Source organism: Gigantopelta aegis, chromosome 9 (assembly GCF_016097555.1).
Source record: "Gigantopelta aegis isolate Gae_Host chromosome 9, Gae_host_genome, whole genome shotgun sequence".
NCBI lineage: Eukaryota > Metazoa > Mollusca > Gastropoda > Neomphalida > Peltospiridae > Gigantopelta > Gigantopelta aegis.
The window spans coordinates 38,471,097-38,611,318 of NC_054707.1; the positions used below are offsets into that span (position 1 = coordinate 38,471,097).

Sequence of the window (140,222 nt, forward strand, 5' to 3'; positions counted from 1 at the left end):
CCAGTGAAATACTGGTAATGCCTAAAACATTTTCTGATTCACACAGTTTGCGGACAGTTTTTTGTTTTGATACCCCGATGAACGTGAAAGCAATAACAGACAATCCTCAAATAAAAGCAACATGCCAGTTGTTAATTGTGATGCAAAAAAAAGAGAGTTGTTTTTTAGTATCCAGTGTTTTCCATTGTTAACAAAAGATGTCTTGTATGCAAGTGTATACATATTTGCTTTATGACTAATAAATTACTGTTTAAACCATGTGTATGTATCATAGATTTTTTGAAAATAACATGTAGAGTAGAAATGTAGCTACCGGTATCAACAAACCCGCTACATTTTTTCATTAGTAGCAAGGGATCTTTTATATGCACAATTCCACAGACAGGATAGCACATACCACATCCTTTGATATTCCAGTTGTGGTGCACAGGCTGGAACAAGAGGTAGCCGACAATGATTAATCCAAGACCAACCGTGCATCAAGCTAGTGCTTTACCACTGGGCTACATCCCGCCCCTTTTGAAGAACAAGATGGACAGATGTAAACACATTTATTAAAACAACATTCACAAATAAAAGTAAAGTACAAAATATACAGGTATGAAAGTATCAGATATTTCACACAAATATCACACATGTCCAAGACCACAATTGTGAATAAATAGGAAAAATAAATTTAAATTTGACATATATCACATTTTATTTATATTTAATCAATAGTTGGTCATGTCATAAATTAAAAAAGAAATAATAAATATCCATCACACATTAAAAAAATATATGTATCTTTTTTTACAATGTCTGTTTAAGCTAAAAATAAACCAAAGTTGTAGCCACTGAATCGATTTAACAATGTATATTTCCATACATTTTCTGTGTCCGGCAGTTTGATGACCAAACCAAATCTACATTCTGTGTATAACACTTTAAAATTTAAAGGTACTTGGGTGACATTTTACAAAGAAAGGAATACTTAAAAACACCTCGTCACAATTTAAACTATGGTTATTTTGACATCTGGTTAAATGAGAAAAAGCCATATGAATTATTCAAGTACCCTATTTCTCGCTCCATCCAGTGCACCACGACTGGTATATCAAAGGCTATCCTGTCTATGGGATGGTACATATAAATGATCCCTTGCTGCTAATTGAAAAGAGTAACCCATGAAGTGGCAACAGCGGGTTTCCTCTCAACATCTGTGTGGTCCATAACCATATGTATGACGCCATATAACCGTAAATAAAATGTGTTGAGTGCGTCGTTAAATAAAACATTTCTTTCTTTACTCAAGTACCACTTAGGTTAATCCTAGGGCTCTTTCATATACACTTCCTCGTAGACAGGGCCCATATTTTCAAAGCTATCTTAGCGCTACGAAATCGTAAAACCACCGTAGGGTGTGACGTCACTACAGCACATGCCATAGTGATGTCATAGTTTACAATGATTTAACGATTTCGTAGGCTAAGATTGCTTCAAAAATATAGGCCCAGGATATTACATACATGTAACACAGCCCTTGATATACCAACTGTGAGGCAACTGTTGTGATGGGGGATGGTGGAATGAGTCTTATCGAGAAAGATCATTCTCATGACCTTTTGAACTTCAAGCAAGCATTCCACCATTGAGCTATATGCTGTCTTGGCAATTAGCAAATCTCATAGTGAAATATTTTCTTTTAACTTTTGGAATGTATGGAATGCAGCTCAATCAATCACACATACATTTTGTTTAAAAAAAACACCCCACTTTATTCATATTTAAAAATAAATTATTAGCAATATGTTTCTTTAATTTTTAAAAATTGATTTATACATACATTGTAGATGTGTAAAACATTTTATTCAAATCAAGACTTGATCTGTTTTTAATAACAGCCGGCCTGTACGGGTCCTCCAACACGAAATGTAAATTCTCTTTGTATTTACTATATTATTTGTTTATTACATTACAGTTGCACTGTAAAAAAATGTATATTTTCATTTCATACTGTTGGGGTAATAATATGGTTGGAGGTACATTATTATGTGGTAGTTATATTGTTAGTGGCTACTTTGTCTAGGTTGTCCAAATGTTAAATCATATTGGAGATATCGTACCGTCATACGTTTTCGAACGACATACGTTTTCGGACACCTTTGTTTCTTCATGCTTTTTAATGTGTAAAATGAAGAAATTACGTCAAAAATCGTCCCAATTTGACAGAAATAATCTCTGTACGAAATAACGGAAAATGCTGCGTGTAAAAATGTCTTGTTTCAGTAAGGCAATTAAATTTATGATGGATAGTACAATTTGCCATTGATAACGTTTTGCATAAATAGTAAAAATACCATCATGTTACAACATCTTTAATACAACATTGCATGGTTACCACCTGCATTTGAGGTGCCGTCTGCTCTGTTTACAACTAAATAAATATGACAATTATACTAAGTCCTCCCAGTTTGAATACCTCAACCAATTTGATTTTAGATATTGATTCTTCAATATCCAATATTACATAAGTATAATGGATGTATTGATGAAATAAATACTTACTAAATTTGTGATACTATGGCCAGTGGCGGATTATAATGGGGGCAAATGGGACATATGCCCTTGGCATGACATTATCACTGTCCCAAAATGTTGAGGGATACAGTTTCGTCAGTAAAATATTGTATATACAGTTTGCTTTGTTTGTTATATAACACCTAGATATCTTAATGAATAATTCTACCACCCTTGTTTATTCAAGTATCCCCGAGTAAACTTAATCTTTTCAGATAAGTACTGCTGGATGGGTCGCTGCCTTTAAAATGTGAAGCCATATAAATAAATAAACACTAGTAATCCATCACTACACTACTCACATTCCAATGATAGTGTTCAGCATGTAACACAAGTGAAATAAACATAAATTGTTCAGTTTCGGTTTTGTGTGTGTTTATATATATATATATATGTGTGTGTGTGTGTTTGTGTGCGTGTGTGTGTGTGTGTGTGATTTCTTGAATATCTTTACTTATTGCGATTTAGTCTGAAAGAAATTTGAGTCTTGGCCCACGGCCGTTGTTGGTCCCATCACGAGCAATTGGCACCCACCCATTAAAAATCCTGCGTACGGGCCTGATATGCATGTACTTAATCAGTCAGAAACCATCCTCTTACCAGAAACAACCTACTACACATGTATATTTCAATTACATACATGTACATGTATGCTGTGTGACTCCCACAATTCACTATTTATTTTAGGGGTTACTTGACATAATCTATGTATACATAGCTGAATATCAAAACTAGATCAATATAGACAATAAATAATTTAATATCTGTATAATACAATAAAAATAAAAAGAAGAAAAAAGATAATAATAAGTAATTTAAAAAAAAAGAGTAATATACCTTGTTAGCTCATCTGGCCCAAAGGGCCATTGGATCTTATGTGATAGCATCCATCAACTTTTAATATTTTTGACTTTTTCTCTGGGCAGATTTCAAACAAACTTAGTCCAAAAGTAATTATCCTCTCGTGGTTGTGACCAAGTTTTGTTATTTTCTGGACCGATTCAAACTCAAGACAGCTGCCCTGGCCTCAGATTAGCTGAAACATATTCAACTTCTTCTCAAGTTCCACCAGGCAGGTGTCAACCAAACTTGGTCCAAATGATTCTCTCATGGCTCTAACCAAGTTTTGTTATTTTTCGGCTTGATTCGAAATCCAAGATGGCCACGCTGGCCTCTGATTGACCTAGACATTTTCGATGTCTTTTCAAGTTCCACCAGGCAAATTTCAACCAACCGTGCTCCCAGTTATCCTCTCACGGCCCTGCAAGTGCTGTTTTTCAGGCCAATTCGAAATCCAATATGGCTCTCACGTTTCACCATGCAGATTTCAAGCAAACTTGGTACAAACAGTTCTCTCGTGGCACTAAGTGTTGTTACTTTTCGCTATGTGGGACGGGACATAGCACAGTGGTAAAGTGTTCACCTGATGCACGGTCGGTCTAGGATCAATCCCGGTCAGTGGGCCCATTGGACTATTTCTCATCCCAGACAGTGCACCACGACTGGTATATCAAAGGCTGTGGTATGTGCTAGCTGGTCTGTGGGATGGTGCATATAAAAGATCCCTTGCTATTAATGGAAAAATGTAGCTGGTTTCCTCTCTATGACTGGCAAAATTACCAATAGTTGATGATTAATAAACAAAACAAAACAAACAAACTTTTCGCTATGATTCGAAATCTAACATGCTTGCCTTAGCTTCTGATTAGCCAAGAGATTTTTTACTTGTTCTCAAGTTCCACAAAGTAGATTTCAACCAAAGCTGGTACAGTTTAAATGATAGTTTTCAATGTCTTGGAAGTAATATTTTAAAATAAATATGTATTCATTTGTGACAGTAAAGCCAGTTTTAATGTCCACAAATTATCAAATACAACATAGGTATTACCATATTTTCAAACCTATTATATGATTTTCATTTATAAAGTAAAATGCAGCCAGTCATTGCAATTTGATTCTTTATCAGATGATTTTCTATCTACATATAGTATTTATTACCAAACCAAACAGAAAATATAATAGTATTGGTCAAATTACATCAGTGGCCTTTATGTGGGAGATGGGAAGAGAGATATTAAAAAATTCCAGTGTTTGTGTTATATAATTGTTGAATGACTCCATGTATTTAGCTATATTATATTTATTAATAGTCAGCCCTGACCAAAGGGTGGGTAATGTTATTATAAAGTGGACAATTTATATTTATTTCCTAGCCACATAATTAAACACGTTAGAGTTTGTTTTGTTTAATGACACCACTAGAGCACATTGATTTATTAATCATCAACTATTTGACAACATTTGGTAATTTTTAAAACTCACTACATTTTTCCATTAGTAGCAACTGATCTTTTTATATGTATCATCCCACAGACAGGATAGCACATACCTCGTTAAGACTGTATGTCAAAGTACCAAATGTTTGACATCCAATAGCCTATGATTAATAAATCAATGTGATCTAGTGGTGTCATCAAACAAAACAAAAAATCAGTGAGATGTATTAACCCTTCTAGAAAAAGGCTTTGAGGCCAAAAATGTTAATTCAAGTGTGTTTCTTTGTTTAGTTTAGTTTACCGTTTTGATGGTTACTTCCTTGTTAGAAGATTGATTATATATTAATTGGAATAAAAGGTTTACATGGTTTTGATTACAGTTTACTTGCAGAATTGTTCCATTATGATTTTATCTTTAGTGCTAAGTTTATTATTTCAATTGTGTGTTCATGTATGCTTGCAATGGTTAGGTACATGTTGATTGTGACATTTTATTGTGTGTTTTATTGAATGATTATTAAAATTAAAATTGTTTATTAATCACCAGGTTTCATTGTCGGTCTTTGTTCACCTCATGTTGTAGTACATGTAAAACGATTATTGGAATTTGTGTCCTCACTGTCCATGATGACATGTAAATGTGTCCTCACTGTCCATGATGACATGTAAATATGGCTACAACATTAAGTTTAGTCAGAAATTTAGTAATTAAAATAATTAGTAATCAATTTTGCATGACACAAGATTTGTATGTTTTAAAGAGATTTGAAAATGTTGAAGTTTTTTTTTCCGTTTTTTTAAGGGGGGGGGGTGGTTGTGGTTGGGTTTTATTTGTTGTGACTGCAAATGCAGACCACACCGTTTAAGTAGAGCTATCACTCTTACTCATTACTCCATAGTTTTCTATGGTATCAATATTATAATAGGTCATCTGACATTCCTAGGTGAGGTCATCTAACAATCCTAGCCTAGGTCATCTGACAATCCTAGGTTAGGTCATCTAACAATCCTAGGCTAGGTCATCTGACAATCCAAGCCAAGGTCATCTAACAATCCTAGGCTAGGTCATCTACCAATCATAGGCCAGGTCATCTTAACAATCTAAAACATCCCAAATAATCACAGGCTTCAACAACATTCACAATTGTAGACTAACAACATAAATAGACGATGGTATAATATGCTTGTGCACTATAAACTTATGCAATAATAACATGGCAAAACATGGTATGTGGTTCTGTCCCAAGACAATTCTGACAGTGCAATATAAAAAATATTTCATTGAACATGTGTGATACAAAATCTTGCATGCATAGTAAGTGTTCACCGGAATGACATCATGTCCCTAACCAGGAATGAAGTCATGTTCCTAGCCAGGACACTGCGTTGTGTCAAATCCATACACGTGTATCCCAGTGATTGTGCTAGCTGTCTTTCTATAGACTCTGACTGTCTGTCTGTGTGTGTCTGTCTGTCTGTCTGTCTGTATCTCTCTCTCTCTCTCTCTCTCTCTCTCTCTCTCTCTCTCTCTCTCTCTCTCTCTCTCTCACTCTCACTCTCACTCTCACTCTCACTCTCTTCCCCCTCTATCTCGGTCTTTCTCAAATTTGATAAATCAATTACCAGAAACAAACTTCACACATGTATTTCTACTGATGGAGTAAGGATTCAGTGTTCTGGTGAGTGGCAGTTCTCTTGCAGACGAAAAATGTGATAACAATTTGTGGATGGAAACGGTCACAATTTGTCAAAACACTTGACTGCTCTGTGTAGAGATATAATTTAGATCATAATAATGATTTTAGTATTCAAATTACAACAGAAAATCCAAGTTATTTATCTCTAACAATATTTGGATAGAATATCCTTAACAAGCATGCTGACGGTTCTAGGCTACCATTAACTTCCCTACATTCATAGCCTACAATATGTCAACCTTCATAGATTTTGCAGTGGACCCCCCCTCCCCCCCCCCCCCCCCCCCCCCATCTTTTAGTAAATGTAGATATGAACTGTTTGGTTATTTACAAAGGCAGGCACATGTGCAGGAATTTATGCAGGGTGGGTATGGCAAGTGAAATTTCTAGGGAGTTGTGCTTTCCCAGAAAATATTTTTTAAAAAGAAAATTTACTTTGTTTCAACCTCTCCATGTAAACCCCCTCTATACATGAGCTTCTGGGGTCATGTAGTTGAAGACATAATGTCGACAGTTTAAAACAAAAATTAAAATAATGTTTGGGATGCTGCCAACATGTAACAATTTATAGAGGCCCTTAAAAAACATTCAATTTACATCAAGCAGAGTTAAAATTAAATTACCGAGGCTTAATTGTTAGTGCCCAATACTTTACATAATACTCAAATCATAACAAATTTGAGCAATATGTGAATTTTTTATTAACTGATGGCTTTTATAGAAAAGAAAAATTGGGAATAGCAAGAACTGATTCAGGTTTATGCACTTTTTAGGTATTAATTTTGTGTACAGGACAGTACATATCACAGCCTTTAATATACAAGTTATAGAGCATTAGATGGGACGGTATATTTTCAAGAACCTGAAAATACTGCACACTTGAGCAAAAAAAAAACTGTTTGGCCAGTAAACAAACCAGAGGTTGTGAATAGGGGATAATCCTACTGTGTTTTAAGATTTGTGGGCATATATCGGTGGTTTTACTGTCGCAAATTTAGGTTTTTGGGCGAAGCCAGTATTTCGAAAGTGGGAGACTTTTGACGGGCTCCTACCGATCTCGGTTTTCATTGGCTTATCACAAGTGTGGAATTCCCCAACAAGAGATCACGCGAGATTTCGCAATTTTTGAACGAATTTAACCGTCTTGATTGAGGGGTCGTCTCATATCTCGAAAACATATTTATGGTATGGTATGGTACAACGCCTTTCCAGGGGTCGGTGGGTGGGGGATTTGCCTTGAAATTTTGACAGTGGCCAGCTGTTGGCATACGCGTTACATGTAAGGGAGTGTTACTAATTACGTAACGCTCTAGGGGAAGAGGAAGAGGGTACTGTGTTCGATTTACATAACATTTTTCAAGACTATATGTTATTTTTATTCATTACTTAGACCTAAAAAGGTGTTTTTTGGAAATGCGCGGTCAGTCTAGGATCGATCCCCATCGGCGGGTATATAAAAGACCATGGTATGTGATATCCTGTCTGTGGGATGGTACATATAAACGATCCCTTGCTAAAAACAAATGTAGCAGGTTTTCAAGGCGCGTGTGCAGGGATTTCAGCGGGGTTGGGGTTATAGACTGTGTTGAGCGATGTTTATATGGGGCCATGCTCCCCCAGAAAATACATGTCAAATTTTTTTAAGCTTGTGCAAGTAAGGGTTTCGACCTCCAATACCCTCCCCCTGCACATGCTCCCGATTCCTCTCTAAGATTATATGTCAAAATTACCAAATGTTAGACATCCAACAGCAGATGGAAGGAAGGTTAGGATATGTTTTATTTAAAGACACACTCGACACATTTTATTTACAGTTGTATGGCGTCGGATGATTATTAAATCAATATGCTCTAACTTTGATGTCATTAAACAACCCCCACCCCACCCCCTAATTTTACCCTTTCCAAACGAAAGAATATTTATTTGAATTTGTGGATTTTAACACGTAAAATTAAGAAGTGAAAACGTTCATTGTCTACTTTAGTATATTTTATTTTTAAAAATATATACATGATTAATGTGTTACTAGTATACAAACTAAATTTTGAAAGTTCTACTAACACTTTATAAAATATTAATTCTGAAATAGGAAGGTACGATTGTCGATAATACGTTGTCAAGACCAATATGCTACAGTATCTGTGATTATGTAATGTCGTTGTAGAGGTGTTTTCAGACGTCGGATGCACATTTATTCCTAATTTGCTCTGTCGGTGTCGGAAGGTGTGAATTCCGTTGTAATGAACAGAATGACACTGATGTACGTTTGTTCCCGACAATTTGTGGTCGGATGGTGTAAATGTCGCAGTAACGGGATGCAGATGATTCGTCCTCTGGACGTTTCGTCCACTAAAAATTTGTTCACTGTTGAACTCGAGACAATTCGTCCACAACCAAAAATTGTTTTTGGACAATTCGTCAATACACGCTCAACACTATTAATGCGGTTTCACCGTTTCATTCAGTTTTCACCTAAAAAAAAAATTAAAAATCGACTAAATTCAAGTTGATAGTGCCACTAAAATTTAGTTTGTTTCATATACTAGTAGTTTACCACAAAACTAAAATAATTAACCATTTCAATTTCATTAGATTTATTGGTCTAAACGTTGTAATCGTGTGGACGAATTGTCCGAGGTGGGTGGACGAAACGTCCAGAGGACAAACCGTCTGGAAGGCGCAGTAACGACGGTCGTTGTAACGAGGTCTGACTGTATATGTTAAAACAATAAATGTAGGAAAAATATTAACATTCGGTAGGCCTATCTGTTTTTGTCTTCGGGCGATGCCGAACATAAAAAATGCGGGGGGGGGGGGGGGGGGGGGAGGGGTTCTAAAAAATATTTTTCCTACATTTATTTTTTTAACATATATAAATGCATCTGGTGTTGAAGTGTATCTTTGTGCCAAATATGAACAATGTACACCTCGGCATTAACATTCGGGCTTTGTTATTGTATCCGGGCTGCAAATAGTCTGAACGGGGGGGGGGGGGGGGGGGGGGGGGGGGGGGGACAGGCTTGGAACAGATAAGTTCTTCAACAAAAGTTTTGGTGCCATTCCCATCGACCATCTTAGATAATTGTCGTAATCCCCAGGCGTGAAGTGCAAAATCGAATCCCATCTTGACGGTCCTTTCCAATACGTGTTCGGTTTAAGAACTGCTTCCGTACAAACAATGTCGGTTTGTCTTTCGGAAAAATATGCAAAATTTCTTTTGCCTTTAACTGCAGCTTTTGTATATCCATACACCGAACAATGGAACAGATAAGTTCTTCAACAAAAGTTTTGGTGCCATTCCCATCGACCATCTTAGATAATTGTCGTAATCCCCAGGCGTGAAGTGCAAAATCGAATCCCATCTTGACGGTCCTTTCCAATACGTGTTCGGTTTAAGAACTGCTTCCGTACAAACAATGTCGGTTTGTCTTTCGGAAAAATATGCAAAATTTCTTTTGCCTTTAACTGCAGCTTTTGTATATCCATACACCGAACAATGGTTCACCATGTTTCACATTTGAAAGATATCTTCAAAATAATATTCCAAACATACAATTCAATTCAACAGAATAACATTTTCACGTTTTAAAAATACACGTGTTCCACTTCCATGTAAAATGACCGAAAGGCTGCGAATCACGCGTTCATGTTATGTTGGTTAGCGCGTCACGGGGTCACGTGACTTGACTCTTGGAGTTCAGAGGCTTTTTGGCAAGCGATGGGAAAAACGCGACTTTTTATTGCGAATATATTAAAAACGGGTAAAAAAAATTTAATTTATTTTATTGATACTTCATATATATTGTAAAAGGTATAGCCTACGTAGATACCAAACAATAGTGAATTACGTTTTTGATAAATGTAGACCTTTAAAAAGTGTAATTCATCTTCCATACCAGAGTTGCAGATTTTATATATCCTTTTCTGTACCTACCTATTTCAATTTCAAGTCGGTGTGCACATATTCTTATTTTTGTTAAATGGCTTGCCGAAAGTTTGCATTTTTAACATTGTCAAGATATGTTGCGCGTGTGTAGGGGCGGTCAATATGCTTATAGTAAAGTAGGGTTTTTTTTATGTAGATATTTTGTGATTATAGTACTGTTGGTGAGTTTTTTGTAACTGTGTTGAAATATGATTTTTAAAATATATGCCCTTTGTGGCCATGGGCTTTAAGAGAGAAGTATCAATCCCATTTTTGTCACACATCGTGTTAAAATAGTTGTGCCAAATTGTTTTGTTGGCATCTATCCCTTTGCTGCATTGTACAGCATCGATCAAAGACTCTTTGTTTTTTTGTTTTTTTTGGCCTTAGGTCAAATAGCGGCTCAAAAATAGATGTGTAATTTGACATATTTAATCAGCTCTCGTAATATGTTCATTTCTAACATAAACACGTCTCAGTATTTAACGACTTCTGTACAGTGTACGTACTATGAACGCTACATAAATTGTTTTTATGACAACCCTGTTCTTTGCTTAACCTTTGTCTTTGACGTAGGCCTATTTCTGCCATAAAATTGTCACGCCGAAATTGACAGGTTGGGAAAACCTGTGACGTAATTTCTTAGCTGAGTTCTAATTGGTCAAATGTATTCACCGCGCCGTATGTCACGGCGGGCCATATGTCATGCCACACCGGGTCATTTGTCACGCCGAAATTGACAGGTTGGGAAAACCTGTGACGTAATTTCTTAGCTGAGTTCTAATTGGTCAAATGTATTCACCGCGCCGTATGTCACGGCGGGCCATATGTCATGCCACACCGGTATAGGTGATTTTACCACCTGAAATTTTCAGTAGAGATCCAATCAGATTCGTTCTTACAAATGTGTTGAATTAGAATACTGGGTCCCGTTCCACGAAGCTATCTTGGCATTACCAAGTACTATCGCCGTAAATGCCTACTATCGCCTCATTAACTTTGTTCTACGATCGCCAGCCCGTTCCACGACGCAGCGTAGCTTACTATCGTAAATTACCCAGGGCCGTAGTTAGCATTATAGAAACTTAAAGAAAAGGAGTTTTAGACCATTAACTACTCAGTTGCCCCCCCCCCCCCCCAAACAAAAAATCCTAGCTACGGCCCTGTTACTGTGAACATTTACAATAGGTACGAGGCAGTTGTAAGCCACTGTAAGTTCTAAGAAGGATACTAACTTTTTGTATAAAAATGGATCTAAAATACCTTTACACGAAAATACGGGAGATAACTCTCATGTCTTATGCATTCGGCAATTATTATTATCGCTCAGCAACCAGTTCATTATTTAACTAATTCGTACTTCTTCGTAAAGAATATTTTAATCATTAAAGGGGCACTTACGACGGCGACCAGTCATACCGCCCCCGCGTCAAATCGTCCCCGCATACGAAGGACCATAACGTCCTCGCGTCATATCGTCCCCGCGTACGAAGGTGGCTGTGCGTTAAATAAACAAGTAAACGGGGTAGGTGAAAACATCAAAGAATTAGCCTCATTGGGCATTAAATCCACAAAAAAGACAACAATCAAATTTTAAATGTCTTGTTTCTGATGTTTGGTGCTAGTGAGTGGAATTCTTAATTAGTTGTTATAAGTGAGATTTAGTGGCCTCTGATTTAACATGCATATTTTTACTGGGCATTAAATCCTCAAAACTGATAACATTATCACATTTTCATTAGAATAATAATGGCACGGGGGAAAAAGATTGTTGGAAGAAAAATATTGATGTATAGGCCTAATGGCATCCAGGGATTGAATAGGGTTGAAATGACACTGAATTTGATTCCAATTATCTCAAATAATTATTGTGTATGCATTGTGTAGTTGGTGTTAAGTGTGACCGGGGATGTTTTGGTAGGAACTGGGGATGTTTTCACACGAGGACATTATGACCCGGGGACGATATGACTGGTAACCCTTAAGACTACCGTAAGGTTGCTTTGTGGAACGGCTGTAAAGTTTACGGTGCCAGTTGTAAAATTCACCTACGTCATTACAATTAACCTTAGCTACAATTCTTTTGTGGAACGGGGCCCTGGTTTTACTGCCGCAAATAGCTTTGATTAAAATAGCCAATCAAATTTTGCATTATATGCAGAGTGAATTAGAATCAATGATTTTGTTCTTTTCTGTAAAAACTAGCATCTTGACATTAATAACATTAGGCAGCTATAACATTGTTATATTTATTCTTGTATTCGATGTTCATGTAATATACCGTATACAATATGATATTCTTGGATTACTTCATACATTCCAGTGAACCGGGTGCCTAGCTGTGATGGCAGTCAGTGGTGACACGGAGGACTCCAGTTGTGGACTCTGTACAGCAGAGGAACTGACTGATATAATGACTGCTGCCTCTGGGAGATATACACTTCTTCCTAACACTCCTTATGATGAAGTTTATCCAGGCATTTATGTCGGAGAAGAGTGAGTAGAATTAGAAGAAGATCATGAAAAAAGTTAAAGTTTGTTTGGCTTAAGGGCACCATATTAATTTATTTATCATCTGTTATTGGATGTTAAACATTTGGTAATTCTGACGTAGTCTTAGAGAGGAAATCTGCTACATTTTACCGTAAGTAGCAAGGGATCTTTTATATGCAGGATAGCACATACATGTAGCATTGCCTTTGATATACCAGTCATGGTGCACTGGCTGGAACAAGAAATGGGGACCAATGACGGGGATTGATCTTAGACCAACAGCACATCAGGCGAGAGTGCTATACCACTGGACTATGTTTCGCCCCACACTGTATTTTTGAGGCATTTGGAAAAGGTGTCTTTGCATTATAATTATTTTCCTTACGCATATAGTGTTAACTTTATAGTTAACTAAATTTTATTTCTGTGTGCAAGAGCTAATTATTCACACCAAATAACAGCCCTAAGTTCAGCCAGCAAATGTTTCACTAACCTTTGCTATTTGATTGGTTCCTGACATGGCCCTTTGGTTTACCGTAAAGCACATAAACCAGTTTAGCAGACATTTTTCTGCTCTCTCTTGCTGAATGCAGCCCAGGTGTATTAAAACCAAGACTGTAAATTTATGCCAAAATTATCATAAATTGATACTGGCATGGGCTAAATATAAATATCTTGTAACATGTATCTTGAACAAATGATTCTGGGCTGAGGATTTTTGAAGCTATCTTAGCGCAATGAAATCGTAAAACTGTCGTAGGCTGTGATGTCACTACAGCACATACCATAGTGATGTCATAGTTTACGGCAGATTTATAATTTCATAGGGCTTAGACAGCTTGAGAAACATGGGTCCTGGATGGAGAAAGGTATAGTATCAAGGAAGGAAATATTTTGTTTAACTACACACTCAACACATTTTATTTACGGTTATATGGCGTCGGACATATGGTTAAGGACCACACAGATATTGAGAGAGGAAACCCACTGTCGCAACTTCATGGGCTACTCTCTTTGATTAGCAGCAAGGGATCTTTTATACGCACCATCCCACAGACAGGGTAGTACATACCACAGCCTTTGATATACCAGTCGTGGTGCACTGGCTGGAACGAGAAATAGCCCAATGGGCCCACCGACAGGTATCAATCCCAGACCAACCATGCATCGAGCGAGCGCTTTACCACTGGGCTACATCCCACCCAGGATAGGGAAAGGGAGTCTATATGCTGTTTAGTTATTTATAGTTTATTTCTGTATGTAAGAGCTAAATAATTGCCCTAGATATCCATGTATGGTGTATTAAAATCAATACTTTAAATTACCAAAAACTGACACCATCATGGGATCAATATAAAAAATATGCCTATCTTGAACAAAGGTGTCTGGAGCACAGGTATCCCCAAACAACAACGTCAGATATATCATAGTAACATTATGTAACTATAGCATTTGTATTACGGGTTTCTGTTTGGGGGTACCTGTGGATATAGAGTCAGTTGATCTCCTCTATCAGATATAAAATGCAATTATAATAAACTAAGAAATAATCAAATAATGTCAAAGTGAAGGTATCAAGTTCATTGATCAGAATGAGAAAAAGCCTGTTATAAGCAGCTTTGTTAAAATCAGCCGATAACTGGCTATTAGCTGTAACAAACATCCTGTATAAGCTTTGAACAAGCCACTGAACTGGGGCATAGCTGGTCTGAATCGGGGGGGGGGGGGGGGGGGGGGGGGGGGGAATATAAACCTATAGCAGATGTTTTGTATATATTTTCTACAGACATATATACTGACACACAATGAAAACGCAAAACAGATATTTTTCAATATTTTGTTGTGATTAATGAAAAATATATTTATTGGACTTAAAATAACAATTTATGAGAGGAAGATGGTGGATGAATACCATTCTGGAGAGCAAACTGTAGTCTCGCAGCACGATGTCGCGGTGTCCATTATGTTACCGTTGTACAGGCGTCTGCATCGGAGTCCAGCTGCTCTGAGTTGACAGATGACCATCATCGGATGGATAGGCCTTCCATGACGTCCTATCGTGTTGCTTGCTGTCATCGTGGTAGTTCTGAACTGGTCACGGAGGTGGTGTCGTCGAATCTGCCGATCTTGGTGTGGGGTCGTAACGGGACGTTGACCAGGTCGAGGTCGATCACGGACACTCCCAGTCTGTTGATGACTTCAGCAAGTCGTCCAATAGTTGATGGATGGACTCTGAAGGTCCTAGCAACTTGGCTTTGCGAAGTGCCCCCTTGAACCATGCCCAATGCTCCCTCCCTTTGTTCTTCTCTGAGTCGTGGCATTCTTAATGTGACGAGGAATATGACACCGTTAGTGACTTTTATGTGTCCACATACTGGCATTTCACATGCATTGCATGCAGCATGATTGAGCATGTAGTGAATGCATTTCACACCATTTTGTGTGTTTCTACTATTGTATGTGTAACGAGAACAAAACCAGGATTAAAACCCAAACAAAAGTACCAATCAATTGTTTCCTCTCATAAATTGTTATTTTAAGTCCAATAAATATATTTTTCATTAATCACAACAAAATATTGAAAAATATCTGTTTTGCATTTTCATTGTGTGTCAGTATATATGAATAGCGTAATATTGCACTGTAAATATATTTTTAAATCAGTTATATAGAGCAGATCCTTTGCTCAGTGGGGGATTTTACACCCTGCTAAAATATTAACACCTGGGAAGTTGGTCATCCATTTGCCTTCTTTCTCCTTGGAAAGGTTCTTGTTTAATGGTGCTCGCCTGGTGCACAGTCGGTCTAGGATCAATCCCTGTTGGCGAGCCCACTGGGCTATTTCTCATTCCAGCCAGTGCACCATGACTGTTATACGAAAGGCTGTGGTATGTGCTATAATGTCTGTGGGATGGTGCATATAAAAGATCCCTTGCTACTAATGGAAAAATGTAGTGGGCTTCCTCTCTAAGACTATATGTCCAAATTACCCAATGTTTGACATCCAATAGCCAATGATTAATAAATCAATGTGCTCTAGTGGTGTCATTAAACAAAACAAACTTTGTTTAATTGTGAAAACAATACATGTACTCCCATAGAATAAAACTACAGCAGTACATTGTTCAGTTTGGGGCCTCTTCATTACCAGCCTCAGTGGTGTAGTGGTTAAAATATCAGACTTAAGACCGGTAGGTACTTTTCATTTCTCAGTGGGGTAGATGTAAGGCCACATACTGCACCGTCTTCTCTGTCACAAACCACTGTCGACTGTCCTGGATTAGCCCAGAGTTGTATGCCCATGACAGCATGCTTGTCAAGTTGAACTGTAATTGGATATAAGCAGGGAAGTCAAGTTAAAATGAAATGAATATTCTACTCAGTAGAGTCTACTGACATTTACTAAAGGGGGATACATCTAAACTGGGCACCTCTAAGAGGGTCATGACCGTGTAATCTTGTTATGACCTCTATGGGATTATGACCGTGTAATCTTGTTATGACCTCTATGGGATTATGACCTTGTAATCTTGTTATGACCTCTACATGATTATGACCTTGTAATCTTGTTATGACCTCTATAACCTTGTTATGAGCTCTGTTGGAGTTATGACTCAAGGATACCATGACCTCCAGTTTATGCATCAACATCTTTTAATGAATACCATGATTTTCCTCACTTCTTTCCATCAACTTTGTTTTTCCCATGCAGAGATTTTGCCAAGGACCTGATTCAGCTAAAGCGCGTGGGAATCACACACGTAGTGAATGCCGCTCACGGAGACACGCCGTTCCACTCTCAGACAGACCCGTCACGCTACAAGAGGATTCACGTCAGGTTTCTCGGTGTGCCAGCACTCGACCACATGAACTTTGACCTCACTCCCTACTTCCAGTCATCCGCTGATTTCATTGATGAGGCCCTACAGAGTGGAGGTAATAAGCTGAATGGAGAACACTTAGATTGTTTTCACTTTTTGTGAATATTTACCTTTGGTATTTTTCTCCTTTTAAAGTAGACTGGTCCAAAGGCCCCAACAGCCCCAGGGTATCCTTGTCTGGTCACGTCATATCCAGGGCTCGTGTGACCGGGCAAAGTGAGCCAAAATTTCGCTCTGACCAGCCTGACATCACCGTGCCAGTCACCGTAAGGCGAAATCGGTGTTGCCTTTTTAAAAATAGTCATCATTTACAATGTACACATCACAGATGAATGGTGAAGAACTCGAGTAACACCTATTTATAGATAATAATTAAGTGTGAAGTGTCTGAGAGTTTGAAGAGAGTCTGGCGCCACAAAATCATGCAACATGCTCACAGATGCCGGTGGACTGTCTAGCTCAGACAGTACCCGTGTCTGGCACTAATAGATGGCCTAAACGTGCTACTGACTGTTGAAGCGTATTGTCAGGTGAATGTGCTGGAAATTGTACAAGGGTGGGGATCTAGACTATGGCGAATGAATTTTTTAAAGGAGTTTGTCATGCTTCCTCGGAAAATACACTGAAAAAAAAAAAAAATCGTTTGGAGCAGCAGATCTCGACATTAAAAAAATGCAAGGAGTAATTAACAAGTTTTACCTAGACTTTGCCATAATGAATAAATTCAACATACAAAACAGATGTCGAAATTATAAAATAATACAAGCAAACCTGTCCTAGTGTATTTTTAATGTATATGCATTCATAATAAAAGGTAACCTGTCCTACACACCCAGCAGCCACCTAAACTGGACTCTCAAGTCGCTGAAGTGCCCGTGTTAAGCGACCACTGTCAATTCTATAAACATATTTTTTTTATGTTAAACAACAGTGACAAGGTGCAGCAGATAAACAATTTTCACACCATCACGGATACTAGTACTCATTCAGTCTGACAACTCCACAGTGTATCAATTAAGAAACTGTGACTGTGGAATGCATTTAATTTAGAGCACATATCCATCAGTTAGCAGTAGGCCCTACAGATGGTAAAAATAATAATAATTATAATAATAAAAATTAAAATACAGATTGTGAAAGTCGCACCTGTATTAAGATAATTTCTTTTTGCGTATTATTATTTATTTTTATTTTTTGGATTAAAAATTCAAGTCTCCCTGCTGTTAAAGACTTTGCCCTCTCTAAAATTTGAGAGAGAGAAGTGACTTTGCTCTATGATTTTGACCTCACGTGAGGCCTGAATATCATCTTCCTTCTTTCTCCTTCAGTTTACGTTAAGTTAAAAAGAAGTCATCAAATCAAAGAAATGTCTGTCAGTTAACTGTCAATTATGACTTCATTTATACATATCTCATTGGAAAGTAGGAAGCAAAGTTTAGAGGGAGGTCAAATAACGTTGTTCCAGAAAATGTATTGAAAAAAGAAAAGAAAATCTGCTTGAGCAGGGAGGGGTTTTGACCCCCAAAACTCTACACAGGCATCAGACATACATGTATATGGTTGGGGGGTCCGGGGCAGGGGCCAGAGGCACTTCAGGTTCGGGGGCCCCTCAACATAGAAATTAAATTATATGACAAATAAAAGAACTAATTTTATAATTATTACATTTTTTTTATAAAGGAGTCCTTAGTCTGGGAGGCCCTTCTGGCAGGTGGGCGTGGGGCAATTGACCCCTTTGTCCCCTTATAAATCCGGCACTGCATATAGTTAATGAGAGAGAACGTACATTTTTTCATTAGTTGCAAGGCATCTTTTATGTGCATTTCCCTTCGGACAAGACAGTACATACCACAGTCTTTAATATACCAGTGTGTATGTATGCAGCATGTTGTTAATAAATTGTTTTTTTTGTTTTGTGTTATTTCAGGCAAAGTGCTTGTTCACTGTGTTCAAGGTGTGAGTAGATCTGCTACACTGGTCATCGCTTATTTGATGATTAAAAAACAAATGGATGTGAGAGACGCTCTTCGACTGGTTCACAGTCACAGAGATGTATGTCCAAACGATGGATTTCTGCAGCAGTTGTGTGACCTGAACAAAGTGCTGTTCAAAGACAAATGAAGAAGATACTGGTCGCAACGACATGGTGGTCACCTCAGAGTTTAATGCTTTAATATTGAGGATATTTGTTATATTTAAAGCTTTGATCTCTTAGTATATTTTTGTAATATTTAAACTTTGTTTTTCCCTGCGATTTGCAATTCTTTGATTTCATTTAGATATTATGAACAATGTAGGTCATTCTCAAATGCAGTATTAGTGCAATGGACAGTGTCTGGTGTAGTGCTGTAATGGAATGCAACTGTGGAATTCCCATGTAAGATGACCCAGTAAGTGTACAGAGTGCAGAAAAGTTGAAAACAATAGTTGTGAAGTGGCCCTCTGCATCTTACTGTCACACTTCTTGTGTGAATACAAATAATATATAGCATAATATATAGTATAATATATAGTATATACACAGGTATAATATAGTATGTATAATATAAGGTCTATAGTAATACAGCTGTGTTAGTGGCTTTATGTTAAAAGTGTTGGGTTATTGTTTCTCAACACTGGTCAATGTTCGAAGTGCACTTAACTTTGAGTATCGCATTAAATAAGATCAAGGCTGTTATTGTTAAGATATGTGACAGGACTTGTCATAAAGTGTTTCATCTGGCCAGTAGGCCTACCTTCCTGTAATTTAATTTGAACAAGCTATAGTATCGATGCATCAGCTAGTATTGTGTATGAAACACGTGCGGGGTGCTTCCCGTTATATCAGAAACTAGCAGCATAACCCCTCTTTTTTTTCTCATTCGCTCTAAGGGCGAGGGGTTACAGGGCACAATATCATTCTGTTCTCATGGTGGTTATGCAACTAGGCAACTTCAAATTCACACAAACCTTTACATTCTAAAATTCAAGTGAAAAACTTCTAGATGATTAGAATTGTATTTGTTATTCAAATATAATTCATATAAACAATCAGTTTCCTAAGATTTTAAAATACACTACACTAAATTCAAGGGTATACTTCAAATTCACACAAACCTTTACCTTTACATTCTAAAATTCGAGTGAAAAACTTCTAGATGATTAGAATTGTATTTGTTATTCAAATACAATTCATATAAACAAACAATCAGTTTCCTAAGATTTTAAAATACGCTACACTAAATTCAAGGGTATATGCAGTATTTTTATAGTGAATGACCACAATTTAAAAAAAAAGGTACCTACAATGTTTCAGAGTATACTGACATGCATTATACATACATTGTATTTGCACTTGCTCAAGATATTATTTCTTAAAATAATAATTGATTATATGGTCACAAGATTTTTTTTTAAAGTTTGGGGTGAGGTGTGTGCACCCTCGGCATATGCTCATGAAATACTGGTAATGCCTAAAACATTTGCCGATTCACACAGTTTGCGGACATTTTTTTGTTGTGATACCCCGATGAACGTGAAAGCAATAACAGACAATTCTCAAATAAAAGCAAGGTGCCAGTTGTTAATTGTGATGCAGAAGAAAAAAAAAAAGTTGTTTTTTAGTACTAGTATCCAGTGTTTTCCATTGTTAACAAACGATGTCTTGTATGCAAGTGTATACATATTTGCTTTATGACTAATAAATTATACTGTTTAAACCATGTGTATGTATAATAGATTTTTTGAAAATAACATGTAGAGTAGAAATGTAGCTACCGGTATCAACAAACCCGCTACATTTTTTCATTAGTAGCAAGGGATCTTTTATATGCACAATTCCACAGACAGAATAGCACATACCACAGCCTTTGATATTCCAGTTGTGGTGCACTGGCTGGAACAAGAAATAGCCGACAATGATTAATCCCAGACCAACCGTGCATCAAGCTAGTGCTTTACCACTGGCCTACATCCCGCCCCTTTTGAAGAACAAGACGGACAGATATAAACACATTTATTAAAACAATATTCACAAATAAAAGTAAAGTACAAAATATACAGGTATGAAAGTATCACAGTCATTTCACACAAATATCACACATGTCTAAGACCACAATTGTGAATAAATAGGAAAAATAAATTTAAATTAGACATATATCACATTTTATTTATATTTAATCAATAGTTGGTCATGTCATAAATTAAAAAAGAAATAATAAATAACCATCACATGTTTAAAAAATATATGTATCTTTTTTACAATGTCCGCTTAAACTAAAAATAAACCAAAGTTGTAGCCACTTAATCGATTTAACAATGTATATTTCCATACATTTTCTGTGTCCGGCAGTTTGATGACAGAACCAAATCTACATTCTGTGTATAACACTTTAAAATTTAAAGGTACTTGGGTGACATTTTACAAAGAAAGGAATACTTAAAGACACCTCGTCACAATTTAAACTATGGTTATTTTGACATCTGGTTAAATGAGAAAAAACCATCTGAATTATTCAAGTACCCTATTTCTCGCTCCATCCAGTGCACCACGACTGGTATATCAAAGGCTATCCTGTCTATGGGATGGTACATATAAATGATCCCTTGCTGCTAAATGAAAAGAGTAACCCATGAAGTGGCAACAGCGGGTTTCCTACCATCATCTGTGTGGTCCATAACCATATGTATGATGCCATATAACCGTAAATAAAATGTGTTGAGTGCATTGTTAAATAAAACATTTCTTTCTTTACTCAAGTACCACTTAGGTTAATCCTAGGGCTCTTTCATATACACTTCCTCGTAGACAGGGCCCATATTTTCAAAGCTATCTTAGCGCTACGAAATCGTAAAACCACCGTAGGGTGTGACGTCACTACAGCACATGCCATAGTGATGTCATAGTTTACAATGATTTAACGATTTCGTAGGCTAAGATTGCTTCAAAAATATAGGCCCAGGATATTACATACATGTAACACAGCCCTTGATATACCAACTGTGAGGCAACTGTTGTGATGGGGGATGGTGGAATGAGTCTTATCGAGAAAGATCATTCTCATGACCTTTTGAACTTCAAGCAAGCATTCCACCATTGAGCTATATGCTGTCTTGGCAATTAGCAAATCTCATAGTGAAATATTTTCTTTTAACTTTTGGAATGTATGGAATGCAGCTCAATCAATCACACATACATTTTGTTTAAAAAAAACACCCCACTTTATTCATATTTAAAAATAAATTATTAGCAATATGTTTCTTTAATTTTTAAAAATTGATTTATACATACATTGTAGATGTGTAAAACATTTTATTCAAATCAAAACTTGATCTGTTTTTAATAACAGTGGAGTAAAAGGATTATAAAACATTCACACTTCAAGACAAGTATAATATATGTATGTTGTTAGACAATAAATAAAATATATTATAAAACATGTACATGTAACTGTTGAGATTCACATCTATAAAAATTAATAATAAATTATTTCCAGAGTAAAAGATATAAAAAAAACATATTATACCAATCTGTTAAATACACTAATTGGTATCAATGCTGACAGAGGTGTTTAACTTTTTAATAACAAAGGTATATGTATATTTGTCATGTAAAGATATAAGGCATAAAAATGTCAGAACATAAATGACAATTTTGGCAATCAAATAATAATTATGTAATCAGTCATAATATATACATATATATAAAGTAAGATTAGTCATACACACATACAGTAAAGCATCACTGCGTGTGACCATATAGGGTGGGATGGCGTGTGGTTCGAATGAATAACCTAAGCTTAAGGCCTGCTTTCCATTAAAAGTGATTCTGTGTGTGTTTTATTGTGCGTGTTTTCGCGAAGGGAAATGTGCTTTTCCATACCTGCATTTTTGCAAGCGGATTACTATACAAAATTTTACATTGTTGGAGTGTACTTATAGGCTGAAAGTAAGTGTTTCACATTATGACATCATCGCTCATGAAAAACACACAAAAAATCGCTCATCAATTGACTTTTTTTTTTCAGTGCCTGCGCGAGGAATCCCATATATGGAAAACGTGCTATGTAAATGCATTGTATTGATAAACTCGCATGCGAAATCTTGTTAATGGAAAACGGGCCTTAAGACCCAAATGCAAAAATAACCCCTATTCCTACACACGTGAGGGTCAAGGATAGCCCTACACATAGAGATCAAAATCACAGAACTGCCCATTTTAAGATCCACCTTACAGGTGATCCATATAAAATTTTAATACGGAGTACACAATGGAGATCATTGGTCATGGAATTTGCATGTGAAAATTTGCTTTGTTTCATTTTCGACATTTATCAGTTTACAGTAATTTTGGCACAAATTGTTAGAGGCACAAAAAAAGAAACGGACTCTTGTATTATATTTTAAAGAATTTTATGCATTGATTGCAAAGAGAATGGTTCTCACTATATTTTTTTCTTTGAGTTAATCGAGTCTAAATATAAGAAATAAACTTCATAGAATGTTGATTTCTTTTTATTATTTTTGTTTAAATGCTGGAACTGAAGAAAATATATGTGATATTATAAATCTGAAAAATGTTAGAAACTTTTGTCACTGAAATACATGTATTAATAAATATTATTTTTAATTTATTATTATTATTTTTTTATTTTTTTTTGTGGGTTAGGGTTTCACTGTAGCCATGAAATTCTAAGCACAATCAATTATAAATGTTTAGTCAAAGTGTAGTAAATATCAGTTTTTGCTATGCATAAACCATTATCCCAACACCCATTTTTTTAACTGCAGTTAGGCACAGCATTTTCAGTGGTGGATCCAGAAAATCCATTTAGGTGGGTCCCATTGACATGAGGCGGAATGCCAATAGAACTTTGGGGGAGGTTTGGAGGGAATCATAAAAAATAAATAAAATTAATACATGTATATAATAAAATTATAACTGTCACAAAATTTAGGGGGTGGGTGGGCCCATGTCCCCCCCCCCCTCCTAGATCTGTCTCTGACTATAAAAGAAATATAAAAATAAAGAGGACAAATCTTATAATAAGTTGATTTACATTGATGTCTTTCCATTGACATGGGTGCTAGTCGTGCAGCAAAAACAAACTTGATCATGTATCAACATTTAGTTGAACTCACATGAATTTTTTTTCCAGACTGGTTTTGTTTTTTGCAATAAATCCTGAAGATACTGAGATGAAATTTTTGTTTTTTGCAATAAATCCTGAAGATACTGAGATGAAATTTTAGTTTTTTGCAATAAATACTGAAGATACTGAGATGAAATTTTAGTTTTTTGCAATAAATCCTGAAGATACTGAGATGAAATTTTGTACATAGCTTTATCATGTACAATTACAGATCAAGTTTAACTTTCATGGCAATTTACCCATGTGTCACAGAATTATGGTCCTTGAACTCAGAAGATACAAATATTTGTTGGGCCTAGTAGGGGACCTGTATTGCTTTAGCAGTACTCTCAGAATGCTTGTTTTTCCAGCCGTGCACCTAGCACCACAAGGGAAATCCATGAAATTACATCACATGGAAGAAACCACATCATAAGAACACCTCAATGGAAATGTACTAGTCATACCGGTACAACCACTAAGTGGCGAGTCACACATTGAGAACCATGCTAATGGAAAGACCGCCTAAAGTAAACACCTAAATATATCATAAAATATTCATGATTATCAATAATATACAGTTAACATACATTTGAGTTAATATACATTTGAGTTAATATACATTTGTTGAAACTACTGCACTGGTTAAAACCAGTATTTTTAACAATTATATTTTCTATGAGATCAGGAGGTACATCATTTGTTTTTATTGCAGAAAATATAGTACAACATGATACTGGCAACAAACTACTGTTAAATATATTTTCTATACCAAAGAAAACTTATCTATTTTAAATCCATTATCTTATAACATTGGTGCCAAACAACCAATCCGATTTATAGGAATAAAAACAAACTACCAATTAGATTTCTATTACATACAATAATAACAACAAAGTTAGTCCAATCATGTTACACCATCTATCATAATGGTGTTAATATATCAATCAGATTTATAGGAATACAAACAAACTACCAATTAGATTTCTATTACATACAATAAAAACAACTAAAAAAGTCCAATCATGTTTCACCATATTATCATAATGGTGTTAATATATCAATCAGATTTATAGGAATAAAAACAAATGACCAATTAGATTATCATAATGGTGATACTAACCCCACCTAATTAGATATTGTGATAAACGTATAACATTCACTAAAATTGTCCACTCTTTATCAACACAAGCAACAAATAGATTCTGTCAAATCAAGAAAAACAGGGTAACAAACAAGCAGGAAAACTCTAGCAGAAAAAACAACATTCAAATCTAGGAAGAAAAACAAAATTCAACACTTTTTCTATAAAATTTAGAAAAAACAAAAATGCTGTCAAATTATGCCTGATAACCACAAGTTATGTTCAGGTGGCCGGGTACTCACTATACTGGGCTTTTTGTGTTTAGTATTAAATAAAAGTGATATGACAGGATACAAAGAAAAACCAGTGGAACTGTCCAGGAGCACTAACGCTCCTGAATATGTCACTGTTCTCTGGCATAATCACATATATGGATGTTAGTCTCTGTTACTATAAAAACCTATCAGTTTTGAATTTAGCAGGAGTAGAAAATTGTCTCTTGCCAGGTGGGTGGCAGCATCACGGCTGATGTTCTCTTTTATTATGAGTGCCTATCAATTCTGAGTTTAGCAGGAGTAGAAAGTTGTCTCTTGTCGGATGGGTGGCAGCATCACGGCTGATGTTCTCTTTTATTATGAGAGTTTAGCAGGAGTAGAAAGTTGTCTCTTGTCGGATGGGTGGCAGCATCACGGCTGATGTTCTCTTTTATTATGAGTGCCTATCAATTCTGAGTTTAGCAGGAGTAGAAAGTTGTCTCTTGTCGGATGGGTGGCAGCATCACGGCTGATGTTCTCTGACTGAACGTTATCCGTGATGGGTGGCAGCATCATGATGTTCGTGAAGGACTGTTATCCGTGGACGGCATGGATGGCGTAGGTCTGATGGAATGTGGATCATCTGGTCTGATGGAATGTGGTCTGGTCTTGACTGGGATGGGTTTGGCTTGACCCGTTTTGAAATGGCCCGGATCAGGTCGCGGGCATGCTTTAAGCTGTATGCTGTGAATGAAGACCACATTATTTATTTTTTAAAAACAGGCTTACTCGCTCATTAGGTATATCAGAGATATTTCATACAGGTTAGTTTTGTCGCGTCTTCATTATGAAAATTGTTCAAATATTTTTTGTTCAAATTCTTCATTACCATCCCCACCCAAGCCTTATGTCTGAATTTGCCAAATTTTATAAAGTCTAATGCTTGGCACACACCTACCAATTAATGCAGACTTGACCGTCAAGTCGGCAGTAGTCTGAAAATATGCACCTGCACAAACCAGCCAATATGACTGTCTAGTCCGGATAAAACTGAAAATTAGACACGACTGTGTCGTCTTTCCCCTGCACACACCTACCAATTAATGCCAATCCAACTGTCGAGTTGGCGTTAATTGGTAGGTGTGTGCCAAGCATAAGAAGCTGATATTAAAGAGACAGACCCTAGTTTTTAAACACTAAGGTATATTTTTCACCTAAACCCTAGTTTCAACCGGAAAAAATGGACACCAAGTTTGGTTAATTTACAAACCTGTAACAAATTTGAATACAACAGAGTGCAACAAGAGGCTATCATGTTGAAATACCCTTAAAAATAGACTAAAACGTAACTCCATAAGTGTTACTTCTTAGACGCATGTGCGTTTTTAAAAATATAAAAAATGCATTTTGTGGTAATAGAAACACCAGGATCACCAGAAACACTTTAGTTGTTCGGAAGTGGATAATCTAAACAATAAATATAAGTAATGTTTGATTTCAGTTATCAAAAATGCTTTAATAGTGAAAAATATGCCTTAGTGTTTAAAAACTACGGTATGTTCCTTTAATGATGTAATAAAATACCTTTCAGCCTTGCTTTAATTTCATCTGTAAAGTATCCAGAATCAATCCATTCATCAAAATCCACAATGTTGTCAAATGCAGTCAGGCCTGAAAAAGAATTTAATATACTAGACAGTGCATAAAACATTTTCAAAATGCATTGTACAACACTTACACATAGTATTTTTTTAATAAAAATAATTTAAATTTTTTTGGAAAAGTGTTTAAAATGCCATTTCTTATAGATCTCAGAATGCGAGTACATGTATCTCCTTACTCGAACTCGATACTTCGTTATCTCAGTGTTGAAAGGACCAAACAAATCGCCTCGAGATAATGGTGGATAAACATATTATTACCCATATGGTTAAAAATATCTGGTTTCATATCAAAGTGATATGTCCCACTAGAACGCCAAGTGGGATGTAACACTTTGACGTCACATGATGACGTCATCAACTGGCGCACTACCACCTTACAGGAATGTCAACCAAAAGAGTTGAGTGATAAAAATTATGATCGATTATGGGTAATAAATAGGATATTAAACTTGCTACCATTTTGTATCATGTTTGTCCCTCGTGAAATAATTTTCATTGTCACTCGCTAAAACTTGTAACAACTGAAAATAATTTCACTCAGGATAAACATGATATGAAATGGAAGCTAGTTTAATATCATATAATTTTTATTTTATTTTTAATTATGTCATGGAATCATTTTTCGTCTTCCAGATATCCCGGGCTACTGAGACAAAGGTCAGAATAATAACATTTGACTGTAATCAGACAACCATAACATTTTAGAAGTAATCTGTTTTAAGTTTGCACCCCAACTTGCACCTCCTTCCAAACTGGTTACTCTAGTTTGTCGAAACCATCTGTATCTTTGTTTTTACTCACAACTGAAATTCTGCACCTGAAACATATTTACAACAATTAAATCACCATTTAAATTCAATTCAACTGTCCATGCAAATGAAGCTTATATTATACTATCAGTTGCAATAGCACATATTTTAATCAATAACCTAGGATTGAAAAACAGAAATGACTGCTCCTTTCCAAAAAGAAAAGTGAAAATTTTGACTGGTTAATTCTGAATAAAGTTAAGTGTCTTTGATATTTTATACAACCGTTCCTACAAGTTATGATTACCTTGGAAGTTTTTCTGCCTAACATTTGTCCCCTGTGCAATGAGAACACAAGCAGCAAACTGGTTGTTGGCCTGTGTGGCGAAGAACAGCGGTGTGCATCCATCATCATTCACACAGTCAGCCTCCGCTCCGTACGCCAGCAGTGTCTCCAGAATGTCAGTTGAGCCAGGCAGGCTGGCAGCATAATGCAGTGCTCTGAAGAAATATTCTGACACCATATAACCGTATATAAAATGTGTTAAGTGCTTTGTTAAATAAAATATTTCCTTCTGAAGAAATACAGAGATCTCTAGGAATATACTGGTCTCCAGGTGCGTGTGCAGAGGGTGGGTTTCAGGAGACAAAACACATACCCCTGCTTAAGCAAATTTTCTACCCTCACTTTTTTTCAATATATATTCCAGCATAGCATGACTTGACCCACTCCTTATAAACTTTGCTTGTAACAGTCTAGACACACACACCTGCACACGTGTCTGTTCTTTCATCACTGCATTTTAAAGACAGAACTAGTTCATGTGAGAAAACCATGTGGGATACAATTACTACAAACAATATCTAAAGTTCCAAAATACAGTGTTTAAAGTCATTACAGGTATTTAAAAAAAAAAATCCACTAAATTTTGGATTTAATTACTTTCCTCAATAATACAAAACCTATTAACAGAAATATGTTTAAACTTACGAGTTGCCATCTGGGTAAGATGGATTTGGGTCTGCTCCGCAATCTAACAGAAATTTCACAGCATCAGCTCGATTAGTTCTGTAATCACAAACGGTATATTTGTTTCATGTATAGATAGATCCACAGACAGATCTTAGGCTAGGTTTCCATAAAGTTCACTTTTCACGTGTCATGATTAATATTTCACAATTCACTTTCATGACGGTTTTCACCAAGTTCACAGACTGAGTTCACTTGTAACCATATCATAATTTCCATACCATACCATACCACAATCTAATTATACCTATATAAAGATTTTGGTAAAATGTACCCAAATTCCATGCAGGAAGAAACTACGTTTTCAACATAATGTAATAGTTTTTGCATTATGTAGGTTTATTTTGCAATTACAAAGCTATTTTTGCCAAACAACGAGGATAAAATTATTTTAAAATGCATATTTACAAATCTAATGTAACTGTACTTTGTTGTTCATGTCACAAAAAACGAGCATGTTCGTTTCTTTATTCACACATCACCCATGACTTGAACGTGTAAAGTGACACGTGAACGCTTATAGGGCCTGCACTTTGAAAATGACTTTTTTGTTCTTCTGTTCACGCGTGAATGGTGAAAAGTGAACGTCTATGGAAACCAAAGAATATTAAGTAAAGAAATATTTACTACAACCAACTTTTTGGAACCTTTTATTTTTAAAATTTCCAATTTTGCATCAAAAACCATATTTTATTTTTTAAATTATAATTATTGCAATATGGATATGCCTTCTTTTTTTTTATCAAGTTTTAAGATTTAGGACTTATGGTTTGTGAAAAATGGTGCTAAATGCAAAAAACTTTTATGTTGAGCTACCGGGTAAATGTAAATATTGACCCTATTATTGCTATCTTCAGAAATGTAAGATCACAGTGAGAGAAGAAACAAACATAAATGATTTAAAATTATAAAAAATATACTTGAGATCACAGCTTTAACACACACACACACACACACACACACACACACACACACACACACACACACTCACTCACTCACTCACTCACTCACTCACTCACACACACACACTTACAATTTGATCTGATCAGTCAGCACTCTCTTGAGAAGAATATCGATCTCTTTGGCTTTAAATTTAAATCCATTCTGCAACAGCCTGTTAAAAAAATATAACATGATGTTTACCTAGTGATACACAACATTGTATATTTACCACAGTCAGAGTAAACAAAGAGGACTTTAAATGAAGTCACAGCCAGAGTTATACCTAGAAGAGTGGAAGCAGGAAGGAAGGTAATTGCACCTCCCCAGAACAATATTAGAGAGTGCCCTTTTAGTTTAGAAGGGATCTTTTAGTGCCAGACCTTGTCATTTAACGGGAGCTGTGACTCCTACTCCCCAGCACTCCCTTGAGACTAGTTCAAGGAGAGTAATTTTCAGCTCACTTTAGCCTGTGAATTTATATAGCATCAGTCAGTGCTATAAAAAATTGGGCTATTTCTCGTTCCAGCATGTGCACCACGACTAGTATATCAAAGGTCAGGGTATGTGCTATCCTCTCTATGGGATGGTGCATATAAATGTTCCCTGGCTATTAATGGGAAAATGTAGAAGGTTTTCCTGTCTAAGACTACATGTAAAAAATTACCCAATGTTTGACATCCAATAGCCAATGTTTTATGTCCTCTAGTGGTGTTTTTAAACAAAACAAAGTTTAACTTTAACTTTTTATATAGTATTAATATGGTAATATATGTTAAATTGCTTCCCACAATCTACATAGAGGAGCTATTATTCACTACCATCAATTTTTTTCATGTTGAGGTCTGTTGTCCATGCTTTTTAATACTTTTTTTAAACCCCATGCCCAGTTATTTTAGGGCAACTGCACCTTCCCCCAAAAATATTAAAGACTACTCTTTTAATTTGTTTTAAAGAGTTTTTTAAGTGCCTGCCCAGTTATCTTTGGTTAAGGTATGGCTCCAATGGCTAAACAAATAAACCTATTTAATAGTGTAACATTACCAGTCTGCACACTGGAGGAAGTCGTTGGCTAAAGCCAGGTGAATGAGACTGGGAGGATTGCGGCCTTCCTCACTGTTGAGAGCTTTCAGGATCTTCTCATCGCCGTCCGCCTTTATCAGCATCTTCATCACATCCACGCGACCCTGCATCGCACAGCAGTGGATTGGCAACAGATTCTGAAGAAGAAAACAACCACATACTCACAGGCTTCAACATTCAGCACGGATGGTTGTTGTTTTTAATCATGATTTGTCTCTTAAACGTGTAGGGCAAGATGTAGTTTGATGGTATAGGGTGAATATCACCAAAGCAAATCCCATGGATGACAATAGTAACATATGAGGCTACAACTGTTACAAAGTTTTAATCACCATGGATATAAATATTACAACTCCCTCACCCTTTAAGGTAAATTAGAAAAATAGGGCTTTTTAGACATGCTATAGTTTCACACAAAAAGTACTAGGATCCTGCACATATTCCAAGCACAATAGTATCTGGCACATTGGTAATACTTCAAATTAAATTACTGAAAAATACTGGCTAAATGAAATCACATTTTATGTCAAATTTGTTAATCAATGGCAATCAGTGTTAACTGCGGTATTAAAAGTTAGGTACACTTCAAACTTTAACCTGGTGAGTGCTATTTGGATATACTCCTACCTAAAGAACTCTCTTCAGGTGTGATGAGTTAGGGATGTAGTTTAGTGGTAAAGTATTCCCGTGACAAAAAGTTTGTTATTTCCAAACCAGTTTTCCTTTTCCTTAAATACCAAGCCAAACTTTAAAAACAAATTGAATAAAAAAAACAATCACTTAAAATGAAGGCTGGTACTGAGTATAAATCCCAATATTTTGCCAATATATATAAGTAGTGATTGCAGGATTAACTTGCATACCCTGTTGTTCCGCCTGACTGGATCTGCACCTTCACTGAGGAGTAATTCGATGGAAGTCAAATCTGAGGGCTTGTCCATCTCACCGTAACACTTGACGTGTAGTGGAGTGTTCCCTTCAGTGTCCACCGCGTTTAACACGGCTCCAGACTCCAACAACATCTACAGAAACATCAACAGACTATTTACCATCGAAACAACATTTCACACTGTTGAATGCTGCACTTGTTTGAGGACAGGTAATGTGGAAAAGAAATGGAGAAAACTTGAGGTGTTTTCTCTTTTATAGATACATAACCTGTCCTCAAGGATTTATTCCCGCCCGAGCCTCCCTGCTTCCTGTTTTCCATGTGATGTGCTCAGAGAAAAAAAAAAGGAAGTTACAGTCACGTGACCGGAACTAGAGGGAGCATACAGTAGAAGAATTTAGGCCATTCCATTGGCTTTTGGGATGTTCGGACCAGACTACTAGTCATAGGGGAGGAGTGCACTTGTTTGAGAGTCGGTAATGTATCTATATAACACAAAAAGTGAAGAGTTCATTTCCAAAATGCAATATGTCCACTTAAGTCATTTTGAGAAAAACGTAATACTTAACAGCCTCCTCCCATTTTTTAAACTTGCTGTGTCTGCCATTGCTTATTACCTGTATGGTGTCGTGATCCTTGGCCCTGTGGAGAGGTGTGGCTCCCTTGTAATCTTTCAAGTTGATCCCGACTCTCTGACGGAGGAGTTCTTGTATTGACGACTTGTGTCCGTAGTACGCTGCTGTGTGCAGGAGAGTTGAGCCATTCACGCATCTGTTTGGTAACCAGTAAATACCATTAGTGACCATCATTTATTCAAAATGCTCTGTATCTAGACATACGTCTTTCGGAAAATAGGTTTTCATTATATGGAAAAAACTTGGGAGCATTTTCTCTTTTAAGAATACTTCACCTGACCTAAAAAAAAATGAAGTACAAAAGAAAAAAGTCATTCAAAATATAAATGACTTTTTTTATATATATATTGTTCAACGGTTTTTTGTTTGTTTTTTTAACTTGATACCTTTTCCTAACACCATAAATTGACAATTACACACATTCTATTTTTCAAGGATAATATTTGCACACCAAAATATATACATATATTACTATGCAAATTTACCAAACATTTACAGTAACTGCTAGATAAGATTAACTACAGATAACTTTATCCAACTGATAAAAAAAATCATAGTATATTAGTATAATATTGCTTTTTATTGTACAATTGTATTAATAATAATAAAAACAAATCTACATATATTATTTGTGTAATATTCCCAGACAATTATTGGATTGAATTTAAGGAACGTCAATTGGTAATTTTTTTATACTTATAGCCTAAAAAAGCAAAATGAAACATTCAGAGATGGGAATTGGTCAACTGAAAAAAAAACCAGGAAATCTAGAGGGGTCCTGGAATTTTTGAAATCCTAGGTTAAAATCTGTGCCATTGGACACATTTTGGCAGAAAGGACGATTAAAATGTAAGGAAATGCAATGTTCCATGAGAGAAAAACAGCTGATCTGAGAAGAATTCCCACCCCTGAACATTAGTCTGTAGACACACCATGACATGTCACTTGCCTACTTGTCAGCGAGCAGAAGACATGTTCACCAGAGCGATGTTGTCGTATGACTTCCTCCAGTAGATCCATATCGCCATTCATAATCTGTGGGATGATGCTGGAGTAGTGATCATATAGATCTGTGAAAGTATCATAGGATAATATTGTATTTAATGTTAGAGTAGTGATCGTATTGTATTTAATGTTAGAGTAGTGATCGTACAAATCTGTGAAAGTATCGTAGGATAATATTGTATTTAATGTTAGAGTAGTGATCGTACAAATCTGTGAAAGTATCGTAGGATAATATTGTATTTAATGTTAGAGTAGTGATCGTACAAATCTGTGAAAGTATCGTAGGATAATATTGTATTTAATGTTAGAGTAGTGATCGTACAAATCTGTGAATGTATCATAGGATAATATTGTATTTAATGTTAGAGTAGTGATTGCACAAATCTGTGAATATATCATAGGATAATATTGTATATAATCATAGAGTAGTGATTGCACAAATCTGTGAATATTGTAGCATAATATTGTAGGCCTTATATAATGTTAGAGAAGTAATCGCACACAGCTGCAGATGGGAAACCTCATACAAATTATGTCACTATTCAAGAGTGCTAACTCACTGGTACTTTTTCTTTTTAGCCAAGAAGCAATTTAAAGCAGGATTTTTTAAATAAAAAATTAAACAGTCTTAATTGGATAAGAAAACATACATGTCATCTCCTGATACTTGAATACAACTTGGCAAAAACAAATTTAGTCTAGTTTTAACTTTACTTGATAATGAAGTTAACCTTTAATTAAAAAAAAAAAAAATAACTAAAAGTTGAAAGTTTGTTTGGAGCTTAATAAAAACAGTAACTAATAGCTTAATGGATTGGAAAGGGTTCAAGAAAATAAAATGCACCTGTCAGATACTTTCTGAACTTGTAGGTGAAGTTCAAGCTGTTAGATACAGGGATTCAACAGAAAGAAAAAAACACTAAACATTTAATGGATAGTAACCCACCTGCCAGATACTTCCTGAACTCATCGTTTTTACAGCTTTCTATTGGCGTCTGACCTCTGATGTTCTTACAGTGAAGATCACAGCCCCACTCAATAAGCAACTGTAAACCAAATAATCAAAATTACATGACGTGACTCATTAAAGAGACTGTCCCAAGTTTGTTGTCATTTTAAAAATATTTCCATCTAACAGAACCTTTTTAAACCACTAAAATTACATTTCCTTTCTGTATATAAAAAAAGTGTCCTAATGTTTGTTGTACTTCAAAAATGTTTCCTTGCGTTCAAATATATTTGGAGGTATATATAATCCAGTTTGGGTAACTATAAAAATTAGAACAACCAGAAACACACTGAATATGCAGACACTGATATTTAAAACAACAATTCTATTTTGTGCAAGAATATATACGAGACCACAAAATAAACGAATGCAATAAATAGGAAATGAAAACAACGTATGTGAAGTTCTGTATTTATTACATACCTTCTTTTATGTTTTACAAAAACTTTTTTTTAAATAACGTCATAACAACACTTTGTTAAATCTATGATCAAAACTCCTTTCATGGATTTGCTTAATGTTAAGAATCATACTCTGTGGCAGCCTTGTGTAATGTTTCAAATATAATATGACATAATTTGTAAATCATATATGATGTCAGTAAATAAAAGGTGCTAACTGCAGTAAAATTAAAAAGGGAATTCCCCATTTAAAAGTTCCAGTCCATAATAAATTTATCACACGGTTTCAAAATGTCTGTATCACTATAGTAAGATTGCATACGTATGAAATAAAAGGTTCTATGAGTCACAGACATATTACAATGACAGCAAACTCAGGATAGCCTCTTGAAACATACCTGCAAATGTTAAGTGCACAATTCATAACAAAGATTTATTTAACATCAGATACTGAAAGAAGAAATCGTGAAACACTGGAAAAGTAAGTAAATAAAAACAAAAATTAATGGATTTTTAAAAAGGGCTTCTTTAAAGTTTTCTCAACCTGTAAACATATGCACTGTAATTATACAGAATTTAGAACTTATTTATGTTCACCACTTTCAAGAATATAAGCATACAAGATGGGGGTGGGGGGGGGGCAGTTCTGGAGAAAATCCTCAGGCAAAAATGATAGAAATTTGGGCAAAATTCCCTACAAAACTGGGAGCCTGGACACTTATAATGTTCAAGGATGTGAAATATCATCCTTTTTTTGTGGTGCCAACTATAAATGATTAAACAACAGTGTCTACGATGACACTGATTCAATAACTACTCACATGACACACTCGTCTGTGAAGCCCTTCAATGGCTGCGTACAGAGGTGTACAATGGAAGTTGTTCTTCGCGTCTATGTTGGCCCCATACTCCAGCAAAAGTGCAACGATTTCCTACAAATAAACTACGGTATTAGTCGCAACTAGTGAACAGTCTCGGGGATATTTTGATATTACTTTACTAGGAGTAATATTTACCATGCCCACAAAGAAAGAATTAGGATCACTTTTCATGTACCTGTCTGTGTGTGTGATTTCACGAATGTATTTTGACACGAGTATTCAAGGGTTCCCACAATAGTATTGTATAATGTATTTGCTGACAAAGTGAACAGAGCTTATAATAGTGAAGTAGTTAATTATTTGTACAACGTGAAAGAGAGAATTACCGGTAAACAGCACAGATTCTGGATGCAGAAGAAAAAACCCATTTTCCACTTTTTGGAAACATTGTCAAACAGAAATTAAAAAGAAAAGTAAAGTTTGTTTTATTTAACGACACCACTAGAGCAATTGATTTTGTATCTTATCATCGGCTATTGGATGTCAAACATATGGTCATTCTGACACTGTTTTTTAGAGGAAACCCACTATCGCCACATAGGCTACTCTTTTATGACAGGCAGCAAGGGATCTTTTATTTGCGCTTCCCACAGGCAGGATAGCACAAACCATGACCTTTGTGGAATCAGTTATGGATCACTGGTCAGTGCAAGTGGTTTACACCTACCCATTGAGCCTTGCAGAGCACTCACTCAGGGTTTGGAGTTGGTATCTGGATTAAAAATCCCATGCCTCGACTGGGATCCGAACCCAGTATCTACCAGCCTGTAGACCGATGGTCTAACCACGACGCCACCGAGGCCGGTCAAAACAGAAATTAGTATGATAGTACGATAGTTTCAATACAATTCAGCTTTAAATGTGCAATGGGTAAGTTCTGAGAAATGTACTTTCATAACAAGCGTGAAAAAATCACTGATTCAACCTGTTGTTTTAACACTGAATGTACTTGCAAGAAAATGTATACATTGACAAGTGACTAATAGATGTATATGCACTGTATTGATAAATCACACTAAAACACTACACTGAAAAGTGACTATGTATATGCATGCACTGTATTAATAAAATCACAAATGGAAACATAAAACTAGTTTATTTTACCAACCATTCCCAGAAAAATGTCTATTTCCATCTGGTATTGTTTTTCTTATTTGCAAAATATACATATTATTGACTGCCTTTCTTTTTCACCAGTCACACTGTTCATCACAGAGTAACTTGGATCTTGTAGGCCAAGTGAATCCACGGGATTACAAACCTTATGTATTCAAACAGAACTAGTCAATGTGTTACATTATTATGTCATGTATATTCCGATTAGTTAATGCTACGTTATTCCAATTAAGAACATATTGCACTACTCTGTGGTTTTGTAAACCCATAAATCATGATATTGAACTATTTTCAATGCAAAATGGGGAAATTCCCATAGCACTGACCAATAAGCACTACTGGTTTCATCATCACAATTCAGAAGTTGTAGCATCTTACAGATGTCGTCACATTTCATATATGACATCATAATGCAAAATGCTTGTGCATACTAGACTGCATAGTGCTCGAATGTTTGTATATAATTTGAAGGAAATGTTTTATTTAACAACACACTCGACACATTTTATTTACAGTTATATGGCGTCGGACATATGGTTAAGGACCACACAGATTTTGAGGGAGGAAACTTCATGGACTACTCTTTTCAATTAGCAGCAAGGGATCTTTTATATGCACCATCCCATAGACAGGATAGCACATACCATGGCCTTTGATATACCACTCGTGATACACTGGCTGGAACGAGAAATAGCCCAATGGGCCCACCGACAGAGATCGATCCCAGACCGACCACACATCAAGCAAGCTATTGAGCTACGTCCTGTCCTGTATATAATTTGAGTGATTATTTTTTTAATTAAAATGAACAGTAATAAAACAATTATGGCACTGTGATAAGATGTTTTACGTAGCAAAAAAACAACAATTGACCGAGGTTATAAAAAACATCGTACCGTTCTCATCACAGCGCCATAACTGTTTAATATCTTACATAGTGCCCAAATCTGCAGGCGCAGTGCAGGGCGGTGTTGCCTGTCTTTGGTTCTCGGCTGTTGATGAACTTTGGGTGACCTCGGAAGAAGGTTAAGAGTTTCTCGATCGTGTCGGCCTCGTTCTCCTTGGCTGCACGGATGAACATCCTGTTCCACGTGATCGTGTTGCCGGGAAACACTTGGTAAAGAAACTGTGTGCCAGTCTTGAAATGCTTGTTTCTGCTCTGTGCTTCAAAGAATAGCTGCAAAATAACACACACAAAAACACACACACACTGATTACCAGTTTAATAATAATTTGTCACCTGGCATATTATATTGATGTAAGATCAACACATAACAAAAAAAATAAAAAACAAGTTTGTTTTGTTTAACGACACAACTAGAACAAATTGATTAATTAATCATTGGCTATTGGATGTCAAACATTTGGTAATTATGACTCATAGTCATCAGAGGAAACAGCTAAATTTTTCCTAATACTCCAAGGGATTTTTTATATGCATTTCCCCCACATACAGGACAGCACATACCATGGCCTTTGTCCAGTTGTGGTGTACTGGTTGGAATCGGAAAAATCCAATCAACTAAATGGATCCACTAAGGTGGTTTGATCCTGCGACGCAAGCACCTCAAGCGAGCACTCAACCGACTGAGCTAAATCCCGCCCCAAACACAAAACAAATGAAGAATGTCAAAATGACATCATTGGTCAGTTACATAGTTTACATTATTTTAAAGTTCAGTGGTCCTTGAGTATGGAATATGACTGTAGTGTCATTGCTTATCAAAAAGATGTAATTTGTCAGTACCATGCTTTACAATGGATTAATGGTATACATTTTTGATAAAAAAGGTAAAATGACAATATAATAAATAGAACATTTCATGTTTTTAGTCAAACATGATTTATATCTCGAACTTGCAGATGAATGAATGAGATATATACCATACTAGACAAAAAACATGATATATTGTCTACATACATCCTCTATATATATAAAAGAACCTCACATCATAGTTTGGATAATCTGATGGGTTGATTTCTACAACACTGGCTCCTGGTAACTTCAATAGCTGTCTCACAGGAACTATAATAAAGAAAAAACACCCCACATAATTATTATTATATTTAATGCAAAAATAATTCTCTGCAACAGAAGACAAGAACAAATAATTACGCTCAAAATGCATCAACTTAACTTTTAAATATTTTCTCTTGTGTTATTTGTTATGTTACCACACCACCACTATTTGATTAATTATTTGCAAACAAGGAATTAATTAATATTTAACATCGTCGAATACAACCAAAAACCCTGGTTTGACAAACCATCTCTCAAATTGACACTCATGAATTAAGCATAATGAATATTTACATTAAATGTTTTTAGCATCATGAATATTCATAATATGTTTATCACCTTTGCTTTTACTTGTAAAATCATCAGTGAACTCTCCAGTCTCTCTGTTTCTGAGGACAAGTCGTCTCCCCTCAGTCAATATTTCCTTGCCTTCGGCCTTGTAAAACCCAGAGCCATTGGTCAAACTCTGAAATACAGCATATAGCAAACATGTATTGAGAAAAACACCTAAACAGGGAACATTTTGTTTTCAAAATCTTGATTAGTGATATTTCTAGTCAACTGAAAATTGATTAGCAACTACTGTTTAATGTTTTAAAATTGTGTAGCGATCTCCGATACATACGTAGCAAATCACAACATGATACTGAACAAAATGTTACCTGCTAAAACAATCTGCAGTAGAGTAGGTGTACAAAAGAAAAGAAGAGTGTTAAAACCACCTCATCATGCTGATCACCTGGCAACCATTAAGTGAAAGTTCAGTAATTGTGACATGATATAATGCAAGTTCTTATTTATTTTAGGATTTATTTATTTACTGCATTTTTTTATTTAGTATGTTTAGAAGCTTCCACCCCCACCTAACTATTATAAAAGAAAAGAACAAAATACATGAACAAAATTGAAAATTGAAATTTGTTTTTATATTTTAAAATGATTACCTGTTTCTTATTGCTTTTCTTCTGATGTTAAAATAACTTAATTGGTAGTTAATAGACAAAGGACTCTTTTTTGCTATATGGTTTTGTGGTCATACAACTGTCGATTGGACAATATTAACTCTCAAATAATGTTTTTTAAATAAGTGATCTAATTAGGAAAATATTCTAATTATAACGTACCAGGTTGATAACGTAAGACAGACAGAGATCATTGATTGTGATACTTCTGGGAATTGTCAATACATCAAACCGACTTTTGATTTTATTACGAATCTCTTTCCTAGTCTGAAAAAAATAAGTACATTTTATTATTTACAACCTTCATGTTGAAACTCAACTAATGAAATCTAATCTGGAGCCTACATGTATTTCATTAAATATCGTAAATTTACGTTTACGTGTAAAACTTACACCTGTCGTACGTCTACCTCTACGTGTACGTTTCTCCATTTCACGAAACCGGTCGTAGAAATACTACTAACTTACTTTGCATGTAAATCTACGTCTGCTTTCTTTTGCAGCTCATTTAGCATAAATTTGACATCTAAAGCCGATTATTAATAAATCAATGTGCTCTAGTACTGTCGTTCAACAAAACAAACATAACTTTTAAAAGAAAGAACGAATAAACTTGATAAAGTTTGGAAACCACCGTTTCCGGTATACCAACACAAATAAATTCCTATAGGCGACAATGTTCACCTATGTAGTTAAAAACACTATATTATGGGTCAATTCCCTATATTTGCTTTGGGAGTGTGTGTGTGTGGAGGGGAGGGGGGGGGGGGCACTGATGGATCGGGTACAAACTCTATATCAGATTTTGGGTTACAATGGTAAAAAGTAATGTGATAAAAAAAAGTCTCACAAGTGTGTGGGGGGGGGCGGACAAGATTTGGACAAGTCGATATGCACTTTAAAAAAAAAAAAAAAATTATGGTGATTTAAATTCATGTTTTCCAACAAAGTAGTAGATATACTGCAAGAAGGGTCTGCATTAAAAAAAAAAAAGGCATGTTCACCCCATGGATCCGCAACTAAAATTTTCCCAGGTCACAAACGAATTTATTATTTGTATAGCCAAATGCAAGATGACGTTTGGGTACAGTGGCGTAGCGTGGGTTGCCAGCGCCCGGGACAAGGCAAGTATTGCGCCCCCTAACCAGTGGACCGCTAGCACTCCCCGAGTCCCTTCCACCAGTCCAGAATTTTGCGCCCAGGGCGTATTTTGGGTGGGTTTCTGTTTTTTGTTTTCACCCCAATCAAAATAATAGTCAGTTGACCAGGCAGTCATTTGTGCATGGATATAGCTTTTATTTCTAAATTGTAGAGAAAATATGATGTTGAATTTTAAAAAGATGAAAGTAAAACATGGTATATAGTGCGTCAAATATAAGTTTTAAAATAATACATTTGATAACAGGGGCGGATCTAGACATTTGTAAAGGGGAGAGGGGTGTCACAGAATTGTAATAGGAGCAAGGTGAGTTTGTGCAAGGCAAATGAGCCGAGGTCCGAAATATTCGTAATGAAGACAAGAAGAGACGTGTTTTCAGGACAGTTTACCACACCCCCATGTCCAGACCACGGTACGGCCCTGCGTTTAATGGGAGCTGGTACAGGCAATAGGTACTGGGGGAAAATATCGGCTGTTTTTTTGCTGCATACATTTGCATATATCATATATATATACTCATCTTAATAGAACGCTATCAGTCTATTTGAATTTTTTTTTTTTTTAAATTGAGTAGATTAAAAAAAAAAGCTTTTGTTTAACGACACCACTAAAACACATTGATTTATTATTCATCGGCTATTCAATATCAAACATTTGGTAATTCTGACAAGTAGTTGTTAGAGGAAACCTGCTACATTTGTTTCCTGATGCAGCAAGGGATCTTTTATATCCGCTTTCCCAGAGACAGGAAAGCACATACCACAGCCTTTGCACTGGTTGGAACCAGAAAAAAAAATCAGTTGAATGGATCCGAGGTGGTTCGATCCTGTGACGCTGGTACCTCAAGCGAGCACTCAACCGACTGAGTTAAATCCCGCCCTAAGTGGATCAAATGCCACAGGTAACAAAACTGACTATCACTGGATTAATAAAGGGAGTTAATTTGTTAAACACTTTACAAAAACCAAAAGTGTGACCATTTTATGAATTATCGAAGTGGATGTAGCAATTTACGTGTGTGACTAGTTGTGGTCGAGGGCACTCTTAGATTTACGTCTAACTTTACTCGTAACTTACATTTACACTTCTTTGTGAAATGCTCTTCAGTCGTAGATTTACGTTTACGTGCAAAACGTAGCTTACGATGTTTAGTGAAATTGGCTCCAGATCTCTAATTTAGAAGCAAGAGTCATGTTTTTGTTCTCTTTTGGGGACATGAATTATAACAATTACTTAATTTTTATAATGGATTGTTTTCGAAATTTCTAATGTTTTATTTAACAACGCACTCAACACATTTTATTTACGGTTATATGGTGTCAGACATATGGTTAAGGACCACACAGATTTTGAGAGGAAACCCGCTGTCGCCACTTCATGGACTACTCTTTCCGAGTAGCAGCAAGGGATCTTTTATTTGCGCTTCCCACAGGCAGGATAGCACAAACCATGGCCTTTGTTGAACCAGTTATGGATCACATGGTCAGTGCAAGTGGTTTACACCTACCCATTGAGCCTTGCAGAGCACTCACTCAGGGTTTGGAGTCAGTATCTGGATTAAAAATCCCATGCCTCGACTGGGATCCAAACCCAGTACCTACCAGCCTGTTGACCGATGGCCTAACCATGACACCACCGAGGCCGGTAATTTTTCAATAAAGTTGTGCAACTATAAAATGAGGCTGGATGTACCTCAGTAGTTAACCTATTGTCCGAAAAGCAACAATTCGAAGGATAAATCACTCTCAGTACATTTACTGGGTATTTTGTCATCCCTGTCAGCATCCCACAGCTGATATATTATAGGCTGTGGTATGTGATGTCCTGTCTGAAAAACTGTATACAACAAACTTGCTAGTCTTTAGTATGATAAAAAATTAATGTTTTTGTGTTTAACGACACCAATGGAGCACACTGATGTATTAATCATTGACTATTGGTTGTCAAACATTTGGTAATTGTGACATTTAGTTTGCAAAGGAAATCTGCTACAGTTTTTCCTTAGCTTTAAGGGATGTTTTATATGCACTTTCTCCACACACAGAGAACGCATACAACGGCTTTTGTTATACCTGTCATGGGGCACTGGTTTGGATGAGAAAAAATAGGCAATCAGAGAGTAGGTCTGCAGAGAGGATTAGATCTTTCAACCGTTTAGTGCAAGTGGTGAAAAAAAAACCAAAGCATTAAACACCAAATATGCATAGTTTTAAAAACACACTATGGGGTCATTAAACAAACTTTCCTTTCCTCTGAGACAGCTTCAGTGTTGTGGTTGTAGCCAGTGAAAAATAGGGAGGATGTTCTAGCACCCAGGAATCAAAACCTATTGCTCACCTCACTACTCACATCCCACCTTCATCCGCCTTTCAAACCTTTCCTGGAAATATATGATTTCTCCTGCTTTGCCCAAACCGGGCACCCATGCACTACATGCAACTCCATCACCATGCAGCAGGTGTACTTAGCTAGTTCTCCATACAAACAACTACACCATAACACTACCACTGATCTCTCATTAGCCTGGCATATTACAATATGAATAAGGGGCAGGACGTAGCCCATTGTTAACATGCTTGCCTGATGTGTAATCAGTCTAGTGGTGGTGTTAAACAAAATAAACTTTTTCACAATATGGATAACAGTACTTAAAATTCACATGGTTACTCACATCTGTTTGGACCGTATCTACATGATCTACCCACTTCTTGCAATACTTGACGTCAAAACGTTTTTCCATTTTCTGAATGGCTGGAAGAGAATCACCAAAACATTAATTAGGAAATATATGAAGGAAAACAAATAAAAGACAGTAAACATTTAAGACTATATAATTTAAATATCATAATGCAGAAATAATACTCAGTTACTGTTTACAATGTAAAACTACAGTCCGTCTCATGGGACAACGCCTTTTTTATGATATGAAATTTACTACAAGTTATTTATTTCAGAGCCAATTGATTTGTAATTTGCACATTAAAATAGTATTTTTTTGTTATTTCCAAAAAACTTTTACTTTTCTTCTTACGTTAAACCAAATTGAAATTATTTACCAAAAACATTTTTATAGAATGATGGGACGGACTATAGATACTTTGTTTTGTGTCACATATAAAAATTAATCCAATTCCAACCCTCTTTGTGCCCCTCTATGTTTGACTTCATTTCCTTCCTGTGCTGAAGCTCTTGAAGATTGGTAACAACTGGAGGATATTTTTCAAGTTCATGGTAGCACTCTCGAATCAGCTGATGAATCCAGTTCTGAAGTAATAAAAATAATACATAATTACTAAACAGTTCCTATAATTTTACCTAAAACATTGGATGGATTATAATCTAGCACACAAACAAAATTATTAATATTATAAGCAAGAAAGTGTAAATGTCATACTTTTTAAGTCAGTATTATTCAGAAGTACAAAACATATGAGATGATGTACCCTTTAGTAACTTTGTGACAGTGGGAACAACAGAAATTACAGCAACTGTCTAATATATACCAGCATTCATTTAGTACAGTGAAACCTGTTTAAACTGGACCCTGAAATAACTGGAATCCTGTCAAAATTGGCCCAGTTTTATGGCTCCAAATTGTCTAAATTGTAAAATTTGATCCTCTAAACACCGGATTCTGTCTAAATCAGATAAATATTAGGTCCCCGACATGATCCGCTTTAGACCGGTTTCACCGTATCAGTAATTCATGCTGCATTTTTACACTGAATCCGTATTATTTTCAAATCATGAACTATTTGGCAATACAAATATATACTTCTACGTTTTATAATTGCAAAGAATTTGCTCTTTAAAAAAAAAGGTTAATAATAAATTATTATTTTGTTCTTATAAAGACACTTTCAATCCAATGAGTACAAAAATGACTACTATCATCATACCACCCGTTCTGCAACTGCTTTACACTGCCGGTACTTGTAGGCCACCATGAAGAAAGAGGTGAAATATGCACACACGGCCATGGGGTCTGCCTGCAGATAAGAATACAAATTGTTTAATCTTTAAAAACTGCTTAAAAACATACCACCAAACTGAAAATGACTCTTCATGAATTTACTTTGAATATAACACTTCAAAATAAAGTAAGAGAAAACTCTATAAATTCTAAATTAAAGTGAGGGCCATTTTCCAAGTGCACCTGTCTTTTTGGTGTGACACTGGCACGATGTGGGCATGGAAAACTGATGCATTAATAAATCGATTCTGTGGTTATCAATAGCAGTTAATACACAGATGGCATGCTTTTTGGTAAACTGCACTGAAACTGATGCCCAAACAGTGCCAAAAACAAAAAACACACACAGGGAAAATGACCATAAGAAAAGACAGGCTTGTTTAATTATTACCATAATGGCAGCTTAGCATATTGGTTACCGCATCTAAAATACCAGTTATAGAAGTGCAGGATGCACTGACAACCATGTGACCTACTGTGTATTAGCAGTAATTTACCATCAAACGACATCTTATTCTTTTCAGAGAAGTGAGAAATATTAAGTCATCTATTGCCCGTATCACTGCATATTAGCAGTAATTTACCATAAAACAACATCTTATGCAGATTAGAGAAGTGAGAAATATTAAATCATCTATTGCCCGTATTACTGCATATTAGCAGTAATTTACCATAAAACAACATCTTATGCAGATTAGAGAAGTGAGAAATATTAAATCATCTATTGCCCGTATCACTGCATATTAGCAGTAATTTACCATAAAACAACATCTAATGCAGATTAGAGAAGTGAGAAATATTAAATCATCTATTGCCCGTATTACTGCATATTAGCAGTAATTTACCATAAAACTACATCTTATGCAGATTAGAGAAGTGAGAAATATTAAATCATCTATTGCCCGTATTACTGCATATTAGCAGTAATTTACCATAAAACAACATCTTATGCAGATTAGAGAAGTGAGAATTATTAAATCATCTATTGCCCGTATTACTCCATATTAGCAGTAATTTACCATAAAACAACATCTTATGCAGATTAGAGAAGTGAGAATTATTAAATCATCTATTGCTCGTATTACTGCATATTAGCAGTAATTTACCATAAAACTACATCTTATGCAGATTAGAGAAGTGAGAAATATTAAATCATCTATTGCCCGTATTACTGCATATTAGCAGTAATTTACCACAAAACTACATCTTATGCAGATTAGAGAAGTGAGAAATATTAAATCATCTATTGCCAGTATTAAATTAACAAACCTCGGCAAGATCTTCAGAATCAAACTGTGTCTCATTATAAAACATCTTTTCCGCTGTCCGCAAAGCAATGTTAATTGTCCACCTGTAAATCACAATTAAAACTCATAGAAATCAAGGGTCATGTTTTCCAGATATATCAGATATTAACTTTAAATAAAGACTGAATTAGGTAGGTCATAATTTCACTCCGAAAATTGTTTTTTTTTTAAATGCAGTTAAATTGAGGGCAAAGATTATGACACATGATTTAGTTTTATTCAAAGCATATTTTAAGAACTATCATACCTGTTATTGAAATATAAAGATAAATTCATAAAATTATAACTTTTTTATATTATGCTAACTATTTGAATCCTATAGGTTTCATAACATTTCAGTAATTTACAAATAAAACAGATTTCTGCAAATGTCACGAAATTATTTTTTACAAGTTTACAGATTAAAAAAACCCCACATATTTTTATAGGAATTGATTGGGAGTTAATTATTCACTATTTTTTTTATTATTAGCTACTAGGGATCTTTAACAAGCACATTCACAAAGACTGACAAGTAGGTATAAATATATTTAATATACCAGCTATGGAGCATTGGTTGGAACAAGAATGACGAATCCATTAAACCACCTTTCAAACCAGTAAAAAATAAAGAAAAATAAACTTACTCCCATTTTGAAATACAAACAGTCTCTTTATTAAAACGAGAGCAGCACCAATTTAATTTTAAAAGATGCAGTCTACAGATGCAAGTGGAAATATCCTGTCAGTAATGTAATGTTAACCAATTCACGCCTGCATTTTACCTGTCATTGAGGAGAAGGTCTGTTGTAAATGTGTTAGGGACGAACGAGTTGACTAGAGTACATAAAATACGACTGTCCACCAAATCATCAATGCTCTAAAAGAAAAGAAAAAAAACATCTATAACTCAAAAACTGTCTTTATAACAAAGACCTCCACCATTTGTTTTACAAGTTATTTCAAAACATATTAAATAAGCATAAGTGTATTGGATAAGTTTTAAACAACAAGATGTAAGATAAATTGTATCTAACAGACACATGCATAGTATTCTACAACTAAAACATATTTACAGCATGTGTGCTTGCAGTTAACTTATATGTCACAGAGCAATGAACTTTGGTCATGCTTATTTCATTGGATGGTATGGCTGTGGAGATATGAAAGGCAATTTCTCGTCATAATTATATATATGTCAAGATGAAGTTCAAGTAACGAACCTTTTAACCACAATCCCAAGTAAGCTCTTTGTTGAAACAAAATAATTTTTTCTATTAAAATGACACTTACATAGCAGGATATAGTCTTTCCTTCCTTTGTTTTCTAAAATACAAATAAGAAATTAAGTAGCTAATAATTTTTTGTAACTAGTAGCCTACACAGATTAACCAAAATATCATAGCCATGCATGGGTGGTGGGGTTGACACACCAATTTTATAAAATTCTGACTATTTCAAGTTCTGAGTGCCAAACTGGGAATTTCAAGAAGTTTTAGATGGATGGATGGATGGATGGATGGATGGATGGATGGATGGATGGATGGATGGATGGGATGACGGACAGATGGATGGACAGACGGAGGCAAATGGACAAGCAGGCAGCCAGATGGATGAATGGAGGAATGAGTGAACATCACACAAAAGGATGGATGAATGAACAACACTTTTGCATACTAGATAATATATATATTCCAGCACATACATGGACGAGGTATTTGCCATAAGAACTTTAAAAGAAAAACAACAAATAAAACATTGATTTTATTTTATAGTTAAGAACTGGAAAGCAGTCAGACAAAGCCCACAGCTAAAAGCTGATGGAATATGGCAGGTGTGTGACACGGATAGTCGCAAGAGACAAGCACCTGTCGTGGTTGGAGAGACAAGGACAGGGATGTGGAGGTGGACAGCAAAATAAGTTGAAAGATAGGAGCAGCAGAAAGATTGGGAACAAATGAGATGAAAGACAAAAGGAGAGAAGGGAAAGGGAGCAATGGGATAAAAAAAAAAGAAAAAAAAAAGAACTGTAAAGCTATGACAGTATAATGAAAAATACTTGTGGACAATGATCTACCTTTAGTTCTATAGTTCAGAACTGGAAAGCTATGACAGTACAGTGGATAATACTTGTGGACAATGATCTACCTTTAGTTGAGCATTGACCAGCTGCAGAATACACTGGTCGGGAGATGGGTATTTACCAGCCGTTCGCTTTCTTTTGAAGTTCTTCATAAAATCAGAATTTGGGAATTTAACCCACTCTACCTCTGGTTCATTCTGAAAAAAAAACCAAAACCCATATAAGATATAATAAAAGCAAGGCTAAATTAAAACACAGCAGTGTTAATGGTGACTCAAGAGTTAATACAGATATTTTATTGTGCTTGCGAGTCTATGAATGAATTCATGCATTTGACTCTTTTTTTTTCCGTGTGCTCAAATTAAAAGATGAATTTGAATTTCAGGGGATGGATGTTTTGAAGGACAAACATGTAAATGTTAGTTCTATTGCCAATGCTGTCTTATGTTAGAGTTCTTTCATCCCATTACCCTTATTACAGTCTAAACTGTGACCTCAACCCGAGTGGGAACTGTGTGTAACGGTTTTGTTTCTCATACATGTAAATCCACTGGTGACTCAGACAACATGTGCCTTACGTCTACAGGTTCATCATCCACTACAGCCGAGGATCCGAACCCAGAAAGAAGAGATTTCCTTGGTTTGGCTTTCTTTTTCTTCTTTGGAGGAGGTTCTGGCGTCCACTAGAAGAAAAACATAAAATAAAAATCCACACAACAGTTTTAAAGGAAGGAAGGAAGGAAGGAAGGAAGGAAATGTTTTATTTAAAGACACACTCAAAACATTTTATTGACGGTTATATGGCGTCAGACAAATGATTAAGGACCACACAGATATTGAGGGAGGAAACCTGCTGTCGCCACTTCATAGGCTACTCTTTTTGATTAGCAACAAGGGATCTTTTATATACATCATCCCATAGACAGGATAGCACATACCATAGCCTTTGATGTACCAGTCAAATTGCACTGGCTGGAGCGAGAAATAGCGCAATGGGCCCACTGACAGGGATCAATCCCAAACCGACCGCGCATCAAGAGGGGGCTTTACCACTGGGCTATGTCTCACCCCAATTTTAAAACTGCAAAGATTTAGAATTTAAATTATTTTCATGGCCAGTGATCTTAAAAAGAAGGTTACTGTAATCTTTTCTTCAAAGGTTAAGGACACAACAGTTTTAAAACTGCAAAGATTTAAAATTTAAAAAAATATAAATGCCAGTGATGAAACAAAATTCTGCCAAACTTAGCAGGGCCTTAAACAGAAGGAGCTAGGTTACTGTAACCTTTCATCAAAGTTAAAGACAAAACAGTTTTGGGGTAGTGTTAGCATTCAGATTTTTGTTAAATCTAGAGGGATATTTCGACACTTACTGGTCAGTATTTATTATCTGTGCTTTGTTTTAAAATCAGCGGAAAAAAACACATTTATTGTTCATGTTGAAAATATAAGACCTGTGGTTTCAAGTGTACTGGAGTCCATATCGTTATGTGGATGAACACATAAAATAAAAACATTAGGCATGGTACTGTTTAGTGTGTTTAATATCTTACCTTGAACTTAACTTGAGTAATAATGTCTTTGTCTTCATGTTGCAAATACTCTGCTCTTTCCCATACAAACCAAATATCATGGCTCACTAGACGCCATAAAAGGTCAAACACCTGAAGAGTGAAAATTAAATAAAAGTGTTGTTAAATCGAATTTAGTGGTCGGTATGCTTAAAAAACAAGAAGAAAAAAAAGAAAAGAAAAAAAAGACTGATTTCAGAATACATAACTTATAAACTGGTTTATCTTTTAGCCTAACAAATTTGTATAGATTGTCCTCACTCATGTATTTAAAATTATAATTTTTATCTATATTATAAGGATTCCATAGAATTAAAAGATTTGTTTATTGTAACCCAACAAAGTTAATCATTCTTACGTGATCGGCGCTCCTCATAGCGAACATGCGGCAGTCAATGCCGATGTCGAGTGGTATTACATTGCAGCGTTTCAATTCCTGCAGCATCCACTCAACACGAGTCTGTTTCTGTTGCTGGCTTAAACTGAAAACATATCCAGTATTATAAAATTAATATACAACTGCTAGAACTGTAATACACAATAGGCAAGAATATATATATATATATTTAATGTCAAGACATATTACTTAAGGATTTCGATTATATGTATAATTAAATGAAATCAAGCACATACTTAAATCTGTGTATCAAAATGTATTAATTATATGGCCTAACTAATAAGAATTCTGCCTCGGCTGTCATAAATCTTTTTTAGTGAATTGTGATTAAAATTCATAGGTGCAACCATAAACCAGGTTTCAATGCCCCAGAACTTACAGTTTGCAAGAAACTGATCTAAACATAAAACTTTAATGTTAAACTTTAATGCCACCACCATCAATGAAAAAATAATACCTATATCTTGCTTTTTTACTTTAAAGAGGTGAGACAATAAAGGGAAAACATTAAACGGTTTTCTTGTCTCTACCAGTTTTTAATCCAAAGGTGGGTTCTGGGGGTATGCATCCCTTTAAAACAATACATGGATGCTGTTAAGCTCCATTATAAAACAAATTAATTATCAATTTACCAAACAAAATAATCACAATATCATTGTAAATAAAAACAACCCCATGCATTTGTTTATGTTAAATCTCTCAGTATTTTGGGGACATAATGCTATACTTTATTATGCAATGAAAACTTTTGATTTAAAAAAAAAAAAATTAAAGATAAAAACAATTAATGTTAACAGTTCTTCCTCATTCCTTTTCTATCGCACAAAACATCTCTGAAAAAAAAAATCCTGGATTTACTAGCCATCATAGTCCTACCTACCCATCAAAGCTCTCCAACTTGGTGAAATCTCTTCCAGTGATACTTTCTACAAGGTACTTCATACTTGTGCCAGTGAGGAGGTCCATGATCACATTGTTTAGCAGGTGGTTGTATGGAATCAAACGAAGATTCACCCAAGCCGTGAAACCTCGAATCCTCGTTTTCAGCGACATTTTTGTACTTAATGCTGTCAACGTCACTTGTCAGTTCTCCATTTTTATTAATATACTCTTGTTGTACGAAAAATGGTATTTAAAAGTATTTGTTTTCGCTTGTACATCTGAAAATAAACTTAGTGTTAATGAAAAAAAGAACAGTATTAATTTGATTAAGTACTCACTCATATTGTTCTTATAAATGTGAAGTGTACGTGTTAGTGACAGCTAAAAGATGGGTGGTAGTTTTACCATATTATTAAGTAGTCAGAATTGTTTTTTTAAATGGATAAAATTTGTGTTCATGATATTTTTGCAATAGGTACTACATGGAAAGAATATATTCACCAACCCCTTTCTCTCATTTTTCATTTAAGTGCAATTATATACATGTAAAATATTTTTTAAATACTGCAATAAATATGGATGTATCTCCAAACTGAAAATGTGTCCCCACAAATCTGTTATATTGTTAAATATTTCATAATTATAGGATGTATACCACCAAATCAAATCCCATAGATGACCATAGTAACATGTGACTAAAACTCCTACCTACAGCGTATCAATCAACATATACACCATGGATATAAATACTACCACCCCTCACCCTTAAAGTGAATCCAAAAAACAGTTGGGGTGAAGCAGCTCATTTCAGAGATAACAGGTAGCGTCTATGACTACCTTAGTTCTGCACAAAATGTGAGTACTTTTTTCTACAGGTACCCTATACATGTTTCAAGCACACGGCTACTTGACACAGTGGTACTAGATGAAATAAAATTGCATACATTTTTTGCCCAGATGAATCTAATTTTTTTTACAACCATCACACTCACATTTATCACCAATCACAGGACTTGTGGTATTAACTTCTCTATCAAAAGTTCAATGCACCTCAAACTTGAAGTTATTTGGTTTAGTACTACTTATACTGTATATACAATGTACCAATAAATTATTTTTATCCATTTGCTCAGCGGTTAACTTTAAACCATGTGATCATGAATACATTATAATAATCACACACCACCATTTTAGGTATCATACTGGTTGCCATATTTTAATGAATCCATTTTTTGTTACTGGATAAAAATTATTACCATGGTTTTATGGATATTTTTTTCGTTTTTAATTTTGTGTTTCTTGTAAACATAAATATTAAGTTTGTAATCACAATATTAATTGATTATCATAACTTCAAAAAACATTATTCAGGCTTTTTTTTATATAAACTCAAAATACCTGTATGTCTGCCTCATTAACATTAATAAAGGATAAACAAGTCAGTAAATACCTTCCTACAATTTTTTATGTAATTAGAAAACAATATAAATGTTTTTTGAAACAATTAAATTTTTTTAATAATAGCATGTAATTTTAGTAGTTAGTCCAAATCAGTGTCTGGTATATCAAAAGCTGTGTTATGTGCTGTCCTGTCTGTGAAACAATGCTAATAATCTGATCTCATGCTGCTGAGGGGAAAATGTAACAGCTTTAATCTTTGACTACAAGTCAAAAATTACCAAATGTTTAACATCCAATAGTGGTGTCGTTAAACAAAACAAACTTAGCTAAGTTACTGTTAGAAACATCTTACATTGTGGCAGCAAATTCAGGACAGTCCCTTTAAAAATAAAAGCAAACTTAGATCCATGTGTATGCATTTTAGTCGGGGGATGGGGGTGGGGGAGCTATGTAAGAATTAATCTAGGTGTATATGAATTATGTCATGATGCAAATGATTGTGATGCCAATTTAATTCATGAAATGGTAATGGAATTAGCATGGGTCCCTGATGTTTCGCGGTACTTAATAATTGTATTATTATATTTTAAAATTGCTTTGTGATTTTATTACAATTATTAGTTGACGAAACTTTTTAATTGTTACTTGAATCAACAATTAGAGTTGGGTGGTATACTGTATATACCGTTCGGTATTGGTATCATGTCAATTTGAATACCGATTTACTGTACTGAGCAAATTTTAAAATACTGAAATTTCGGTTCTAAAAAATGTTATCCGCTATTTAGTAAAGCACTAACAATATATCTGACAACCGTAAAATAGATGAAAAGAAGAGCGAGATAAATTCCATACACCATGCCTTGTGTATGAAATTTAATTTTATTTAGATTAAATTAGCAGGTGAGACGTAACTCGGGCATGCATTTAAAGCTGAGTAATCGGTATTGTATCAATAATGAATACCGTACCAATACCGAGGTAAATCACAAAAAATACCTATAATGATACCGAGCCTGAAAATTCAATACCGCCCAGCTTTACCAACAATGCAAAACAATCTACATAATTGATGCAATCAAAAGTGCACATGTGCTTACAATCGGCCTAACCCTGCTGATTTAACAAAAAAACATAACTCTATTGAGTCATGTTATTTAGTATTTTCAGGTATAGAAGCACAAAACATGATAAGAACAAAGTACATAACTGCAAGTTGAATGGTTGAATTTATATCTTGAAGTAATCAATAAAAAGGAACTGTTTTTACAATTATATTTATTGATTTAGTAGTCAGCAGATTGCTGCATGGTGTTTAAAATATTACTTGCAACATAAGGTGGGACAAACTTCTTTTTTCTTTTTTTAAATAGCTTTGGCTTTTTTAATATTCTTTTAATATTTATTCAAATATAATACTGACTATACATATTGTAGTAATAGCCATATTTTTAATGTAAAACTCGATACTGATCTACATCCTAGTTTACGTTTTAATTTTTTAGCACCCTTATTTGCTTCCGACATCACTCGCTAGTACATAAAATTAAACATGCACATGCAGATAACACCTATATATATTTTGGGCACCAACTGCCATAAATTAACAAAAACTACAAATGTTTTAATTGACATATGGGTAAAGTGGTTTTGACCTATTTTGGTTCATGTTTTGAAATAATTATTACGGTAAAATGTAACAAAGAATTTGATATACCCGGGTACTTGAAATTTCTTAGCTACTTGACTATCTATACATCTAACTGTGACACTCGGAATGTAAACTAATGGTAGGTGACGTATTACTTTAAAAATGGGGGAAATACCAAATGGTGCACTGGTCTTGGAGGCGTCATGGTCAAGCCATCGGACATACAGCTGGTAGGTACTGGGTTCATAGCTCGAGCCCTCCCCTTAGTGACATGTTGTAGTGGAGGGCCAGAGGGGACTGTGTGTAATACTTCGGCATTCGTCAAGGACCAAATGGTAGCCAGCTATTGTCTAAATACAAATTTTTTCCTAAATCTGATGCCACAGAGCTTTAGTTTGATTATTTTTGAGTCCAGTCATGACATTAAGCTTACATGTTGTTAACCAGTACCAATGTGTCACGTGGGCACACACGTTGCTCTACACCACAAGAAAGTACAGTGCAGGTTCATTTCGCATAGAAGAATCGGGTTTCTTTGTGTAAAATATGTGTATGTTAGAAACAGTAGCTGGCTACCATTTGGTCATCGGCAATTGCCAATTAAAGTATTACTCACAGTCCCTTTTAGCCCTTCCCTACAACATATCAATAAGGGGAGGGCTAGTGGTGACTTGAGCTACTGGGTTCACAGCCTGGTACCGGTTCCCACCCAGAACGAGTTTTAACAACTCAAAGGGGAGGTATAAGACCACTACACCCTCTTCTTGCTCAATAACCACCAACCCCTAACATACTGTTCTGGACAGTCCAGATATCTGAGGTGTGTGTCCAAGACAGCGTGCTTGAATCTCAATTGGATATAAACACGAAAATAAGTTGAAATTAAAATCAAATTAAATCAAATCAAATGGCGCGACTTAATTGAGACCGCGACTCAACAGGGTAGGCCTACCGCGTTTCAGCGCAAAATCATGTCCAACATAACTTATTCTAAAAATGTAAAACTTAAATTCTATAAATAAGCATTAAACTAAATGCGTATCAAATTTCTTTAAAAAAAATAATAATACATTTCGACTGAATAGTCGATACCTGCAAATACAGCTTTTTTAATCTAGAATCGCAGTGCGTCGCCATTTGTAAACAATATTCATCGCGACGCCAAGGGAAGCTACTCTGGTATCAGGTCAAAACAAGGAATTCCGTACCATTAACATTATGACACTTTAACCCCGTACAATTTTGAAACAAATGAAGTGCCGCATATTTTATTTCGAATGTTACGACACTTTACACTTTTAATTTTTTTTTAATAATAATATGTATATACACTTGTAGGTATTTAACAAAGTTGTGTTAATTCCACAAATATCTTTTGAAGACATGCATTATAGACACGTTAAACTGCAATATTTGTTTTGCTGTGTCACTGTGTGCGTGTGTTTGGATGCATGTTTGCTTTCTCAACAACAAAATCTCCAAATGTTACATAGAATACTTTAAAACATATCAAATGATATGGTTTTTAATGCCTTATTTTTGTAATGTTTGTGATAAATCTAAATAAAAACAAACAAAAAATACAAAGACTATGATAATCTTAAAACATTTTATTCTTGTAATATTATTATAGTATTACAAGTATTTTTATGTTGTGTCTTTTAATTATATTTATGACAACTACTGCAACACATAGATTATACATAATGAAACAAAGAATATGAACAAGATTAAAATTGATGAACCTCCCATTCGAACCACTGTAGACTACAAAGTGTGGCTAAATCATAAATGGGAGGCCCCCGAAATCAAGTGATACGCTGATAACATGGGATGTTTGGGGTTTTTGTACATTTTAATTCATCTTACGGTGTATTTCTGCCCTGACATCCTGGACACACTCCTCAGCTATTTGGGCTGTTTACAAGTTCAGAACTTGGGTTACTGGTTAGCGAGACAAAGTCAGTTTAGCTGCCTTACAATACACTCACATTGAATTGGAGGTGGGCACTGGGTTATGAACATTCAACCTCCCAGGCTTAAACATCATGACTTAATTAATGCCACTGAGACCCGCTTCTTTCTGCTCTACAAATAAGTGAACATGTGAGAAGAAAAGCCCCTAGTATAGGACCATGAATGTATTTAAAGGAGGTGGGGACCAGGGCCCAGTCATTGTGATAACGTAGAGATGGAAACTTGAGGTTCTGAACTTGTTAAATTAAGAGGGCATTTCCAGCCTTCAGAGCATGTGGTCTCTGTAGTATCCAATTTAGATACACTACCGACAAAGAATATTACAGTCCATAACTTTCACTTTTTGAGATTCAATTGCAAAAATTATAGTGCTATCCCTACAGGCAACTACCAAAAACCATTTCTTTAAGTCATGAGACAGACTAGTATGTAATATCTGTATCAAATGAAAATGTGTACAAAATGAAACATATTTGTCAAACCTTGCAGTCACTAGCAGGAAATCATGCAGTTTATACTATTATGTACATATTAACTATCATTCACACCTACCAAGTCAGTGCTATCAATAATTGTGCTTTCAATTACTGTCATATTTATGTACACTTGATACCTTGATCTTTCTGGATTCATTTATTACATTAACACCCCTTTCAAATACATATAACATCTACTGCCAACTAATAGCTTAACACTCTGGTTAATTATTTTAATTATTAATTATTAGTATGATAATAAGTGAGACTCTTTAATTTAAACTTGAATTGAAATACGGAGTGTTCACATGGCTGCAAATCTTAGCAGCAGTAGCTCTAGATGAATTAACATCTGGACATCATTTCCTGCAGCCAGGACATCTCAAGACACAGTAGGTGTTTTGAGCATACACATGTGTAAAGATGTAAACCCCACTTACCAGGACTCACAAATATGTATTTCGTATGCTGAATAAAGATCTTTAACTGATGCAAAATGCACATAAACACTTTTATACATTCCCTACCATCACCACTTACTATTACGAAGCAAGTTAAAATGATAGGCCACATAAACCTGTGAAACTCACCCAAATATAAATTATTCAAACAGTAATTATAATTGTACATTTATTTAGTAACATTTTTCAAATACAATTACCATAAATGCATATCAATGATTTCATTTAAAGCAATTTCAAATTGGACATCCTGTTAAAATAAAAACATTTGTTGTTCGCTTCAAGAGTAATCAGGCATCAAAATAAACATAGTGCTTGGTAACCCATGTGCAGGTAAACCTTGGTAACCCATATACAGGTAACCCTTGGTAACCCATGTACAGGAAACATAAAATGTGGGTCAGGTAACCTGCGTGTTACAACACATTTATTATTTACATTATTAATAATATAAAAATCCCTTCAGACACACTGATACTCGTTATTCAATATACAACTCTTTCCATTCTACTTATTGTTTTTGTACCTTATATTTAAAACACACAATTTGGGAACATTTAGGTGTTGTGTTGTAATTTAATAAGATTTTGTGGTGAACGAAGTACCATTATTGAATTTCTTGGCGTGTAGTAACCAGTGGCGGATTCAAAAAATCTATTGGGGGGGGGAGACATGAGGGAGGGGATCATACAAAAATTAAAATTAATATAATAAAATTATAACCATCACAAAAGTTGGGGGGGGGGGGGGTCCGGGCCCTGGGCCCCCCTAGATCCACCTCTGGTAACCCCCATTCTCAACTTATTTCATTACCAGAGTAATGAATTATTTCACATAACTGTGTGCCCCCCCCCCCCCCCCCATTAGAATATCTGTATGGTGTGTGTGTGCGTGCGTGCATGTGTGTAAGCATACCTCAAAACTATCAGAACCAAAATTAAAATAAGTTCTGCAACTGTATAAATAATTATGGAGAGAAACCTAAAGCACACCCAAGCTAAAATATAATAAAACCGGTTTGATATTTTCTACATAATAGAACAAATTATACATAAATTCAGAACCGTGTTGTCCACAAATAAAAATATGAAGCAGAAATGTGTTATAAATGTATTATGATGGTCAAAACATTTTCAATATTGAAACAAATTTTCAATCAACATTAGATTTAGCTAAAGCAGGTCTGTGAAAAGTCAAAAGCAATGAACTTTTAGACCTAGCAGGTGAACCAAAAATTCCCTCGTTAAAACCACCAAAAAAAAATAATCACAGACCATTTTTCAAGAGACAGATATATGTATTTGCAATTATTTCATCTACTATTTAGCAAATCCTAATTCTTCACATATTATTGCAAACTCTCCCTTTGCGAAGTGCCATCTTGTTTCGAGAAAACCATATCTTTTCTTAACAGGACACATTTCTTTTGGCCTGCTTAGTGCTATTTAAAACAGGAATTCTGAGGAATTAAATGTTTCCCCTATAATTTTCGGTGTACTGTGAGCAACATCCATATTAGGTGCCACCATAAACCAAGTTTCATTGATCTAGGACTTATAGTTTGGGAGAAACTGATTTAAATGCAAAACTTTAAAATAAATTTTAACGCTGTCTGAAAAGTAATACCTGTATATCACCTTTATTCATTGAAAAGACAAGACAAAACTAACAGCAACCAATAGTTTACTTATTTTGAGCCCTGTTAAAAGTAGCAATCACTATGTGAACATCTTCTTGTTTGACCATAGTTCCATTATTTTCCTATAAATTTACTGAATGTTTTTAATGTTTTTATATTTTTGCTAAATATTACTACTTTAATACATAACAAGCATTTTGCGAGTACTGCTAAAGCAATACATGTCCCCTAAGGAGACCAACAAATTTTCTTATCTCCTAAGTTCAAAGGCCATAAATCAGTCAAAAATTTATAAATCGCCATGAATGTAAAACTTGATCTGTAATGGTACATGATAAAGCCATACACAAAATTACAGCTCAATATCTACAGAGGCATTGTGAAAAACATTTGGAAAATTATATGACAGACAGACAGGAGAGAGTTGAAACCTATAGTTCCTTCCCTTTGGACCCTTATGGGACTAATAATTATAATCAGTTTGCACAGGGCTTCTAGATTATGGTAGCCCCACTCCCATGGCTAGTGATATTCAATGTTGGGCTAGTAAATGACTACTATTGCCATGCACGACAGTAAGTGAATTTTTTTGGTCAAATGTTGCATTTAAGTCTATTTTATAAATATTAATATCCTGTTCCCACCCCAACCCCCACTGTTAGTGTTTTAAGCTATATCTCTCTCTTTAGGTGTAATATCCAATTTTTACTATTATTTAGTAATTTGTATTAAGTTGAAGTAAAGTTGGGCTAGTGAATTTTTAATCATGGCTAGTAAATTTTTAAAATCACTGATCCCATGGCTAGTGGATTTTATAAAAATTCTAGAAACCCAGGCTTGTGGTTGTTTATCCCACCTAAATTATGTCAACGATTGTGGTATGACGGAAAAGTATCTTGCAAAAATATTTTTAAAATAACATCACTTTGTGATTGTTATTTGAAGTACTTCTACAATTTAAAATGTAAACATTCTCCAAGTCAAAATGCAGGAATCATATGATCTAGTTTGAAAGATATATCATACAGATATTTTTTACACTCATGAAGTATTAAACACAACAACTGTAACAATGGCATTCAACTAGGTATAATAAATCGTATATATCTTCTGAAAGGCAGTTAGAATTGTTTTGTTTACCAAATATTTATTTTTCAACAAATAAATGAAAATTCTGATAATGCCACTTTTCCATTTATCTAGATCAATGCAAACACAACCTACATGAACATACAAAATATTCATTAGTTTTTCTAGGATATTTATTTGCATGCATTCATAACATAAAGAAACACAAGTTCTAAATGACATAAAAAAGATACATGTCTTCACCACAACTTTTAATCTTTTCTCTTTTTTTAAAACAAATTAACAAAAACCTCAGGAAATATTAAAAGAATGATTTCTTAGTAACAAGGAAATACAGTGATGTCAAAATGTCATATAATGGTCTCTGATATACAATAATGCATTACTTGATTCCTAATATTTTATGATTTACTGTAGCTAAAACTAACATGCATTCTACTAGTGAATAGTGCCTGTCACAAGGAGAGGAAAATTCACTTGACTCCAAAATGTAAAAAGAGAATATCTTATTTTTAAAATACTGTAAAAATATTCAACACAACAATCACTGCCAGATATAAGTTTTCTTAATAATATCCAACCACTGTCAATGAAATATATCACTAGTAAGCTGAAGTGTTTTTTCTTTATCACTGTTCTGATGTCTGAAAACTTGCACACTTTTTCACATGACATTTGTTTTCTCCAAGGCAGCACCTTAATATGATGAATGTGATTCATGTGTTTAATGAGAGATATATTACAAATTGTATGATCGGTGCCTGTGGTCTATCACAAACAGAGTCCATCCACTCAGCTGCCTCTCATCATCATGCAAAGTCCACCCACTTTCTTGGCTACCAATCACCATCTGTTGTACGTCCAGCCCTGACCTCTTCCTCTACCGTAACCTCTGAATCCACGGCCACGGCCACGCCCTCCACCTCCTCTTTCTCCTACAACAGTAATTGTTCCTTATCATCAATAAAGTAAAATACAATAATTAGTAAAAACAACAACATTTAAGTCAGTATCAACAAGGAAAGGAGAGAAAACAACACCCCAGTACATTACTCAATTTATACCTGGAACCAGTCTCCATTTTAAGTTTTTTTTTATTATTATTAATTCCAGTCTGCTTCACATAAAATGAAAACTATTTAATAATTTTGGAGAAAATTCCTTTCTATTTTATGAGAATTTTTTTAAATCACTGGTCACAATATAAATTAAACAGCAATACTCACACAGAGAGAAGAAAGACTTCTGCTCACAGACTTTGAAATTATATTTCTACAATATTCTACAAAACTCTATATTTTATTATTCTTTTGTTAATCTGTCTCTCCTAGTTGCTAAGTTGGAGATTTATTTTTGTATGTTTGTTCAATTTAAAAAAAAGAAGAAGAAAATATGTAATTTTAAACTCCATGACCAGACAAAGTTCTTCAATGTGGGTGATTATTAGTGTTTTATTTATATACTGATCAACGTTTTTACAAATATGATTCCAAAACAGTTTTCCTTCTTTTCTTTTTTTTGATGTCAAATCAAACTGGCATTATTGATTTTAAAAATATTTAAAATAGAGGCTGGTATGGGGTATAGCAGGGGTGGGGAAAAGCCCTTTTTTCCCGGTCTGGGACCGATTCTCGATCTCTGAGACTGAAATTATTGTTTAAAAACGTGCGTTTCCCGGTCCCACTTTTGTCATTCTTGTCGGTCCGAAGCACCTGTCCATTTCTATTACTGGAACAAATTCCTATCGGTCAAGCGGACCGGCCAGCCCAGACATCGGTATCTCGTGCATGATTTAAAATAATAAATAAATAGTGGTCAATAGTGGTCTGGTGTTTCAGACGTTTGTGATTTTAAAGTCTGCCTAAGTATATCGCCAGTCACTGAAGTCGGACCTACAGTAGTGTCAATCGACTGCCACTAGGCTAGACATTTGTCAAAGTCGCTGAGTCGGTCAAGAGATTACACAGACATTAACGATAGCACCATTCTTGGTTTAGAGAGCCATCAATGTATTACACTCCAATTAAAACAAAGGACCCAGAATTTGCAACTGGTTACAATCAACATCTGTCAACACCTGTGTACGGAGCTCTGTCGGGTCGAGTGTCCTAGTCCGAAGCAAGAGGCTTTTGTGCAATACAAACTGCTTAAAATAGCATAAATAGCATAAAATAAAATAATCTATAAATGTATTTATTGTTGACTGTTCAATGTAGTGTATCCAATAATTATAAAGGATTTTAAAATTAACAAAAGGTTTCCACCTTTTTTTTAACAAGTGGGAGTAAGCAGAACAGCTACATGTACTGTTATCTCAAGAGCCAGTAGAGGTCCAATTTCATCCAATCAGTGATGACGTTATTACTCTCTTTGTCTAAACATGTGCTAGCTCAGGCTGTCAAACGCTTCAACGGTGCCATCTTTTATTAATTTTCAAGATACAGTACTGAATACTCGTACTTTTTATACATATATGGGAATTAAAATTCATAACTTTTATTCCTTTTTTATATTATTTATTCTATTATGTAAAATATATACAATTTGTGGGGGTTTTCATTGATCATATGTGATTAATTTTTTTTTTTTTTTTTTTTTCATGTTAATTGTTTTGCGTTCATGATTCAAGATAAAACTATACAAATATCACTATGATTTTTAAAAAAACTATTTGGCAAATATCTTCTTTTTTTTTTTTTTCTTTTTTTTTTAAATTCCTCCCACCCCCCTGGTTGTGACGACATCAAGTGGGACCGATTGACAATTTTATTTTTCACCACCCTTGGGGTATAGATGTTCAAATGGTAATTATGATATCTAATTTAAAGAATTAGAGGAAAAAAAGACCATTAACACCATAAGTTTGGGGGGGGGGGGGGGTAAAGTACAATTTCCCATAGACAGGACAGCACGCACTATGGTTTTGGTATACCAGTTGTGAAGTAATGGTTAAAACACCATAAACCAATTGGCAATCCAACAGTAACACCCCTCAAAAGTGGACTCGCTGTAAACTGGAATTCTCTCAAATTTTCACAATGCCTAAATCAGACACCCCTTAAAAGTGGACTTTTCACTTGGTTCCCTGAGTCGTTTATATTAAAGTCCGAACCAAATTGTTAACAACTACGATAAAGTACTGTCCTACCTTTAATTACTGTTACATTTCCCCAAAATTTTGTCCAGACATATGTTGTGAAAAAACCATCACAGTGACACAGATTCCACATATGAGACTTTAAGGATGTCACCAGTATCAACTTCGCTGAGATCGCATAGGACAAAATACATGCAGTTTTCTGCCGTCTGCCATTTTGCCTTTATGGAATACTACTCAAGAGGGGTGAAAGCCTCCAAAGTATGTTACATAATTAATATAAAATCAATTTTCTCTAGTGGTATCTTTAAACAAAACAAATTAAAATGTTTTTTAATATGATATCATCACATATGCTTTTATATCATAATATGTTAGGACGTTGTTAGATTAAGTCATATCCTTTCACCCCTCTTGGAGAATATTCTATAAAAAGTCAAAATGGCTGCCACCACAAAATTACATGCTTTTTGCCCTATGCGATCTCAGGTGACATAGTTATAATCCAGTATGTGGAATTTGTGACATTGTAATGAGTTTTTCAAGATTTCTGTCTGGACAAAATGTGGGTAAAATCTAACGAAAAATAAAGGTAGGAGAACAGTTTATTGTAGTTGTTAACATTTTGGTTCGGACTTTAGAAGGATTTCACTGTGTTTAGATGATTCTGTTACGTTGGTCCTCTTTTTTGTGTAGATGTAATTTAACTCAGCATTTATATCATTAACTTTCTGATGATATGGGTGGGACGTAGCCCAGTGGTAAAGTGCTCGATTGATGCATGGTCGGTTTGGGATCGATCCTCGCCAGTGGGCCCATTGGGCAATTTATCGTTCCAGTCAGTGCACTACGGACTGGTATATCAAAGGATGTAATATGTGTTATCCTGTCTGTGGGATGGTGCATATAAAAGATCTCTTGCTACTAATGAAACAATGTAGCGGGTTTCCTCTCTAAGACTGTATGTCACATTATTTAAATGTTAAATATAATCTCATTTTATGTTAAGCAGGACTCACCCCATCAGTAGCAATGTTAGCACTGCTAGTTTGTATACAGATCCTATTAAAATTACTGTACAGGGCCCCGTTCCATGAAGCCATCATAAAGTTAAAGATCACCTTAGGTGCATAAATATCTTATACACTTAACTAAGATCGCTTCGTGGAATGAGGCCCTAGAAAACAATATTTAGCTGGCATTAGCCTCTTTTTAATAATTTAAAACAAACTTATCTTGCAAAAAAATTGTTTAATAGACTAAAGTAAAAACCTATTCAGGGTATGCCCTAATAAAGTTTACCCATGTTGGATAATTATTTCATATTGATTTCTCAAGGAATAAATGAGAAACATGATAAAATATGTACCAGTGTGTTTGTACTAACAGATATTTATCAACAGACCTGTATTTGGATAATTTCCAGCTTTGTTGCTGAATTTACCACTCGGTGGGGCATACAGTTGTTGACCTTCATGCTTCGAATTAGGGGCTGGCTTTTTACCTCCTGTGCCATTCGATTCAAATGTTATTGGTGTTATCCTCTTTTGGCTGGAAGAAAAATCAAAATAATAAATGGAAAAAAAGTACAGTATTAAAAAACAAAAGGCAAGGAAAACAGTGATAAATGAACAAAATCACAACCTACAATTTTATTTAAATTCACAAAAAAATAAAATTGTTTTTGTTATTTCTAAAACTGTTTTTCTTTTTCACCTATGTCGATCCGACCTAAAGTAATAAAAGGAAAAAACCCCGACTCAGACAGCTAGCTGTTTGTGGTATAGGCCCACGAAATGCACAGAACACACAACTCATCCACCCCTTGCAGCAGCAGCAATGGTACAGCCCACGCATGTCAGATGTTTACCGGACAAAAGACACACAAAAACACCTTTGTGTCGTTTATAAGACAAAAATTATAAATATTGCGCATTTAGCATAATCTACAATCAATCCCAAAGTCATAAGAGCCCATAAAATCGAGAAATTGATACATTTGTTTACAAACTTTGACATTTTCACTAAGTTCGCAACAGCAGACATATGGAGTGTGCATGCGCATTTGGTGAGTGGACATAGTACTTTCTGCACCCATGATATTTTGTAACGAACTATAAAACTTACCCTGGTGAAACAACACTTTTAGAATTTGTAGTGGCTTTGGGCTGAAATAAAATAAGCAAAGAGTGAACACAAATGCCAAAAAACTGATATACTTCATGTCTCAAGATGTGCAAATAAGAATGTTTTTTTGAAAATTGCACATCTACAAATCATGTGTACTACTTATAACAAACACTTGGATGTGACATGTGGACTGTTTAGTAAATTGCACATCTACAAATCATGTGTACTACTTATAACAAACACTTGAAATGTGACCTGTGGACTGTTTAGTAAATCTACTCAACTTAATAACAGTTTGGTTTTTTAATATCAAATTTCACCGTGATAAAAGTTGAGGGAAGTGATTAACTGTCTTCCTATCTTAGCCATTTCAGATATTACTATATTGGTACAATAAAAATTCACATGTAACAGAAAAATCAACCTTCATTGAGGGGATTCGAGACACAGACTCTCAGTACAAGAGTCCAGCGCTCTACCAACTGAGCTAATATGGAAATTCCCACTAGCTACTGCCAGTATGAGCGCTTTATACCAACATATGCTAAGAGCTGCTAAAAATCCCTCTCCTTGAACAAGTCTCAGAAGAGCGTAAGTAATAACAACGAGGTCTGTAGTATCTCAGTTTGTTTGAACAGTTTTTTAAACACACACACACACACATCATTTTATGGTATACATTTTTTATGAACTCTCATAGTTACCACCAATAGTGTTATAATAAGAATACATCTACATGGATGCTCCTTTTCATGAATATTTCACTTAATCTCTCACAAAAATAAAATGCATCCCCAATCTGAAACCTATGGACTGATCTTAACACCCCAACAGCCAATCTAACGGCTATAATTTTCAATGCATCCAGGCTTACTGGTGTGTAGTCAACTCACCCAAAACAACTATTAGACTGGACATGATGGGAGTAGGTCAACTTGCCCCTACAACCTTTCTACTTCACTCTAATAATAGTGATATATAAAAAGAAACAAACTGTACCCAAAGCAGTGCACACTTTTTAGGTGAGACCAAGAGCCCAGTATGCATAATATAAATCTCAGCAACATTTATTGTGGTTAAAAATAATTAAAGTCAGTTAAGCTTATTGGTAATATTTTCAAACTGCTTTAGTGCCGAATCACAGAATTCTTTTATCCCCTTCTTTAAAAACTTACATGTCCTTTTAATATTAAATCTATATCAGCCAAGAACATTGATGACAGTTGAAATGATGGACATTATGGTAACTTTATAAATTATATGCATCAGTTATATGCATCTTATCTTAAATGATTGCAGAAAACATTCTTTTTCAATGACCTTGTAACAATTTTCAAATCAGGGAAAGATGACCAACAACAATGACAAATAGATGTAAAAACCCCCACAAAAAAACCCCAACCCAGCAACATAAAAAATAATGTTATATGTATCATTTAATTTGAATGATCTAGCTTCTTCATAAACTGATGTTATTTACAATTAGCTGCAAATTTCGAAACATAATTAAGTGGTATTGGCGCAAGATGACCAGTATTCAGCATGACTACTACTTGTCATTACTACGTCTTTAACACTTTATATTTCCAGTAATTCAGATTGATCAAAGAAAATTAACAAAAAAATTACAATGTATTTTTGAACTAATGATGATTATTTAGATATAAAAAGTGGTTGTCAAAAGCATATGAAAAAAGGTACATACCATCAGAGGTTTCCATGACAATGAAACAGATGATTTGTAGGCAGGTGGTGTGTGGAATAAATCTTTGATCAGGGTGTTAATATTTGACGTAGTCTTCAGAGCCACAACTTTCAGCTTGTTCTGCGACAAGAAAATAATGAAGAAAATTGACTGATTGAAACATACATTATCCAAATTATTATTTTTTAAAAGAACAAATGGATTAGGTACAAGTTATACAACTTAGTAGGCCTTCTCCATCAATCTGTTTACAAATACAAACCCCATAGCATCTCCACAAAACTATTAACATGCAACCCCTGCAATTTCCCACGGCATTTTTTTGCCTTGAACTATATTCAGGTGTTTTTTTTAAATGGCAGGTTTTTTTTGCTGTGGACATTTTCTTAATTGCAGGGGTTGAACATGTTTTGCTCAAGCAAAGTATTCAGGAGGAAAATACTTTATAAAATAAATGCAAGATTTTATTTTATTATTTGATATCAGCAACTACAAACAAAAAGAACACTGAAGCATTCAGCAAATGAAATCTAAGAATAATTATAGATCAGCAAAACTACCAGCTATAATATTATATCGTATTACCCATGAGGGCCAAAATATCTGGGGTAATATTTTTTCGATAATTACAACATGCAGATTACTTGAACATTGTAACTGCATCATAAAAGGTTTAAAATGTGGAACATACCTCTTCCGTTTTAAGACTATCTCCAGCTTTTCCCTGCAGTGCTGCCCGTAACTGTTTAATGTAGACCTGAACACCTCGTGCAAAGAACTGTAACCTGTGGACAGTTGAATACATATTAAAATCAAAAAGAAAGAAAAGGAATGTTTGTTAAATAATTCCGCAGCACATTTTAAACTAAACCTATGTGGAGAGTTATTTCGACACTATGTCGAGAGTATAAGAGAAAGAAAAAAGAAATGTTTTATTTAATGACGCACTCAACACATTTTATTTACGGTTATATGGCGTCGGACATATGGTTAAGGACCACACAGATATTGAGAAAGGAAACCCGCTGCCGCCACTTCATGGGCTACTCTTTTCGATTAGCAGCAAGGGATCTTTTATATGCACTATTCCACAGACAGGGTAGTACATACTATGGCCTGTGATATACCAGTTGTAGTGCACTGGCTGGAACGAGGAGTATAAGAGAGTAAACCTGCTGCTCTAACACAGACCTTTCCTATCAAATAGCAGCAAAGCACGTCCCATGAGGGCACGATATTTAACATGAACTGTTGTTCTGTTTGTGTATCGGTTTGGCAAATTTAAATTTACTTCAACCGCAAATCGGTTATGTGGTGAATGTTTTCGTTTAAAATTAACAGTTGCAAACTTTTTCAAAATATTTTAAGCCTGATTTTGTATCCTTGAATAATACTACATCATTTGCATAATCAATTTGTTCAAAATAAATTTTGAATGTCAATGTGGTTACTCACTGGTTGCAATAGTATAATTAAGGTAACTAAACAATTGTTAAATTGTTATGTTAAAATGTAAGATTTTGAAATGGGACATTAAAAAAAACCCAAACACTGGGTCCACCAAAGGGAATCAACCTTATGACCTATAGAACTTAGGCGAGTGCTCTACCACTGAGCTATAACACACCAATATAAATTAAAAGTGACCAACCAAACTGATATGATACTGTTTCTGAAACAAATCTGCCTTTATGAGGTTAAAAAAGTATCATCAAAATGACAATGTGTCTAGTAAATCATAAATTTTCGTCCAATAGTAATTAATTAAGCAACACGTTAATAAGAGCATTTTTAAAAGTTCTGGTTTGGTACAATCAAGAATATTTAAGCAGTGGACAAGTAAGAACAGGTTGATTCAAGAGAGTGAATGCATTTAAAAAATACTGCAGTTACAATATTTTAAAAGTACAAAATATATATTAAAATTATCTTAAAAACTATTTTAAAATCTCAACATTTCGTTTAAAAACTTTAAATTTAGTCAGAGGAATAAAGCATGATATTCACTCACTTTGGACCATTTCAAAACAGGCAACAGTACTGTGTATTTGTTTTTGTACTTCTGTAAAACATGTTGTCTTTTCTAACAAGACGCTATTTTGTCCCCAGTGTAACCGTTTACTAATCTTCCTATCAAAAGATCCAATTTCTGCTGGTGTTCATTAGAAATATTTTAAAAGGAAAACAAACAACAGAATGTAATACAAAGGCCAAAGAAAATAATGCCAGCTTTGATGAGCTTTCAGCCAGTTATATTACAATAACTGTATTTACTTTTTGCTTACGGCTTAAAAAAACAAAAAAACCTTCATAAAACTTCAGTACGAACTACAAACCTAAGCTTAAAATCTTTCAACCGTTCTTGGTTAGCTTCATCTGTTAAGAATCCTGGAGACCGTTTGCCCAACTGATGAAATGCAAAGATCAAACACTCAACAAAAGAAAAGTTCAACTTGGGTTCTTCACTCACTGCTTCTGGAGTGTCATTTTCACTGGATGGTGGCAGCGGCATGTAGTCCTGAAATTAACATTTAAAACATAAATTCACCATTTTTTTTTTTTTTTTATAAATTTCAAAATAGAAACCTACTAACATAAGAACAAGTAGAAGTAAAATTTTATAAATAAATATGCTTTATTTTAATGAGATCCAAATTGCAATAAAAATAATGTTCAGGTAAACTGTGACTGAGGACAGCATAAAGACATTTAACTGACAGATTTTATTGCTATTTATACCATAATTATAATATAGCACAGCATTAGGTTTGAGTACCACGAAAAAAAGAATCCACGGTATACTATGGTTTAAAAACAAATACGGGCAAGATGCTATATCTCCTTGACAACTCGTAATGAATCGATAATTAACCAATTCATATCAAAATTGGCATGTCCAGAATCATCAACAACTGAACTAACTGTAAGTCTGTTATAAAGCTTTTCCATTCTCTCTTCAGCTTTGTCCAACTCGCCACAAAATTCAGAAATTTCTGCAAACAGTCTTAGTATTTCCAACTCTGGATTGACATCGGGTGAAGGACGAGCCAACTGATTCAATACTGGCAACACATGGTCACAGATGTAGGCCACAAACGCTTTGGAGTGAACATTTTTCTGTAAAAAAAAAATGAATTAAAAAAATTAAACAGTCTTGAAGAACACCCGAGCTAAAGAACCAAAACACAAAGAAACACATTCATTTGGTTAATGTACTATAAATAAAGAAAGTGTGGTAGTGTTGTGATGTTGCAATATAAGATAAAATTTGAAACCATTTTTCATTCTTCAACAATGTGATGAGTGTGTCATTATAAGTGTGGCCTTTCAAATCCTATGTTTGACATCACACCAGCACATTGAACCATGAAAGTGTTTGAGAATCAATTTGGAATGGGGAAGGGATACTTACATTATTACCCATATCGTTAAAAATACCTTGGTACATAACAAAGTAATACTTGGTGTAATGCAAAGTGGGACATAACACTTCGACATCATCGATTGGTGCACTACAACTGTACAGAAACATCAACCAAACGAGCTGAGTGATATAAATTAAGGTTGATTATGGGTAATAAATAGGATATCAAACTCACTATCATTTCGAATCATGTTTATGTCCCTCATGAAATAATTTTTAGATTGTCATTCGTTAAAGCTTGTGACAACTGAACATTATTTCGCTCAGGACATAAACATGATACCAAATGGAAGCTCATTTAATATCCTATAATTAATTATCAATGATGACATTTCACAATCTCAGGATGTTCTCGAATAAATAAACTTGTACATTTAAATATTGTATGAAAGTGCTTCATAAAATGAAATCATAATGACAATGAATAATAAATAACCTTGCTACTTGTCAATACTGTTTATCTTAAACCTTGTATTTGTGAAATGATATTGTCTTCACTCAACAAAGGTTAACAAAAGACAACATCACTCATGCCAGATAAAAAAATAATGCCTATGTAGGTCATTAAGTATTCTTTAAATTTCAAAAATGATGTGTATTTTCGTATCTTTTACAGTAAGCCTAAAGGTTTCTGTCAAAGATGCATATGATCACTTTAAATAACAGCTACATGAAAATATTATATGCGTCTACAACATCATCAAATAAAGCTGAATACAATTTACTTTGGTACTGTCACTGCTGTCTGTAATTTGAGACATTACTTACTGAAAACAGTGGAGTAGCTGTTTTAATACAAGATATCACTGCTGTCTGTAATTTGAGACATTACTTACTGAAAACGGTGGAGTAGCTGTGTTAATACACGATATCAGTCACTGGTGTCTGTAATTTGAGACATTACTTACTAAAAACGGTGGTGTAGCTATGTTAATACAAGATATGTCACTGGTGTCTGTAATTTGATACATTACTTACTGAAAACAGTGGTCTAGCTGTCTTATTACAAGATATCAGTCACTGGTGTCTGTAATTTGATACATTACTTACTGAAAACAGTGGTGTAGCTGTGTTAATACAAGATATCAGTCACTGGTGTCTGTAATTTGAGACATTACTTACTGAAAACGGTGGAGTAGCTGTCTTAATACAATATATCAGTCACTGGTGTCTGTAATTTGAGACATTACTTACTGAAAACAGTGGTGTAGCTGTCTTAATACAAGGTATCAGTCACTGGTGTCTGTAATTTGAGACATTACTTACTGGAAAAGGTGGTGTAGCTGTGTTAATACAAGATATGTCACTGGTGTCTGTAACTTGATACATTACTTACTGAAAACAGTGGTGTAGCTGTCTTAATACAAGATATCAGTCACTGGTGTCTGTAATTTGAGACATTACTTACTGAAAACGGTGGTGTAGCTCTGTTAATACAAGATATCAGTCACTGCTGTCTGTAATTTGAGACATTACTTACTGAAAACGGTGGAGTAGCTGTCTTAATACAAGATATCAGTCACTGCTGTCTGTAATTTGAGACATTACTTACTGAAAACGGTGGAGTAGCTGTGTTAATACAAGATATCAGTCACTGGTGTCTGTAATTTGAGACATTACTTACTGAAAACGGTGGAGTAGCTGTGTCAATACAAGATATCAGTCACTGGTGTCTGTAATTTGAGACATTACTTACTGAAAACAGTGGTGTAGCTGTGTCAATACAAGATATGTCACTGGTGTCTGTAATTTGATACATTACTTACTGAAAACAGTGGTGTAGCTGTCTTAATACAAGATATCAGTCACTGGTGTCTGTAATTTGAGACATTACTTACTGAAAACAGTGGTGTAGCTGTCTTAATACAAGATATCAGTCACTGGTGTCTGTAATTTGATACATTACTTACTGAAAACAGTGGAGTAGCTGTCTTAATACAAGATATCAGTCACTGCTGTCTGTAATTTGAGACATTACTTACTGAAAATGGTGGAGTAGCTGTGTTAATACAAGGTATCAGTCACTGCTGTCTGTAATTTGAGACATTACTTACTGAAAACGGTGGAGTAGCTGTGTTAATACAAGATATCAGTCACTGGTGTCTGTAATTTGAGACATTACTTACTGAAAACGGTGGAGTAGCTGTGTTAATACAAGATATCAGTCACTGGTGTCTGTAATTTGATACATTACTTACTGAAAACAGTGGTGTAGCTGTGTTAATACAAGATATCAGTCACTGGTGTCTGTAATTTGAGACATTACTTACTGAAAACGGTGGAGAAGCTGTGTTAATACAAGGTATCAGTCACTGGTGTCTGTAATTTGAGACATTACTTACTGAAAACAGTGGTGTAGCTGTCTTAATACAAGATATCAGTCACTGGTGTCTGTAATTTGATACATTACTTACTGAAAACGGTGGAGTAGCTGTGTTAATACAAGGTATCAGTCACTGGTGTCTGTAATTTGAGACATTACTTACTGGAAACGGTGGTGTAGCTGTGTTAATACAAGATATGTCACTGGTGTCTGTAACTTGATACATTACTTACTGAAAACAGTGGTGTAGCTGTCTTAATACAAGATATCAGTCACTGGTGTCTGTAATTTGAGACATTACTTACTGAAAACAGTGGTGTAGCTGTGTTAATACAAGATATCAGTCACTGCTGTCTGTAATTTGAGACATTACTTACTGAAAACGGTGGAGTAGCTGTGTTAATACAAGATATCAGTCACTGCTGTCTGTAATTTGAGACATTACTTACTGAAAACGGTGGAGTAGCTGTGTCAATACAAGATATCAGTCACTGGTGTCTGTAATTTGAGACATTACTTACTGAAAACAGTGGTGTAGCTGTGTCAATACAAGATATGTCACTGGTGTCTGTAATTTGATACATTACTTACTGAAAACAGTGGTGTAGCTGTCTTAATACAAGATATCAGTCACTGGTGTCTGTAATTTGAGACATTACTTACTGAAAACAGTGGTGTAGCTGTCTTAATACAATATATCAGTCATGGTGTCTGTAATTTGAGACATTACTTACTGAAAACGGTGGAGTAGCTGTGTTAATACAAGGTATCAGTCACTGCGGTCTGTAATTTGAGACATTACTTACTGAAAACGGTGGAGTAGCTGTGTTAATACAAGATATCAGTCACTGCGGTCTGTAATTTGATACATTACTTACTGAAAACAGTGGAGTAGCTGTCTTAATACAAGATATCAGTCACTGCTGTCTGTAATTTGAGACATTACTTACTGAAAATGGTGGAGTAGCTGTGTTAATACAAGGTATCAGTCACTGCTGTCTGTAATTTGAGACATTACTTACTGAAAACAGTGGTGTAGCTGTCTTAATACAAGATATCAGTCACTGGTGTCTGTAATTTGATACGTTACTTACTGAAAACAGTGGTGTAGCTGTGTTAATAGAAGATATCAGTCACTGGTGTCTGTAATTTGATACATTACTTACTGAAAACAGTGGTGTAGCTGTGTCAATACAAGATATGTCACTGGTGTCTGTAATTTGAGACATTACTTACTGAAAACAGTGGTGTAGCTGTCTTAATACAAGATATCAGTCACTGGTGTCTGTAATTTGATACATTACTTACTGAAAATAGCGGAGTAGCTGTTTTAATACAAGATATCAGTCACTGGTGTCTGTAATTTGAGACATTACTTACTGAAAATGGTGGAGTAGCTGTGTTAATACAAGATATCAGTCACTGCTGTCTGTAATTTGAGATATTACTTACTGAAAACGGTGGAGTAGCTGTGTTAATACAAGATATCAGTCACTGGTGTCTGTAATTTGAGACATTACTTACTGAAAACGGTGGAGTAGCTGTGTTAATACAAGATATCAGTCACTGGTGTCTGTAATTTGATACATTACTTACTGAAAACAGTGGTGTAGCTGTGTTAATACAAGATATCAGTCACTGGTGTCTGTAATTTGAGACATTACTTACTGAAAACGGTGGAGAAGCTGTGTTAATACAAGGTATCAGTCACTGGTGTCTGTAATTTGAGACATTACTTACTGAAAACAGTGGTGTAGCTGTCTTAATACAAGATATCAGTCACTGGTGTCTGTAATTTGATACATTACTTACTGAAAACGGTGGAGTAGCTGTGTTAATACAAGGTATCAGTCACTGGTGTCTGTAATTTGAGACATTACTTACTGGAAACGGTGGTGTAGCTGTGTTAATACAAGATATGTCACTGGTGTCTGTAACTTGATACATTACTTACTGAAAACAGTGGTGTAGCTGTCTTAATACAAGATATCAGTCACTGGTGTCTGTAATTTGAGACATTACTTACTGAAAACAGTGGTGTAGCTGTGTTAATACAAGATATCAGTCACTGCTGTCTGTAATTTGAGACATTACTTACTGAAAACGGTGGAGTAGCTGTGTTAATACAAGATATCAGTCACTGCTGTCTGTAATTTGAGACATTACTTACTGAAAACGGTGGAGTAGCTGTGTCAATACAAGATATCAGTCACTGGTGTCTGTAATTTGAGACATTACTTACTGAAAACAGTGGTGTAGCTGTCTTAATACAAGATATCAGTCACTGGTGTCTGTAATTTGATACATTACTTACTGAAAACAGTGGAGTAGCTGTCTTAATACAAGATATCAGTCACTGCTGTCTGTAATTTGAGACATTACTTACTGAAAATGGTGGAGTAGCTGTGTTAATACAAGGTATCAGTCACTGCTGTCTGTAATTTGAGACATTACTTACTGAAAACGGTGGAGTAGCTGTGTTAATACAAGATATCAGTCACTGGTGTCTGTAATTTGAGACATTACTTACTGAAAACGGTGGAGTAGCTGTGTTAATACAAGATATCAGTCACTGGTGTCTGTAATTTGATACATTACTTACTGAAAACAGTGGTGTAGCTGTGTTAATACAAGATATCAGTCACTGGTGTCTGTAATTTGAGACATTACTTACTGAAAACGGTGGAGAAGCTGTGTTAATACAAGGTATCAGTCACTGGTGTCTGTAATTTGAGACATTACTTACTGAAAACAGTGGTGTAGCTGTCTTAATACAAGATATCAGTCACTGGTGTCTGTAATTTGATACATTACTTACTGAAAACGGTGGAGTAGCTGTGTTAATACAAGGTATCAGTCACTGGTGTCTGTAATTTGAGACATTACTTACTGGAAACGGTGGTGTAGCTGTGTTAATACAAGATATGTCACTGGTGTCTGTAACTTGATACATTACTTACTGAAAACAGTGGTGTAGCTGTCTTAATACAAGATATCAGTCACTGGTGTCTGTAATTTGAGACATTACTTACTGAAAACAGTGGTGTAGCTGTGTTAATACAAGATATCAGTCACTGGTGTCTGTAATTTGAGACATTACTTACTGAAAACAGTGGTGTAGCTGTCTTAATACAAGATATCAGTCACTGGTGTCTGTAATTTGAGACATTACTTACTGAAAACGGTGGAGTAGCTGTGTTAATACAAGGTATCAGTCACTGGTGTCTGTAATTTGAGACATTACTTACTGAAAACAGTGGAGTAGCTGTCTTAATACAAGATATCAGTCACTGGTGTCTGTAATTTGAGACATTACTTACTGAAAACAGTGGAGTAGCTGTCTTAATACAAGATATCAGTCACTGCTGTCTGTAATTTGAGACATTACTTACTGAAAACGGTGGAGTAGCTGTCTTAATACAAGATATCAGTCACTGCTGTCTGTAATTTGAGACATTACTTACTGAAAACAGTGGAGTAGCTGTCTTAATACAAGATATCAGTCACTGCTGTCTGTAATTTGAGACATTACTTACTGAAAATGGTGGAGTAGCTGTGTTAATACAAGGTATCAGTCACTGGTGTCTGTAATTTGATACATTACTTACTGAAAACGGTGGAGTAGCTGTGTTAATACAAGATATCAGTCACTGGTGTCTGTAATTTGAGACATTACTTACTGAAAACGGTGGAGTAGCTGTCTTAATACAAGATATCAGTCACTGGTGTCTGTAATTTGATACATTACTTACTGAAAATAGCGGAGTAGCTGTTTTAATACAAGATATCAGTCACTGGTGTCTGTAATTTGAGACATTACTTACTGAAAATGGTGGAGTAGCTGTGTTAATACAAGATATCAGTCACTGCTGTCTGTAATTTGAGATATTACTTACTGAAAACGGTGGAGTAGCTGTGTTAATACAAGATATCAGTCACTGGTGTCTGTAATTTGAGACATTACTTACTGAAAACGGTGGAGTAGCTGTGTTAATACAAGATATCAGTCACTGGTGTCTGTAATTTGATACATTACTTACTGAAAACAGTGGTGTAGCTGTGTTAATACAAGATATCAGTCACTGGTGTCTGTAATTTGAGACATTACTTACTGAAAACGGTGGAGAAGCTGTGTTAATACAAGGTATCAGTCACTGGTGTCTGTAATTTGAGACATTACTTACTGAAAACAGTGGTGTAGCTGTCTTAATACAAGATATCAGTCACTGGTGTCTGTAATTTGATACATTACTTACTGAAAACGGTGGAGTAGCTGTGTTAATACAAGGTATCAGTCACTGGTGTCTGTAATTTGAGACATTACTTACTGGAAACGGTGGTGTAGCTGTGTTAATACAAGATATGTCACTGGTGTCTGTAACTTGATACATTACTTACTGAAAACAGTGGTGTAGCTGTCTTAATACAAGATATCAGTCACTGGTGTCTGTAATTTGAGACATTACTTACTGAAAACAGTGGTGTAGCTGTGTTAATACAAGATATCAGTCACTGCTGTCTGTAATTTGAGACATTACTTACTGAAAACGGTGGAGTAGCTGTGTTAATACAAAATATCAGTCACTGCTGTCTGTAATTTGAGACATTACTTACTGAAAACGGTGGAGTAGCTGTGTCAATACAAGATATCAGTCACTGGTGTCTGTAATTTGAGACATTACTTACTGAAAACAGTGGTGTAGCTGTCTTAATACAAGATATCAGTCACTGGTGTCTGTAATTTGATACATTACTTACTGAAAACAGTGGAGTAGCTGTCTTAATACAAGATATCAGTCACTGCTGTCTGTAATTTGAGACATTACTTACTGAAAATGGTGGAGTAGCTGTGTTAATACAAGGTATCAGTCACTGCTGTCTGTAATTTGAGACATTACTTACTGAAAACGGTGGAGTAGCTGTGTTAATACAAGATATCAGTCACTGGTGTCTGTAATTTGAGACATTACTTACTGAAAACGGTGGAGTAGCTGTGTTAATACAAGATATCAGTCACTGGTGTCTGTAATTTGATACATTACTTACTGAAAACAGTGGTGTAGCTGTGTTAATACAAGATATCAGTCACTGGTGTCTGTAATTTGAGACATTACTTACTGAAAACGGTGGAGAAGCTGTGTTAATACAAGGTATCAGTCACTGGTGTCTGTAATTTGAGACATTACTTACTGAAAACAGTGGTGTAGCTGTCTTAATACAAGATATCAGTCACTGGTGTCTGTAATTTGATACATTACTTACTGAAAACGGTGGAGTAGCTGTGTTAATACAAGGTATCAGTCACTGGTGTCTGTAATTTGAGACATTACTTACTGGAAACGGTGGTGTAGCTGTGTTAATACAAGATATGTCACTGGTGTCTGTAACTTGATACATTACTTACTGAAAACAGTGGTGTAGCTGTCTTAATACAAGATATCAGTCACTGGTGTCTGTAATTTGAGACATTACTTACTGAAAACAGTGGTGTAGCTGTGTTAATACAAGATATCAGTCACTGGTGTCTGTAATTTGAGACATTACTTACTGAAAACAGTGGTGTAGCTGTCTTAATACAAGATATCAGTCACTGGTGTCTGTAATTTGATACATTACTTACTGAAAACAGTGGTGTAGCTGTCTTAATACAAGATATCAGTCACTGGTGTCTGTAATTTGAGACATTACTTACTGAAAACGGTGGAGTAGCTGTGTTAATACAATATATCAGTCATGGTGTCTGTAATTTGAGACATTACTTACTGAAAACGGTGGAGTAGCTGTGTTAATACAAGGTATCAGTCACTGCGGTCTGTAATTTGAGACATTACTTACTGAAAACAGTGGAGTAGCTGTCTTAATACAAGATATCAGTCACTGCTGTCTGTAATTTGAGACATTACTTACTGAAAACGGTGGAGTAGCTGTGTTAATACAAGGTATCAGTCACTGGTGTCTGTAATTTGAGACATTACTTACTGAAAACAGTGGAGTAGCTGTCTTAATACAAGATATCAGTCACTGCTGTCTGTAATTTGAGACATTACTTACTGAAAACAGTGGAGTAGCTGTCTTAATACAAGATATCAGTCACTGCTGTCTGTAATTTGAGACATTACTTACTGAAAACGGTGGAGTAGCTGTCTTAATACAAGATATCAGTCACTGCTGTCTGTAATTTGAGACATTACTTACTGAAAACAGTGGAGTAGCTGTCTTAATACAAGATATCAGTCACTGCTGTCTGTAATTTGAGACATTACTTACTGAAAATGGTGGAGTAGCTGTGTTAATACAAGGTATCAGTCACTGGTGTCTGTAATTTGATACATTACTTACTGAAAACGGTGGAGTAGCTGTGTTAATACAAGATATCAGTCACTGGTGTCTGTAATTTGAGACATTACTTACTGAAAACGGTGGAGTAGCTGTGTTAATACAAGATATCAGTCACTGGTGTCTGTAATTTGAGACATTACTTACTGAAAACGGTGGAGTAGCTGTGTTAATACAAGGTATCAGTCACTGGTGTCTGTAATTTGATACATTACTTACTGAAAACGGTGGAGTAGCTGTGTTAATACAAGATATCAGTCACTGGTGTCTGTAATTTGATACATTACTTACTGAAAACGGTGGAGTAGCTGTGTTAATACAAGATATCAGTCACTGGTGTCTGTAATTTGATACATTACTTACTGAAAACAGTGGTGTAGCTGTCTTAATACAAGATATCAGTCACTGCTGTCTGTAATTTGAGACATTACTTACTGAAAACAGTGGTGTAGCTGTCTTAATACAAGTCACTGGTGTCTGTAATTTGATACATTACTTACTGAAAACAGTGGAGTAGCTGTGTTAATACAAGATATCAGTCACTGCGGTCTGTAATTTGAGACATTACTTACTGAAAACAGTGGAGTAGCTGTTTTAATACACGATATCAGTCGGTCCACACAGTCCATGTCTGTTGGCTGAAATAAGAAAGCAAATTATTACAAACAAGAAGATAAACTGTTAATGGGCTGCCTAATGACATCACCAGCTGATGACGTTTATATGTTTATTCTTACTAAAAATGTGACAAATTCCTATTTAAAATCAACCAGCAAACAGTTTAATTAGAATAGGGATAACACGTCGCCAATAAAACTAAATTCGTGACAGTAAAACCACCGATATACGTCTGCAAATTGGAAAACACAGTAGGGTTATCCCCTAACTATATGTCACTTTTGACCTTGTAAATTCAATTTCGTTTCAGTACTGTAACTAAAAACCATACACTGTGTACATATGATAAACATACAATGTACAAATCACAAGCATACACATACAATTAATTTTACTTACCTACAGATAATACCTAGTAAAGGAAAGTAATATTTACTTAGAAACATCCCAGCACATTAAAACGGAGATGAAAATGATATTACACAAAACAATATTTTTTTTAAATCAGAACAATTTGCAAGGTCCTCAAAAGGTTCACTGTAACCTTTCGAGGACTTTCCCAATGGCACATACTACACATTTTGACATAACTGTTATGGTGCACTGGTTGGGAAAGGAAAAAACCATATGGGTCAATAGAAAGGTATTTTTTTTAAAATGACAATCCAATACATATTACAACCTCAAATGGTTCTTCCAGATCTGCCTGGTCGGTGACAATGTCTACGAGCTGCTGACGACCGGTCACAGTACTCATCACTTTCAGATTTTTCAGCAGATCCATAATGGAGATAAATTCATCTTTGGTAACATCTTGAAGTACCTGCAAAATCAATAGGAAAATTAGTTTTAATGGAAAAACCATACGTTCACTACCAAAAATCACAACACACAAAATATTTGCCAATTTGACTGAATATATTTGAACAAAAGTATTTCTTTCTAGAAATCTCCAAATTATAAAATTTTGACTCAGTTCATTTTCATTTCAAGTGATTGTTGTGCTTATATCTGATTAAGGTACAAGCATGCTGTCCTGGGCACACACCTCAACTATCAGGGCTGTCTGTCCAGGACAGTGAGTTAGTTGTTAGTGATTAGTGAGAAAGAGGTTGTAGTGGTCTTATACCTACCCACTGAGTCATTAAAAACATCCTCTGGGTGGGAGCCGGTATTGAGCTCAAGCCTTATGTCTGATGGCTAGTTTGACTCAGTTGCAATATCTTTCCTACTTCCTTTTCATTAAAAAATGGCAGCATAACAAGTGGTAGATCCAATAAATTGCTTTTGATAATAGTTTTATAATTTACTTGTTATCACATGATTTTTGCCCAAGAAAATGTAAAAACTTTGGATTGTTTTCTTTTACGACTACTTAACCCGACTTCAATGCCATATGCCACAGCTATTTTTCTGCTTTTCAGTTGATGGCAGTAATTTTGTAGTCTTGTCAAGGTCGTATAGAATCATGATTTCACATTTTAAAAGTTTTTTTTAATTATTTAATATAGATTCAAATAACACACCACAAAATACTATTCTACCGTTAAAAAACTGCACTTGCCTGTAATGTTTATTTCAAGACTGCTAGTGTTTTACATTACTCTTTGATAGGCATGACTGCATATTAAATCAAGCTTACATTTCATTTCATTTTAATTAATTTTCTTGCTTAAATCCCATTAATGTTCAAGCACAAACTTCTGGGCAAACACCTAAACTATCTGGTGAAAGCAACAGGAAAGAATGATTTAAATTTGTTCTGTATGTAAGAAGTTTTCATGGATATGAAAAAGGTTGGGTAAAAAATGTGTATTAAAAAATAGAAATCTGCCTTGAATAGATGCTTAAAGTGCCACCAAAAAATATATAGGCGAGGTTTCTATTGGAAGGAGGGTGGGATGTAGCAGTGGTACAGTGCTCGCTCGATGCGTGGTTGGTGTGGGATCGATCCCCGTTGATGGGCCCATTGGGCTATTTCTCGTTCCAGCCAGTGCACCACAACTGGTATATCAAAGGCCGTGGTATGTGCTACCCTTGTGTGGGATAGTGCATATAAAAGATCCCTTGCTGCTCATCAAAAAGAGTAGCCATGAAGTGGCGACAGCAGGTTTCCTCTCTCAATATCTGACGCCATATAACCGTAAATAAAATGTGTTGAGTGCGTCGTTAAATAAAACATTTCCTTCCTTCTGTTGGAAGGAATTACGGTAAATTGTACACGACCATTAAACTGACCTTTTTAGCTTCTGTCATGATGTAGTCCTCTGCATCCTTGTCAACGGTATCCTCCTCCAGGTTTCTCAGCTTCAGCACCAAGAACTTGATGGCTCGATCACGCACAACATCATCTTCTTCATGCTCAGCCAGTATCTGACTAAATATCCCTTCTAGCGTTCCTGTCAAATAAAAGTTAAAGTTTCTTTTGTTTAACAACACCACTAGAACACATTAATTTATTAATCATCGGCTATTGCCAGTATTGGATGTCAAACATTTGGTAATTTTTACATATAGTCTTAGAGAGAAAACATGTAATATGTGTTCATTAGCAGCAAGGGATCTTTTATATCCACCATCCCAGACATACCACGGTCCTTGATATACCAGTCATGGTGCACTGGCTAGAACAAAAAATAGTCCAATGGGCCCATCGACGGAAATCGATCCTAGACCGTCAGTGAATGCTATACCACATGGCTATGACCTGCCCTACCTGTCAAAAAAAGTATACTGATGGAAAGAAATAAAGGATCACACAGATAGTAACAGGAAATAATGACTGCATCAAAAATCAATTCATATTGTCAGAAGTTGACTGGGAACATATAGGCAGCAAGCACATTTAACACTACAGACATTCAATCCCACATTACAACTTGGTATGAAATACAGACATTACTACATGTATGCTAGTAGTGAATTAAATTTGGTTTACAATTCAATGTGTTCCCTTATTTCTTTCCATCAGTATATATAACATCACCAGGGCTCGAAATTTAATGGTGGCCATGTGCCGCAGTGTCCTAGTCATATGACTCAATGGTCTGACACAGAGCTTTATTTTGCATATTACCAACTGGTCACAATATTCAACCGCAACTTCTGAAAGCTGTTTTATTACTCATTTGGAATGGGTGCTGTTATGGTATATTAAGACACATGTTGAAGTTTGCCTTTTTGCCTTTGGTCGTGATGTACTAAAAAAATATACCATCAGAATAAGCCAAATGGTCTTGGCCTGTATTAAAAACAGAGAATTTTCTGGATCGTTATGCAATGTATAATGTGAGTCAATAAAATCAAAAGTTCCATCGTATCAGTCCGGCCATGTGACTGCATCAACGTTCGGAACATGCTTTTAAATCTGAATCATTTCAATGAATGGCTTTCATATTTAGGATGTTTTTTTACTGGATGAAGTCTTTCAGCAACACACCATAAGTACCATAACTGAGATGTCATGGTCATTTGGAACTTTGTTAAGGCTTTTCTTTAGTTGCTTTTTAACAGGGAATTATTTTCAAAGGATTGCTTTAATATTTGATATGAGTGTCCAGTGAGCAAATGTTTTTGTATCTCTCTGTTTATAAATGTGATACTACAGCAAGGTATATACTGTAAAATGAGTGTTATTCACGGGAGAAAATTTTCGCAATATTAAAAATACAGCCATTTCATGTTAAAAAACAAATAGCTACATGTACAGAATTTTATTTAAGTACATAATATAGTGTTAGTAGTCTTAACACTTGATAGTAACCCATTCTGAGTGACTCTACTGATAAAAAGAGTGCTGCAATAACACGTCTTTTTGGCCTATCCATGGCGCATTCTATTAATAAATGTAATCCCAGATGTGGTTCAATCAACACTCCAGCAAGTGTGAAGAAATAAACACAAACACTTGTGCTATTCGTTAAAATTGTCTCAAATGTTTTGTTCCTGTACAGTAATGCTGAAAAAAGCTTTTGTCTTGTGGTTGACATTTATTGAAACTTTACAAAACAGTGTTCCTTATTTTGATTGACCAGTTAAAAATAGAAAGCAGTACCGAGTGAGAAGCACGTTGTCCAAATTCTATTTTGAACAATAACAAAACAAACTTTGTTATTTGTTTCATAGCAGTTGGCTGTGTTGTGTGTTTATTGTTTTACCATATTGGTAGCACAAGTATTGTGTCATAAATGTACTGTGCTGGGTTATCTTCTTTTTTCTTGCAATTCGGCCTATTCGCATAAGTGTAATATCCGCGGGTTAAATAAAAAACGCAAAAAAATCCAAAATTACAAACACATGAATAATACCCATTTTACAGTATGTTTGACAAATATAAAGGTGGGGGTTTTTTTTAAAAACAGTTTTAAGCTACTAAGGAAATGTTAATAATTATGCTCTAAATTCAATAGGGTTATGGAATGTAATACAAAATGTTATAGGAATTTGTTATTAGACTAATGCTACGTACCTACTTTAAAAAAAAAAAACCCTGTCTACCAGTTATCACAGCTTTCAAAGTCGAGGCGATAAACATTGTGCCCAAAATCATCGTGCCCAAATAAGTACACACAACTCTACAGCAGCTGTTAATGACAGTACTGAACTAAAACCAAATAAGTACACACAACTCTACAGCAGCTGTTAATGACAGTACTGAACTAAAACCAAATAAGTACACACAACTCTACAGCAGCTGTTAATGACAGTACTGAACTAAAACCAAATTAGTGAGATCTAAAGCCTGGTTATGTAGATTAATTTATGTTTTCACTATTCAGCATATGATATGAAAGCCATCATGGCTTTACCATTTATGTTTAAATGTGGCTCACTGTTGAAATGTTTTCTAAAATCCTTTTTCAGCCAATGGGACGTAGCTTTCAGGTAGAGCACTTGCATGGGGTATGACTAATAACCAATAAAAGGAAGGAAATGTTTTCTAAAATCCTTTTTCAGCCAATGGGACGTAGCTTTCAGGTAGAGCACTTGCATGGGGTATGACTAATAACCAATAAAAGGAAGGAAATGTTTTATTTAATCCTTTTTCAGCCAATGGGACGTAGCTTTCAGGTAGAGCACTTGCATGGGGTATGACTAATAACCAATAAAAGGAAGGAAATGTTTTATTTAATCCTTTTTCAGCCAATGGGACGTAGCTTTCAGGTAGAGCACTTGCATGGGGTATGACTAATAACCAATAAAAGGAAGGAAATGTTTTCTAAAATCCTTTTTCAGCCAATGGGACGTAGCTTTCAGGTAGAGCACTTGCATGGGGTATGACTAATAACCAATAAAAGGAAGGAAATGTTTTATTTAATCCTTTTTCAGCCAATGGGACGTAGCTTTCAGGTAGAGCACTTGCATGGGGTATGACTAATAACCAATAAAAGGAAGGAAATGTTTTATTTAATCCTTTTTCAGCCAATGGGACGTAGCTTTCAGGTAGAGCACTTGCATGGGGTATGACTAATAACCAATAAAAGGAAGGAAATGTTTTATTTAATCCTTTTTCAGCCAATGGGACGTAGCTTTCAGGTAGAGCACTTGCATGGGGTATGACTAATAACCAATAAAAGGAAGGAAATGTTTTATTTAATCCTTTTTCAGCCAATGGGACGTAGCTTTCAGGTAGAGCACTTGCATGGGGTATGACTAATAACCAATAAAAGGAAGGAAATGTTTTATTTAATCCTTTTTCAGCCAATGGGACGTAGCTTTCAGGTAGAGCACTTGCATGGGGTATGACTAATAACCAATAAAAGGAAGGAAATGTTTTATTTAATCCTTTTTCAGCCAATGGGACGTAGCTTTCAGGTAGAGCACTTGCATGGGGTATGACTAATAACCAATAAAAGGAAGGAAATGTTTTATTTAATCCTTTTTCAGCCAATGGGACGTAGCTTTCAGGTAGAGCACTTGCATGGGGTATGACTAATAACCAATAAAAGGAAGGAAATGTTTTATTTAATCCTTTTTCAGCCAATGGGACGTAGCTTTCAGGTAGAGCACTTGCATGGGGTATGACTAATAACCAATAAAAGGAAGGAAATGTTTTATTTAATCCTTTTTCAGCCAATGGGACGTAGCTTTCAGGTAGAGCACTTGCATGGGGTATGACTAATAACCAATAAAAGGAAGGAAATGTTTTATTTAATCCTTTTTCAGCCAATGGGACGTAGCTTTCAGGTAGAGCACTTGCATGGGGTATGACTAATAACCAATAAAAGGAAGGAAATGTTTTATTTAATCCTTTTTCAGCCAATGGGACGTAGCTTTCAGGTAGAGCACTTGCATGGGGTATGACTAATAACCAATAAAAGGAAGGAAATGTTTTATTTAATCCTTTTTCAGCCAATGGGACGTAGCTTTCAGGTAGAGCACTTGCATGGGGTATGACTAATAACCAATAAAAGGAAGGAAATGTTTTATTTAATCCTTTTTCAGCCAATGGGACGTAGCTTTCAGGTAGAGCACTTGCATGGGGTATGACTAATAACCAATAAAAGGAAGGAAATGTTTTAAAATCCTTTTTCAGCCAATGGGACGTAGCTTTCAGGTAGAGCACTTGCATGGGGTATGACTAATAACCAATAAAAGGAAGGAAATGTTTTATTTAATCCTTTTTCAGCCAATGGGACGTAGCTTTCAGGTAGAGCACTTGCATGGGGTATGACTAATAACCAATAAAAGGAAGGAAATGTTTTCTAAAATCCTTTTTCAGCCAATGGGACGTAGCTTTCAGGTAGAGCACTTGCATGGGGTATGACTAATAACCAATAAAAGGAAGGAAATGTTTTATTTAATCCTTTTTCAGCCAATGGGACGTAGCTTTCAGGTAGAGCACTTGCATGGGGTATGACTAATAACCAATAAAAGGAAGGAAATGTTTTATTTAATCCTTTTTCAGCCAATGGGACGTAGCTTTCAGGTAGAGCACTTGCATGGGGTATGACTAATAACCAATAAAAGGAAGGAAATGTTTTATTTAATCCTTTTTCAGCCAATGGGACGTAGCTTTCAGGTAGAGCACTTGCATGGGGTATGACTAATAACCAATAAAAGGAAGGAAATGTTTTCTAAAATCCTTTTTCAGCCAATGGGACGTAGCTTTCAGGTAGAGCACTTGCATGGGGTATGACTAATAACCAATAAAAGGAAGGAAATGTTTTATTTAATCCTTTTTCAGCCAATGGGACGTAGCTTTCAGGTAGAGCACTTGCATGGGGTATGACTAATAACCAATAAAAGGAAGGAAATGTTTTCTAAAATCCTTTTTCAGCCAATGGGACGTAGCTTTCAGGTAGAGCACTTGCATGGGGTATGACTAATAACCAATAAAAGGAAGGAAATGTTTTATTTAATCCTTTTTCAGCCAATGGGACGTAGCTTTCAGGTAGAGCACTTGCATGGGGTATGACTAATAACCAATAAAAGGAAGGAAATGTTTTCTAAAATCCTTTTTCAGCCAATGGGACGTAGCTTTCAGGTAGAGCACTTGCATGGGGTATGACTAATAACCAATAAAAGGAAGGAAATGTTTTATTTAATCCTTTTTCAGCCAATGGGACGTAGCTTTCAGGTAGAGCACTTGCATGGGGTATGACTAATAACCAATAAAAGGAAGGAAATGTTTTATTTAATCCTTTTTCAGCCAATGGGACGTAGCTTTCAGGTAGAGCACTTGCATGGGGTATGACTAATAACCAATAAAAGGAAGGAAATGTTTTCTAAAATCCTTTTTCAGCCAATGGGACGTAGCTTTCAGGTAGAGCACTTGCATGGGGTATGACTAATAACCAATAAAAGGAAGGAAATGTTTTATTTAATCCTTTTTCAGCCAATGGGACGTAGCTTTCAGGTAGAGCACTTGCATGGGGTATGACTAATAACCAATAAAAGGAAGGAAATGTTTTATTTAATCCTTTTTCAGCCAATGGGACGTAGCTTTCAGGTAGAGCACTTGCATGGGGTATGACTAATAACCAATAAAAGGAAGGAAATGTTTTATTTAATCCTTTTTCAGCCAATGGGACGTAGCTTTCAGGTAGAGCACTTGCATGGGGTATGACTAATAACCAATAAAAGGAAGGAAATGTTTTATTTAATCCTTTTTCAGCCAATGGGACGTAGCTTTCAGGTAGAGCACTTGCATGGGGTATGACTAATAACCAATAAAAGGAAGGAAATGTTTTCTAAAATCCTTTTTCAGCCAATGGGACGTAGCTTTCAGGTAGAGCACTTGCATGGGGTATGACTAATAACCAATAAAAGGAAGGAAATGTTTTATTTAATCCTTTTTCAGCCAATGGGACGTAGCTTTCAGGTAGAGCACTTGCATGGGGTATGACTAATAACCAATAAAAGGAAGGAAATGTTTTATTTAATCCTTTTTCAGCCAATGGGACGTAGCTTTCAGGTAGAGCACTTGCATGGGGTATGACTAATAACCAATAAAAGGAAGGAAATGTTTTATTTAATCCTTTTTCAGCCAATGGGACGTAGCTTTCAGGTAGAGCACTTGCATGGGGTATGACTAATAACCAATAAAAGGAAGGAAATGTTTTATTTAATCCTTTTTCAGCCAATGGGACGTAGCTTTCAGGTAGAGCACTTGCATGGGGTATGACTAATAACCAATAAAAGGAAGGAAATGTTTTATTTAATCCTTTTTCAGCCAATGGGACGTAGCTTTCAGGTAGAGCACTTGCATGGGGTATGACTAATAACCAATAAAAGGAAGGAAATGTTTTCTAAAATCCTTTTTCAGCCAATGGGACGTAGCTTTCAGGTAGAGCACTTGCATGGGGTATGACTAATAACCAATAAAAGGAAGGAAATGTTTTATTTAATCCTTTTTCAGCCAATGGGACGTAGCTTTCAGGTAGAGCACTTGCATGGGGTATGACTAATAACCAATAAAAGGAAGGAAATGTTTTATTTAATCCTTTTTCAGCCAATGGGACGTAGCTTTCAGGTAGAGCACTTGCATGGGGTATGACTAATAACCAATAAAAGGAAGGAAATGTTTTCTAAAATCCTTTTTCAGCCAATGGGACGTAGCTTTCAGGTAGAGCACTTGCATGGGGTATGACTAATAACCAATAAAAGGAAGGAAATGTTTTCTAAAATCCTTTTTCAGCCAATGGGACGTAGCTTTCAGGTAGAGCACTTGCATGGGGTATGACTAATAACCAATAAAAGGAAGGAAATGTTTTATTTAATCCTTTTTCAGCCAATGGGACGTAGCTTTCAGGTAGAGCACTTGCATGGGGTATGACTAATAACCAATAAAAGGAAGGAAATGTTTTCTAAAATCCTTTTTCAGCCAATGGGACGTAGCTTTCAGGTAGAGCACTTGCATGGGGTATGACTAATAACCAATAAAAGGAAGGAAATGTTTTATTTAATCCTTTTTCAGCCAATGGGACGTAGCTTTCAGGTAGAGCACTTGCATGGGGTATGACTAATAACCAATAAAAGGAAGGAAATGTTTTATTTAATGACGCACTCAACACATTTTATTTACAGTTATATGGCGCCAGATATATGGCTATGGACCACAGATATTGAAAGAGGAAACACGCTGTCGCCACTTCATGGGTTACTCTTTTCAAGTAGCAGAAATGGACCTTTTATATGCACAACCCCACAGACAGGATAACACATACCATGGCCTTTGATATACCAGTCGTGGTGCTCTGGATGAAACGAGAAATAGCCTAATGGGTACAACGACAGGGATCGATCCCAGACTGACCACACATCAAGAAACTACTGAGCTACGTCCCGCCCCCCCAACCTCTGGAGAGTGATCTACTGACTGAGGTAGATTCTGTAGTATGTGTGTTCCGATCTACTGGAAAACTGATATGCACTATAAAAGATTCCTTGCTGTCGTTTTAGACGATGTGAGAAAATAACTGTGGTTTTTTCAGACAACAAATAACCTTATCTGCTAGACATCAATTAGCCACAGGCGCAAAATGTGCTGCTGTGGTGTCATTAACAAAACATTGCTTTATCTTTCTCATCTCCATATCATGGCATGAATGAGTGAAAAGTCAAACCTTTAGCATTACAGGGGAAAAGGCTGACAAGTGATGACTGTACATAGCCGAGTTCACCAGAATCATCACACGCCAACAATTGTGTCAAAGCCTCAGAGATCTTCGGAACATGCTCCGGACACACCTTACACAGATGTGGCAATTCCTTTATAGCTTGTTTTCTGATCTGTAACACACAAGTAGTAAAAAATCACAAAGTGCAAGTTGTATAAAATTACTAAATATTTTTTTAAATATACGGGCATCACCAAACATTTTTGAAAAGGGTTAGCTTTCATAACAAACTAACACATTTTTATGGATTTAAAGAATAAATGTTTTAAAAATAGAAATAACAAATCATTGTCATTGCCAGCACTGCTTGTATACTAAACTGTGATGGTCAATGTAAAAATCAACCAGGTAGGGGTCAGTATTATAGCAACTGAAACAGCAGGTGTCACAATCATTTAAAGTGACAACCACTAGTTTTTAAACACTATGACACATTTTTCACTATTAAGCTGTTTTTGATCATTTCAATTAGAAGTACTTACATTTTATTGTTTAGAATATGGATTTTCGTATACCTGAAGTGCTTCTGGTAATCCAGGATTTTTGCAATATCCAAAAATGCATTTTTCATAATTCTAAAAAATGCATGTTCATCTGAGAAGTAATAGTTATCGAGACAAGCTCTAGTTATTTTTTGACAGTACACATGTATTTCCACATTTAAACATCACATACTTTAACTTCTATCTGTTATAACCGTATCCAAATGTGTCGTTAGTTTTATAGAGTAACCTAGCTTAGTGTCCATTAGCTTAGTGTCACAGGTTCAAACTGGGGTCTGCTCCTTTAAGTCAAAGTACCAGCATTTTATGTTGCTCAAACCGTAATGGGAATAACAGTGTTCGAGATTAACGGTATCCCGATATCCCGGGGATACCAGAATTTAATTTTGGATACCAGACTTCAAGAACCCAGTATCCCACCGGGATACAATATAATACTAAATTCTCAGGTGGGATACCAGATTTTGAAATGTTAGTATCCAACTGGGATACTGCCCCAAAATTTTAATCTCGAACACTGAATAAGATAACAGAACTGTATAATTTACTTACTGTAATATCGCTGTCTTCACACAAGTCAAACAAAGAGTTGATAGCTTTTGTAGCAAGATCAGGGAAGTACTTGAAGAAGCGTGCAATAAACTGAGCCGCAAGTCTCTTTTCACCAGTTGAACCTTTAACAGCCTCCAAAAAAGACTGGTACTCTTCTAGATGCTAAAAAACAGAGTGCATAATGGTATAAATATGTTTTATAAGGTCAGACTACAGGAAAACTATACAACCAAACATTAGAATGCCAAATATATAATATATATGATTTTGGGTTTTTTTTCTCATTTGATCATCATCATGATGGTTTATTTGTTTTCCCCTCACTGGCCACTGGGATCTAACAATGTACATATTTGTGGAATACTAGTATATTTATGACTACTAACATTTGCTTCTTTTTTTTAAAAATAATATCAGCAAAGTAATCACAGAAGTGAACTCGTCCCTTTTTTTAATGGTTACAATTAAAGTCCTGGTAAAGAAATTCACAGGGTCGGTGCGGGGTCCTTCATATATATATATATATATATATATATATATATATATATATATATATATATGTATATATATATATATATATATATATATATATGTATGTATGTATGTATTGATGTATTGATGTATGAATATCTATATATTGTATGTATGTCGAGGTTGACTGTTACATACATAGATATTAACGCACTGGCACAGGGGATAATTAAATCCTTTCTGGCCTCACAAATTGTCCCATGCCGTTGCTGGGACTCGAACCAGTATGTATGTATGTATGTATGTATGTATGTATGTATATATATATATGTGTGTATATGTGTATATGTATATATATGTATATATATGTGTATGTATATCTATATATATATATGTATATATATATATGTATATATATCTATATATATATGTATATGTATGTATATATATATGTGTATGTGTATATATATATATATATGTATATATATATGAAACCTGTCTAAACCTATATATCTAAATATAACACACTCACACACCAGCTTCAAATCAATGCATCACATTGTGGACCTCATACTGTATCACCATATTGTTACACCTCTAATGTTCAAATAAAATCATTATTTTATTTTTTTTAAATAATTTCATGTTTTTTAATTACCATGACAAGTATGGATGGGTATTATAAGATTTATATTTTGTCACAATTTATAGCAATATGGTATCCCCAGGGCATAAAATTTGATTTTTTCAGACAAACGATATGTCGTTCGTGTGGTTTTAGTGTTTGCACGAACGATTTTCTCCAGTGGTTCAGATACAAATGAAAAGGTTAACCGGCAATGGTAATCAAATGAGAATCTAAGATGGGTGATTTTCGTAGCTTTTCTCCAAATTCCTATCATAAATACTAAATTATTATTATTATTTGGTATGCTGGGACTAACTTGAAAGCTGCCATTTACATTTCAGCACATTACCCCATCGGTTCTGTTACAGGGGAGTACTTGTTGGCACAAAACAATAGTCTGAATGAAACAGGGATTTCCCGGAAGCATTGAGCTTCCGGGTCTGAATGGAAAGACCTGAAGTTCTGCGAATCCTCGATTGATCCAATCGATGCTGCAACTCAGTGTTTCATCATGTTCTAATTTCCACTTCGTTATTTTAAAGTCCCTTATTAAACATACTATTTTCTTCGCTGTGTATGTCAAATTTTAATAAATTGATTTAGCAAGGGTTGTATTTGTTTTCATTACAATACATGTTTCAGAATTAATGCATATATTTCAACATAACGACACAGGTGTCAAAAAGTAAATAAATATACAGAACTTCACATACACTTTTTTCGCTTCCTATTTATTGCACAAGTTTATTGTGCGCAAGAATATTTATTACATACCTATTCAATCTTACTATAGTGATAAAGCCTTTTGAAGCTGTGTAATAAATTTATTCTGTACTGCACATATGTGCAATCTGGACTGGAACTTTTAAATGGGGAATTCCCGTTTGTTTTTATAGCGGTTAGTGCCTTTTATTTACTTCCGTCATATATGATTTACAAATGATGTCATAACTTATTTGAAACATTACACAAGGCTGCCACAGAGTATGATTCGAGTTTTGATCATAGATTTAACAAAGTGTTGTTATGACGTTAAATTAAAAACCGTTTTTGTAAAACATAAAAGAAGGTACGCGGTCTCGTGGTATATATTCTTGCACAAAATAAACTTGTGCAATAAATAGGAAGCGAAAACAACGTATGTCAAGTTCTGTATATTAACCACGAGACTACGTAGTTAAGTTGTGACGTCATTTGTAAATCAAACCGATATGATGTGGAACAAAAACAAAAACAAAAAAAAACAAAAAAGGGATTCCCCAAATAAACGTTCCGGTCCAGATTGCATTGTTACATTGTTTTTTTCTCACACCTGCAATGCTAGGCCTGTTCTCTTATTATTTTATTCCAAAAATAGTTATATTAGCCAAAACACGTCAGTTTACATTTTCTGACGAGCGATTATAGTTTTTGCATGAACAATCCATCGTTCATGTCTATATTGGTTTTGCATAACAAAATCGTTCATGCCAAATTTTATGCCCTGGATCCTTGTTTCACAATACATATTATAATATATTATTTACAGCAGTGTAAATCGATTTTAAGGTGGATATTAACAAACAAAAAAACAAACATGATCCAAGTTAAAGTTTATTATCTAAAACATGAAATACAGAAATATTTTGAGTCTTTAAATAGTTAATATTTTGTCAGCCCTTCCTCTGTTTTGTCCCACATCTATGTACACAGTTAAGAAACCAACCACTGCAAATGCCCATTTTCATTCTCTGCAGCATTTCTTTTTGCCGTGGACTATATTGCATTTTTTTCTCACAAGAGATGTATTTTTTCCTTATTCTAAAAATGCTTCAATAATATTCACAAACTATTTGACTGGTTCCCGATGTGGCTATTTGGTTTACCGTGAAGCGCTTAAACCAGTTTAGTGGACTGGGTTTTTTTGCTAGGTCTGGCTGAAACTGCTGAACTCGACCCAGCATTAAAGCGAGTTCCAACTAGGTCATTGCACTCTTTTGACTGTTCATAGCATGTGTATTGCAGGGACCACTGGATTGCAAGGGGGTGACATCTTATACAGTGTTGAACCGTGGCTATGGTGCGTTCAAGGTGTTTTATTTTCAGTAAAATGTTTAGCATACACTCCCACAAGTCACTTGAAGTGTTATGGTCAACCTGATGATAAGATATTTGTAGATATACATACATACAGAGATTGTTCCGATATCTTAATAAAAAAAATTCCAAAATTTATATTGGCTAAATACGCTACCCTTTTCTACCGATTTACTTGGGTTTGAAAGGGGGGCATTTGGTCTTGGTGACAGATTTCCTCACAGAAATTATGCCAATATTACAGAAAATTATTAAATTCTTTATCGCATTAAATATATTCTGACACTTTGATGTAATATAATTAAAAGATAAAGATTGAACTAGCATTCCAGTGCAGCCTGACTACGCTGTATATGATAAATTGTCATCCCCTTACAACCCGATTGTTCCCGATCGTGCACGTGTCATTCGCGTCAGTGTTCTCGCTGGGTGAAAATTAAAGGAGGGCGGCCGGTTGGCACCACACCCTTCAAAAAAAAAAAAAAAAACCCACCCAAAAAAAAAAAAAAAAAAAAGGGGGGGGGGGGGGGGGGTAGTTTGGTTATCATATTGTTGTGTGTTGGTAGACTTTGAGAAAAGACATACTCCTTATTTTGTCTACAAAAAAAGTGCAAAGGGGTTTATAAAAAAACTTGTCTTTTAATTGAATCGAAAATGATATCGGTCTGACATTCACGGGCAGTTCCGGTTTTGCTGGACCGATCAAAGTTTTAATATTATTATTTTAATAAAGATTTCAAGATATACGAAAAACAATAAAGATGTTTGTAAAGTGATCTCCTAATGTCAGATACATTTTTGTTATTTCAATCTTCATCGAATGAATCGATCGCTGTGATAAAATATTATCTCCAGCTGATAAAAAGTAGTTTCGTTTTTGTAAAGGCAGTGTATATATTATTTGGCACTCAAGATAAATGATTTTAATGATAAACACTACCACTTCCGTTGTTTTTATAAGCCCTCAAAATTAAAAGTTTACAATATTTTATAAAAAACTGCTGAATAAACAGAATAACAGAAAGTAAAAATCATCAGTTTCAACCAATTACATCTGCAACTAAGGACAAAATATCAAACGATAGTTAGTGGAAACAAAAGACTGAATGACCGTTCTGATCATGTGACAAATTTGGCGCCAAATAAGAGGGTTTTTTTCAATCGGAGATTGCCGAATCCGTAAAAAATAAAATGTTTTCATTGCTTACATAAAATATAACTTTTATTGTGTCTATCAAACATAGAAATGGATACAGATATTGGACAAAATAGAGGCTGTTAAAACTACTGTTAAATTATGTTACGGTAACTGTCGTAAATGTTTCGTCAATTGCTTTTTCGTACACAATGCGGCACGCGGCTTGTTTCCTTTGATGTCCAGTGTGCAGACTGATAGTTTTTTGTGTGGAAAAAAGTGTGCATTTGGAAATAGCGGAGATAGGTGCTGGAAAATAAAGAGGGGCGCTCAAAAATAAAGGAGGGCGGGGAACGTGAAAGGAGGGCGGCAAAATGGAATAGCGGGGCGGGGCGCCCCGCTTAAATGGAGCAGCGAGAACACTGCGCGTGTTAACTGTTACGTCACTTTTGGTCAACAAATACTGCCACTGGTATTTGTATGGCGTTGGGCATATGGTTAAAGACCACACAGATATTGAGAGAGGAAACCCGCTGTCGCCAGTTCATGGGCTACTCTTTTTGATTAGCAGCAAGGGATCTTTTATATGCACATACTACGGCCTTTGATGTACCAGTCGTGGTGCACTGGCTGGAGCGAGAAATAGCGCAATGGGCCCACTGACGGGGATCATCCCAAACCGACCGCGCATCAAGCAAACGCTTTTACCACTGGGCTACGCCTCGCCCCCGGATTACTGTCTGAGACCAATTTACATAAAGTATGCACAATCGCTGCCTACTAAACAGTAATTAAAGATTACATTACACCTATGTTTGATGTTAAATACCTTTATATCGATCATTTTCGAGCTCCCTGATAACAATTGTTTTTACATATTAATCACTAATACACACACTACAAGTAGAAACCTGACAGCTCCACTTCCCCCTTTCAATAATGTTCTGGTTAAATATGTAGCTGCAAACTACAGGAAGAAACCCGACAGCTCTCCCTTTCAATTATGTTCCGGTTATACATAATTGCCACAAGGTTTCTTTCTGTAGTGTATCATCTGTATGTATTAGTGATTAATATTATGGAAATTGTTTTATCAACTATCAAGGACCTAAAAAATGATCGATGTAAAGGTATTTGACATCAAACATGGGATTGTTGCATTAGAGCGGGCAACTTTGACTACCGTTTGGTAGGCAACAATTGTGCATAATTTATATAGATTGGTCTCTCGACAGTAATGAGTGTATAACTGTCCAAATCATCCAAATGTCTGTCCAATGCACATTGTATACCAGTCAATGTGCAAAAAAGGAAATGTGTTGGCAAAAGTACATACTGCCAGCGATAGAAATTGATGCTGTAAGTTGCCGTAAATCTTATAGACAATTCTGAACATAATATTACGGCTAATAATTGACTAAAAATGACATCGATTTATCGAACAGGGGAATTGGACGAAAACACGTTACTTCATTATACAAATGCAACAAAAGATTAGAGATTAAAGCATATAATACCTCCCCAGCTTTATCTTTTGCATCAGCCAGCACACCAAAGTTTTTGTAAAGATTTTCAACGGTAGTCATTATTAATTATCAGTTTGTTTTTCTTGAAAATAAACAACGACGCCTGCAAAACGCACCGCTACATTCGTAACGGAAGTTGACAATGTATTGCTGCGCATGTAAAGTATTTCCGGTAATACCTAATAACGCAGAATACGTACATGGATTCGGAACGGATTCTAAATAACAATGCGTCGTTTGTGCCCCCCCCCCCCCCCACCACACACACACACCACCACCACCACCACCACCACACACAGTGACACATTCATTGACATTGCACTCATCACAGAGGTGGTGTTCAAAAGGAGTGTACATTGTTTTGTGTATCTGGTTACTTAAACGAAGTTTAGATTAGTGAATTAAGTAGGGTTTCCAGTACCATTTGTCTTTCTTTTTTTCTTTTTTATATATATATATTTGTGTGTGTGTGTGTGTGTGTGTGTGTGTGTGTGTGTAATATTTAGACTTTTTTGAAACTGGTTTCGATACGAATTCATTATGAATTAGATAGATTGGGTTATTAATAATATTTCCCTTTAAGATCTAGTTATCAATATATGATTATAATGTGTCAGTGTTCGACAAATGTACTTAGCCCTTGACTCCGGCTACTGAGTTTTTGTTTTGGTCAGGGCTAGTAGAAATTTGCAACAGTAATACATAGTAGGGCACTAGCCATATATGTGAGGGCTAAGTTGTTTTTTTCGAACATTTGTCGAACACTGAATTTGTGAAGTTAGCCAACATTAGGCTATTTCTTTGTCTAGAGTAAAGGTTCACCATTCGTGTCAGCGCTCATTAGAAGGGGATATTATAGTATAGTTTGTGAAGTATGTTTATATAAGTTTAGAAGGAGATTTTCAGGTAGAAAAGTGTCTATGTTTCGAAGAAATAAAATTGCCACCCCATATTTCACCAAGATAACAGGTTCAATAAGAGCGGTGAATAATTTATATGAACTATCGGTTAGTATATTAATTGTAGCTTAATAAATAAAAAATTAAGGTGATAGTCTAGACTGCCTAATTCATTTCTCAAATTGCACACATTCTTTAAAATTGTTACTTTGGGCAACATCTATTCCGAGATAAGCATATGTGTCTGTTATGGATACACAATTGACAAATTCATTCACTCATTGATTTCAACTTATTTTCGTGCTTATATCCAAGGTTCAAGCACGCTATCCCAAGCACACACCTAATCTATCTGAGCTGTCTATCCAGGACAGTGGGTTAGTTGTTAATGGTTAGTGAGAGAGAAGAGGGTGTAGTGATCTTACACCTACCCATTGAGTCGTTAAAATTCTTCCTGTGTTGAAGCTGGTACCGGGCTGCGAACCTAGTACTTACCAACCAATGGCACGACACCACCGAGACCCATTTTGCCAGATTGAACCATGTAAGCTTTTTTCTCTCTTTTTTTGTATTTCCTCCTTAAATAACATTTTTTGTTTTGGTTATGTCACTGCAGAGATCATTTTCTTTACAATATTTGGAAGTTATTCAGGGAGTTATTATAAGCTATCTGGATTTTCAGATCTGAAAAAACATATAGCTAAATAACATTTTATCAAGTGAGATCTTATTTTACGGTAATATTTATTTTCTCAATAATTTTATAGTCATTAATGAACATATTAAAATGGGTCGGTGATAAAATACATCCTTGCTGTGGTCCAATGATTAAATGAGGTGGTGTTGAGCAACCTTTATTCGTTTGAACACTATATAGTTTTTGTTATATATCCATGTTATATAGACCTAGGTGCGTGTGAATGTGTTACTAGTGGTTGGGGGCGTGTGCGTATTCAGAAAATTTTGCTGGGGGTCAAGACTGTGGCGAGTGAGGGTTTTTTCTTTTTGTTTTTGTTTTTTGTGGGGGGTTTTCGGGGGGGGAAGGGGGAGGGTCATGCTGCAACGAAAAAAATAGGCTTATGTTAAAGAGAAAATTCGCAGGAGCAGGGGTGTTTCGACTTCAGTACTCTCGTGCACACGCGCTTTGTGCGTGTTGGTTTATGTGCTCGAATGTATGTGTGCACGTGTATATACCTGTATGTATGTATGTATGTTTGTGTGTGTGTGTGTGTGTGTGTGTGTGTGTCTGTGTGTGTGTGTGTGTGTGTGTGTGTGTGTGTGTGTGTGTGTGTGTGTTTGTGTGTGTGTGTGTGTGTGTGTGTGTATCTATATATTGTATGTATGTCGAGGTTGACTATTACATGCATATATGTTAACGCACTGGCGCAGGGAATAATCAAATCCTTTCTGGCCTCACACCGTTGCCGACACTCAAGTCGTTTAAAAAAAACTTCTGAAAACACATGTGTTTATCCAGTACTTTTAATTATCCAGTTTCCCTCCTCTTAAGAATTTATAACAACTCATATTTATTTGTTATTTTAGTATTATCCTACCAATTGTTTTACTATGTGATTGTTTTAACCATGTCATTTTATATATGTAATGCGCTTTGAGCATACATTAGTGTGGAGTTTAGCGCTATATAAAAGTTAGTTTTTTTTAAAATTTATTATTATTGTTTTTTTTAAATTATTATTACCTGTGGCACCGAATTGGCACCGAATTGCCCGCAACTTGCAGATTTGCCACGATACGTTTTGAGCTATTAGGACGTGTGTGTGTGTGTGTGTGTGTGTGTGTGTGTGTGTGTGTGTGGAGGTTGACTGTTACATACATATATACTAACGCACTGGCGCAGGGGATAATTAATCCTTTCTGGCCTTACAAATTGTCCCATGCCGTTGCTAGGACTCGAACCCATAGGACCGAATCGCCCGCAAGTTTGCAGACTTGTCACGATATCTTTTGAGCTATTGAGGCATCCATAAAAAGGATGCTCTTTAACTCAACTATATGCATGGGGTCTACAAGATACGCGGTCGATCCCGCTTACGTGCATGAAACAGTGGACAGACCTGGCACTGGCTAGTATGTATTGATCTATGAATATTTATATATTGTATGTATGTCGAGGTTGACTGTTACATACATAGCTATTAACGCACTAGCGCAGGGAATAATTAAATCCTTTCTGGCCTCACAAATTGTCCCATGCCGTTGCTGGAACTCGAACCTGTGGCACCGAATCGCCCGCAAATTGCAAGGCTAACCACGATGCGCTCTGAGCTATTGAGGCATCCAGACATGTATGTATATATGTATGTATATATGTATGTATGTATGTATGTATTGATGTATGAATATCTATATAATGTATGTATGTATGTATGTATGTATGCAATGATGTATTGATGTATTGATGTATGTATGTATGTATGTATGTATGTATGTATGTATCTATGTATGTATGTTGTATATATGTATGTATGTATGTATGCATTGATGTATGTATGTATGTATGTATGTATGTATGTGTATGTGTGTGTGTGTGTGTGCGCGTGCGTGGGTGCGTGCGTAGGTGCGTGCGTGGATGCTTGCGTGTTTGCGTGTTCCTAAGTACATATCTACAAAACGACAATCACAATATCACTAATCTAGCTGAGTCTCTACGGGAGCTCTAAAAGCAAATTGCCTATCTTTGTGTGGGGGGTTTTCAATATATTTTCTGGGCCTATTTTGGAAGAGGCTTCTCCGAGTTTCCTACCATTTTGTTTTGTTTAAGCTATCAGTGTTATGTGTTTCTGGTCATGCTGATGTCTGTAGTAACTCAAACTTCATTTTGTTTCCTAATTTATATTTTTTCGTATTTACAAAATTATTTGATATGAAGGTAAAAATTGAGTATCGACTGCAACAAACAGGACGACCCATAAAGGATATTCAGACAATGTAAATCGTTAACCATAAATCTCGTTACAACATGTGCAACTAATACATTTACAACTGCTTTTATATGATCGAAATACCTTAAGTGATCTATAATTAAAAACTGTTTTTATTTTAGTTCTTTTAGTCGCGAATCGCCCATGCTTTTTATGGGGTTCCAGGGGCATGCTCCCTCGGAAAATTTGAAATCTCTCAAAGCCTAAAATGCGTTTTCCTGGCATCTGGAACTTTAAAATTTGAAAACAATGATTTTTGATTATTTTGTAAATTCTATTTTTGTTATTAAGGATTTTTTTTTTTATATTAAAATAATGAAATTCTAGCACACAACAGGAGTTACGGGTATTGACCCGAGGTATATGTTAAATATTTTCGGCAATTGCTTATTACAGAACTATAATTATATTAAATTAGAATTATCAGAAATATGATCTGTTCCTTTAATAATGAACATATTTATGAAAAACGAAACGCATTACCTTCTTAAAAATTGTATTATCACGAATCGCCGCAAATACTGCATACCCCTATTACAGGTGTAGTCCTCATATTTTCAGCAAAATATATTGCCTAAGGCATTGCATCCTGTTTCATATTCTTGTCACTGATGCGTCGTATCATCAAAATGGCATCTACATGTTGATCGTAAAAGTTTTGAAATACTTGGAAATAGCCAGCATGATAAAGCAACTTAAATCCCAAAATAACAGAATAATATTGCTTGATATATATACAGAAGCCAGTGTCGATTTGAATCCCTATATAAAGATTAAGGCATGAACAGGATTACGTTTTTGTTGTTAACCTTTTATTTCTAACTTTGGTTCAAGGTGAACTGCTGTCATAGCCATGTAATTATCGAATGCTATGAGGTCATCAATATATCAAAAAGTACAATTAAACATTTTCGTTACATGTAGGTTCCTTTGTTTTGATTTTGCCAGATTAGTCAGACATTCTGAATCATGTACACTGCAGCTTTAGTAAGGTGAGTGCTAAATGACGAAGACAAGCAAATATTGTTTCATGGGAGAGTTGCAAATGTTACAATCAAGAATTTGTACAATATTTAAAAAAAAGAAAAAAAAGTAAAAAAAAGTGGACCTCATCTTTTGCAGGAGGGTTCGGACAAACCCCCGACCACACACACACACACACACACACACACACACACACACACACACACACACCCTCCTAAATACGGATCTGTGACATACAAAACATATTCTCCACCATATAAATTCAGATTCCGGAACAGGACGAGCACTATCCAAAACAATTTTAAAAAAATAAAGACAATTTGCCTCTCTTGACCGGACGTAATTTCTTCCAACAGATCATTTAACCAGAATTTGTTTTATTTTTATAACTTGCTCCGAGTTCGTTCAACCTTGGTCAGTAAGCAGCAGTATGCACCACCATGGCCAGTAAGCAGCAGTATGCACCACCATGGCCAGTAAACGTCAATACACAATTAACATGTGCCAACAGTTAGGTCTCACACCTCTGAGTATGTTTAAAGGGACTGACCCTAGTTTCAACCCGTGGAAATTAACACTGCGTTTAGTTAATCTACAAACCTGTAACACATTTGGATAAAGTTACAACTGAGTGAAACATGAGTCTGTGACTTTGAAATGGTGAAATACCCTCTAAAAATAGACTAAAACTCGACTCCATAACTGTTACTTCTCAGACGCACATGCGTTTTTAAAATTATGAGAAATGTCTTTTGTGGTATTAAAAACACCAGAATGACAAAAAAAAACCCCACAATGTACGGAAATTGATAAACTAAACCATAAAATCTAAGCAAAGTATGATTTCTGTTACCAAAAACGACTATAATAGTGAAAAATATGCCTTATTGTTGAAACACTAGAGTATGTCCCTTTAATTGATAGTTCTTTGCTCGATAGTTTTCCTTCAACGTGGGAATGACATGGTTCACTGATCTAGCATACCGTTTTGTTAACATGTGCATTGCCTTTATAAAATATAATTACTAAAATTAAGACCAACTGTTATTGGTAAAACGTAACTGTCACAAAAGTACAGCCTTTAAATTGAAAGAAAAATGTTGGTACAAATAAATGTAAAAATTCAAAATGTAGTTAAGAAATGACTTTTTAAATCGAATTTTTTTTTTTGGGGGGGGGGGGATGGGGTATTTTTTTAAATATTTTTTTAGTATTCCTTTAAAATTATTTTTCACACGTATATATATAGAGGATAATAAACGAGTTACCAGTTATTATCAAATGTATATACACACACACACACACACACACACACACACACACACACACACACAAATCTGGGTTATCGAAGTCTCACTGAATACATTACTTTTATATTATAATTAAGTAACTGTATGTATGATAATGTAGGAGAGGGCCTAGTAAGTTGGCAAATTTGTGCCCATTCCTTTTGCTATTTATGTAATTAAATATGTATTCAATAATAAAATAATAAAAACCCAGTGTTACAATGACAGCAAACTCAGGGCTGTTCCTTTAAGATAATGGTATTTAAAGTTTACAACTCTGTAGTAATGCAAACATTATTAACTAACAATCAGTTAGTCTACCATAATAACTGGTTGTATTTTATTGTGTCAGTGTGACTTTAACATATGAGCCCTTTGTAATACTGACTCCATTTAATGTTTTTCATAATATGACGTCTTGTTCACAATGACTCCACATTATTTTAGTATCTTTATTTACTACTTTCTATTTATTGGTCAGTTTGGCATAATATAGTGGTGCAATAACTAACTCGATCGAAACAGCGGTGTATAACTATTATATGTTGAAAGTTGGCCCGAGTAACCTAATTTAACATAACGTTACCAATTTATATATATAGCTGGATTAGTTTGCAGTTAAGACGTTCATACTCTAAATATATATAATATGGGTTAGCGCAGATAATCGAAAAATGTGTCGAATGTATTGAGTATATACACTACTCTTATAACAAAATTTCGTGTTTCTTCTCACCAGTTGTTTGTTGAACAAGGTAGATATTATGGTATTGAAAGGTCGCAACGGAAATGTCAGATGTGTAATCAGAATGATATAGAGGATGGATATCACTTTATTTTGAAATATCCATTGTACGTGCAATTACGATCAGTATATAAAAATACTACTGGCGCAAACCATCTGTGTTTAAACTTGTGCAATTATTGTCCGTTCAAAACAGAAAAGAATTATGTAATATTGGTAAATATCTTAAAAATGCATTATAATGTTTACGTTCTCAACATATACTCTTCAAAAGAAGAAACGCAAAACCACATTGTCGTAACATTTGGAGAATTGATTTAATTATTGAATGGTGAGTCCGATAATTACCAAATGTTGCAGGATTGTTCACAATTCACTCTAGTCCATTGTGAGTAAGTGATAGGACACACCACCAAGGTCAAGGTCATCTGGAGTCAATACCGGGTGTGGCCTCCGCGTGTGTTGACAACTGCCTGGCACCGCCTGCCCATTGAAGCAACCAGAGTACGGATGACGTCCCGGGGGATGGTGGCCCACTCGGCCTGCAAGGCTGCTGCCAGCTCGGGCAGGGTCTGGGGCTGTGGTTGTCGCTGTCGGAGGCGTCGGTCCAACTCGTCCCATAGATGCTCAATTGGGTTCAAATCCGGTGATATCGATGGCCAAGGAAGGACATTAATGTTGTTGTTCTGTAGGAAAGCCGTTGTGAGACGTGCTGTGTGAGGCCTGGCGTTGTCATGTTGGAACACTGCGTTGGCGTTGGCCATAACTGGAACGATGTGTGGCCGGAGGATCTGGTCAATGTAGCCCTGTGCATTCAGGTTGCCCTGCACGTGGACCAGGTCAGTTCTGCCAGTGTGTGAGATGGCTGCCCACACCATGACACTACCCCCGCCGAATCTGTCCACTTCCTGCACGCAGTTTGCCGCATAACGTTCACCACGACGCCTATACACGCGACATCTTCCATCATGACGTCGGAGCAGAAATCGGGACTCGTCACTGAACCACACCTGTCTCCATCGCAGTTGAGGCCATTGTCGATGAATCTGGCACCACTGCAGTCGGAGTCGACGGTGTTGTGGTGTTAAGATGACACCTCGAACTGGACGTCTGGCACGAATTCCTACCTCACGTAGGCGGTTCCGTACGGTCTGGTCGGATATCCTGCGCAAACCTGGTATTGCTGCGGCTGTGGAGGTGGCAGTAGTCAATCGTTCCCGAAGGTGGCGTACCCGGATGTAGCGGTCCTGCCCAGGGTAGTGACCCGTGGTCGACCGGATCTAGGGAGGTCACGTGTTGATCCATGTTGCTGGTAACGGTCCCACAGTCTGGAGATGGTGCTTGGGGACACATGGAATGCCCTGGCAACGGCCGTTCTGGATTCGCCTGCGTCTAGTCGGCCGATGGCATTGTTTCTCTGCGGTTCACTGAGACGTGGCATGTCCTGGATTGTCAACTGTCGGCCAGATACAGAGGCCAGGCAAGCGAACACCCTGCACTTTTATACTGTCGGTGTTCATGTTGCACGTGCAGACAACGCACGTGCAGTGGTGACATGGTTTGCACGTGGCTGCGTTTTTGCGAATATTCACATTTTGGAACTTTATTGTACAGTAGCTGCGTTTTATCGAATGTAACCGTGGGAATGTGTTTGGGACATGCAATGACCTTATATTCACAAAGCATGAACCGGTAGGAAACATAAAATCGGAGTTATAACCCATTTGTACCCTTTTGCGTTTCTTTTTTTGAAGAGTATATTTGATTGTCCATCCTCCAATTATGTACCACGTGTCAAATGTTATTGATTGGTATATAACATGTAATGCCTATGAGCCGGAAGGCTTAAAGCTAATAAACTATATATACTATAGGCGTATCTTGTTAGTTCTAACTCGGAAGGGTCGATAACACCACAACGCTCGAATCAAAAACGAAGTCCCAAGTTACAGTTACACGATGGTGAACGAATGGTTAGGTCGAACTACCCGATGGGTCAAACACTTTCTCGAGTACACACACATGGAACTTAATCAAGCATCACCTCAACCAAAAAAGGTGGAAGCAGTTGTCTGTACCGACGGAGTTTAAATGTCACACAGAGTTTTTATATATTCTTTATTTTCTGGATATTTACCAAGATGGCATGAATAAATTACTTATGAGGAGCACATCAGCATGATTTCAGCTCCATATTTAAGTACCAAACATTTCCATGCAGAATACATTAAATATTGATTAATATTAATGACAGTGTTACTTGTTGTCATATATACTCTGAATACATAGAACATATTATATATTTTAGTGTTTTGTATTCACGAAATGATCACAATTACAATGTACTTGCAAATATAATTATAAACCATCATGGGCTCTGTGAATAGAACTGGAAGTGAACATCTGCAAGAAAATTAAATTTTATATTTCTCCGACTCATATCACACACAGTATAAGAGTTAGGTTATTGTGTCTTAAGTTTTTGTTACACTTTTGATTATCCAATAGAAAATATTGCTCCAACCACATCCCTCACATGTCGGTAAGTACGCCTACCTACACATAGACACGCACGCACACAGATTGATAGACAGCCAGACAGTCAGTTACAGTATCGTAACGGAAAAAAAGAAGACCGTGTCGAAGTCAGCGTTTCGTTACCATGGTTATCGTATCTAACAGACAAGCAGGTGGACAGGCAGGTAGATATAGATTTACACGCCTACATATAAAAACACAGGCCTATAGGAACCCTAATTGGTGTGAGCACAAGCTAGATTGTTTTCTTTATTTATAAATAGTTGGAAAATGAAACGTACATTCTCGTCCTCGAGTGGGCTGACACAGCCCCACCCCCACCCCCAGCACCACCCACCCCATCCCCGTCACACGAGCCTGAGACAGGCAGACAGGCAGACATATAGATTGATAATGATTAGAATGGCCCCTATATTGACCGAGTTTTCATTTATTTTATTTTTTTGCTCTCTCCAAGAGTGTCAGTGACAATGTACTTATGCATGGGCGTACATAGGATTTTGAAAAGGGGGGTTCCAATACATAGGATTTTGAAAAGGGGGGTTCCAAAATAGATTGCAGAGATATTGGGCATATATTTCTATGTTGAGTAAATATAATAATGTCAGATATCAATGTCAGATATATTAAATTATTAAAAAAAAGCGATTTCACGGGGGGGGGGGGGGGGGGGGGGGTGGGTTCGGTCGAACCTATGTACGCCCATGTTATGAATACGTGTATATCAATTGTGAGTCATTGGTATAACACAAACATGTAGCCTAGATACAAACCAGTGTAATAACTCGGTCATACATTGCAGTATCGCGTAGGCCACGAATCGAGAAGCATGCACACACGGGGTAAACAGACAAATATGCGCCCCATTGTCGCTGTAATTGACTTTGACCTCGATATAATTATTTAAATTTTAAGTACCATCAGTTATACATTTAGGCATATGTACATATTTCATTGTATTTGTGTGGTGTCGTAGGTGAATGAGGACGGTGTAACGTACAGGAAGCGCGGGGAGGGGGGGGGGGGGGGTCCTGATTGATCTGTACGCCCTCTCCTCCTTTCAGGACCATGAAATTAAATTATTTTATCATATGAAAAGTAAAATTATAACCTCAAAGTCGTATAATGGCGGTTTCTCACCAAAATTATTTATTAACGTTTGTTTTCGAATGTTAACATACCTTTAACTATATTATGCTCAGAAAAATGCCAACAAAATAATTTAATTTAATGGTAGAAATTATTTTGTTTTGTTCTGGTACTTGTATCGATGATATAGCACCTTTAAACAATCTAAAATATTTCTTTAAGCCCTTTGCTGATAAAGCTCTCTGTCTGTCTGTCTATGTCTGTCTCTCTGTCTGTCTCTCTCTCTCTCTCTCTCTCTCTCTCTCTCTCTCTCTCTCTCCTCTCTCTCTCTCTCTCTCTCTCTCTGAATAGATCTTGCTGTTTCCTCTTTTTCATTTCCCCTCCATAGGCCTACCCCCCTCTCGCCCACAGGTACCCCAAAACAGAAACCCATAATACAAATGCTATAGAGTATAGTTATACATAAAGAGTAAAGGTAAGACATTTACGATTACAGTATTGTGTACCTTTTCATTGTTAAATATGTTATTTATTTTTGGAAAATATTTTTAAAATCTGTTCAGTCGGAAGTGTCCTACCTTTACTCTTTACTACATAGCGTAAGTATAACATATCCGATGTTTTGTTTGGGGATACCTGTGCTCTCTCTCTCTCTCTCTCTCTCTCTCTCTCTCTCTCTCTCTCTCTCTCTCTCTCTCTCTCTCTCTCTCTCTCTCTCTCTCTCTCTCTCACACACACATATACAATTTTATAAAAAGTAATAAAATTAAATATTTTAGTTTTAATTTTTATTAACACTTAAACACCTTTTTAAAAATAATAAGTTCCCTGTATAGTGTTTTGACATTAAATTACGTTTATTTTTTTGATTTCGTGGTCCTAAGCTGAAAAGATCAGTGAACGTTCTTCGAACCAAAGACAAATTAGCACACCTCGGTTTAACACCTTATCATGATTCAATAGATATATATTGTGTTTATTAAATGCACGATTGGCGCCACCCGAACCCTTCAAACACAGAGTCATCGGCGAAATTCTTCTGTGTTGCTGTTAACAGTACATGTGTGCGATGTAGCGATCAACCGCGTGCACAAGTCGTGCATCTTTTGTGGTTTCTCTGTGACGTACCGTAGGGGAAAGATCGTGATTGGTTACTCGGAGTGTGTTGATGTAATGCACACGCATGTTCGATTATATAGAACTTTCCACTCAATAAAAGAGTTCTTCTGGAATACTGATTACATCATCGTATGATCTTGTTGTGTGGGATTGTCAGGTCTGGAGTGGAATTTGGAGAGGTGGGGCCATAATATGACTATATGATTGAAATACTATAATGGTCTCCGGGGGCATTGCGTGGGTTGGGGTGGGGTTCACATTCTCCTCTCTGGAAGGTGTTTGAATAATATAATCTTAGGTGCGTTTTGGAACATTTGAAATTCACATTTAAAAAAAAAAATTCAATACAAAGGGGTCTGAGTGGTGGTACCGATAGTCGGCATACTGATCAATTATATACATTGTCATGGGCGTACATGGGGGGGGGGGTTCGATGGGTTCGACCGACCCCCCCCCCCCCCCGAAATCGCTTTTTTATAATTTAATATATCTGACATTATATTTACTCAACATAGAAATATATGCCCAATATCTGCAATCTATTTTGGAACCCCCCTTTTCAAAATATGTATTGGAACCCCCCCCCCTTTCAAAATCCTATGTACGCCCATGATTGTCACTCTGTATATCATAGGCGTGGATACAGGATTTATGAAACGGGGTGGAGGGGGTCCAATTGTGATGACTGATCTCTCCTTTTACACAGCGCGCCTCTTAGAGTTGAACACATCATGCTCGAATTTACAAAAAGGGGAGGGGTCCGGACCCCTGGATCCGCTACTGTTGTATGTTCCAATAAATAAGTACAAACATAACACTAAACCTCGAACAAGTTAATATTTTAACTCCATACGGCATATGCAGACAGTAGAAATAGATTTGATGTTTGTAGCTAGAACAATGTGTTTGAACCTTTTTTTCTTTTTCTTTTTTGTATAAGAACAAACAAATAAATGAAAATGGAAAATGTGTCATTCATTCTCTTGTACGTGTATACATCTATCAGCTGATCAGTGCGTGGATTTCCCAGCCTAAGAACGTCTATAATTAGTTTATGTAACTCGAAAGGAAATGTTGAACACAACTCATACATTGTGGTTTGGTGTTCGGCTACTTCTTTAACATTAAATACAACACATTAACCATAGAAATATAATTGTATAGTATTTATATAATTATGCAGTCTGTGTAAATCGGTTGCTAAAAATAATATCTGGAACACAAAACGTAAATTCACCGGGTTTTCAATTCCCAAACAGCATTGATCCCTTCGGTTCTCGAGTCGCCTTGACCTTGACCGTGATACCCAGTTTATGTTTACGCTGTTTTTCACGTGAACAAGGGGTGATCCCCGATTTGGAATGCATGACTTCATAGACTTCATATCACATGGTTTAAAGATTCGGAGGAGACAAGACGTATATTATTGTTACAGAACAAATTGTGATAACTTTTATTGAATGTAAGTTCATTTTACTCTTGTTTATATGGTCAACTTACTATTTCAAATATAAATCGCAGAATGCGTAGCAGACGATATTTCTTTGTTTACGAAATTTCAGACGTTACTGTTTATAAACTTTATATATTTTTTTTGTTTCTGTCGTTAGGTTAAATTTCAAGTTATATTAATTTTCATTTGTTTAGAGAAATGCATGTTTCTGTTCGGTTTTAAATCGTTTAAAACTGGACACTATAAGACTTGTATAGTTTTAAAAAACTTTGATGCGAAAGCGAAATATTTCTATTTTCATTCAAGAATCCGTGTAACGAATGTTCATTATTCAGGCTGTTATTGGCATGAAATTCTTACATTATTGAACTTGATTTAGTCAAAATATTGGTTGGGGTTTTTTTTAATAAAGTAATGACTAGAATATATAGGTATGCTGGTATTAGAGCCATGTGCTGTAGTGTCTGTCGATTTGTTGGGCGACCACGCATCTATCGATTCCTGCGGCGTGATCGGCTCCTGATACCACAGTGGTTGGTGCATGCTCTGTACACGCAGGTCACTGGCTATTATTAGGCACGATGGCGAGGTTAGGGAACCGCTCAACTGTGTTGGTTACTTCATCTGTTAATGACCTAGCAGTTGTATAGTATTTTGTAAGACCTGGATTTTAAAATGTTGTGTCATAATAAAATCGATATTTTATTAGGCCTATTCACATATTTAAAAAAAAAAAAACCAAACTTGTTTTGTGATCAAGTTACGATTCTAGTAGTTAACTGTTCTGTCAAAGATGGACACGAGATTACGTCCGATAATTATTTATTAAAATGATAATGAATGTACAGGCGGCGGTCATGCTGGCTAGGATTACGCAATTTATGGTAGGTAGGCTATACTCTTCCAAAAAAGTATGGTAACCTGAAATATTAATGTTAATGTGAACTATTAGACCGAACATACGTTTTGACCACAGACATCCCAGTAAAGAACGTTCAGGTCTGTTAATCACACACCGAAACGCATTCCATAGTTTGCACGTGCATCACGCAGTAGCCCCGTACATGTGCGTGGGGTGTCATTCTCGATTTTTACAATTTCCAGTAATGTCCATTAATCACTTTGGAACATTATTTCTGTCAGTCTTTTTTTTATTCTGTTGATCATACAGTTGTTATTGTGGGGTTTTTTAGTCATTTTTATTGTTTAAATTTGCGATTTACTGATAAAAAACCCCGTCAACTTTAGAATTTCACTTCTGACACCAGTCATCCTTCAAGATCTTTGGTGGTCATAAAATCTACTGTAATACTGAACTACCGGTTGTAATGTTTGTCCAATTAATTCACTATTATCATATAACCATTTCATACAGCTACTATACCGTACAATTTTGGCAATTGTAAATTCTTATTACAGTTCGCCTACTCTTTTTTTCTTTCTTTTTTTTTAACAGTAAGACATGGATTAAAATTATTTCATAACAAAATATAAATATTTGACTATTCAAATAATACAGGCTATATATATCCAGTGGTAATCCTGTTGGAGAACAATATGGTCTTTTGATAACTTGGATGTGTACACTGATGTCACCTTAGTCTGCGCGGCACAAAAGTCTGTGCACGTTAATGACGTTGCATTATGTCTTGAAACAAGTGTTGGGGTATGTTTGTAAACAAACAAACAATGTTAATTTAATTAACAAAACCGTTGTTAAAACAACACATCTTGATTGTGAATATATGTATAAAACTGGTTGATAACATTTTTATTGAAAAAACTGAATTAATGCACTAAAAGTATACTTTTGCCAGCCTCGATCAATGTGTTCTTCTATCACCTGTCAACACGCGAGTCAATGTTGTAATGATCAACCTTGCATATCAACTTACATAAATTTACATAGAAGCTTCAATACATACATTATTGTAATTTATGAATCGATGAATGAAATGAATGTCTTATTTTATCTGTTGACGTAAACATTCAAGCATACTTAGAATTTCCCTCCGAGTGACACAATGCAAAATAGCTGCATACAGACTTTGAAGATTGCACTTACAGCATGGCCTATTTTAGCTATAGTCTGTTTCAAAATTATAATTGATTGTCCTATGTCTAACGAACACTATTTGTGCTCGTTTATACAGTTAATAACAGACAATTTTTTTTGAATAATGATCAAATATTTTTACATTGGCATTTTTTCATATTAGCATTTTGTGTTGTCCAAACTAAGGAGCATGGAACACCATTTATATTTATCTCATTTGCACAGTCTAAATGTTTATGAAACCGACTATAACAGGAAGTGTTTGTTATTTAGAACTTATAAAAGTCGGATCCATTGTTTGCTGCGCAGACTTATGTGCCGTCATGCAGGCCAGTAAATGCAGGGGGGTCCCACTAAAAATGCACTCATTACTTGAGTTTTAAAAACATTAAAATCAAAATAACTTTAGTTGTAACACGTTTATTGTTCCATTATACTGTGGCGGTGAAACAAATATTTTTAAAGAAATATTTTAACTTTAAAATATAACACAAATGCTTAGGTGCGCAGACTTGGGTGCTACCAGTGTATGTACCTGTACATGTACAATGTCATCATTTATATTCCTAAACATGTTAAGAATGAGTCATTTTATTGCAATACTACCATATTTACTTATTAAATATATATATTATGTGGTGGTATACAAGATTCTAGGTGTGTACATACATTTGACAACACTTGAGAACTGAGAGACATGGGCTACATTGTACATGTATTAAATGTTTGTGTATTTCCCGTACTCTTTTTTTTTTTTCTCTCTCTCTCCCCCCCCCCCCTCCCCCCCCCCCCCCCCCCCCCCCCCCCCCCCCCCCCCCCCCCCCGCCCCCCGGAGTAGGGAAGAGATAGTACTAGTAGTAGGTGCTTATTTGTTAACTGGAGTTTAGTATTACCAACTTAAAACAATAAGTGTTTTGTTTATACAGATCTATAAAGATGCTTGACAACGAAATTTATCGGAATGAAGTTCATTGTCTGAACAGAGATACAGGAGTAATGCCTTTTGCTGAAGTTAGTTCATCACTCGTGATACCCAACACACCAAAAGGAGGTCTTCTTGTTCGAGTGAGTTACCGTGGTTTTATTGCAGCATTAAATCAAAGTTAAAATTTATACAAAAATGTCGTAAATTATGGTTGTCATGGTCCATATTTTCGAAGCAATCTTAGCCTACGAAATCGTAAAATCGTCGTAAGCTATGACGTCACTATGGCGTGCACTGTAGTGACGTCACACCCTACGATGATTATAGGATTTCGTACGACTAAGATAGCTTCGAAAATATGGGCCCAGTATTGTAAGCTTTTGTTCTTTGACTATCATTTAAAAAAAAAGACGAAAAAAAAAAGACAACTGCATTATAGTTGTTTTATTATTTTCAAAGACACAAGGTATCTGAGCACTCAGCCACTGTCTTGTCTATTGGTTCGAAATGTTGGGTTTTTTTTTGTAGTTTAACAACACAACTAGAGCACATTGATTAATTAATCATTGGCTATTGGGTGTCAAACATTTGGTAATTGTGACTCGTAGTCGTCATAGGAAACCTGTTACTTTTCTATTAGCAGCAAGGGATCTTTTATATGCACTTTCCCACACATCGGTTTAAGTGCACATGAGCTACCAGGGTTAAATTAAGTACTCTAACAACACCTTGGAAATTACTTGATATATTTTTATAATTTTTAGATAGATGATAGAACTGCTGTTTAAAAGTTGTCAAAGAACATGAATGCAGTGTCCAATTTCAAAACATGTTCTGGCAAAGCCTGACTATCTATTGCTGCTTTTTGGTAAGAGTAGTCTTGTGTGGTGGCACCAAGTTTCCTCTCCATAAATATGGGCTAAAATGTGCCAGGGTATCGTTACACAAATACTTTGGGGTTTTCCCCTTTATTATGGTTGTAAATGATTGGTTTTGTGTTTCTTGCAGGTGTGTTATGCTGGGGCGTGTTATAACGAAAACCAGTTTAGACGACGAGGAATTCGCCCCCGATTTCCAGGTATTAGAGACACTTCACTGTATCCAGGTGTGCACATCATTGTACCATCTTTGCAATATCTATATATATTTTGCATTTCATAAAGGAAAAGGAGAAAAATGGTGGCTGTACAATATCGCTTAAAAACATTGGCCAAGTAACAGATGTACATGTAATGTTCACGATGAACTTTTAGCATTCATTTCATACACACACAATTGTTTACAATATTTGGCCTTGAATCACAGTACTAGGTAGCAAAATATTTTAAAAAATAATTTGGTCAGTGATGTGTTTAATAATCATAAATATAAAATGAAATGCCATACTGTATATAAATTGTACATAGTTTGTTCCAATTGGCAATTTGTTAGAATGGTACATTAAAACAAAAATTGCTATTAGCTGGTCGTTTACATCACTGATGGTTAAATGTGTTGCACCATGGTGTTATAGTGAGCCAATAGTGTTCTTTTTGTAGTTTATGTGTTACACGTTTCTGTTGTGTTTTTGTGGTGAAGGTTTTTTTAACCAATTTTGTGTTCTATTTAACATTTTCAATTTTTTTATTGATTTTGAATTATGTCGCATTGGATCTCATCATTTTTGTTCATATTAGGAAAATCTCTTCAACTAATTGGATGTTAACGATTATTATGTCTTGGAAGGGGGGAAATTAGCCTCATGCATTTTGACAACATATTGAAGTAATCTGAATTATGCAATTCTGAGATAGTTTCGTTGTCGCTGAATATTTTTAGGTTAAAACTATATGAATACAAGTTGCATATATAAAACTGGAATTGATTCGAAAGCCAGTCATACTTGAAATGGCGATTTCCAAAATGAGACAAATCAAATGTACATATTTAGCTAGCAAATGGATGTTAATAGATATATACACCTATGCTATGAAATTGAAATGTGTAAGTTGTGCATCATCCATTTAAATGTCTTCATGTAGGTATATCAAACGAGCATCTTCAAAAATTAAAGCTGACATTGTACAATATATAGATATTATAAATATTTTGACACATTGTTTGGTAAAAATCTTTCTAACATTTTTTCTTTTGTGTGGTTTTAAATAAGTTGTTAATAATTTGATCATTTTTACAAAATGTTTTTTAAGAATGGCCTGCAAAGCCAGGAATAAAATGTTTTTTAAGAATGGCCTTTGATGGTTAAAGTTTTGGTTTGTTTGATGACACCACTAGAGCACATTGATTTATTACTCATTGGCTATTGGATGTCAAACATTTGGTAATTTTGTCTCGTAGCCTCAAGGCGATATCTATACCTTTTTTCCCATTAGCAGCGACATGATCTTCTATATGCACTTTCCCATAGATGGAACATCACATACCACAGCCTTTGTGGAGCACTGGTTGGAAAAAGAAAAAAACCCAATCAGAGAATGGGTCCACAGAGGACATTCAAATTTGTTTTTGTAGAATAATTATTGGCCTTAGTAGTCATAATGTTAAATGGGTTCACAGGCAACAAGAAATAATGTCAGCAATTTGGCACTTCAGTTTGTCTAGGCCAAACAAAATGCAGCAAAATAAAAGTTATTAAACATTTCCCATTTTAAAAATGAGCTTTTTGGAATGTATTATTATTAATCATATTAGGCAAAATTTATTTCAGGTTTGGTGATAGCATATGTGGATATCTTTAAATTGCAGAAATTAAATGTACTGATTTTAATCCGTGACTTTGAAATTGGTGCATATTGTTTCAATTTTTGTTTCCATCTTTCTCTCCTGCAGGGTATGAAATAGCTGGTATTATCGAAGATGTGTGCAACACACTTCCCAACAGCAATTACACACCAGGTGACAAGGTGATCATATTTCCTGATGATAAATTGTCCGAAAGTGGCTACAAGGAGTTTATTGCCATCAGTGACACGAGTCAGGTCCTCCAGATTCCTCGTAACTTGCAACTCGATATTGCTGCCATGCTGCCAGGAGGAGCTCTCACTGCCTACAGTGCTGTTCTCAAGGCCAAACCACATGTTGAAAAACTGAAGGAAGTCAAAGGTTAATAAATTTATTGGGTTTTTTTTAATCTTTGGATTCAGAGATTCTGGGGTGGGGTTTTTTTTTTTGTGGTAAAAGGCAGCTGGTGAAGAGTGTGTATTAAAATCAAACGGCTTGCAGATAATGGGGGGTGGGGGATGTTTCTCTTTTTTAAATTATTATTTTAACTACTTGATAACCATGCCCAACACTGAATGCTGTTTTTTGTACCGTTGCATATTTACAAATATGCTATACTTTTTTCTTTTTTTTTATTATTTATTTATTTGCAGCTATATGTTTTTTGTTTTGGGAATGAAAAATGTAAAAAAAATTTGTGCTTTTTAGTTTGTAAAAACTTTTTTTATTTTTTTCATTAACTTTTTTTTTTTCCTTTCTACCTTGCATACCATCCACCTTTTTTCCTAACTGTATAATCAACTGGGTGTATTTTTATCTTTCAGCTTGTGTGAATGTGTTGATAGTTGGAGCTGGGGGCCTGGGACTTTGGACATTGAAAATTGCCAACTATTTGATTAGTGGCAACTGCTCAGAAATAAAACTGTTTGTGGCAGACAACAGCATAGATAAGCTGCTTACAGCGCAGGATCACAAGTGCTATGATATCATTCACTGGAACGAAGAGGATCATGAGGAATACATTGCAGAGCGGACAATCGACGCTTGTCGTGGTGGTGTCGACGTCATCATTGACTTCGTCAGCTCACCAAGAACCATGCAAAGATCGCTCAAAGTTCTCAACAGGGTAAGGATGTTGATTCTTTTTTATTTAATTTTTCCTCCTTTTTTTCTGTCCTGAAAATATCTCTGTCTGTTCAATTAAGCTAGTTTTTATGTTTTGTTTTTTGAGGGGTGAGGGAGTTTGAATTTGAAGTCGTGTTCATAAACCAAGTGTTGAGATACACTTATGGGAAAAGGTTAATACGCATATACTATAAAAACAAACATATTCACTAATTTAATTGTCACCTAGAAAATAATAATACAGCAGCTTTTGTGTTAAAAGCTTATAAAAGGTGATGAAAAACGTATAGCATTTGTATAAAGTTTGCAGTTAGGTGTAGATGTGTACTTTTCATATTAAGGCTCGAAATGACAGGGTGCAGGCGACAAATGATAATCAGTTCCACAAGCACCTGTTGCTTTCCATCTCATTTTTGACAGTGTTCTAGATATTTCCAGAGTTATTGATTTCAAGAAGCAATAATATATGCCTTATGCTGGTGTCTGGATAATATTCTTGGTTTCAGTCGCCAAAATTGGGCAGATGAAACCTTGCTAATACTAATAGCCAACAGTAGTTGCCGGTATTTGGCTAAAACCATGTAGCTTGTGTTGATAGCAGTGTGTTTTGAAATTATATTATTCTGGGTTTTTTACTTTTGCAGGAGGGTTTAATACTCGTTGGCGGTAACAGCATGTCTGAAGTGAGCATCAGCCTAAATGCTCTGGCGGCAAAACAACAAAGCATTGTGGGAATCCCGAAAGGCAGTATGAATCAATTGAGAGAACTAGTCAGGCTAGTAGCAGAACAAAAGGTATGCACTATGTTTTTGTTGGAGATTTGCTATGTGGAGGGAATTATGTCCACTAGTGTGGCAGAATAGAACTCAGTTAGTAAAGTACTCACCTGAGGTGCTCGCATCGTCGGATCGAATCGCCCCAGTGGACCCATTCTGCGATTGTTTCCCATCCCCACCAGTCTCTCACGATTGGTATATCAAAGATTGGTATATCAAAGGCTGGTCCGTCTGTGGGAATGTGCATATAAAAGATCCCTTGCTGCTAATGAAAAATGTAGTAGGTTTTCTCTTTATGACTTGTCAAAATTGCCAAATGTTTGACATCCAATAGCCAATGATTAATAAATCATGTGTCTTAGTGGTATTGTTAAACAAAATGTTAACTTTTTGATGCTGTTTTTATGAAGAGTTGTGATTAATTTGGTTAATCTATTTCTCCATATTTAGATGTTGAATTCAGTAAAACATGTAAGAAATATATTACTTAGATGCAACATCAACTGTAGTCCGTCCCATCCTACAAAAATGTGTATTTTTGTAAATTTTAATTTAATTTGACACAAGAAGAAAAGTTTTGGAAATAAAATGTTTACTATGTTTGTGTGCAATTTAGAAAACAGTCGGCTCAGAAATAAATAACTTGTAGTAAATTCCATTGTATGAAGAAAAGAAAAAATGTTCCCTGTGGGACGGACTAGAGATCTCTACTTCATTATGTTTGCGTGTTTTTGTTAAAAGAAAATACAGTATTCAGTAAACTTAATCTTTCAGCTGGAAATTCCACAATATGCAGTTTTCCCCGTTGAAGAAGCAAACCAGGTTTTCAAAGACTTGTGTGATTGTCGGATCACGGGACGAGCCATTTTCAAATTCGGCAACATCAACCAGACTGCGATGGACAATGCCACACACCACTGACCGTGATTGATCATCTGTAGAATTTGTCAGGTTCTCTGTGTTTAGTGAGATGAAGCTTGTCCGTCCCAGCAGAACAGCAGGATGAATACCCAGAGTTGCTGTCTGGTTATTAACCGATGGTCGAGGTGCGAAACCCATGCAAGCTGGATCAACAGTAGTTCAGTCGGGAGACTGATGCGTAACTTCGATATTGTTACTTTCACCAGGAACCAATGAAGAATGGCCGTTTCTCTGTTTCAGTGATGGACAATACTTGAACATGAAATAGTTAGCCACAGCATTTTCGTTATTCTTACTACAGACATTTATGGAAGTATCTGAACTAATTAATATCGTGTAGACGAAATGCTGGATTTAAAAAACGAGAGAAATTTGTTTTTTGTTCTTCTATGGAATGTTGACAATGAATTGAAATGAATTGTGTTCATTTCAAGAAACAAAAACTAGTTTGTGCTATTCTGAAGTGTATTGTACTATGTAATAATTTTAAGTTATGGTCTGATGGTAAAAGTGCTATCGGTTGAAAACCAATCAAAGTGTGGCTGTTTCCAACTATAAATTCTGTGATGTACATAAAAGTATGTATGGAGGTTTGAATTGCGTGTTTTGAATGGATGCATGTGCATATTTCATACAAAAAATCTTCCACTGATATAAAATGGAAGGGCATTCTCATCCTGGGATGTGATAGAGTACTTTGTGCCATTTTTACTGTGTTGTTCCCAGTTTGAATGGGCACAATTTTTTTTATTTCAAAACTGCCTGGGAATATTCGTAATGTAGGTATTACAAATAGGTATGAATGTAATCATTTTATTTATGACCTTTTATCTACTATAAAATCCTTGGTCAAAAAAATAATAATTGCACACACCATTTCAGAGTAACATTGAAATTATTAGTTTATACTTTTAAGGAAAGGAGAAAAAAAGTATGGCTGCCATTTTTGACAAAAGTAATCCAAGCATTGTTTTAAGTTATTCAAGCCTCCAAGAGTATTTCTGTTGATGATGTGGCTAAATGTGCTTTGAAAAATTTATCGTTTTGGAGTTTATAATGTTGAATATTTCAAGTTAAATTTGTTATTGGTTATTTAATAAAGTGAATTAATAGTACTATAATGTTGAATATTTCAAGTTAAATTTGTTATTGGTTATTTAATAAAGTGAATTAATAGTACTTTTATGACACATGGCATGTATACAGTTTATAGGGCATTGCATGAATGGATGAGAATATCTGAGCATGTTTTTACACTGACAGCAGAAAGAATGTGTAGATCTTGTGCTTGTACATATTTTTAACCCTTCGTGATGTTCAGTTTTAGATGACTGCGAGTGTCAGTAGTGCTCTTGTCTGTTTTGTACAGAAATATTTACAGTGCAAAATAAATTGCTTATATGAAAGTAAATATTTTGTCCAGAGTTTTCTTCAGAATATATCTTTCAGTAGCAGGACTTGTCTAAATAATGAATTAAGATTTTTAAAATAGTTGATTTTGATTAAGTTTGTCCAACTAAGATTGAAACGCACATTGCCACTGTTGGTACACACACAAGTGCCTGGCTGTCTGGACAGATGAAGAGTGAAGACCTGGCCACCATGTAGACTTCGTTTCATTTATTCTTTATTTACGTGCTTATATTCAATTAGGGTTCAAGCATGCTGTCCTGAGCACACGCCTCTGCTATATGGTTGGTGAGAGATTAGTCTTGATTAGGGTTTAACACTAACCCACTGAGTTGTTAAACTTGCTCTGGGAGGGGGCCCACTACCGGGTACCTACCAGCAGTATGTCTGATGGCTACTAGACCATCGAGGCCTGTCTCATGTAGACTACTATGGATCATTTATAGGCGGTGCTGGATTTATAAGGGGGCAGTTGCCCCGGACCCCCCTGCTAGAGGGACCCCCCAGACTAAGGACTTCCTTTATTAAAACAAATGTAATACTAGTAATTGTAAAATTAGTTTTTTTTTTTATTTGTCGTGTAATTTAGTTTTTTTTATTTGTCGTGTAATTTAATTTCTATGTTGAGGGGCCCCCAAGGTCTAAATCTGGCGCTGTTTATAGGCATTCACCAGCACAATACCTTGGTCTTAAATACCGGTTGTGGGGCACTGGTTATATCTAGCATTGATACATACTACTCAGTTTTATTGGGGATATTTGGAAAAACGTAAATCAACTGCATTTTTAATTTGATTGATGACATGCCAAATTGTAGTTGTGCATTACTAAGGTAATGTGTGGAATATGCAAAGCGCATGGTCTCAATGATCACAATTTGCATAAATTTAAGATGCGCACAAATTATTTATCGTGACATGTATCTGGAATATCCCTAGCGAAAGTTGACTACCAAGAGTCACTTTTCGAGAAATCTGAAAACTAAGTTTTAGCACTTGAAGCAGTTAGCTTGTATATATTTAAAATACTTCAAAACGGGTGGGGAAGGCTGCACAGATGGACAAAGAACGTGTGATGGTGACCACGATCCAAATGAACAAAAAACCCGTTTATGAGTAATTTACTAAAACAATGTGTATGTATAATGTACAGTGCTGTGACAGAATGTTGGCAAGCTGTGGACATGTACGTGTATTGAAAGAATTTTTTACGAGAGTACAAATTTGTAGTGTGGGGTGGGAGGGCACGAAGGAAGGAATGCACAGTTAGGGGGATTATTCACGGGTACAGGCACGGATTCAGAATTTTGGCAGGTGGGGTTGGGGTTCGGGTCCAAAACTACTTGTACATGGTAACAAATGGAAAAAAAGAAAATGTTTTGCGGTCATGGACAAGCACTTTAAAATGAGTTTTTTCAAATTTCGGAAACGGGGGTGGGGGTCGATATTCCCGAACTCCCCTGTATCCGCGGCCGGTGTACATACGTGTCTCTGTGAGTGTTTTAATGCAGACATATGTTTTTGGAGGGGGTGGGATACCATAAAATCGTACATACAAGCATACACAATTAAAACCAATGTTTATATGTTTGCTAAGCCTGTCTTGAAACCTTGCTATTTTATTTAACTTTACTTAGGTCGATATAAGTATTGCATAGTTCTTTACAAATAAAAAATAGCAAGTTGTTTTGTTTTCCTTAGGGGCGTGTCGAATTCCAAATAAAATCGGTTATTAGGTCACGTATACACACTGTCCCCGTTAATGTCATTCTCTATTCAGGTTATAATTTATAAACAGTATGTTTACCATGCACTTCTTTATTCAGTTCCGTATTGATGTATCGAGCAATGGGTGACCAGCATTTTCTGCATATATTAACCGACTTTCCTTCGATTTACGAGATGTCATGGATTGGTCAAAGATAAAAGTATGCGGCTTCGATCTGCGTTGACGATGATATTTATGATGATCATTATAAACAAACTGGATACAGATTTCCTAGTAGACTATACGAAGTTTAATCTTACAATTGAATGGACTGTCAAGAATAAAGGAATATTTTTGTAATGTTTACATAATTGTAGTCGATAATGTCCCATTATGTACAGTGTACGCAACGTACTTACTTGTACGAACGTAAGGGGGGGGGGGGGGGGGGGATGGATAATGGATTCAACATATATAGCCTATACAATTTACACAGCAGGGGCTAGCTGGCTTGAATCGAATATTAACCTACTTGTCATTGTGCTTTGCGGTGATGTGATGGTGGGTAATGTTGGTTTATTGACGATACATGTTTACAACTACCGGCCTCGGTGGCGTCGTGGTTAGGCCATCGGTCTACAGGCTGGTAGGTACTGGGTTCGGACCCCAGTCGAGGTATGGGATTTTTAATTCAGATACCGACTCCAAACCCTGAGTGAGTGCTCCCGTCTGATTACGCCCATGATCCTGCCTGTGGGAAGCGCAAATAAAAGATCCCTTGCTGCTAATCGGAAAGAGTAGCCCATGTAGTGGCGACAGCGGGTTTCCTCTCAAACTCTGTGTGGTCCTTAACCATATGTCTGACGCCATATAACCGTAAATAAAAATGTGTTGAGTGCGTCGTTTAATAAAACATTTCTTTCTTTGTTTACAACTGTCCTTGTTTAATGACACCCAAAATAAGGGAAAATGCATCAAAATGAACAATGGAAAGAAAATAAATTTATATTTGTGTATGTTTCACATAGACTAAACACACACAATTATATCTACGCACGCACACACAAACAAACACAAGTGTCCCACGACTATATTAAAACCCCTTACCAGGCGCTTAGGAACGATATCTCTAGTGGAGGGGCCACGTCTCTAGTGGGGTTGGGTGGAGGGCAAGCAGTATATATTTACCTTTATTTATATAAAGTAGGACAAAAAAACCCCGAATATTTTCGTTCTCAACTCTCAAGTGTGTGTGTGTGTGTGGGGGGGGGGGGGGTGCGGGTCCCCCGCCTTCGGTTCCTAAGGGCCTGCTTGCTACTGTGCAAATGTAGCAGCTTTTCTTTGAAGACGGTCACATCTACCAAATAGTTGACATTTGATGGTTTATAATCAATGTGCTCTAGGGGTGAGAAACCGTTACATTTTGCCAGAAGACTTGCAAAAAAAAAACACTACATAAAACAGTTTGCTTGTCAAGTAAAACAATCGAGCAACCTGCGAGATCACCCCATTTCTTATGACATAATTAGACTGAGTCGAGGTTACTGTGGATGCCATATTGTGTTACTCTTTGGCGCAGAGAGCTTTCAGCCGATTGGTGGAATTCTGGGTTACCTACCATAACCTTGAAGCACTTGACGCGAAGGCGTTGGGTATTTATGATAAGTAGTTAACGTAGTTAAAAGCTGACTTCACGTTCTGTGTATTGATTGTTCAAAAAAAATCATGAAAATGCGCAATGTTCTCCTGTGAAGGATGCGAGTAGTAAACTAGCTCGGGTGTCCTCTATATCCCTGTCCTGTCTATACAAGTAGTAAACAAAGCGTGGCTGGAGGACATTCAAGCTAGTAGTAAACAAAAGTGTATATTTTTACACATTTTCAGACTTAATATAATATTAATAATATGCCTATCCGTAGACGTTTTAAAATCAATTATAACCTTTTTATGAGTGTAGATTTTGTGTAAGCGTGTGTGTGGAGGAAGGAAATGGTTTATTTAACGACGCATTAACACATTCTATTTACTGTTATAATATGGCGTCGGACATATGGTTAAGGACCACGCAGATACTGAGGGAGGAAACCCGCTGTCGCCGCTTCATGGTCCACTCTTTTCGATTAGCAGCAAGGGATATTTTATATTCACCATCCCACAGACAGGATAGTACATACCACGGCCTTTGTTACACCAGTTGTGGAGCACTGGCTGGAACAAGAAATAGCCCAATGGATCCACCAACGGGGATCGATCCCAGATGGATGGAGGGAAAGGAAAGTGTGTTTTAATGACACTCGGTTACGGGATCCCAGTGACCATCTCCACCCCATTTCTAGATCCGCCACTGCGAAACACGCATTCATGCACGTAGCCAACATGTTTACTACCTCAGTGCATGTACCCATTCAGCTCGTGAAGGCTACAGGTATAATATTCAAGTACGGGCATAATAGTGAGTTATGCAAACCAGCGCATCTGATAGCGCTGTATAAACCCGGGCGAACCCAGACGTTGTTTACCAGATTCCCCTTACCTCGTTTCACAAAACAAGCACGCATATACGTCTAGCTCGGTTTTAACAAAATAAGCAGTACGCGAGACATTTTTGCACTAGTCCTGTATTGTGGCTGTTGGTGTAAGCGATACTTTGTCGTAGTAATATAAATCATGGCCCACCAGCGGTCAGGTTTGCAAGAAATGTGTACGTTCATTGTAGAGTGGTGTCTTTTTCTTTCTTTAAAAAATAAAAGAAGCAGTATATTGTTACAGTAGAGTTGAATCGACTGTTGAGCTGTTCAAAACTGGTTGTAGGAAACGGGGGGGGGGGGGGGGGGGGGAGGCGTAGAGGCGGCACCTCTCTTACAATTTCCAAACTGGAGGGCCACACTAACTCATTTTCATACCAAATATTTGTCAATTTCTGCTTATATTCTATGTATATACATATATACTGACCATATTTATTTCAAAATGTTCTGCGGAGGATGACCCGAAACCTCATAAAGATCTCGTTCGGCTCATTTGCCTCAAACTCGAACTGCCTTTTGGAATTATGTGCACTCCCACTCACCCACCACCCACCCCCTTACAAGTGGATAAATGGCAAAAATATTAACATATATTAAAATATACAATTATTGTCATGCTTTCAACTTTGTGGATCTTCAGTTTTGTTTCAACCAAATGACTAGTAAATATAGGGACATATTTTAAAATACTTTTTTCGAGTAGCCCTTGTATTCGTTTTAAGTCATTCACATTAGGAAGTAAAGTAATATAGATTTGTAGAAGGCAGGAGGAGCTGCATTAATACCATGCATAAGAAATTCCTCCTATTTTGACTTTCAGATAGTTTTGGTGTCGGACATTGACAGAAATCATTGATGCCAACAGAATCAATGCAATATTCTATCAAAAGTATATGAGGTAACTTTGATTAACCAATAAGTTGGGGTTTTTTTTTTTTTTTTTTTGGGGGGGGGGGGGGGGTGTCAAAACCAAGAAACATGTTTGAAAGCTATATTGATTAAATGATTTCTCTGATTAATCCTTTGTCTTCGATGGGCACTTTAGTTTTGGTGTCGGATGGAAATTATATTTTGGTGTCTGATGGAAATAAAATGGGATACCATTTTATCAGTATACTTTTAATGAACACATTATATCACACCTAGATACATATTTTAAAGTGCTTTTATGACCATTATACTTCATTAAGAAATGACAGTCATAACTCTTAAAAGGGGTATTCCTAACTGTACAGACATTTAAACATGCCCTCGGTTAACAAGGCTTTTAATGAATAAAACTGGATATTAATGTTTGTAAACCACGTGTTTCTGGAATCTTGAATGTTTATAGTAGCTTCAACAGGATTTGTTTTCACATGTACGAAATTATTGAAGGCAAAATCTAGTTTGAGCTGCTAATTTGAAGTTTAGGGACTGGTGATGACCACTTTTGAAATCTTCCCATAGGTCGTTTTGCACTAAATATTGTGTAATAGTTCTTGGTACATAGTCAGGGGCGGGATATAGGCCAGTGCTAAAGCGCACGTTTGATGCGCGGTCGATTTGGGCCCATTGGGCTATTTCTCGTTCCAGTCAGTGCACCACGACTGGTATATCAAAGACCGTGGTATTTGCTAGCCTGTCTGTGGGGTGGTACATATAAAATATACCTTGCTATTAATGAAACAATGTAACGGTTTCTCTCTAAGACTATATGTCAAAATTACCAAATGTTTGACATTCAGTGTTCGATGATTAATAAATCAATGTGCCCTAGTGGTTTCGTTAAACAAAACAAACATTTTTGGGGTACACCGTCAATTATGGAATAATGACAATTCTTAAATCTTATGTGAGCATAGTTGTTTTTGTTTGTTTTGGGTTTTTTGTGGGGTTTTTTGCAGGTACTTTAAATGTGAGGTACCAAATAGTTTACATGATATAAATGTGTACTGCCTGGGTGCAATAGTGCACTGCTTATATCAGTTTTATTTGTAAATGTTAATTAACCACGGCTGTAACTAACTGTCCCCTCCGCAGAAAAACAAATTAAATAGTGTATAGTTTAGTTTAAAAGTGCCTTTTTTATTTTCACATGCTACAACACTTAATATATTAATGCTAGTAAATAGGGCCTATGCTGATTTTGTAATGTTAATATATAGTTCTCATGGAAGGACGGCAAGTAAAAATAATGTTGGATACAAACAAACCCATTGGTATGTTTATAGTGTTATAATTTATAGTTTTACATCTGTTAGCACAATAGCTAACATGGAGACTCTTAAATATTAAATCTTTCGATGTTCTAAATTATATACAGGTATAATAATATGCATCTATTGTTAGCGTGCACTCTACACGACTTTAGTTAACCTCTAGCCACAGGTACGTATCCGTCAGTCTACCATAAACCAGCGGTGTGTCTTTTTTTCACCTCGGGTCAACGTTGATGGAAGGACCGATACCATACAATGTCGATGACTCAGAATAATATATCACCTAACGTACTGTCATCAACTATAGGCCTACACTGGTAATAAGGTAAATTAGCTTGCATTGATTAATCAATTATCGACAACAGTATTTGTTTGTTTGACGACACCACTAGAGCACATAGATATATTAATCATTGGCTATTGGATGTCAAACATATGGTAATTTTTGACAGTCATAGAGAGGAAACCTGCTACATTTTTCCATTAGTAGCAAGGATTTTTTTATATGCACCATCCCACAGACAGGATAGTACATACCACGGCCTTTGATATGTCAGTCGTGGTGCACTGGCTGTGACGAAAAATAGCCCACTGGGCCCACCGACGGGGATCGATACCAAACCGACTGTGCATCAAGCGAGCGCTTTACCACTGGGCTACGTCCCGCATCTCAATAACAGTATGTCAACCCATTTGCCAATTCTGACAGTCTTCAGAAACCTGCTACCTTTTTCCATAGCAGCAAGGTATCGTTTATGTGCACTTTTCCACAGGCGCATATATGTGTACAGGCTCCCATTTTGTGTGTGTGTGTGTGTGTGGGGGGGGGGGGGGGGGGGGGCAGGCTGGCTTTTGCCCGAATTAAACGAAAATGCCCGAATCTGCATAACAACATTTATTCATATTAGCATTACTACCAAACAGCTATATATGGTTACAAATGAGTCACTGCGCATTTTTATATGGGTTATAACTAATTTTGAGGGTAGAAGGGTGCAAATACGTGGCAAAAAGGTCTCAGGTTAGCAGATGTTGCCCGAATATCTGTACTATTTTCGCCCGAATTTGAGTTTTTTCTCCAGCACTGGGGGGGGGCAGTTCCCCTCCCCCTGTCCCGTACGCTTATGCACAGGCGCAGCGCAGGACATACCACAGTCTTTGATATACCAGGTGTGGGTCCACCGATGGGGGGGGGGGGTGTGTCGATCCAACCATTGGTAATTCTGACATTTTTCCAAGGGATCGTTTATATAATATTTATTATTATGCACCAACGCACAGACATGACTGCACATACCACGGCCTTTTGTATACCAGTTGTGGAGCACTGCATGAAACGAGAAATAGCTCAAATGGGCTCACCACCGATGGGAAGACGATGACATGTATAGCGTGTTCGTTACAACCTCTTGTCTATTATTTTCCTACCGACCTGCTGTATGTGTGTTCGGGATGTCCTATGTGCGAACGTGCCTCCGACGAAGATAAACAAAGCTCGGTAGTACGCTAGCAAATGAATGAAAGACGGCGAAGGTTACCGAGAACCCACGGCGAGCTCGAATAAACAAGTTATTTTTCTCAGGACGGACAATGGGCGATAGACGTGCAGACATTCTCTTACTAACAGATGTCACATCTATAGGAGGCTGTACTGGTATCCAGACATTCCCCGTCGAGTTCATAGCTGGTCATAAACATTTCACGCGGAACAAGTCGAGAAGAAGAAGAAGAAGAAAACAGCAAAACAAACACACACACACACACACACACACACACACACACTGTACACACACACACCACACACACTGTACACACACACACACTGTACACACATACATACACTACACACACACACACACTGTACACACACACACACAGACACACACACACATATATACACATACACACACACACCACACACACTGTACACACACACACACATACTGTATATATACACACACACTGTACACACACACCACACACACACACATATACACACACACACACCACACACACACACACAGACACACACACAGACAAACACACACATATACACATACACACACATACACACAGACACACACACACTACACACACACACACGCGCGCATACAAAGACACACATACATAGACACACATACACACACACATACACACACACATACACACACATACACACACAGACAGACACACACATACACACTACACACATACACACACATACACACACACAGACAGACACACGCATACACACTACACACACACACAGACACACACACAGACACACACACATACGCACACACACACACACACATACACATACACACACACACACACATACACACACACACAGACACACACACACTACACACACACACACAGACACACACACAGACACACACACACACACACATATACACATACACACACACACACACCACACACACTGTACACACACACACTATACACACACACACACACTGTACACACACCACACACACATATACACACACACAGACACACACACACACTACACACACACACAAACAGACACACACACTACACACAGACACACTACACACACACCACACACACACACACACACACGAAAAAACACATGAGAATGTCTGAATTTTGATCAGGGATAAAATACCGTTAGGTTCTATTAATAATAATAATGTAATAATAATAATAATAATAAGAAGAAGAAGATAATAATAATAATAATAAGAAGAAGAAGAAGAAGAAGAAGAAGAAGAAGAAGAAGAAGAAGAAGAAGAAGAAGAAGAAGAAGAAGAAGAAGAAGAAGAAGAAGAACAACAACAACAACAACAACAACAACAACAACAACAATAATAATAATAACAATAACAATAATAATAATAATAACTTTATTTAATGAGGGTGACAGGTTTAGCACAAGCTAATCTTCCACTAGGCCCTCAGCAATACATTGAAACACTGGAAAAGAAAATACATGTATACTAAGTCAGGGCCGTAGCTAGGATTTTTTGTTCGGGGGGGGGGGGGGGGGGGGCAACCGAGTAGTTAACAGTCTAAAACTCCTTTTCTTTAAGTTTCTATAATGCTTTCCGATGTTTGTTTGTTTTATTGTTGTTGTTTTGTGTGTGTGTGTGTGTGTGTGTGTGTGTGTGTGTGGTTTTTTTGGGGGCAACTGCTCCCCCCTCCCCCCTGCCCCCATGCTAGCTACGGCCCTGTAAGTACTATACTATTATAATAAATGCATACATACATATTGACTAGAGAAATCTTATATTTAACAGACATCTGTTGTATAATATTGAGGCTAAATATTAAAACTAATCGGCCAAATAAACGTCCATGAGATATTGTTTCAGGCTGTATTTAAAGTTCGCAATTGACTTCTGGTGTCTAATATCAAGGGGTATTGTATTCCATATCTGAACACCTGAGTAACTGAAGGATTTTTTATATAGTTCAGTGTGAGACCTTGGTAACTGAAGTTTGTTTTTGTTAGAGGATCTTAGGTTATAATTACAGGTTTCAGATATTGGAGTAAGGAGAGATGTAATGTATTCTGAGGAGAAGTTATTTAGTGCTTTATATACCATTATGCCGATGTGGTATTTTATTCTGTCAGGGAAAGGTAAAATATTTAGTTCCCTGAACATGTCTTTAGATGGAGTTATTGATGGTTTGTTTAAAATGATTCTCATTGCACGTTTTTGCATTTTTCGAATTTGAACCACTTGTTCCTTAGCACAGTGTCCCCAAATAGTAGCAGCAAAGTCGAGAATTGGAACAACGTATGCATTATAGAAAACTGTTTTTTTGTGCATTTTTTCACAAGACGTGCTGTCGAGAAAAAACCGTTAAAGGGACACACCCTAGTTACGGCTATTTGTTAACCATTACGGCGTTGTTTTTCGCTATTAAATCCCATTTTTCACAAATAAAATTGCACTTTACTTACATTTTATTATTTAGAATACACATTTCCATTCACCTGAAGCGCTTTTTGGTAATCCTGATGTTTGTAAAACCACGAAATGCATTTTTTGCATTATTTCAGAAGACGTGTTGTCGAGAAAAAACCGTTAAGCAAGCGAGGTTCAATCTACTTTTAGAGGGATATTTCCATTTCAATGTCACAGACGTTGGTATATCACGTGACCGTTATCATTTTGGTTCGGTTTGTTTTCTCGTGCACGGTTCGCGCAATCAACATCCGATTTGTTGTTGTTCATTTGTGAGATTTTTCTTCACAGTTCGTGAACATTTTCAGTAACAATAAAGTTCAGACAAGTAAGTGTCTCAATACAAAACGTTACAAACCCTTAAAACCAATAATTTTGCTAAGTCTTACGATATCTGGAGAGGGGATACAACCAGGACAGAACAGTTGGAACATGTCCAGGAGAGGTGAAACGAACGCACCCCAAGTCTGTGAAATTTGTCGTGACGTAGGCATTGTTGTGCTTCAAGCGACATCTACCGGTGACATCAGAATACTAACTTTCAAAATTATTTCAAGCAATTGGGACATGGGGATTCCCATGGTATTTATCGATATAAAACCTGCTTTTTCACTCCATTTGATAAAAACGTGATCTAAGTGTGTTACAGGTTTGTAGATTAACCAAATTATAATTTATTTTCGCTGGATGGAACTAGGGTGTGCGGCTTTAAGCAAGCGATGTCCAATCTATTTTTAGAGGGAATCTTCCTGTGTAAACGTCACAGATGTTGGTATACCACGTGACCGTTATCATTTTGGTTCGGTTTGTTTTCTCGTTCACGGTTTGCGCAATCAACATCCGATTTGTTGTTGTTCATTTGTGAGATTTTTCTTCACAGTTCGTGAATATTTTCAGTAACAATAAAGTTCAGACAAGTAATTGTCTCAATACAAAACGTTACAAACCCTTAAAACCAATAATTTTGCTAAGTCTTACGATATCTGGAGAGGGATACAACCAGGACAGAACAGTTGGAACATGTCCAGGAGAGGTGAAAAGAACGCACCCCAAGTCTGTGCACACTCTGTGAAATTTGTCGTGACGTAGGCATTGTTGTGCTTCGAGCGGCATCTACCGGTGACATCAGAATACTAACTTTCAAAATTATTTCAAGCAATTGGGACATGGGGATTCCCATGGCATTTATTGATATAAAACCTGCTTTTTCACTCCATTTGATAAAAACGTGATCTAAGTGTGTTACAGGTTTGTAGATTAACCAAATTATAATTTATTTTCGCTGGATGGAACTAGGGTGTGCGCCTTTAAGGCTCCTGCGGAGTGAGATAGTCTAGACCAATTTTGAAATCACTTTTCTAATGTGTACTGTCCAGGTCAGTGACTCCTCTATAAGTACCTTTTGCAATTTTACTGTATTGAGTTTTTCATTGTTTAGTGCAACTTATTATGCAATGTGTGGGATCGATGCCCGTCGGTGGGCCCATTGGGCTATTTCTCGTTCTAACCAGTGTACCACGACGGGTATATCAAAGGCCGTGGTATGTACTACCCTGTCTGTGGGATGGTGCATATAAAAGATCCCTTGCTGCTAAACGGAAAGAGTAGCCCATGAAGTGGCGACAGCGTGTTTCCTCTCTCAATATGTGTGTGGTCTTTAACCATATGCCTGACGCCATATAACCGTAAATGAAATGTGTTGAGTGCGTCGTTAAATAAAACATGTCTTTCTTTCTTTTTCTTTTATTCTGCAATGTAGTTGAGGTAACTGAGGAGGGAGTGGGGGGGGGGGGGGGTGCGTGAGTGCAGTTGTCCCTCTCCAAAAATAGGTAGCTAGCGCCTCCCATGAAAATGTGTCTTTTTAGGCCTACTTCAGAAATGACCTTTACACAAACTATTGTTATACAAAAATTACTACATTAATAAAGCAATGTGCTCTAGTTGTGTCGTTAAAAAACAAACAAAAAACCCAACATAAAATACTACAAGAATATAGTACATGTTAGGTCCGATAATAGGAAAGATAATTGAAGTGTGGTGTGAACAATTCAAAGTTACAAAAAGTAGGCCTAGGACAAAAAAAAACCCAAGAAAACCCGTACATTTTCATTCTAAAGTATGGGAGGTATAGATCCTCCTCTCCCGCCCCCCTTCCCGGTTTCTACATATGTAGCCTAGTATACGTGAAATGACAGCAAATTTAGCCCTATTAGTACTAAATTAAACAGAGTAGCCAACATATTAAAGGGACATTCCTGAGTTTGCTGCATTGTAAGATGTTTTCAGTTAATAAAATATTTCTACGATTAAACTTACATATTAAATATATTTTCTTATTTAGAATATCAGTGTCTGTAAATTCAATGTGTTTCTGGTCGTCTTAATATTTGTAAGAAGCCGAAACTGAATATTGTCTTCAAATAATTTCGTACGCACGAAAAAACTATATTTTAGGAAATAAAATGAAATTTAACCTAGCATAATTATATTATTAAATATTAGAACAATCAGAAACACGTTTTATATACAGCCACTACTATTTTATGCAGAAAAATATATTTAATATGTAATTACAATCGTTAAAAAGTCTCTATTAGTCGATAACATCTTAAAAAGTGCAGCAAACTCAGGAATGTCCCTTTAACACGGCAATTATATTTGGTAAACATGTAAAATGTGACCGCGAAGCCTATTGTTCGTGGGTTCGTACAACTGACGTGCTATTTCAGTTGCTAGTTTTGAATGCAGCACCGGTGTGTCACTTGAAGTGAACCCAGACGTTCTAATGTGATATGATTATATGCCGCTACCTCAAAGTGCTCTAATCTCGTAAGTTCATGTTACAGGTTAGATTATTGAGTACCGATTAGCCAAATGTGGTTAGGCGGGGCCACGCGTGCAATCCTGCCCTAGAAATTATGAGATTCCTTGTCGATCTGATAAGCATGAGCAATCTTGAACCGCAAAAAACATTTGTGTCCAAATATCTTATCGCGTGTGATGATCTCAACAATTATGCGTTCATGTTGAGTAGCATTTTACATTTAAAGCTCATGATACATGCAACAGAAGAATGGAAAAAGATAGCGTTTTGCAGCTCTGAAGCTACGGACCAGCACTCCCTTACACCCATGATATTTTTACATGCACTGTCGTAGGAAGCGGTGTGTGTGTGTGTGTGTGTGTGTGTGTGCAAAGGGGCATGTGCCCCCCCCCCCCCATTTTTTGGCACCTTCCTACGCTCGTCGATACATGTATAAAGAAGGAATCTCACCCTAACCCAAAAACTAATGAAGAGTGGGGTGTGGGTAACGGTGGGATATTTTACGTTTTTATGTGTATGTGTGTGTGTGTGTGTGTATGTGTGTGTGTGTGTGTGTGTGTGTGCATGTATGAACGTAATTGATCTCAGATTTAATAATTTGCCCCCACCCACCCCGGTTTCCGCCAACTGCCAACCCCAATGCATGATACTTTCCACCATAATACAATGATCAGTAAAAATATATGAATTATAAACAGTATATAAAATACTTGTAAGCCTTATTTGATAGTACATGATGATGATAACGACCTCCAATATGCCCGGTGAAGATAGAGACTTCTCAAACACATTGTTATAAGTAACTAACCTGTAAACTATTATTATGAGAGCTAGCACGACCTTGTCAAAACATGCTTTAAACTTTGCTTTTTGCAGATATACAATTTTAAATATGATACTAGTTTTGTGATTTAATTTAAGAATCACTACACATGCACAAAGATGTTCGTCAAATTACGCCAAGAATTGATGCAGTTTTTGTTTGCTTGTATTTTATTAGTTCCCTATCGGTCCGTTTGGAGAGGATTATAGGTTTCATGTCCGTGCTTCTGTCCGTCTGTCTGAAATTTTGTATAAAGCTTAATCATGTACTGTTGCAGATCAAGTTTGACTTTCGTGGAGGTTTACCTATTTTTAACAGTTATAGCTCTTGAATTTAGGAGATATGAATTAAAAAAAATCCAGACTTTTTTAGCAATGCCTCAAGATATTGACCTGAAATTTATCTTTAACATGTTCTGTTATAGATCAAGTTTGACTTTCATGGTGATTTGCCCATTTTTCACAGACCCTTGAATTTAGGAGATACGAAAATGTGTTGGGTTTGGTAGGGGACATGTATTGCTTTAAGAATGCTTGTTTTTCTTTTCTTTTTTCCTTTTTTTTTTTTTTTTTTAATCTGAGGCAACCTTCAAAAGCAAAAACGACTTGTCTGATGTAAAGTCGACTAGTATATATACAAAGTATAATAAATCACTTGAGACATGAAAAATCTGGTACATTTAAATGAAAACATCATAATTAATCATCTTCATATTATCTGGGTTCAGACAGAGTCAACAAAATGTTAATGTTATCAGCTTGCTCCATCTACATGTACAGGTGTATGTAATGCCCGTAGGCCGTTCCATCTTCTGACAGCAAAACAATGAACATGTACAGTGAAACCGGTCTTATCTACCTGCCTCAAAATATCAAATACGGGTCTCTTTAAACAGCTGGCTGCCTAATACTGACCACTGTAGCTGTATTAGATGATTCGGGACAGTAGAAGGAAGGAAGCAAATGTTTTATTTAACAACACACTCAACACATTTTATTTACGGTTCTCTGATGTCGGACATACATGTATGGTTAAAAAGAAAGAAGTGTTTTATTTAATGACGCACTCAATGTGTTTTATTTACAGTTATTTGGCGTCAAAGATATGGTTAAGGACCACAGCCATATTGAGAGAGGAAACCCGCTGTCGCCACTTCAAAGGCTACTCTTTTTGATTAGCAACAAGGGATCTTTATATGCACCATCCCACAGACAGGATAGTACATACCACGGACTTTGTTACACCAGTTGTAGAGCACTGGTTGGAATGAGAAATAGCCTAATGGGCCTACTGATGGGAATCGATCTTAGATCTGTTCTGGACTTTTACAGCAGCCTCATTATTGTAGCAGTGTAAAAGATAGTGTTTTGCAGTCAACAAATAATTAATTATCAGGATGAAAATAGTTCCCAAAACAAGAGGTTTTTCAGCAGTTCGTCTGGAAAGGGAAGCAAACAAGTGGATGTTGCATTTACAATAGAAATACTACTTTCATGAACACAGTCTCTCATTGTTAGTTGTTTTAGTTATTTCCACATAACATACAAATGTATTTAAATAGATTAATAAACTAATAAACTAATTTTTCTTTCTGGTATGAAATCACCATTCCACACTGGATAATATTGTATTAGAAAATATTAGTTTAATAACAAAAGTAGTCAAAATAAAAGTCATCAATGCTTTGGACCAAAAGGATATATATGTATATACATTGTATATATAGGTGTACATCCACCTACCACTTGAGTCTTGTTCTTGTCGCACACACACCCCAGCCCCCAACACATAACTATTCTGACATTCCTGTCATTTTTAAATAAATATTATAAAATAAAAACTGAATAACATTAAAGGGACATTCCTGAGTTTGCTGCATTGTAAGATGTTTCAGACTAATAAAATATTTCTACGATTAAACTTACATATTAAATATATTTTTTTGTTTAGAATATCAGTGTCTGTTTCTGGTCATCTCAATATTTGTAAGAAGCCCAAACTGGATTTTGTCTTCAAATAATTTTGTATATGAAAAAATAGTTTTTAGGAAATAAAATGAAATTTAACCTAGTACAAATATTAGAACGGTCAGAAACATGTTTAATATACAGCCACTAATATTTCATGCAGAAAAATATATTTGATATGTAATTACAATCGTTGAAAAGTCTCGGTTAGTCGATAACAATCTTAAAAATTGCAGCAAACTCAGGAATGTCCCTTTCATACAACCTATGTGTTTATACATGTATTTAAAAAAAAAAAATTAACCTGTAGCACATGTTTAATCAACACATATTTCTCAACTTTAAACAATTATACTTTTTAAAACTTATTCAAGTTTTGGGGTTAGCCTTGAAACTTTTTTTTGTATATAAAATTAAACCTATATTTGTGTACTTGCCTAACCTTGGCACACAAAAAACCAGGCCAACAAATCACCCGGATGTGAACAGTTGGACATCCAGTATTTCGCAACTGAAATGTTTCACAATTCGATTCATGCTCGACTTAACAAATATAATCATCAGTAAAAGGAGAAAGCTTGTTCAATGTGTCAAAGTAAAGTAGCATAGAGCTAAATATTGGAATAGATGACCGATCAAACTCATGCTGTATGGGTATTGGTTATTTTAGTATGCTTTCCATCAGAAAAATGTTCAAGCATGCTTGTTGTGGGCACAATCTCTGACTTTGTCAGCGAGTTCTGCTCATGACAAGGATCAAACGCTGTAGACATACATAAATATGTATAATCATATACACACATAAACACAGGGGGGGGGGGGAGAGAGAGAGAGAGAGAGAGAGAGAGAGAGAGAGAGAGAGAGAGAGAGAGAGAGAGAGAGAGAGAGAGAGAGAGAGAGAGCATACTTAGAACAACTGAAAAAAAGAAGAAAAAAAAAAAAAAAAAAAAAAAAAAAAAAAAAAAAAAAAAAAAAAGAGTACAACTTAACATGAAATTAAAGGCACCACACCACTATTTGTTGTGTTGTTACTTGTAGCAGCTTAATATAGTCCGGTTAAGGAATTAGTTCATTATAAAAGTAATTCAAGATTCTGAAATACCTTTTGAAATCTTTCGATGATGATTACAAAGAGGTTGACCTGTGCAGAATTTAAAATTTAATTTACTAACACATTGGTTTGAAGTTATTAGTACCAACTGATTAGAAAGTCTGTGCAGTTATGCCACTTGTATAACAGCACGGTGAGGTGGTAATCTGTCACAAAGGTGGCTAACTGAAAATGTTGGTGGTCAGCCTTGTGATTTTGTTTTGCAAGATAGTTATCAAGGGAGAGTATTTCCTAAAACTAGGAGTCATATAGTATTTTTCACAGAATATATTCTGATATAGAAATTTTATTGAATTGCATGGATTAATTAATTAATGGTGGTGTGCAGTAAAATACTTACATATCGGAGATCACTCCAAACAAAAATACCATAAAAGTTCCACTATAGCTTAAAAGTGTTTAAGCATGCTTGTTGTGGGCAGAATCTCTGATTTTGTTGGAGAGTTCTGCTCATGACAAAGATCAAATGCTGTAGACATACATATATATGTATAATCATATAGCACACACACACACACACACAGAGAGAGAGAGAGAGAGAGAGAGAGAGAGAGAGAGAGAGAGAGAGAGAGAGAGAGAGAGAGAGAGAGAGAGAGAGAGAGAGAGAGAGAGAGTGAGTGAGTGAGTGAGTGAGTATATTTTCAGTAATAATTACTGAAAAGGGTTTGCTTTGAATAAGATTTTATTAGCCAAATACTAAATTCTTTAGTCAAATTGTATAAACAAACTTAGCAAATGGTAAACAGATGAATAATTTCTGCAGATAAAATTGTCAATACATTCACTAAAAACACATCATAAATGTGAATGTAAATTCTTGTCACACATTATTTGAATAAATATATTTCTCATTTATAAATCTGTAATATGTACTGTACATATGGATATATTGGATTTCTTTTATGTAGAATCAAATATATTTGTTTTACACTTTCATAAAAATATAAAACACAAATGTATTCAATAACATTATGCAAGATATGTGCAAAATGAGATACAAAATGTCTAGTAAAGAAAGAATAAACTAACAATATATCTGATAATTCACCAGCATGATGTAATAATGTTAACTTTAAAACTGTTCTATCTGTAGCCATTTTATTTACTGTTATTCTGTAATACCGGTAATTAGATGCAACATAGAATAGAAAACAACACCACGCCTGGTGCTTATAAAACGTTTTGAGTCTAGACTGGAGACTCTAATAGAGTCTGAGACACTAACGTCATGACAACGCCAGACAAATTGTACGCATGCGACGTCATTAAAGATTGAGTCTGGACTTTTAAACGTTTTATAAGCATGGGCCCAGGTTTGGAAAATATAAAATAAAATTCCAATATATCCATTTACTGACAGAGTAATGAACATATGATCCAAGAACTAAAGAACCCCCCCCCCCCCCCACCCCCACCCCGAATTTAATTATTTATCACAGAATGTGTTGTAGGCCTCCAACAATTAAAAATACATGTTAACTAATTAATTAATTTTATTAAATTGGAATTTGAATGTGTAATAGTAAAATTCTGATGAGATCATCATGTCCTTGTTTTATCCTATGATGCCCATAAATACCTCTCTCCCAACGTAACAACAGACTACAGATGCTATTACACTTTAATGTAAGGTAGTGTACTGAATAACAAAAGAAATATATATATATTTTTTTCCTTTATATATGACTTATGATATAATTATACCGGTAAACAGTCTGCCAAAACAAACCTAATATACTCATAAGACATTGATAATTTTACCAGACCAAACAGTTTGGGATCTAAACTGAATAATTTAAAATAAATTAATGAAAATTAGATTAATATTTGTGGGGAGTTTATTGTTTGGTGTACACGTATATAAATATAAATGATGATATTTGTTTTACAGTTTTGTCTTTAATAAATAATGGTACATGTTTTAATTCAACATATGTCTTTTGTACATATTTACCTTTCACAAAATAATGATATAAAAGAAAAGTTGATTTTACCAAATATACAAGCAATTTGGTAGATTAGCATCATTCCGCAATAAATTATAATAGCTTCAACAACACATAAACACACAAAATAAACAAAAGACAGTTTGAAATAAATGAGTTTTGTATTGTCACGTCATTGTACCGATTTATGATACCTAAGGCATCAAGAGTTATCTTCCTTGAATCATTGATTTCAATGTTAAAATCTAGTACTGGAACAACCTTCATTTTTACTGCTATATGTAAAATACTGCTCAGGAAATGTGCATGAAACCTTTAAGATGGTTCCTGCATAAAAACAGATTTACCATTAACATTTGAATGCACAATTTAAAATATGGCTATTTGGGTTTTTTAACATAATGGTGATTTTGACACTTTGTTGAGAAACAATAAATCCTGCATTTACCACACATTACTCCTGAAGAGCAGCAAGGATCTTTTACATGCAGTTTCCCATACACAGGACAGAGAATACTATAGTCTTTGATGTACCAGTTGTGGGGCAAAAATGGGGAGGAGAAAATCATCAAATCCACTGTGTGATAGATCTTGCAACCCATCTAACCTCGTACAAGCACTTTACCATGGAGGGCTGGATCTAGCTCAGTCAGTAGAGCTGATACACAAGTTGTTTAGGCCACTGGATCAAATCCCCTTGTTCGTCCCATTCTCAGATTATTATTTTTTCCAATGTCCCAACCAGTGCCCCACAAATGATATATTATAAGTTGTTGTATGTGCTGTCACATCTTTGGGAAAGTTCATATAAAAGATACCTTGCTGGTAATGGAAAAATGTAACGAATTTCCTCTGAATACTAGGTGTCAGAAGTACCAAATGTCTGACATCCAATGATTGATGATCAACAAATCAACGTGCTCCAGTTGTATCATAAAACAAAACAAACTTTAACGTTCTACCACTGAGCTACATCCTGCCGCATTAATAATCTGAAGATGTACAAACTAGTTTCAGCACAAAAACATTCCATGACTGCTTTATTATCAGCCAAGACATCGTTCAAATACAACAGTGGCATAGGAAGGGGCCAAAAAGTGGGAGGGGGCACACTTTTATACGATTATAAAGCAAATATAAAGCAAAATATCTGAAAAGTGGGGAGGCACATGCCCCCTTGCCCCCCACGCTTCCTATGCCAGTGTACAGACTCACCTGTCAAATTACCAAGTTTCTTGACAATTCTATTAAAACTACATGATGTAATAACATCATAATGTTTTTTACCAGCTGTTCTTCAAAATGACACAAATGTCTGACTTTTCAAGGTACCATTCCCTCTATAATACTAGAATATGTAGATTATGTCAAGCAAAAATATATTTAGTAACAACATTCAAGTGTCTACCAACAATCTAGATGATGGATTTTCTTTTTTTACAGTACTAAAAACATGAATTTGGTGTTTTATGGTACAATAAAATAAACGAGTTGCCAGTTAAAAATAATTGGTGGTAATAATATATTTTGACAAATGTCTAAATTAATGTGTAAATGTCTAAACTGAACACGTTGGTATAAAGGCAAAAATACATCTGAAAATACATTTATTTCACAAGTGATATGAGACAAATATGAGACAAATACAAAAACACTGGAACATATGAACAATGATTAACAAAACATTTTCTTAAATGAACCAGCAAAATATATATTGCACATGTGACAAAATTCTTCATTTGAGATTCTACATCCATGAAATGTATTTAATCAATATCACATAACAAATTATATTTTACAGACATATATA

At 35.8% G+C, this 140,222-nt stretch overlaps 4 protein-coding genes across 9 annotated transcripts; 2 read left to right on the forward strand and 2 right to left on the reverse strand.

Annotated features, from left to right (window-relative positions):
- The first annotated feature begins 11,138 nt into the window (after window positions 1–11,138).
- On the forward strand, window positions 11,139–20,532 carry LOC121380889 (dual specificity protein phosphatase 3-like). Of its 5 annotated transcripts, none has more exons than XM_041509903.1 (4): window positions 11,139–11,200; window positions 12,781–12,953; window positions 16,663–16,886; window positions 18,759–20,532. In XM_041509903.1, the coding sequence occupies exons 2-4, from the start codon at window positions 12,802–12,804 to the stop codon at window positions 18,950–18,952; spliced, it is 570 nt and encodes a 189-aa protein (XP_041365837.1). In that variant the 5' UTR covers window positions 11,139–11,200; window positions 12,781–12,801; the 3' UTR covers window positions 18,953–20,532. The 5 variants fall into 5 exon arrangements, with proteins under 5 accessions (XP_041365837.1, XP_041365834.1, XP_041365838.1 ...); XM_041509900.1 differs by lacking the exon at window positions 11,139–11,200 and adding an exon at window positions 11,376–11,428; XM_041509904.1 differs by lacking the exon at window positions 11,139–11,200 and adding an exon at window positions 11,393–11,417.
- Window positions 20,533–25,828: 5,296 nt separating this feature from the next.
- LOC121381572 lies at window positions 25,829–55,209 on the reverse strand. Its single transcript, XM_041510906.1, has 27 exons — window positions 55,157–55,209; window positions 51,011–51,290; window positions 50,092–50,215; window positions 49,716–49,826; window positions 48,741–48,845; window positions 48,228–48,359; window positions 47,373–47,405; window positions 46,865–46,959; window positions 46,063–46,144; window positions 44,720–44,809; window positions 43,958–44,084; window positions 43,492–43,571; window positions 39,824–39,928; window positions 39,039–39,165; window positions 38,629–38,705; window positions 37,614–37,856; window positions 35,504–35,614; window positions 34,219–34,318; window positions 33,217–33,337; window positions 32,250–32,403; window positions 31,607–31,765; window positions 30,705–30,880; window positions 29,755–29,835; window positions 28,683–28,760; window positions 27,999–28,192; window positions 26,863–26,949; window positions 25,829–26,022 (listed from the first exon to the last, which is right to left on the reverse strand). The coding sequence occupies exons 2-27, from the start codon at window positions 51,181–51,183 to the stop codon at window positions 25,829–25,831; spliced, it is 3,159 nt and encodes a 1,052-aa protein (XP_041366840.1). The 5' UTR covers window positions 51,184–51,290; window positions 55,157–55,209.
- Window positions 55,210–59,865: 4,656 nt separating this feature from the next.
- On the reverse strand, window positions 59,866–96,481 carry LOC121381313 (apoptosis inhibitor 5-like). The gene is made up of 13 exons (XM_041510571.1): window positions 96,343–96,481; window positions 90,516–90,677; window positions 89,407–89,572; window positions 81,578–81,738; window positions 80,022–80,162; window positions 79,294–79,359; window positions 69,561–69,755; window positions 68,975–69,156; window positions 67,330–67,423; window positions 66,639–66,758; window positions 64,931–64,971; window positions 64,209–64,354; window positions 59,866–60,641 (listed from the first exon to the last, which is right to left on the reverse strand). The coding sequence occupies exons 1-13, from the start codon at window positions 96,409–96,411 to the stop codon at window positions 60,550–60,552; spliced, it is 1,635 nt and encodes a 544-aa protein (XP_041366505.1). The 5' UTR covers window positions 96,412–96,481; the 3' UTR covers window positions 59,866–60,549.
- Window positions 96,482–109,265: 12,784 nt separating this feature from the next.
- On the forward strand, window positions 109,266–119,347 carry LOC121380423 (zeta-crystallin-like). 2 transcript variants are annotated; one of them, XM_041509235.1, is made up of 7 exons: window positions 109,266–109,421; window positions 112,395–112,533; window positions 113,402–113,498; window positions 115,223–115,495; window positions 115,939–116,240; window positions 116,884–117,033; window positions 117,790–119,347. In XM_041509235.1, exons 2-7 carry the CDS (start codon window positions 112,405–112,407, stop codon window positions 117,934–117,936), a joined length of 1,098 nt encoding a protein of 365 aa, XP_041365169.1. In that variant the 5' UTR covers window positions 109,266–109,421; window positions 112,395–112,404; the 3' UTR covers window positions 117,937–119,347. The 2 variants fall into 2 exon arrangements, with proteins under 2 accessions (XP_041365169.1, XP_041365170.1); XM_041509236.1 differs by having other exon boundaries at window positions 113,402–113,471.
- Window positions 119,348–140,222: the final 20,875 nt, after the last annotated feature.

Coding starts and splice junctions, on each gene's coding strand:
- LOC121380889 (XM_041509903.1), top strand. CDS start 12,802: ATGGCAGTCAGTGGTGACACGGAGGACTCCAGTTGTGGACTCTGTACA. Junction 12,954..16,662: donor GGCATTTATGTCGGAGAAGA/GTGAGTAGAATT, acceptor TTTCCCATGCAG/AGATTTTGCCAAGGACCTGA. Junction 16,887..18,758: donor TGAGGCCCTACAGAGTGGAG/GTAATAAGCTGA, acceptor GTGTTATTTCAG/GCAAAGTGCTTGTTCACTGT.
- LOC121381572 (XM_041510906.1), bottom strand. CDS start 51,183: ATGTCGCTGAAAACGAGGATTCGAGGTTTCACGGCTTGGGTGAATCTT. Junction 48,846..49,715: donor TTACTCAAGTTAAGTTCAAG/GTAAGATATTAA, acceptor TTTTTCTTCTAG/TGGACGCCAGAACCTCCTCC. Junction 35,615..37,613: donor CCTGCAGATTTGGGCACTAT/GTAAGATATTAA, acceptor GTTTATTTGTAG/GAAATCGTTGCACTTTTGCT.
- LOC121381313 (XM_041510571.1), bottom strand. CDS start 96,411: ATGACTACCGTTGAAAATCTTTACAAAAACTTTGGTGTGCTGGCTGAT. Junction 64,355..64,930: donor AAAAGTGTTGTTTCACCAGG/GTAAGTTTTATA, acceptor TTTTTCTTCCAG/CCAAAAGAGGATAACACCAA. Junction 60,642..64,208: donor TGGAAATTATCCAAATACAG/GTCTGTTGATAA, acceptor TTACTGTTGTAG/GAGAAAGAGGAGGTGGAGGG.
- LOC121380423 (XM_041509235.1), top strand. CDS start 112,405: ATGCTTGACAACGAAATTTATCGGAATGAAGTTCATTGTCTGAACAGA. Junction 113,499..115,222: donor AGACACTTCACTGTATCCAG/GTGTGCACATCA, acceptor TCTCTCCTGCAG/GGTATGAAATAGCTGGTATT. Junction 115,496..115,938: donor AAAACTGAAGGAAGTCAAAG/GTTAATAAATTT, acceptor TTTATCTTTCAG/CTTGTGTGAATGTGTTGATA.